At 37.6% G+C, this 144,179-nt stretch overlaps 1 protein-coding gene and 1 long non-coding RNA gene across 4 annotated transcripts in view; one reads left to right on the forward strand and one right to left on the reverse strand.

Moving 5' to 3' along the window:
- The first annotated feature begins 49,920 nt into the window (after positions 1-49,920).
- On the forward strand, positions 49,921-109,343 carry EFEMP1 (EGF containing fibulin extracellular matrix protein 1). Of its 3 annotated transcripts, none has more exons than XM_046660956.1 (11): positions 49,921-50,024; positions 51,244-51,333; positions 55,725-55,773; positions 55,940-56,341; positions 90,343-90,465; positions 95,305-95,424; positions 96,403-96,522; positions 98,019-98,138; positions 102,071-102,194; positions 102,279-102,474; positions 107,709-109,343. In XM_046660956.1, the coding sequence occupies exons 2-11, from the start codon at positions 51,253-51,255 to the stop codon at positions 107,868-107,870; spliced, it is 1,497 nt and encodes a 498-aa protein (XP_046516912.1). In that variant the 5' UTR covers positions 49,921-50,024; positions 51,244-51,252; the 3' UTR covers positions 107,871-109,343. The 3 variants fall into 3 exon arrangements, with proteins under 3 accessions (XP_046516912.1, XP_046516913.1, XP_046516914.1); XM_046660957.1 differs by lacking the exon at positions 49,921-50,024 and adding an exon at positions 50,069-50,088; XM_046660958.1 differs by lacking the exon at positions 49,921-50,024 and adding an exon at positions 50,666-50,685.
- A 27,291-nt stretch (positions 109,344-136,634) lies between these two features.
- Positions 136,635-144,179, reverse strand: part of LOC124239300 (uncharacterized) — a 143,610-nt gene continuing 136,065 nt past the window's right edge. The window contains exon 3 of the long non-coding RNA XR_006888595.1: positions 136,635-136,978. This is a non-coding gene — a long non-coding RNA (uncharacterized LOC124239300). The remainder of the gene's footprint in view (positions 136,979-144,179) is intronic.

Here is a 144,179-nt window from a genome sequence, read left to right on the forward strand (position 1 = left end):
CTGAAAAAATGAACGTCACCAGAAAATGAGCCACACAACATGGCTTATTCTCTTGGACAGGCTGAACTTAGAAACAAGGTTGATAGCATTTCTGTTCTTATATAAATATGTGCTGGTCCAAAGAAGAGATTCTGAGACAGAACTTAATCTGCAGCAACAAAGTTGAAAGGCAATGACGTGAACTAACCCTCACGACTTATCATCTCATCCACACACCCCGGAATCAGTTACCATCAAATTTGGGAAATTCGTAGCAAAGTTAACACGAGGAGAAATTCTGCAAAGGAATTGGAAGAAAGAGCATGACTGTAATTATTAAGTAATAATGCTAATACTCATTAGCTGCTTCCTACTACAGGTAGCCAGCACTATCCCAATTGCTGTACACACAGCATCACATTATATCCCTATTTTATAGGGCAGGTATTATCTCCACTATATTTGCTCAGGCTGCCATAAAACAATACATAGACTGGGTGGTTTAAACAACAGAAATTCATTCTGGAGAAGAACAAATCAAGGTGTCAGCTGATTAGGTTCTTAGTGAGGGCTTTTTCCTGCCTTGCAGACAGCCACCTTCTTGCTATGTCCTTACATGGTGGAGAGAGAAAGAGAGAGACAAGAGGAAGCAAGCTCTCTGTTCTCTTCTTAGAAGGAGTCTAATCCCATCACGAGGCCCCAACCGAAAAGATTCCATCAAATCCTATCTGCCAAAAACCCCATCTCCAAATACCATCGCATTGGGCGTTAGGGCTTCAACGTATGAATTTGGGGGAACACAATTCAGAACATAGCACCTACTTCACAAATAAATGATGTTTTGAGAAGTTACAGAGTTTACAATGGATCACTCAGTCAGCAATCAGCAGAGCTTGAACTTGAATCCAGAACTGTCTGACCCTAGAGAATAATATCTACTATTTATTGACTGCCCACTAAGGGCCAAGTGCGTCTACACAACATCTCTAATCTTCACAGAAAATCTTCCAAGTCAATGTTCTTCCTATTTATAGATATGGAAACTCTGGCCCAACTCTGGAACCATCTGAACCTAATTTATTGCACACAATGTATCCTAGTGGTTCTCAAAGTATGGTCCTCAGACCAGCATAATCACCATCTTTACTTGGCAACTTGTTAGAAATGCAAATTCTTGGGCCAAACAGCAGACCAACTGAATCAGAAACCCTGGGGGTGGAGTCCACAATCTGTGTTTTAACATGCCTTCTAAGTGATTCTGATCCATGTGAAAATTTGATAACCACTGGTTCCACAAATTTATTGGAATAATTAATACATTAAAAAATCAATAATAAGTGGTATATCCAAGATTCAAATACAGATCTGTTGGTGCCAAAGCTTGTGGCCTTTTGCTTTACTATACTGCCTCATCCCAACTTTACCAAGGGAAGGTCTTGGGGATGGGATGTTTTAAATGAACTGTAATTGTAGAACATGATTCTGAATTCTGCTTTGCCACTATAATGTTGATCAGTTCTCCTACCTACAATAGCGTAATACAGGGAAATGTATGAAGGACAGTCTCTGAGAATTGACAATGGTGCTTTCCAGTGATCCAAAAAACACCTCGTTGGGGGCTAGCCCAGTGGTGCTGTGGTTAAGTTCGCATGTTCTGCTTCAGCGGCCCAGGGTTCGCCAGTTTGGATCCCAGGTGCAGACCTATGCACCACTTGTCAAGCCATGCTGTGGCAAGTGTGCCACATATAAAGTAGAGGAAGATGGGCACAGATGTTAGCTTAGGGCCAGCCTTCCTCAAAAAAAACCACCACCTAGGGGCTGGCCCCGTGGCCTAGTGGTTAAGTTCGTGCGCTCCGGTGCAGGCGGCCCAGTGTTTCGTTGGTTTGAATCCTGGGCGTGGATATGGCACTGCTCGTCAAACCATGCTGAGGCAGCGTCCCACATACCACAGCTAGAAGGACCCACAACGAAGAATATACAACCATGTACGGGGGGCTTTGGGGAGAAAAAGGAAAAAAAATAAAATCTTTAAAAAAAAAAAAAAACCACCACCTTGTGGTATGAACTAGAAAACCAAGCTTTGTGAAATGTTTATTTGGGCCCCACAATTTTTTATCCCATTTAGTGAAAATGAGAAATAACCTAGCATATGGAAACAGTAAGTATGGAACAAAGTTACTTCTTAAAAAAAGTGAATTTCACCCCCTTTGATTTATATTTGAAAATCATGTTTAATTCATGTAATCAATCACTGCATTATCTATAGATAGTTGCTGTATAGTTACACCATTTTTTCCCCTCCAAGGAACAAGACAATATTACATCCCATTTTGGAAGTCTAGATAATTTAGAGAAAGGGATAGAAGTCTGTCTATAATGGAAATGGATAATTTTCAGAGAGTGGTGAATGAAGGTGCTTGATCTCACACCGAGAGCCTTTTAAAATTAGTTACAAAGTCAAAGCACATTTAAATAGGTTATTTCCAATGCAACTATGATCACTTGATCTCATGATCAATATCACCTCTAAAACAATTTATTAATATTAACGTTATTAATGAACATGTGCTAGACCCTGTGCTCAGCCTTTTACATGTGGTAAAACTCATTTAATCATCACAAACATGTGAGGTGGGTTCTAGGATTATTCCCATTTCACAGATGAGGAAATTGACCCAGAGAGGTTAAGAAACTTGCCAGAGCTCCTTCAGGCATGACTCTAGATTAAGCCTATTAAAAAGTACTTGAGGGGCCGGCCTGGTGGCGCAGCGGTTAAGTGCGCACGTTCTGCTTCAGCAGCCTGGGGATTGCCGGTTTGGATCCCAGGTGTGGACATGGCGCTGCTTGACAAGCTATGCTGTAGTAGGCATCCTACATATAAAATAGAGGAAGGTGGGCATGGATGTTAGCTCAGAGCCAGCCTTTCGCAGCAAAAAAAAAAAAAAAAAAGGAGGATTGGTGGCAGATGTTAGCTCAGGGCTAATCTTCCTCAAAAAAAAAAAAACAGCACTTGCTGAACATTCATTCAGACATGAACCCTTGGCTCTGGATGGACTCAGTGTTGCTCTGCACCTGGATTAGTTCCAAAGGTCCATCTGTGAGCCTGCCTGACCCCCAGGGTGGTTCAGCACAGCCTTCATTGCTTTGGCACTCCATCTGGGTAGAATGAAGAAGAACAGAAAAGTGATGATGTGGTGGACCCAACAGTACCCTCATTCGCGTGGGAGACAGAGATCAAAGTGATATAAAGAGACAGAGTGGGAACTGTAGTTCTATTTGCCTGTTTGTTTTCCACTTGGTTTTGAAAACAGGGCTATTAATCATTTAGTTTGTGGTTTTGGTAATTTCACTGACTCCTAATACATTTGAGTCAATGAGGCAACGATTAGCAAGATCTGTGAACATTCAAACTTATATGAAAGACGAATTTTTTTGCTTCAGAATTGTAGAAGGATGTGACTTAAGCCCTAATTGGGAGAGACTTTATGTAATTTATAATAGCAGATATTCTTTTAAGTAAACTTCTCCTGCTTTTTAATTCCATCTACCAAAAACAAAAGCTGTTTTCAGCAGAGCATGTTGAGGTGAAAAGGGCTTTCCAAAGAAACTGTTGTGTGTGAATTTTGATTCTGTCCTAATTTGGGAAGTTCATCTGAGCCTGAGATCATTTTGTGCAGCTGACAGGAAGTTTGCTCAATGCCTTTTGCCTTTCACATCCACCCCCTCCAACTCTCTTTATCTCTACAGACAGATTTCCCACTTTCATTCTTTTCTCCCTTCCTTCTTCCTTCACTTCACACGTGCCTCCACTCCTCCCAGCCACTCTGACTGTATTCGTTGACACCATAAGGAACACTGTTAGCAAAGTAGGAAAGGGTTTTGTAACATTTTGAGAGCTTTTCTTGCAGTAATTAAGGGCTTATACCTGGCCTGGCTAGACTTGTCATCGCATGTCATGTCCAGACTCTCTAACACTGTGTAGACTGAGAATCTTAATTGAGTCTCTCTTTCATCATTCCTTTGTAAGCATTTGAGCTCACTGAATACACTGAGAGCTTCAGAGAGAGCAAAGATCCAGTGTCTGCTCTCAAGGAGCTCATACCCACCTGGGGCAGGGGCAGGGGTGGGGCGGGGGGAGCAGTAGGTGTATGGGTAACAAAGCTCTCCATAGTTAATCTGGACCCAAGTTGATTCATTTAGAAGGTGATTTTCTTTAAATTCCTTTATGAAAAATGTCCTGTTGGGCATCAGACTCACAACAAATCTCCCTGGGTTAAAGATGATAAGTTATTGGTTAAATGATGGGTTTTGGAATCAGATCTACTTAAGTCCAAATCCCAACTCTGCCTTCGAGAAGTTACTGAACCTCACGGAGTCTCAGTTCTCTCTACTGTAAAATGGAAATGAAACCTGCCTCAAGAGTCTGCATGAGGATTAAATGAGAAAATGTTATACAAAGCACCTGGCATAATTCCTGGTACACAGGAGGTGCTCAATAAAGATTTGTTTCCCCTTGTTTTCCTCCTCTCTTCCCAAGCATCACAGGAAGAGGGGTGTGACCTCTTAGTGAGAGGACACAAAAGAGGCTCTAATAATATTAAGCACCTCAGTGTCACCTAATCCATCCCAGGCCCTATTGGAAGCACTTAACTCACTTGATTCTCCCCCAAACCCTATGAGATAAGTGCTATTATTATCATTTCCATTTCATAGATGAAGAAACTAAGGCACAGAGATGCCAAGTAACCTGCCAAGGTCTCACAGCTAGTATGTGGTGGGACTGTGATTTGTACCCAGGTTATCTAGCTCTTAACCATCATGCTATTAGGAGGCAGATCATGAGAAAGGCACTACCTACAGCTGGAGTCTGAGTATACAAACTGGCAGTCCTCAGATAATGGACTCTGATTTGCACGGTATATTAAAAATCAGAAGAGTTCCCATTAAAACCTATATTTCTGACTTCTCTCAAAAAAAGTTGGAAGATATGGCAATACGCAGCACACATCCTCATGGAAACAAGCCCCTGACTAGTGACTATTCTCTGGACTGAGCATATGCTCTCTAGATCACCACAGTTGCCAATGTTCACAGTTGTATTAGGCAGGCCCTGCTTTACTTCTTATCTGTGCATGCATTTGACCTTGTGATCCAGAATTAGGCAATGCTCTAAACGTAGTTTTTTCCATTAAGACACAAGAACTATGTTCAATAAAGTACGCCCAATTATTGAAATGTTTGAATGACACGAAAGAACAAATGAATGTAGGAAAGAGGTCTGAGTACAAAAGCAATCAACAACCAGGTTCAAATCATAACCACTTGCTTAAGCTTGGATAAGCCTTTGAGCCAAATGTGCAGGAACTGTAAACCTCTGCTGTTATTCTCCACATCCCCACACCTAAACAAAAAGTCAAAAATGCAGGTTTCCTTATAGGTCATGGGACTGAGACCCATTTACTGTCAATGTTAAAAATATCCTTCTTTGGGGGCTGGCCCCGTGGCCGAGTGGTTAAGTTCGCGCGCTCCGCTGCAGGCGGCCCAGTGTTTCCTCGGTTCGAATCCTGGGCGCGGACATGGCACTGCTCGTCAGACCACGCTGAGGCAGCGTCCCACATGCCACAACTAGAAGAACCCACAACGAAGAATACACAACTATGTACCGGGGGGCTTTTGGGGAGAAAAAAAAAAGGAAAAAATAAAAAAAAATCTTTAAAAAAAAAAAATATCCTTCTTTGTTCAGCATAGCTAGAAAAGGCAGTTTAAATTTTCATGTACTGCTTAACCTGAACAACATCATCTAAACACTTTTCTTCTTCTAGCTCTTTAGGCCTTGCTTATTGGCATAATCTTGGACGGCAGACAAAAATTCAGCAAAACTCTCCTAGAAACCTGGAAAACGTAGGGAGGGAAAGGCATGGAACCTTCTCTGGACAAGCCTCTGAGAGAAGAAGAATCAACTTGATTTACAAGTAAAGAAACTGAGGCTAAAAAGTTACCCAAGACCACACAGCCAGCTGACCCAGCATATTCTGAACTCAGTCTGTGTTCTTTCCAAGACTTCACACTACCTTCCTCAGAGCCTATCTATGTGAAAATCATGTTTAAAGAAGGAATCTGTAGTATCACCATTTGTACCAAAATGATATCACACATCCTGTATTTAAGAGTCTTCCTGACAAATGTATCTTTGGTCAAGAGAGAGCTCTAATATTACTTATCAATGATCCTGCCTTTGTAACATGTGAATTATTTTTTGTTTTAGCTTCTCAGTTTTATTAAACTGAAATCAGGAAAAATCTCATCTTTTTACCAATTTATGATCATTTTTTAAATTATGAACCTGCAGTAATGCTTATTGTATTTACAAATTCTCTAAGTGAAAATTTTAAAACCATTTTCCTCCTCTAATCTCTCCCATTCTGCCTTCTTAGAAGTACACAAAGCATTTCAACCACTCCCAAATTCCCTCTTGTAATACCCTTAATGATTCTGAAATATTTTGTTATTCCCCAAACACCGCCCTAAAGACAAATCATTGGACTCCAGGCTCTTTACACTGCCAAGTTGAATAGAGTTCAAATGTTCTATCTAACCAAACTCTAACTTACAACAAAGACACATATAGTAGATGACGTGTAAGATATTCCGAAAATACCAAGGCAACAGGAAAAAAAAAGTCTGTGTCATCAAGATGTCCTCCCAGAACTTCTTGTAATCTGGAATAATCATTTGTATCAAGATCCTATAAACTGATCATAGCACACATGTGTATATCCATATAACTAATAACACAAATCGACTTTCATTTTAGTAATGTGTAGCTTAAGATTTCACATATCCAAAACAATTAATATTATAAAATTTATGACTGTTTCTCTACTTTAGATATCAAAGCATGCACAAGGACTTGAGAAGAAAGCAAAACAATAAAAATAATCTTAGCCTGATGAAATAAAAATTTTAAATAAAATTATAAATGATTGAAAGTATAACCTCGCTTTCCGAATTAACCATTCCAAAGCATGGTATGAAACAGAACACAGAAAAGACATTTTCCAAAAAGATGTGGGACCTACTAGGATTTCCTTTTATGTTAAAAAATGATTCATGGAAGAAGAGTTTTCAGAATGACCAAAGCATAGCCAGGCACTTCTTCCACCAGAATATCCACCAAAAGGCACACTTCCCCTGACCTGGAAGTTTTATTTCAGACCCAGTTCTTGCCCAACCTGATCCCACCTAGAAGATCTTTGGAGACATTTAAAGTTTATGGTAAGTTCCCTTATTATTTTCAGAACCATATGAACATAAAAGCAAACTGTGTAAAGCCACATAAAGTGATTGAATTTAAATTTCTCCAAACTATAAGCACTTGAAAACCAAGATTCTCCTTTTCCCCATCACTGTTGCACTGCTTGCACCTAGAATAATGCACAGCACATAGCGATACTTAATAAATTCAGTACTTGTATGAATACTGACAAATTCTCACAAGACCAATGGGGCAGTTGTACAAACCTCCCTGCAGCCCTGCTATTTTCAAAGGTTTCATCATACACTTCCCCTAATGGCTCTTCAGTTCACTAATCATAAAGCCACATAGCCAGAAAGGAAAGAAATCCCAGAGACTGAGAAGCAGTTTGCCCTGTCCATCAACTCACATATTTATAGAGTTTTAAGTTAAAAGGGATGTTGGAAGTTGCCTTTGAACTCTCCCCTTTTCATATGAGGAAACTGAGGTCTAAGCTCTGGGGTTAAGTGACTTGGCCTGGATTATCTCGCTGAGAGCTGCCAAAGCTCTTCCTGTTATTTCCTATATCTACCTCTGCAGTTAATTCCCACCATTTCCCCCAAAAAAGTATTTGTAGACATGAGGATTTCCTCTTTAAAATCCTCCCAGAAATCTTCCCTGGGGCATGGTAGAAGGGGCCACAATGTTAATATAATCTACCAATAGCCGGGGAGAGGGTTGCTCAACTGAAAGGTATGTGTTGACTGACCTGCAGGGTTTCACTTTTTGGGGTAAGGTCTTTTGAGTCCATCTGAAAACTTGAAATGTTTTATTACTCTTACATTATTTTGTGAATAACTCCAAGGGGAAAAAAATACCATTGTTTCCTGCAAGTATTGAGACAGAGGCAAAAACCTCCCATTTGGCCACAAGAGGGCAGCTACAACATTTCCTCCTTGATCATTGCAGTTCCAAACCATGACAAATGGCATTTTAGGGCGCAGCCTGCCATAGAATCACAGAGAGCACCTTTCAAGTGAATTCTCAATATGTCACAAAACATTCTCTCACGGTGTTTCTTGGGACTTTTCTTGTTTTATTTTTAAACAAATTATTTTCCAACTTCTTTCTAGATCTAGAGAGCCCTCTTTTAGAACTCTATGCCAAGATTACCATCTACAAAGATCTTTGGAGACCAATAAATCGTTAGGCTAATTTGGAAACCCACAGAAAATGTTTTATTTTAATTATGTTTGACCCCAGATAAAAATAAAAAACAGTAATGATCATCTCATTCTGCCACACTTAATAAAGTTTGTTCTAAGCGCCTTACAGGATTTGCCAAATATTTGCCTCGTCTCATAGCCTTCATTCGTCATTTCCATTTTCATGATATCCTGAAATCTTTCAAGTCAAAATTTACTGTGGAATTTTATCACTGAGCTAAACAGTGGGAGGTCTGCAAACAAAAAGCAGAGATTAGTGAGAGCTAAATTCCATATCCTTATAGTTCTACAAAAACACAAAATCAAATTTATTTCATTTTTTAGGTGACTAGAGTAGGGAGTTAAATTGAAAAGTAAATGCTAAGTTTTGCGTGTGTGTGTGTACTCACTAATAATTATTGATAGCTAGTTTGGATGTTTACTAATTTTTTAATAGTTTTTGAAGATGTACATAGAGGTGTATTTCCTTCAAGTTTTCCATGGGGGCCTTCCCTAACCATCTATTTAAAGTTGCAACCCCTTGCTTCCCCCACATATCCTGTCCCCATTCCCTACTGCATTTTTCTCTATAGTATTTATCAACATCTGACATACTTTATATTTTGTTTGGTTTCTATTAGTCTCCTCCACAAACACCCCCTCCTCAACTAGAACAAAAGCCTATGACAAAGGGAATATTGTCTCCTTTTTGCCATGATCTCAAAGCTTAGAATAGTGCTTGGCACATGGTAGGAACTCAATTCAGCAACATGGTGAAATCACAAAAATTGAAACATTTTTACTAGAAACTGATATTTCTAAATCTCTGGTATTGCTAATCTGCTTTAGGACATTTAAGGAGGCAGCCTTAAAATAGATAATAACCCACTTAATCAGAACTGAATCTATTTCTTAAAGCAAGTAACTTAAACAATAACTTGAGTTTGTCATTATTGCCGAGAGTATCCTCGTGAATGCTCAGACTCAGCTGGGTCCTGTTTTCCAGAAGTCAATCAAACTTGGGCTGAATTCTCAGCGAACATGGTCCTCCAAGAGCTGTCACAGCATCACATTAGCAAAGCAGGGGCATAAGGGAAAGAGTAGTGACTTAGCAATAGATCGTAGTTCTAGTACTGCCTGTGCCACTAGCTAACAAGGGGTGAGGAGATCTATTTAAATTGCCTGTGCCTTAATGTGCTTATCCAAAAAATGGGTATAATACCATCCTGGCCTATATCACAGAATTCTGGTATCTCATGAAATAGTGAAATGTGAAAGTGTTTTGGTAAGTATGGAGTATTTTTCGAGCGCAAGACATTACTAAAATTAGTGTTTCTTGTTCTCCGCTATGTAGTGCCACCATTTGGTATGGCCAATCTACTATATTTAACAGTTTAATGGACAGCTGTAGGCTAGATGCAGTTCTATCAGTTAAGAGATATTTGTCAGGCCCTCCTTGGTGCCCAGCCCCCAGACCTCTTCTCATCACAGCTGGGTTTATTTGACCCTGAAAGCTCTGCCCCGTCTCTAGGATAAATCCTGATTGGAAACAGAAGGCATTTAAGAGAGTTGTAGCCCTATAACAAGGAATTCACATCATGTCACAGTAGTAACCATGTGCCCCAATGCTGGTAACTAAGCATCTTTTTTCTTTTCCTACTGATAATCAGATCAAGAATTCAGCTCCTGGGGGCCGGACTGGTGGCACAGCGGTTCAGTGTGCACATTCCCTTTGGCAGCCTGGGGTTCTCCAGTTCGGATCCCGGGTATGGACATGGCACTGGTTGGCAAGCCATGCTGTGGTAGGCATCCCACATATAAAGTAGAGGAAGATGGGCACAGATGTTAGCTAAGGGCCAGTTTTCCTCAGCAAAAAGAGGAGGATTGGCAGCAGTTAGCTCAGGGCTAATCTTCCTCAGAAAAAAAAAGCATTCAGCTCCTCTTGGAAGTATTTTCACAGTAGGTATTTGCCTTAGTCCATTCAGCTGCTATAACAAACTACTTTAGACTTGGTGGCTTATATACAACAGAAATTCATTTCTTATGGTTCTGCAGGCTGAGAAGTCCAGGATCAAAGAACTGGCAGATTTAGCATCTGATGAGAACCCACTTCCTAGTTCATAGATGGCTGTCTTTTTGCTGTGTCCTCTCATGGGGTCTCTTTTATGACATTAATCTCATTCATGAGGGCTCCACTCTCATGACCTATGCACCTTCCAAAGGCTCCACCTTCAAATATCACCACCCTGCGAATCAGGTTTCAACATGTTAATTTGGCGGGACGCAAGTATTCAGTCTATAGCAATATTCAATAAATATTTGCCAAACAAATGAATGATAAATGGCTTTATGCCAGTCTCCCCATAGGTTTGGAACTCTACTAGGCCCTTGCCAGTATTTCCTTCACATACACACCTCTTACCTGCTGACAGAAATCCCTAATGCTGTCTGACCAATCAGCAAATTACACTTCTGAGAATCACTTCTTCCTCAATTCCTACCACTATCCTCAACCACCTTTGGGACTTCTCACTTAGTCCATTAGACTCTGTAAAGCCACTGCTGCCTGATCTGTTCTTGGTTGCCATACCCAGGGGATACCATGTTCTAATTGCCATTCTGTACTCCATCAGGACAGCTACAACAGGTCGGTATTCTCAGGGCCTGCCTCACTTTGTTCCTGTTCCAACTCATGGTTTGTCTCAGACCCCACGACCCTCATTATGGTTAACTAAAAGGAAGCTGTGTAGTCACGCCTATCATGGGCAGGGCCCTGAGAACATACCAAACAGTGCAAGTGATCCCGAACTTCAAAAAATGTTATGTTCCAAAAGTTTGTTTGTAAATAGGTTCTCTAGCCCCGGGGAATGCATTTCCCAAGCCATCACAACAACTCATCTATTTTAATAGTCATTCCTTCAAAAATATTCATTGAATATTTCCCCATGTGCACTAGTCACTGTTCCTGGCAAAAGAGAGACAAAGAGAAATGAGACTCAGTCCCTTCCCCCCAGAAAGTCACAGAACAACGAAAGAGACAGTAGTAGAAGCAAATATTATATATACAATGTTGCATGTGTGAAAATAGAGGACTGTCCACAGTTCAGCAAGAACAAGAAAGAAGAGGTGATCCCTCTGCCTAGGCCAATCAGGAAGGTTCCACAAAGAGACATTCCTGCTGAGGCCTGAAGAATGAGGAAGTGCACCAGACAGATGAAGGGAGAAGGGTGTTCCTGGTATGTGATTGTCAGGCTGCCAGACCAACACCCAAGCATCAATTTAACCCCTAATGTAGCCCTACCAATGCTGCAGCACTGTCAGAGACAGACAGAGAACAGGTTTCCATAGGCTGGCCTGGGAAAACTTGTTTCTGCTGGGAAATTAGTTCTAAAACCTTCAATAAAACAGAATTGGCCCTGGGCTCATGCCAACACACACATACATGCACACACCCCACTACCACCACTCATCATCTGGGGCAAAAAAGAAAAGTGACTCAGTGACAGCAGCAGCAATTCTTGTGCCTTTGCTTTCTTGAAAAATACTAGCTGATCCTGTGAATGCAAGGTCATGAGTAAGGCTTGGTAGAGACTGCAAATGCCAGACAGGTCCACACCCCGAGGAGCTTAATAACTAGCTGTATAGACAAGACTCACGCATATAAAGTAACTAAGAGCTTAAGGCAGTAGCTGCCAAAGGAATGACGCATGCTATAAGCACTATACTCCTAGTCATCACTGCTTTCTTCAGAGAATAATTCAGTTTAGTTCAACAAGTGTTTTATATTAATGCCCACTGCAGGTCTGTTGATGATGTAAGGCTGCACTCTGAATTTCACAGGGCAGCATCCACCAAGTTCTGTAAATGCAAATAAGTTTTCCTCCCAAAAGTATTAGCTTAAGTCAACTCTGGAAAGACTGTGGGGGGCCTAATTAATCGGAATTCTGTTTTACTCAATACGGTAAATACATCAACACTGAATAGGTATGAGAAAGAATTTCCCACCAGTTGGAGCTGTCAGAATTAGAATGAACCGCCTTGGGAGGTAATAAGTTTCCCGTCAGCCTAGATAATTACTTGGCAGTGATTTTGTAGGGGTGACTCAAGCATTCAATGACCAGTAGGCTCCCTTCCAATCCTGTGATTGTGTGAACTTCTGCAGCTCCCACGTGATAGCACAATAGACAAATCTGGGAACCCACACTGCAGAACTGTCACAATGTTGAAGATTAGCCATGAGTTAGGCTCATTTAGGGTACAAGAGCCCAGTCTGAATAGTGGTGAGGAAACAGAGAGAATGGGAATGTATAACTTCTACCAAGAGCCTGACCAAATTCCTGGGGTTAGAGTGTCTGGGAGAGCCTCAGACTGCCAAAAGTCATTAGTACTCAAAGGGGATCATGGATATTAGATAAGGAGCATCCCATGACAAAGACTAAAGAACTAAATATGTAGCCCCTTGAAGAAGATATATGTAGGGTTCTAGAGTATTTTGAAAGGCTCATCAGATGTGAGCTCTCCTGGTCCCCATAGTGAGAGGCCATCCTGGACATTAGGACATTCAAATTCTTGGGAACATCCAAGCAAAGGTGTCGGCAAAGATGTGCCCAAGAAGAGATCATCTTCAAAGTGAAACAAGCAGGGGGTGAACAAGGCCAAGTTATACAGGCCCCCTGAGTAAATGATATAATCATAGGATGGTGATTGTAAAAGAGAGGCAACAGGGTGAGGGTCCTGCACAACCAAGGAACAAGCTGCTGAAAATCCTGGTGTCATGTGGCACATCAGAACAAACTGGAAAGAATGTAATTCGCTGAGCTCCAGGTTTCCTGTATCTAAAGCAAGGCAACTGCATCGACGCAAGCATGTTGGCTAACATGCTATCAAGTAAGAAAAAGAGCCCACATTTGGATCCCTATTTAACCAATTCCAGGTTCTGTAACTGAGAGTGTTTAAATCCTGTGAGCTTCAGAAAGTAGGGGACTGAATTAGAAAATTTTCATGAAGTCCCTTCCAACTCTAAGATCTATAATCCCAATTCACAAAGGAGAACATCTTATAGTAGAAGAAAACAGTTATCAAACAGATCATCACAAAACATTCTGGAAGACTCTAAATAAAGCCAAAACCTTGATTTCTGAATTTTCATCTGTGACTTCTCCTTTTTATTCCTGTTTGGACTAAATTGTGGTTTAAATAGTTAAGCCAAATGAATGGAAGTGAAACTAATACGCCGCACACCAGCAGCATTCTTATTTTTGTGGGGAAAGAAAGCAAATATGTGTTATTTGATCATGTAGGAAAGATCAATCTACAAAGCTCCCAAGGATAAAGCCCAGTTAAATCAATAGGGGTTCTGCCCAGTGCCCAGGGAAACCCATCAAGAGGAGCCAAATTATTTCTTTTTTTAAAAAAGCTATCAACTAACATTACAAATCATTTTCTATTCTCAAGAGAATTGCCTAGGATTGCAAAACTTGATAATTACTGATTCATGACTGATTTAGGAAAAACATCGGCTTAAGTAATCAGGCCAGAGTACTGCTGCTGACCGCAATGCTGGCAGGAAACCTATCCTTTCTTTCATCATTCCTTTCATGAATGTTTAACATTCTACAAAATTTAGCTTTTAGCCTATTAACAGTGGTTTGATTTTTCCAAAAGTTGGGAATACAGAACATACTAGTTCCGTGTTATCAAGCACCTATATATTCTCTGACTTTTATTCAAGCATCACTAAGCAGAAACCTAGGAAGTTATGGGAAAGTGATTCCAGAAATCAGACTTGGTAAGACATGGACTGTTTTCTGTAACATATCAGACCTCAGACTCTTTGAAGGGACTCTACAAACACATAAACATCTCCTCTATAAACTGACAGTACGTTCTGTATAAACCAGCAGGAAGAATTTAATTAATGTTTTGAGCCGACCCTACACATCACAAGCTGCACATACCTACACCAGGGTAATGCAGGCTTCTCTTATATAAGCTTTGCTAAACAATTACTTCATTTGGTGGGCAGATAACACGACATCAGAAAATGTTCATCTGTATATGCCTCTGGGAAGACGTTTCCTATAAGGATAAGTGAATCTCATGTCTGCAGAGAGAAAGTTATTCCCTCTCTGTTGGAATTGTTTTTCTGCTTAAAATTAAGAAATTAAGAATATTTTCTTTTCTGCAGAGGAATTACAGAGAAATTCAAGCCAAAAGACTGTCCCACAGATTCAAAGAGACTGCCTCTAAAACCATATCAAATTTTCTTTTCAGATCTTTTTTTTCTGAGATTCTGCTTTCCAAGTAAACACTTTCTTGTTAGTGAAAAGCAAATCCTTGTCATCTACTAGTTTCTACTATCAGTCCTTAAATGCATGTATTAAAAAAACATCTGAATTGTAGGTCTATCCACTAAGACACACCATCAGTGTTCTTGGAGGAAAAAAGTCAAGTATCTAAAGAGAAAATTTAAGTAAACATTTTAGCAGGGCGGTGTAAATAGGTAGTCTTATAGATTGCTGAGGTGCAAGTTGACGAACTCTGTTACAAGAAACTGGACAAAATATATTAAGGTTTTAAATGTTTATACCCTGGATCCAAAAAGTCCATTTTGGAGAACTTATCACTAAAAAAAAAAATCTAGACTAACATAAAGCTTTGTGCACAAAGATATTTACTGCAGCATTATTTAAGAAAAACACAGAAACAACTTAAATGTTGAACATAGGAAAATGATTAAGGAAAAATTAATATAATCTCTCAACAGAATATTTGAGAAATATTTGTGAACATTAGTAATAACAATAAAATGCTTATATTATAATATTAAACTTAAAAGCAGAAGACAGACATATTATATATTATAGATACATACACATACACATTTGCTTTTAATTGTGCTTATAAAAATAAACACTAAATCTCTACCTGTAAAAAAAAAAAATGAAAGAAAATACTGAGTAAATTTTTTCTCCTTTCACCTTCTCTATATTTGAGGAATTCTAAACAGACACAGATTAGCATTGATGCTCCGTATTCCTGACCAAAATTAGATTAGACCTGAGGGAAGTCAGATATGAAGAAAAAATTTGGTGGCATTAATATGTATTGAATTAATTCAGAATTAATTCATTCAATGAATAGTTGTATGAATTGACTGTGGGAGGGAGGAAGGGAATTATAGAAGTCATAGTTAAACCAAGGGAATCATCTAGTCCACATTATGCCGCAGCAGGAAGAATGAACCTTGGGGAGACCAAGATGTAATTTAAGAACTGGAATAATATAGCAGCAGAGAATTCATAGGAAGAGAAACTTTCAACAAGGCAAAGAAGATGACAAACGGTAATGCTGCAGAGATGCGGTGAGGTCAAGGAAAACAAGGAGAGGGGGAAAAAAGGCATTAGATTTAATAAGTTAAAGGCTAATGGAGAAACTAAGGAAAGAAATCAAATCGCAGAGGATGAGTGGTGAGGAAATGGAGGCAGTGGCTGCAAAAGGAGACGAGAAGGGGCAGCAGATTAGACCCAGGGTCATTTATTTTATCCTTTACAAAATGAGAGACCAGTGTTAGTTTGGAGGCAAGAGGGGGATAGGCCAACCATGAAAGACAGAAGACTCCTGTCCCCTGCCTGCCCCTAACAGTCAGAGGCTGCCCACATACCTGCATCTGACACAGAAATGCACCTCAAACTGGTTCTAAGTACATTTGGGACCCTAAACCAGCCATTGACACAGATCATCCCTTCTAATCAAACCGTGCTTGTGCTACTCCACACCTGTGCTCACATGGCTCTTCCCTCCCTCTGACACTGTTTCTTCTCTGCCTCTTTCATGGGTTCTCCTCCTCTGCTCCCCTCAAATGTCAGGTTCCATGGTCCATCTGTGGTCCTTGTATTAGTCTCCTAGGACTGCCATAACAAAGTGCCACAAACCGGGTGGCTTGAAACAACATAAATATATTCTCTTAGAATTCTGGAGGCTAGAAGTCTGAAATCAAGGTGTCATCAGGGCCATGCTCTCTCTGAAGGCTCTAGGGGAGGATCCTCCCTCATCCTGATAATCCTTGATGTCCCTTGGTTTATATTGGCATGACTTCAATCCCTGCCTCTGTCTTTACATGGCCCTTTCCAGTCTGTGTGTTTCTTTTTTCTCTTGTTAGAAGGACACTAGTCATTGGAATTAGGGACCACTCTAATCTAGTATGACTTCATCTTAACTTAACTGATTACATCTGCAAAGACCTTATTTCCAAATAAGGTTACAACCTGAGGTTCTGGGTTGACATGAATTTTGAGGGAACACTATTCAACCCCATACAGTCCTCATGCATTCCTCAGCGAATGGCCATTCCAGTGTGGTCTCATCTACCTCCAATCCACCTACTCTCTGATCATGACTCTGAAATCTGTATCCCAGGCTCAGTCTCAGCCACTCTGTCCAGGCTTGTATTTCCTGTGGCCTACTGAACATAGTTGAGTGAGAAATCCACAGGCCCTTTAGACAAAACATGTTCACTTCCAAAAGAGAGCCCATTGTGCCTCTTGCGTTTTCTGTTTTAATTTGTGATAAATCCATCTGGTCTTCCAAATGAAAAATCTTAGCATTATCTTCAACTTTCTATTCTCCCTAATCACCTCCCACCACATCTGATCCAGCAATAGACCCTATGGATTCCATTTCACAAACTTTATTCAAATTTGACCTCTACTTTCCACCTCCACTGCTAAGGCCTTAGTCTGGGCTCTCAATCTTTCTTTAGACTATTCAGGCAAAAAATGGGTTCAACTCAGTAAAATAATTATAGGGCACCTACCATGTGATAGTGTTGGGAATACCAAGAGGGATTAAACACAACCTTGCCTTTGTGTAGCTTCCAATCTCAGCTGTTCTCCCTGCCACCAGGCTTAATGTATTTTCGTGGAAGAAATAAGAATCCAAATCTGAAACCAAATCTGAGAATGTCACTCTGGGGCTTACAACTCTCTTTTGATTCCCTTTATCCTACAAGATGAAATGTTGGTCCTCCCCTAGTCGTAAAAGATGTTTCATAATCTCCTTCTCCACGTGCCACACCCCTCACCCCCAGCCCTCTGTCACTGCCATGGTAGCATCTTGCTCCTTCTAGATCCATGCCTAGGAGGAGTGCTTTCTTTGATCTAAAGTGCCTTCTCCCTTTTGTGCCCTGGCAGGCCTCCGCCTAGCTTTAAAGTGCAGTTCAAATGACCCCTTTCTTCTTACCTCCCATCAAAATCCAACAGAGTCCGTGTGCCTCCACAGGACTTTGTTCCAATCCTTATATGAGCACATTTAACACACTGTGTTTAAATTTATCTTTTTATCTGTCTGTCTCCATCACTAGACATGAACTCACAGAGGACCAGTACCAGATAGTACTCATTTATCTTGGTCTTAATGAATGTGATTATTAATGCATCCCAGCCTCTGCTTTATCTGAATCCTACCCAAGATTCAGGGTAGGACTGACTCAATCCCAGCCCCTTCCCCAGACTTTTTTGGGCCACTCACTCCAGGCCATGAGTCTCTCTCTCCTTGGAATGGCCACACCACTTACCTTCTGTTTCACTAGCTTGGCATTTAAAACATGGCGCTTTGTGCTATTAGTTGTTTTCCTTTCTGATGCACTTCAGAGCTTCTTTTCCAAAGCTTAGTCCAATACTTCGCATTGTAGTAGGTGTTCCTTAATATTTGCTGATTGATAAATCTTTTAGGGGATGGAACTTTAGAGGAAAGGAGAAGAGGGATCCAGGACAGGTGGTGATTTTAACTTATAGAAAGATAAGTTATATTTCCTCCCATGAAACTAAAAGGATGAGAAGGATGATATAGGAAAATGATAAAAGAGAATACAAAAGTCCTGAATAGGAAAGCTTCAATCTTATAAAAATAATCATGAAAAAATAATATACTAAGCTAATCATTCCACACAAATTTTAAATGCAGCCAAATAAAAACAAATCATAATATACTATCTATGGCTAAATAGAGAAAGAGATAGCAAGACTATGTTAACTTATATACAGTGGAACATGTCATACACATTTAACTTATGTAAAGTCACCTCTAGAGGCTTGCTAGAAAGGAGAGGGTGAGAGAAAAAGAACTGTAAAGTGTGGACAATTCTACCTGCTATTCCATTAAAGGAGCAAGGGATGCCAACTCAGTCAGATCCTCTTCCTATGCATCCCTCAAAGTACAAACAGCTCGTGATGCTGAGGCTGATTGTAAGGTCTGAAGATAAACTCAAACCAGTTTCTTCAGCAATCTATTTGTACAGTAAAGGAAACACTAACCATGCAGAACTTACTGAGACAGAGTGTATTTCAGTATCCAGTGTAGCACATATTTGTGACTACATATATTGATATTTATGGGTGATTTAAGAGACTTTCGAGGTTATGGACTTCACATAGTTTTTATATTGTGTATTGATTTTGATACCTAACCCCAAGGAAGATGTGACTCCCCTGGTTAAGTCAAATGTCTTCTACTGACACTTAACTCCCATTAGGAGCTCTTATAGTACCTGCTGTTTATACTGCTTATTTTGACATTTAGTCGTATGCTATCTTATACCACTATTTAATTGCTGAATGTTCAGATATTCCACACTCTAAGTAAGCTGGTGACAGTAACCACATCTTACGCATTTATACCCCACAATCTATATGGCACAGTACCAAGGACAAAACAAAAGTGTTTAATTATTGAAAGGTCATTTTATCAACATCACTTTCTCTATAATCCAACTCAGAGTCTAAAAGAAATAATAACTCAACTAAATGGATGAGTTTCATAGTCTGTGTTGTGCTTTCTAGGATAGACTTACAGCTGTAAAATGACTGGCAGAAGGAGAAAGGCTCTTGTTTGACCCAAAATCATTCATTAAATATTAAGTAATTGACTGTTACCATATTCAATAGAGAAGGCACAAAGAGACTCAGTATAAACGGTAATAAAAAATGACTTTGTCATCAGCATTTTTCTGGAGGGATAATAAAAAAAGGCATTTGGGAAAGAGGCCACCTTTATGAGTGGCTGGGGGGGAACATCAGATCAAGCTAAGACCCACCCATTCCTTTAGAGAAAATAGAAAACAACAGGGTAAAATCTCCCAGGATTAATCAACAAAATATAGATATATGAAGATATTAATCAGGATTTCTTCAGGCTTAACTAAATTATCATGTATCATCTCTAATTTAAAAATAACACTTTTAAAGTAAAATGAGCCTTTTGCTGCTGATTCCTGACATACTATTTCCTTAAATCCTTTCATTTTATTAATATAACTCTGTCCACAAGGCAGCAGGAATCTGATGAATATTGAGCAATTACTTAGTATCATGGGATTATAAAGATAAGCTATTTGGATAATTTAAACTAAAAAAAATAACTCTCCATTATCTCCAGCGTGGGTTTTGGGACCTGGGTTATTCAGACAATTTGGCCAACCTATGCTTCATATTACCAGAGTAGACATTCTAAATGTGCTTCTAATGCTAGAAAATTATTTCAAACTGTTTTCAACATGTTCTGTGATGAAGAGATGTAAGGTTAAATACCATCCCAGTTAAAAAGTAAGTTTGCTGCTATTTTTACTCTATTGGTCAGCTAGCTCCTTTTAACTCTTGGGTCAAAGTTTTGGGACATTAAAACAAATAAATTCACTCTGTTTTTTCAAGCATAAATGATATGCAGTAAGCCTCAGAGAACAGAGGTTACTCATTCTGGTTATGTTTTACTTTCTTGCAAACACATACTCATGTTCAATTGAACTGCCACCAAGTGATTTTTAAGTATTAAAGGTGAACACAGCCCTCCTTTTTCAAGGATATTTTGGGGAACTGTTGTGAAACAAAATGCAAATCACTTTTTAAAAAAACTGATGTTAAATAAAAAAGTGCTAGTCAAGAAATCACTCAAAGTTTAAGCTCATATAAAAACAAGCTAAAATTAATGATGGGTAAGCACCTCATAATGTTAAACAGGAAAAACATTCAGAACTCCTGACAACGGGTTCAAATTTCCTGACCTACTGGACAACCTTCCTTTTCCACTTCTTTCCTAGATTCCATCAGGTCATATTTTTCTCTCTACAATAAACTGTCATTTATCTAGAATGCAATCAACCGGAAAGTTAAAATAAACAGGGTGATGTTTTCCTATGCTCCCTTTTGAGTTAATTTACAGGTGTTTATTGAATGCCTACTGTGCTCATAACACTGTGTTTCATTTGCCATGGGCATACAAAACATGTCACAAATGTTGCTTAGAATTGTGTAACTTCTCTTTTATGAGGAAAAGATAATAAGTAAACAAGCTTGCAGAAATGTAGTCCATAAGCAATTTCCAACACATCAAAAATGTAATTCTGATTCAATCTCTAACTGCCTTGTTCATCTATAACCACAGGGCAATAATAGTAAATGCTCTGACAGTAAGAGCATTACCACCAATAATTGTGTCACAATGAGGAATTTAATATAAGCAAGATTCTGATTTTAGAAAAACAGAAAGAATCTATACATGAGGTCAGCAAAAATTTTTAGTTTCCCAGGGTTTCCTGTTTTAATGCCCTATTTGAGGTTATCCTGGGAATTTTTGAGGAAAAAGCTATCTTCCACAGTAGGCACTGTCAAATAAAACCAAGGAACTGAAAGTCCTTCCTTTTTCCAAGAGTACAAAGGAAATTAATATAATTTTAAAAACATTAAACCATTCATTTGATAATTGGTTTTCCATGGTATTCAGCTATCAAGTAGGGTGAAAATAACTTCAGCCTTTCTTATTTCATATTTCTATTTTTTGACAAATTACCTAGATGTTGGGACAACAAGTTAACTATTTGGGAAAAAATAAAATTAGATTTCTACTTTTTGTGTTTCATCAAAATACATTCTAAATGAATTATATAATATTTAAGACATAAAATGACAAAATAAAAATATATGTACATATTTGAATATTCTTGTATTTTGGATCAAAATATCCTGTCCACAGAAGGAACACTCTGGATTCTAGATTCTAGATAAAGGAAAAAAAAAGAAGAGAATGCCTGAAAACTCATAACCTCATCAATTATCATTTGCTTTAGTAACAGAAATCACATTATCTATGTAGCCTGTTAAAAAAAAAAAAAAGATTAACAATGAAAGTAGACTAAAGTAGCTCTTGATTTCGTAGTGTCCCAACTGGCATGCCGAAGCAAATGAAAATTCTTTTTGTAGAAGGTACCTGTAACCCAAGCTTCATAGACTTCCCACAGATAGAGTTCCAATGATTGTGAGTTCACAAATACAAATCATAAAACATATGAGGAATGAAACTACCATGAAAAAGAGTCAGCATAAAAACCAAGAAATTCAATCAGGCTACAGAAATTGCTGGTGTTGGAATTCATGAAGAAATAAAAGACTATAAAAAAATGGACAGGCTTAAAAAATTAAATGTTACTTCTAGGAATTAAAACTATAATAATTAAGATTAGAAACTTAATTGTCAGGTTAATCATCAGATTAGACAACCTGAAAACCTGAAGAGAGAACCAGTGAATTGGAAGATAAATCTGAGTGCTCACATGCAGCAAAGAAAATCAAAGATTGCCATATAAAAGGGAAGTCAAAAGAGTTGGAGGAGAGAGAAGATAGAGACATGTTTAACAGGACAACCAAAAGAAAATAATAAAGAGGATGCAAGAGAATTGCTAGAATTGTGGAAAGGCATAAATCCTCAGATATAGGAATCACAACAATGATAAGAAGGACAAATGAAAATAAATCCTTACCTACACCTCATGAGAAACTGCAGCATACCTGAATTTAAAGAGGTCATAAGAGAAGCCAGAGAGAAAAGAGAGATTATCTACAAATGAATAATTAAAATGACTGCTGACATCTTGAGAGTAACCACAGACGCCAGAAGATTACAAAATACCTTCAATATGCCAAATGACAATGCTATCAGCCTGGAATTGTATACCCAGCAAAGGTATCTTTCAAGATAAGCATGATGAAGATATTTTCAGACAAACAAATACGGAGAGAGTTTACTACCAACAGATGCTTACTAAAGGAACTTCTAAAGGAAGCACTCTAGGACAAAGCTCCAAAGAAAGATGTGAAATGCAGGGGGAAATACTGAGAAAATATAGTAAGCATGTTGACAAATTCAAAAAACATCGATTGAAATGATAACAATGTTTAATTTGTGGGGTTTTAAAATGAACAAAAATAAAAGAAAATGATAGTACAAAACATAGTTATCAAAGTTAAAGTGTTCTAAGGTGCTTATATTGCTCAAAAGGGTGAAGACAATGATTATCTTTTTGAACATTTTTGAGTAAAATATGCATGCTAAAATTTTTAAGATAACCGTAAAATCAATAGAAATCGTCGTAATGACCAAATACATATTTCTTATAAATCACAGTATCACAGTAAGACAAAGAGAAAATGAAGGTTAAGATGGTAGAGACAAACTCAAAAGCAACAATAATCACTATAATTGAAAATGACTAAACTCTCCCTTTCAAAGAATAAAACTGTCAGACTAGAATTAGAGGAAAAGAAGATATACTTAACACATAAGGATCACAAAATAGGTTGAAAGTAAAATGATGAAAAAGGTACATACTAGGCAAATACTAACCCAAAGAAAACCAAAAGACTAGAGACATGACTATATAATGAAAAGAGAGACAATTCCTTTTCCTGCGGGGGAGGGAGGGGGGGGGGAGAAGAAATTGGATCAGCATTTGCATCCATTAACTATTGTTACAAACCCAGTGGCTTAAAGCAGCAATGGTTTATTACCTCTGACAAGTCTGTGAGTCATCTGGGACTGAGTTGAAATCAACTGGACTCAGCTCAGCAGCTCGGCTTGGGTAGCTCTCCTCCCCTTGGGACTGGTGGACTAGCTTGGACGTTCTTCTTATAGCAATGGAAGAAGCGAAATACACAAGAACTCTTAAGGCCTATGCTTGGAACTGATGTCTCTTCTGCTCATTCTGTTGGCCAAAACAAGCCCTGTGAATGATCTGAAGTCAAGAACTGGGGAAATATCATATAACTTTGTGGGAGGAACTTGAAGCCACATAACAAAGGGGATACAGGAAGGGGTGAAGAATTGGGACTAATAATGCAACTACCACAGCACATGGAACCACTCACAAATATCAATTTCAGATGTGTAAGAAACACAACTATGAAAGCCAAAATGTTTTATCTTCAAAAAAAATAGAAGAATATCTTTATGTCCTTAGAGTAGAAAAAGATTTTAAACAAGAAATCAAAAATCACAAATCATGAAAACAAAGCTTGATAAATTAAATTATGACATCAAAAGATACCATAAAAGGAAGTGGGAAAAATGTCACAAACTGAAAGACAGCATTTTCATAAATAAAACTGACTTAAGATTAATATCCAGAATATATAAAGAACACCTTGGAATCCAAAAAAGAAAAAGAAAAACAACCCATAGAAAAACGGTCAAAAGACATGAAAAGCCGTACCTTAGAGGAGCATCCACAAATGACCAATAGACATGAAAAAGATGCTCATCCCATCAATAATCAGAGAAATGCAAACTAAAACCACAGTGAGAAACCATTTTACAGCCACCAGTGATTTTAATGTCTGACAATATCAAATGTCAACAATAACATGGAACAATAGCAATTCTTAAACACTGCTGGTGTGAGTATAAAATGATGCAAGTCTTTTGGAAAACAATTTGGCTTTTTTAAAAGCAGAAAATATGCCTACCCTGTGACCCAGCAATTCCAATACTAAGAACGTATTTTTTGCACATAAGCACCAGGAGATATGTACAAGAAGGTTTATGGTAGCTTTTTTTTTTTTTGGAATAGCAAAAAACTAGAAACAACAGAAGAGTAAATCCATAAATTCTGATATGGTCATATAGTACAATACCCATATATGCATTAAAAAGGATACATCAACATGGGTGATTTTCAATAGATAATGTTAAATAAAATAAATAAATAAAGGAAATCACAAAAAAATTCAGATTCTAGTTATATATAGTTCAAAAATATACAAAACTAAATAATATATTATTTAGGAGTTGTCCATATGTGACAAAACTATAGAGAAAATAAGAACAAAATTAAGGAAATTGGTTACCTCTGGAAAGGAAGGGAAACGTGATATAGTAGGCTCATACAAGCTTCAAAATTTTGGAAATGCACTATTGTTAAACTGGGGTGTGAGCACAGGGTTATTTGTTTTATTACTATTATTCAAACAATATATGTATGGTATTTACATGTTCTTTTGCACAAATGATATATTTAATTTTTAAAATAAAAGTTAAAGGTTTAAACTATATGTCAAAAATATCACAAACATTAAAAGGCAAATGACAAAGCAAAAAAAAATCTTGTATTATATCAAATAGACAGAGATTTATTATATGTTTTAATTCCTACAGATAAATTTAATAGAAAAATAAGCTAAACACTGAAACAGACAATCCATTTAAAAATTTACATATGTATAAGTAAACATAAAAAAAGGCATTCCACCTCACTAGTAATTAATGAGATGGAAATCAGAGCAAGCATGTGATGCCATTTTCAACCGTGAGAATGTCAAAGATTAAAATGAAAGAGAGGATAGGATAAAAGACCACTCATATTCAACAAGAGGGACTATATATTGATGTAACATTTCTGGGGAATAATTCATCAATACATGAAAAAAGCCTTACTATGTGCTTACCCTTTAACTTAGGAAGTACACTTCTAAATATTCATCCTAAGAAAATAATCAGTTAAATGCACGAGATTTATGTATAAGCACACTGATTGGAAAACTCTTTATAACAATATAAAGTTGGAAACAATTTAATGTATAACAATTAGGAATTGGTTAAATAAATTATAGCAATCTATACAACATCACATTAAATGATCATTAGATGATAGTAGATACCTAATTGTGGACAGGAAAATGTGTTGATAATAATATTAAATGGGAAAAAAGTTGCAATATAAGTAGGCCTTGTATGACCCCATTTAATATATATTATTATTATTATTATGTATGTGTGTGTATGTATGTATGTAAGTAGAAAGATAGTAAACGATATATATCAAAATGAAAATGTTGGGGCCGGCCCAGTGGTGCAGCAGTTAAGTGTGCATGTTCTGCTTCAGCGACCAGGGGTTCGCTGGTTCGGATCCCGGGTGCGGACATGGCACCACTTGTCAAGCCATGCTGTGATAGGCATCCCACATATAAAGTAGAGGAAGATGGGCATGGATGTTAGCTCAGGGCCAGTCTTCCTCAGCAAAAAGAGGAGGATTGGCAGCAGTTAGTTCAGGGCTAATCTTCCTCAAAAAAAAAAAATTGAAAATGTTAACACTTGTTACCTCTGGATGGTAGGATTTAAGGTGATTTTAATTTACATTTTTTGCTTGTCACTATTTTCTTATTTTCTACAATAATCATGTATAATGAATAATTTTTAAAGAAAATTAAATTTTGCAATTAGAAAAATAATATTTCGTGTAAACAGCACCAGAGGAAATACCATTACAGCTTTTTAAAACTTCACACTTTTCTTTAGGGTTGATCCGGCACTTTTTGAAGGGAAGATGCTGAGGCTCATGAAGTACTGTGGAATCCAACACAAGACCATTAAACTACAGAATATAATGGAAGTCACTAAAGAAAAGATTTTTAAATGCCCCATTGTAACACCACCACAATTTAATACAACAGAGTCAGGAAGTCACAAAAATTAAAATCCAATATAAGGGAAAAAATTAGAAAATCTGCAGAAATTTAACAAATTTAAAAAAGTTATCTAGAGTTCAAAGAAGGTATATATTAAATTTGAGAACCCTACAAATAGAAAGAGAAATTGTCTAAGTTATAACTTGTTTATACATTGTGCTTCCATTATGGGAGTTTGATATATCCCCTGACATTATACAGTTAATGTAATGAGAAGAAAAACAAAAGGAACCTAAGAGACTGTGGGGATTAGTAATAGGACCTAGGGACTTTCACCTCTAGTTCATTGCTTGGAATTTAGCCTACATCAACACATGACTAAGAATTATAACCTACACTTCATTCCCAGTGGTTACATGGTCCTCCTTGCCCGGAAAAAAAGGATTCAATCCAAAGAGCAACCTACTGAGGTGCACTTCTACTAGGACCCAGCAGACTCTGTAGAAAGTAAAGATCAATCCCGATTTTTGTCCATTCTCTAAATAACTGTGTGTCTATGAAAAGACGAAAGAGAGAGTGAAAAATTCAGGGATACAGGTGGCTTAAATTCCAAGTAAAATCATTCAGCTCTAATTTTCACACAAGTGCTTGATGTTTTCATTAAACACACAAAACCATACTGTAATTAGAAGACAAACTTGATCAGTCCAAAAATATTTCAAATTTCACTTTAAATTTGACGCCCTGGCATCAGAAGTCCAAGATTTCTGTTACATTTAAAGATGGTTAAATCTGCCAATGAGTGCCTCTTGGTAAGGACCCCCAACTCACACATTTTATATTTTCATAGCAAAACATTTTCCCAACAGAGTTAAGAGTTTTCTATCAGATAATGAACAATTATGCTACAACTTGCTAACAAATGTTCTTTACAGTGAAGACCCAATTAGCTGTGTCTGTTTGACTCATGCTGGCTTTCATTCAGAGACTGAATTTATGTGGCGAGACCTGTTCTTTCCTAGAGATATGACTCTGGTGATTGAATAATGCTAAGTATACATGGCTACGATCCCAAAATCTGACAACCTGGATTATTGCTTGTAGAAATTTAAATTCCAGTTGAGAGCATCTCACAGTTCCCAAAGGCCATCACAAATTGTAATCATAAACGTTATTTATTCATGACTAAATAAGACAAAATTAGTAGGTAGGGAGTTAGAGGGGCAGGGGTGGGAGGTTATTGGAAGGATAAATCTGTCAGCTATTTAGGTTAAATATAACATGCAGAAGCAGCTCTTTCAGCTATAAAATGATTTGGTAAATTTCTAAGAGGAGATTTTTTTTGTAATTTTACCAGATAACAGAGACCCTAACAAGCGTTTTATGGTAACATTATAGAGTGACAAGAGCCCTCAAAAATTCACTTGTTTCAACCCACTGCCTACCAAACCTCTGAAGAAAATTTTATAATCAGAAAAGAATAAGAAAAAAGACAAAACCAACTAAAAAAATGCTACTAAAACTAGTAGATTCTAGATCCCAGCTGTTGGATTTTTTTTCTTTCTAAAAATCAGATTTCAGATTTGAAACATGAAAATAAACTATGCTCAGAGTACCAGGTGCTCTTTAAAAACAAAACATTGCTGGAGTAGAAGGAAAGTAAGGGAGGACTTAATGGTCTGGAAAAAGCCTATAATAAACAAGTAAACCCCTTCCAGGATTCTAGAAAGAATTGTGAAGACCAGGGACCAGCCTGAAAACACAATCACCACAGGAGGATTCAATTAAACATATTCTTGGTTCTATGGAATAACATGACTCCATGTGGGTAATACGAATGCTTTCACAGCTGGGTAAAAAAATAGGATGATCTGTTCTTCAGCTACTCATGGATGGCTTTAGAAGAGATGAGATTCCTGACTCTGGTTATGTGTACCATAAGCCACATGCACAGTGAGTATTTTAGCGACAAAATAAATCTTAGCTGTTTGTATGACAACAGGTATCTGGGTTATATAAGAGAGTATTCAAGGGGATTTTTATTAAATGTTTTTATTGACTGTTTCTTTTTTCCCATGGACATAGTTAACTTAGGTCCATCTCTTTCATTTTATTTTGTCAGAAGACTATATCTTTACCCCTCCTTTCCTAAAAAGTCAATTTCTTGATTAGCCATTCAAATGTCCTAAAAAGTTTCTGATATGGACAACTGGTGAATTTTTGAGTGGTTTAATGCTCTCCTGGGGTGGAAAATCAATAAAATACTTTAGGTAGAACAGCTATCTAAAATATGACAAAGTAATAAGGCATCATTCATATATGCTAATGATACCACAGACAGATGCACTCTTGAAGAGACATGTGCTTGGAGTCCCTTTTCCTGTGTGGTCATGAGCCAGCCATGGCCCCTAATAATTCCCTATGACCAAGGGCATTTGCTTTACGATATATTTCTCCGTGAAGAGTTAAGTTTGTTCAGGTATCAAACAGGCAGATCTGACCCCTGGAACAGTGTGTATTGACCATTTGAACAATACGTGGAAGAGTTAAACACATACTTAAGAGAGTTTCACCTCTCTATGCCTCAGCTTCCTCATCTATACAGTGGAGACAGTAATAGATCCTACCTCATAGCTAGCATTGCTGTGAAGATTAATTTAAGCCTACGTCACAGTTAGCCTCAAAAATTATGCCCTCTTACTACGTCACAAAGCCACACAAAGATGGAATAAAATAACTTAGTTGTAGGAATTTCTTGCTTTGTTGGTTTTCAAGAATATTCTCTACTTATTAACACTTGTTTAAAATTTAAGTGTGTGTGTTTCTCCCTTCAGTAGTCTGCTTCTCCAGTTTTCTTGATAAAGTTCAAATTAGAAGCTTTAAATACTTGCATTGAAGGTTCTTTATCTAGGGAGTATCTATTATAGAGAAATCAGGGCAGACCCAGACTTGTGTTGGCTTGAAACTTATGCAAGTTGGGGGCCCTCTTTAAGAAAAAGAATGCGAAATTATGAGTACAAAATTAGGTACAAGGCTTAGAAGTTAGAAATACAAAATTAGGTAGAAGGCAGTGCAAGTGAGGGGCCTCTGAAGTTTCATCAACTTCATGGTAAATCTACCTCTGATAGCAGTTTTAACATCAAAAGCTTCATCTATTAGTTTCATTTTTAATGCTTATAGCATGAAAAAAATAATTTGTGCTGAAAGGTAGACAACGTGGTACTTACAGTACAGGTGGGCTGCTTTGCATAACACTAGGAAAGCAGAATTCTTGTTAAACAAACAATTTAATATGTACAAAAGAGCCAAAGAAATCCAAGAGCCAGTGTCTTTTACTATGTCAAGAATTTTTGAATGAAATGAATAAGCTGTTTTCAAAAATTAGATTCTTGTGACCTACTTTGTTTATAGTAGGAACTATAATTACTTTTAAGTTGTCTCAATTAGTCGCTGAGACAGAACTATGTAGGAACTTATCAAATCTCAGATACACCATGATTCTTAAGTAGTAGCCATTAACTGTGATTATAAAAAGACACTTCTTTTTGAAGGAAACATTTTTATCATCTAACATGATTTTTTTCACAATACTCTTGGAAAATAAAATTAGCATACCTCAAGAGAGGTTGATGGTGGTAAACCTATCATCTGTTATTGTAGCCAACTATAATTCCATACTAATCCTATACATTTAATGACATACAAACTTTAAATGTTTCATAAATTGAAATAACTTCTTGACTTGACAGCAAGTCACTGTCTCTAGGTCATGATTTTTTATTCACTCTTCAACTTACTGCAATCTGGTTTCTACTTCTATCCCTCCCATTAAATTGCTCTCGTCAAGGTCAAATATGACCTCTGCTTCTAAATCCAGTCGACACTTTTTGAGACAAATATACTTGAAATCCACTTAGATACCACCATGCAGACCCCAGATTGCCTAGTCTGGCAAACAGGGGCTTCATGACTCAACCCCAGTTTGTCACTGCAGACTCAACTCCCTTTTACCCCCTCCTTGACCTCTTTACTCCATTCCTACAAAACTGCTTACAGCTCCCCTGGAGCCTTCCTGAGCCTTTGTGAAGGGCCATTTCCTCCCTTGCCCTGGCTAACTTTATTTATCCTCCAGGACTTACCCTTACATTCCTCTCTTTCCAGGAAGCCAGCCTTCTTTGACCTCCTAAGGTGGAGTTAATCGCCTCTTCCTCGCGCTTTCTTGTGCTGTCCCATCAAATTGCATTATAATTGCCTGCCTAGAGGTTTGCCACCCCTCCAGACTGTAGTATTCTCAGGGGCATGGTGGTAAACCCAATGCTTAGTATTTAGTATGTGTTCTACAAATATTTGCAGAAAAACTGAGGAACCAATAAAAATTTTTAAAATAAACAATTTTTAAAATAAATAAATAACCCACATCCACACACACAAACTATCCAGATGATTCTACATAGAAATTTGGCTAAGTTTTACCTTGTATTTATAGGATTCAATTATAACAACTAAATCTATTTAATAATTTCAAATAAAATGCATTACCAGTTAATCATCACATAATCACCTAATTAAATCTAATCACAAAATTAAACACTTGTATCTCTGTACGGCAGTCTACATTACTACCCATAATTTAGTCTACATTACTTCCCATAAATGGTTTGGCTATTAGGTTTATTTTTCACAGTTTACTGACATAACAGCCTACTTGAAGAGCAGACAGTCACGATTTTCTAGTGATTTTATAATTTAGGAACAGTCTATTAATCTGTTTCAAATATATGACTAAGAGCTTTCTCAAATAAACATCATTTCCGTCAATTGGAAGCTAATCAGACTTACTGCATTACTGCTTACAAATAATGGAAATACACGTTCACTTCTATTTACAAAGGACTTTTGAGTTTGGATGTATCTTAAACATTCTATTTGTTTTAAAATCTCACCATTGTCCAAATAAAATAGTGAATCAAAAGAATGAGACATGAACCTTCACCTTTACAAATTTGCACTTTAAGAAATCTAATTGGAAAGACTAAAACATACATAAATTAATTCTTCCGTATTTCCGAGATCCATTAAGCAAGCAGTCCCTTCATGTTTTTCAATATTCTGAAGAAAATCATAACAAAACAGTCACAAAAGAAAGCTGATAAACATTTGTTGAAGCCAATCACTCTTGATCAGAGGGTGGGAGGAAGGGAGCCATATTCTTGACAATATCCACATGATGTTGTGGGGACCTGGAATTGGCCACCCCAAGATATGTCTCTTTGGCATCAGGATTATTTGAGGCTGATTGCTTTTGATAAACTGGGACAGGGAAGGAGGCTCTGAGGAATGGAACTTGCCCTTTGTTAGGACACGTTTACATTTGTAAGGTAAATCTCTATCTGTAAAAGGTGCCTCCCTCTCTGTACCAGGAAGAAGAAAGGAGATGACCTTCTCTCTAAAAACTCTTAATCAATACCAAAGGCAAGAACTTAAAATCTGCATGTTATTGTGCTTGTCTGGTAACCTCCTGTAACTAACTTCCCTCCCCCTCCCAACGCTGGCATTTCTTTAAGGATTAAGCTTCTTTCCTTAGGCTAGGAACTGATTGCTGCGCTCACCTGTGACCGCCCAGCTCCAGAAAATCGACTTGCCTCCGGCTACGCCCTCTGAGACAGCAGACCACTACCTGCTGTGTCCATCAAGCACTGTGCTGACAGGGCAATCTTGTGACTATTGTGGGAGGGACATTTCAATTACATGTGAAACACCCTGTTTGGGGGTATATAACCACTATGTGCACCCCACTTCTTCGGTGCCCTTTCTTCCTTCGGGAAGAAAGGCCCCGGGCCATGTTCCTCATAAAGCTTTGTTTAATTTTCTCTTGTTATTCTGTCTCATGTGAATTTAATTCGTTCTCCAGCCAGATGAACCCACAGTTGGGAAGAGGAAATGTCTTCCTCCCCTACAATGTTCTACGAGATTATTTAACTAAACCGCAACTTCCAAGAAAAAAACTAATAATTCATTCAATAATTCACCCAACACATTTTTCTTGAGACTCTCTTCCATGGCAAGCATTAACACAGAACTGGACAAGCAGAAAACAGTCCCTGCCCTCATGGAGCTTAGATTCAGATGTAATGAATGTTTGACAGCAGTTTATTACTGGGGAAAAAAAATCTGAATCTCGTAACTCTTACCCCAATAATATGCCTTTATAATTTTACTCTGTATTACAAACCACTTCCCAGACCTGGATAACTATCTTACAAATGTGTAGTATGTATCTCAAAAAATACCTTTGATTCCTCCAGAAAGGATTAAGTGTTATATGTCTCCCCTTCCAAATTAGGGTGGGACAGAGACTAAGCTTCCTTCTTTGTATCCCAACACCCAGTTCAGGGCCTGGAAGAAAATAAGTCCTTATCTTATTATATAGGATAAGAATCAAGAAAACAGGATTCCAGACCTAACTCTGCTATTAAATGTGAGTGTGTGCACGGGGTAGTGAGGCAAGTATGTCTGTTTTCTGGTAAATCTCTTCATCTATAGTATAGCGGAGTGGGATTAAACTTCCAGCTCTGAAATATAATCATAAAAAGAATATGAATGGCATAGGAGGTCAAAGAATTAAAGATCTACTGCCTGTTTAATGTTGCAGGACCTTTGATAAATATGAGAATATGGGAATAAGAAGGGTCTAAAAAATGATCCTCAGGCTGAAATGTAGAAGACAGGAATCCCATTCCTTTTACATGACTCTGAAATCTTTTCTTTCACTTAAACTAATTCTTAACTTGTTCAACTCCAATTTCAAGGCTATTTGTAGAAAAATGAGTAAGAATGAAAAGAATGAAGGCACCCTTATTTTCTGTGGCCCAGTTCTTACTTATCCCTTGTAAAAATGCAATGATGTTGGTTAAATAAATCTAGCTTTCCTCAGCAGCTAATGGAAAAATAAATGAAGAGCTAAAAGATGGTAGGAGGCAGGTGCAATGGGGAAGAAGAAAAAAGGTAATAGTAATCAGGCATACCAATAAAAGCCAGCACGTAGCAAGAATAGCAAAACTTTTCAAAGAAAATCCAAAGGAAGTCTAGAATTAGCAAGTGTTCAAAGGTTCTTCACTCTGCGGTAGAAGTTCAAAATCCTTTCTACCTTCATTACCAACCAACAGATCACCCTTGCAGACTAAAGTATAATTTGATATAAAGATATACATGCTATGTTCTCCCTTGTAATTTAGACATAGGAGTTTTTCTGGTGAACTAGTAGGGTGGGCCTGTTGAAAGGTGATTTGCATTGGAAAACTAAGGAGCCTCCTAGGAAAAACCTAAGCTTGATTCAGGAGCAAAGACACACTTGTTGGGGAGGAAGTGAGGAGCATAGCAGCGTGTCCTGAGGGTAGTTTCATCACCCAGATTTGTCCCCTTGGCCAAAACCTCACACAATTATTCCTAAGGAAAGGTACTGATGAATAGACTCAAAAAGTTGTTTTTGCTATTCACTGCATAAATGTTGATGTCCAATGCAATGCCACTTTTGTGCCCATGTGACAAAATGTAGCTCGAGAGGGGGCAAGAGATATTTTCCTCACTTCTACATGGGTCCAGGGTGGTGTTAGAACATTGGAAACTCCAGAACACAGTTTGCTTTGGAGTCTTGAGGCTTCCAGCCCAACCATGGGAGCTGCAGTGCCCAATGGAATATTTCAGACTGTGTTTCCCAAGACAGTTACACCATTTTGCAGGCTCAGCAGCTCTCAGCTATCAGAAGTGAGAAGGACTCATTCATGAGCTCATGTGAGATGCCCCCCCAGACCTTCCCTGCCCAGAAGGAGAAAATTTAATATCTCTTAAATTAAGAATTAAGACCACTTAATATCTGGGCCTCCATTTCTTCATTTTTCTTTAATAAACACACATGAAGTACCAACTACAGCCACACTACTGAGTGCTGAGGACATCAAGATTAATGATCTGGCCCCTTAAGGAGCTTTTGGTCCCACAGGAGAGACAGACAAACAAAGACACATACATGCAGAAATCATAGATTGTAGGTCAAATGTAATAAAAAGGGAAATGCATGTGGTGCTGCTATAGTGTAGACAAGTATTTAATCCAAACTGTAAGTGTCATAAAAGGGGAGAGGTAATTTTTCTATGAAAGCTAGTTTTTCAATCAACTAAAGTGGAGCATGGTTATTATCCAGGAAATTATGGTAGTCCAATTCAGTAATGACCAGAACCTAGTGCTAGAGATTGTTCATAGAGAAAATCAAAGATAAAGTTTACAAAACATTACACAATATGAGGAAATAATGTTGAGAAAGAAAAAGCAATATACAAGATCTTGTACATATGTATAATATATATACTCCAAAATAACAACAATTGTCTACATTTGCATATATACTTAGAATAAATACAGGTGAAAGAAAGAAAGCGAGAGAGAGTGAGTGAGCATATAGAGAAGTCTGGAAAGAAATACAACAAAACGTTGTCTCTTAGGGTGATAATATTTAAGTCATTTTCATTATGGATAATTTTAATTTACATCTTTATATTTTTTTATATTTATATTCCTTTAATATACTTCTGCAGAATAAAAATAAGTACTCTTTTGTCTAAAATATAGCTGATTCATACATTATTTTCAAATTGCTAGTTATTAGTTAGCTCCATGCCAGAATTTCTGAAAGTGTTGGAAAGAAGACTAAGTGAGAGAAACGCAGCATGACATACAGCACAACACCATTTTCTTCACTGATTAGATAGTTCCTTAGAAGAGAAAATAACCTCTTAATATAGCACAAACTTATATCTAAACTAAGTCTTCACAATACACAGAGAAGGAGAAAAATAACCAATTACACTGACAATTTGCCAGGTATTCAGACCAGCTATCTGGAGATTCAAGGCTAAGAGTAGGTCTTATTTATGTATCTGAGTGTGATCAATTGAACTAGGAGTCATTTTATATCACATACGGTGCTTAACCTCATCTCTTCAAGCTAAATATTCAATAAAAAGATGAAAAGTTACATCCTTTTGTTGGATTGTTTCCTGTATCATTATGTAAAGCCCTTCTTTGTTTCTTGTTATAATTTTTTTGTTTTAAGTCTATTTTGTCAGATACAAATAATTGCTGATCTAAGTATTGCCTGATATATATTCTAACACTTGTACATATCTATGCACCCAACATAGGAGCACCTAAATACATAAAGCAAATGTTAATAGACATAAAAGGAGAAGCTGAAAGTAACACAATAATAGTAGAGGATTTTAACATCCCACTTACATCAATGGATAGATCATTCAGACAGAAGATCAATAAAGAAACACTGCCCTTAAATCACACATTAGACAAGATGGACTTAATAGATATATATGGAACATTCCATCCAAAAACTGAAGAATACACATTCTCTTCAAATGCACATGGAACATTCTCCTGGATAGATCACATATTAGGCCACAAAACAGATTATGAGAATGCTATGGAAAGTCACCAAATCTCAATAAATTTAAGAAGATTGAAATAATATCAAGTATCTTTTCCAATCATGACGGTAGGAAACTAGAAATTGACTACAAGAAGAAAACTGGAAAAGTCACAAATACATGGAGATTAAACAAAATGCTACTGAAGAGCCACTGGGTCAATGAAGAAATCAAAGGAGAAATCAAAAAATATCTGGAGACAAATGAAAATGAAAATACATCATACCAAAATCTGTGGGATACAGCAAAAGTTGTACTAAGAGGGAAACTCATAGCAATACAGGCCTACTTGAAGAAACAAGGAACTCTCAAATAAACAATCAGCATTATACCTAAAGGAACTAGAAAAAGAAGAACAAATCAAGCCCAAAATCAGTAAAAGAAGGTAATAATAAAAATCAGAGCAGCAATAAATGAAATAGAGACTAAAAAGACAATAGAAAAGATCAATGAAACTAAAAGATGGTTCTTTGAAAAGATAAACAAAATTGACAAAACTTTAGCAATACTCACTAAGAAAAAAAAAGAGAAGACTCAAATAAAGGAAATCAGCAATGAAAGAGGAGAAATTACAATGGATACCACACAAACACAAAGGATTATGAGTACTATGAAAAGCCATATACCTACAAATTGGATAATCTAGAAGAAATGGATAAGTTCTTTATCCTTTATAGAACCTAAATTATACAATCTCCCAAAACTGAATCAAGAAAAAATAGAGAATCTGGATAAACCGATCACTAGTAAGGAGACCAAAACAGCAATCAAAAACCTGCCAAAAAACAAAAGTTCAGGACCAGATAGCTTCCCCAGTGAATTCTACCAAACGTTCAAAGATGTAACACCTATCCTTATTAAACTCTTCCAAAAAGTTGAAGAGGAGGAGACACTTCCTAACTCATTATACAAGGCCAAAATTACTCTGATATCAAAACCAAACAAGGACAATACAAAAAAAGAAAATTACAGGCCAATATCACTGATGAACATAGATGCAAAAATTCTCAACAAAATATTAGCAAATCAAACACAACAATACATTAAAAGGATCATACACCATAATCAAGTGGAGTTTATTCCAGGGATGCAAGGATGGTTCAAACTCTACAAATCAATCAACATGATACACATTAACAAAATGAAGAATAAAAATCACATGACCAACTCAATAGATACAGAGAAAGCAGCATTCATTTATGATGAAAACTTTAAATAAAATGCATATAGATGGAAAGTACATCAACAAAATAAAGGCCATATATGAACAAACCCACAGCTAACATCATACTTAATGATGAAGAACTGAAAGCTATCCCTCTAAGAATAGGAACAAGACAAAGATGCCCACTTTTGCCACTCTTATTGACCCCAGTATTAGAAGTCCTAGCCAGAGCAATTAGGCAAGAAAAAGAAATAAAAGTATCCAAATTGGAAAGGAAGAAGTAAAACTGTCACTATCTACAGATGATATGATTTTATAAGCAGAAACCCCTAAAGAATCCACCAAAAAACTACTAGAAATAATAAACAAATACAGTAAAGTTGCAGAGTACAGAATCAACATACAAAAATCAGTTGCCTTTCTATACACTAACAATGAAATAGCAGAAAGAGAAATCAAGAATACAATCCCATTTACAATTGCAACAAAAAGAATAAAATACCTAGGAATAAATTTCACCAACTAGGTGAAAGACCTGCACACTGAAAACTATAAAACATAGTTGAAAGAAATTGAGGAATTCACAAAGAAATGCAAACATATTTCATGCTCATGAATTGAAAGAATTAATATAGTTAAAATGTCCATACTGCCTAAAGCAATCTACAGATTTGATGCAATCTCTATCAAAGTCTCAGGGCATTTTTCATGGGAATAGAACAAAGAATCCTATAATTTATATGGAATAACAAAAGACCCTGAATAGCCAAAGCAATCCTGAGAAAAAAGAACACAGCTGGAGGCATCACATTCCCCGATTTCAAAGTATACTACAAAACTGTGTTAATCAAAACAGCATAGTACTGGCAGAAAAACAGACACACAGTTCAGTGGAATGGAATTGAGAGCCCAGAAATAAACCCATACATTTATGGACAGCTAATTTTTGACACAGGAGTCAAGAACATACTATGGAGAAAGGAAAGTCTCTTCAATAAATGGTGTTGGGAAAACTGGACAGCCACAAGCAAAACAATGAAAGCAGACCACTATCTTAGACCATACATAAAAATTAACTTCAAATGGATTAAAGACTTAAATGTAAGACCTGAAACCATAAAACTTCCAGAGGAAAACATAGGTAGTATGCTTTGATATTGTTCTTAGCAGTATCTTTTTGAATATGTCTCCTCAGGCAAGGAAAACAAACAAACAAAATTAAAAATGCTTTTAAAAAACTAAAAAGCTTCTGATAAAGGAAACCATCAACAAAACAAAAATACAACCTATTAATTGGGAGAAGATATTTACAAATCATATATCTGATAAGGGGTTAATATCTGAAGTATATAAAGAACTCATACAACTCAACAACAAAAAAACAAACAACCTGATTAAAAAATGGGCAGAGGATCTCAACAGACATTTTTCTGAAGAAGATTACAGATGGCCAACAGACACACGAAAAGATATTCAACATCACCAATCATCAGGGAAATGCAAATCAAAGCCACAATGAGATATTAACCCATGCCCATCAGAATGGCTATTATTAAAAAGACAAGAAATAACAAGTATTAAAGAGGATGTGGAGAAAAGGGAACCCTCATACACTGCTGGTGGGAATGTAAACTGGTGCAGCCACTGTGGAAAACAGTATGGAATTTCCTCAAAAAATTAATACTAGAACTACTATATGATCCAGCTATTCCACTCCTGGGGATGTATCCAAAGAACATGAAAACACTAATTTGAAAAGATATATGCACTCCTATGTTCATTGCAGCATTATTCACAATAGCCAAGACTTGGAAACAACCTAAGTGCCTATCAATAGATGTGGGGATAAAGAAGATATGGTATATAAATACAATGGAATACTACTCAGCCAAAGAAAAGGTGAAACCTTGCAATTTGCAACATAGTTGAATCTTGAGGGTATTATGCTAAGCGAAATAAGTCAGAAAGAGAAAGCCAAACACTGTATTATTACACTCATATGTGGAAGATAAAAAACAACAAATAAACACATAGATACAGAGAATAAATTGGTGTTACCAGATGGGAAGGGGGGGGGGGGGAGGGCAAAAGGAGTAAAAGGGCAAATTTGTACGGTGATGGATGGCAATTAGACTTTTGGTGGTGAACACGATGTAGTCTATACAGAAGACAAAAATATAACAATGTACACCTGAAATTTATATAATGTTATAAACCAATGTTACCTCAATAAACAAACTAAGTTGAAAAAAACAGGAAAAAAAAAGAGGAAGGAGGGAAAACTTGAAGAATCAATTTTAAGACTAAAAGAAAAATAACCATTCCAGAGAAATATTCATGAAGTGTTGATCGATTGTTTTGCACAGTAGAAAAAAAGATTAATCTCTACACCTATACTCATAACCCTCATCAAAATCAGCTTTCTATGAGAGATAGCTATATCCATGTCTGGCTTCCTGAGAATGTGAGCTACTTTGGGCAAATTCTGTCTCATCCTTCTTTTTCTGTATCTGCTACTTTCCTGACATAATACCTCACACTCAGGAGGCTTTCCTAGATATACTCTTCTAATTTAGTAGAGACAGAATAAAGAGATATTTTTGAAGGTTGCACCATGAATTTATAAAGAACTAGACTGTAGAGAGCCAATTGAAATCCATTTGTACCCATTCAGAGGGAGTATTTGTAATATTGAACTCAAGATTCAGTTGACTAATGAGTTCAGTAATACGTTAGGAGGAAAGAAAGAAGAAAACATTCAAATTAAGTAGCCATTAATCTGATCTAAAACCTTTTGAATCTTAGAATTTCAGTGTTGAATGTTGGAAATCATTTGAGTGATGAAAATGTGTTTCTATGTTTTCCTGGTAATTATTTTATAAAATGTTTGAAAAGGTTTCTATTTTAAAATTCTTTATAAGGAGACAAACTTACTTACTATGACAAAGGCATATGTATTCATGTAAACTTAAAGGCCCTATTCTTTGTCATAGAAATATCACAAGTTCTTGGTTCAGCTTTGTATGACATTGTACATGCTACTTAACACCTTTGTTTACCACAGTTTATAAAATGGGAATAACAGATATCTTATACAGTTTTGTGATACTCAAGATAACTTACCTAAGAAATATTTTCTATTGGATATTTGAATGTTTTAGTCTTCCTACCTTTCTAACTAGAAAGTAAAGAAATTTTCTAAGTTGTATAAATTTTTCTTCTTATGTCTTCAATTTTGTCAAAACAAATAGAAACAAAAATTTTATATTTAAAAAAATAAAAAGAGGAAAAGGACAGAGATGACACTATGGAGTGTCTTTACTGTTTATTCCACAAACATCTGTTGAGTATCTACAGGTACCAGGTTATCCGCATTTCCTCAGCAATACAAAGATAAGACTATCAATTTCAGCTCCCAGAAAGGTGGGGTCTCAGCATTAATATGGGCTGGGGGCAGTGTCCTGGGAGCTTACAGTAGGGACAGATATGGGGATCACTTGTCTAAGGTCTGCAGAGGATAGTGTTAAGCAAAAATAATATAAAAGGTATCCTCTAGGAGAGATACCAAAATCAAAGTGAGGTTGAACAAGTAAATTGTCAGTCCAAGGGGAGTATAGGCTGAGAGGAGGACTCCTGGTAGGAGGCAATGGGACAGAATCAAAACAGACAAGAGGATCCATAGAATTAGGACAGGTGCAGAAATTTCCTGAGGCAGAGTGCATTCTGCATAAAGCTTCAAAGAGCATGTTCTGCAATGTGGGCTGGAAAGGGAAGTGGACAAACACAGTTCCTTCAAGATCACAGCCTGGCAGAAAAGAGAGATAACACCCATTTCATTCTGCACACGTACCTGTCAGCTCCACACAACAGCTCCCTAAGCCTGGACACATGCCTCAGTAAAATGCTCAGTTTGTGTTGCATGGATGGATGATAATAATGAAGATTATGTCAAACAGACAAAAGAGGCTGTTGATGAAGAGATAGGGGAGGGAAGCAGAATGCTGCAAAGACAAAAAGTCAGGACACCTGGTTCTAGTCCTTGGCTCTGCAACTAACTAGGATTAACTTGGACAAGTCGTCTAAGCTCCAAGTTTCATGAAGGAGTTGGAGCAGAAGGTTGCAAAGATCCCTTTTTTCTTCTTTTTTCTTTTCATCATAGAATGAATTCATCTACCTTAAATCAGATTGGAAAGTCCTTTCTGATCCTGCCATTCTTCCAACTGATTTGAACAAATTTAAGTGTTTTATAACTATCGGCCCTTTTAAAAATTAACTACAATTGAAGAATCTGCTTGAACAGAGTTATTAAAAAAACACACTTAAATCTAAGCAATATCCTTACAATATCTCTCTTGTGGATATGTAAACTTTTAATCTCTTACCTTGAGTAGAGTTTCCACATTTGCCCTATTTAATCAACAATAAAAGTCAGATATGTCATTCCTTATATTTTTTTTCATTAGCAGCATACTGTAAATTGCAAATAGAAAGAGGTGGGGTTTTTTTGGCCTTTCTACATTCTACAATGAGAAAGAAATTAATGCTAGTTTATCAAAATAATTTATGCTTTAAAATTCCTCAAAGAGCAGAGAGAAAATAGTAACATCCATTCCATTTTAGGCTTTGGTTTCAGCAATTACACTGGTATAGGATATGACATACTAAGGGAAAAAATCATAAATCAGTATTGCCAATGCTATTACACCATTTTGTTTTGTTTTGTTTTGTTGAGGAAGATTAGCCCTGAGCTAACTCCTGCCAGTCCTCCTGTTTTTGCTGAGGAAGCCTGGCCCTGAGCTAACGTCCATGCCCATCTTCCTCTACTTTATATGTGGGACGCCTACCACAGCATGGTGTGCCAAGCAGTGCCACGTCCACACCCAGGATCCAAACCGGCAAACCCCAGGCAGCTGAGAAGCAGAACGTGCGCACTTAACCGCTGCGCCACCAGGTCAGCCCCTATTATACTGTTTTTTTGATTTTAGATTTCAACATACACAATATCTTTGATTTTTGTTTGAACCATTGCTCCCTCTAAAATTAACTTAAATATTTTCAAAGAGATTTTAAAACCTACTTTATCTGTAATCAGCATCAAGATAAAAGATTAGTATTCATAAAAGGACAGATGAGGAGAATTTTTTATTTTAATAAAAATCCACAAAGTGAAGGAAAAAATAATCCAAGTAAGGTGAAACAAAGTTGGAAAATAGAACAAAGGAAATTCTAAAAGTCATCAAAATATTATGGAAAGATTCCAAACTGGCAAAAGTGGGAGAGTGATGATCCATTTCTTTTACATATCGAAATAAAATTACTGATTTTCAGGGGGTATTATTTCTAATTCCATATTCCATAATGCAATCATCTTGAAACCCCATCAGCCTTGATTAGCCAAACGAAGTTTCCGGAAAAGCTAAGTTTGAAAGGAGAGAAGGAGGAACTTGTAGCCGAAAACAAAATAAAGCTTCACATCTGTGTTCGCATCTGAAGTTGCTCTGTAAGATCTGATAACTTGCTAGAAAGCAATCTTTTTTGCAAGGCAATGGATTTACATCATACATTTTATCTCTCCAAGGAAATTCTAATTACTGGTTCCAATCATTTCTGATTGATTTGCTTTTTATTCATCCAAGGTATTCTCTGCTCTATGATGAAATCAAGCCTTCAATAAAATTCCAAAAATTTCAGAACAATTTACAAGCTCCAGATGACTGAAAGTTTTCTCATGTCCTTTTGGCATTCAGAAAGAGAGTTTCACCAAATATATTCCACAGAAAAATACATCTGGCACTCACTAAAACAAAGAACTAACCAATGACATACTTGAAGCAAATTAATGTCACATAAATGCAAATTTGCCAATGTTCTTTGAGGCCAAAGCTGCAATCCAAACTCCGTGTATTTCAATGAATCCTCTTCTTAAGCACAGGCCACCAGTCACAGGGGTTAATGTTTGAGTGTATTTTAACAATCAACTTAACAAATACACATTCTCTTCTGTGTACAAGTTTATAATGGTTTATATCTCTGCGTGTGTGTATTAGAAAAGACTTAGCATCTGCTGAAAGCCCACTTAAATTCATCTTTTCTCTTGGCCTGAGGCTGACTCAAATTCAGTGACAAAAGATGAAACAGAATCAAAGAATTTTAGCACTAAAAAGAATATTAGAAGCTATCTCTTCCAAGGACTTGTTTCAGTAATGGCAAGTATATCAGAAATCCATATGTGTATTCATCATGAGACTATTTTCATGGATAATACGGTAAATTTAGCTATTTAAAAATATTGAAGTTTTAAGCATCAATATGAAAGCAGCCCAAGAAAATAAATAATCAACATTATTCATGCAAGAGAATGTTACAGGGCTATCAGTAATCAGTGAGCAATTTTTATCGGGTCACTAAGAATATTAATATTTAACAAATAAGCTCTTTCTATGAAAGGAAGAAGCTTATACAGCCAATTCTGGCTCCAGTGTTGGCTTCTCCTTCAACAGCTTTCTAAGAGAATATACTTTTACCAACCAACTGGACCCAAACATTGCCCAGTTTGGCTACACGGCCAGAAATTGTAGGCTAATTCTGTGATTCATATTTTGGTCTCTAGAATGCCAGGAAAACCCAGTGTGGGTCCTTCTTGGGCACAGTTAGCCTACATCTTCATCAGCCACTCTTAGAAATGAGTCACACTGATAGGACATCTTTGATTCAGATACACACTCCAAAGCACATGGAAATTTAAAGCATAGTCATCAACATCTGTGAATCTCTTCTGAAATTGTGATTTTTTTTCGCCAAACAGATCTTCAAATCTTTAAAATTTCAGATTCCTCTGAGCTCATAGCAATTCAGCAACGTGAATTTATTGCAGTCTCCCACTGTAGTCTGCTCAATCTATGCATCCAGTTTGAATCTCTGTAACTGCACTACACTGAAGAAATCATCCATGCCTCTGTGCTGTCCCTGCAAGCTTAAATTCAGTTGGTTGCAGGTAGGGAACAACAGAGAGGAGCAGACAGCCTGCTTTTGAACTCTACTCTGCTGCTCACTAACTATATGACCAGGGTGAGTTACTAAACTACTCTATGCCTCAATTTCCTTTTTAGTAAAATAGGCATAATAATAGTGCTGTTGAGTTAACACATACTAAGTGCTTACTAGTTCCTGACACAGTGTAAGTACTATATAAGTATTAGCCATTACTATTTACTATCAGTAAGGAAGTATAGTTTTATAAGCCACTTGCAATTCAAAAACTTAGGTATCTCAGAGCCATTTATTCAAAATTACCATCATCTCAGGATGTTGCTCAGTATAGGGCCACACATGTCCACGACACACTCATCAAACTGCAGTGGACTAAGTATCTGGACCCTATTTCTCCTAAATATCCCATAAACTAGAGACAGTTACACACAAAAATATTAAGAAAATTTTCAACCTTAATCATTTGTTTTATCCTATCATACACTGAATCTGATTCACTAAGCTCACAGCGTAAACTCATGAGTGATAGGTCACTGTGATTAATAATCACAAGAGCAGCTAAAGCTATGTGCAAGGAATTATACTAAGGACTTTATGTGCTTTCTCTTATTTAAAACTCATAAAAACTCTACAAGATAGTAATTATCATTTTCCCCCTTTTACATATGAGGAAACTGAGGCCCAAAGAGGTTAAGTAACCTTCCCAAGTTCACATAGCCAGTGATTGGCACAGTCAGAACTTGAACCCAGGCTCTCCAGACCCAAGCCCAAATGCTACCCTGTTCTCTCATTGGGGATTATCTTAGGGTGTGTCTATCATTTCTGAACCAATCACTGTGGCAATAGGAGAACTGATGCTATGATTGACAGAGCCTAAGCCACATGCTCACCCAAAGAGTCAAAGGAAAAGTAAGCTTCATGCAAATCATATAGACTGGAAATGGTCTAGGTCAAACCATGGTGTCTGGATTCAAGGATAGTAGGGATCAGTAGGCAAAGGATATAAATGAAATAAGAGCCCAGGGTGGAAGCCCCAGCTTGCAGCCTGCCTTGTAGTTCACAGAGGCAGGCCTAAATCTAGAAGTCTTGACAGCCCATGTAAAATGGGTTGTCTTCCCGTCAGAGAAGCCTGGAGTTGTGGGCCATTGCTCTTTGTATCCTCAGTTTCATCAGCACACAGAAACAACTTAAACCACTACAGAAGACAATAATTCTGCCATATCACCAGGCCTAATAGCCAGGTTCTGGGCCTTGACATTCTTGTTGCACTGGCACGGAGCCATTTCCCCCAATTTTCAGGACCTAGGAGTTTTCCCTTTGTGTATACTTAGGGCATTCTATGGGCAGGCCTGATCATGGCCAACCATTATAAGAGTTGGTTTCTAAAGGAAAACCAGGATATTATTACTAGAAGAAGAGGGAATAGATGAGGAACAGGCAACAGGCAAAAGCAATGTGATAAATACAAGTACAATATAATAACTACAGATAAATGCTGTTACCCTAGTCAACGTTTGTGCAGAACTGACTCAAAGAAGCTGAGTAACTGCCATGGTTACCCAGCTAGAGCAAAGCAAAGGCCAGGCAAGAACTCCTGGCTACCTGTCCTGTTTTCTTTCCACTACACAAATCTTTAACTTTGCCCAGGACTGAGGGGTTTCCCAGGACCCAGAACTTTCAGGGCAAAAGTCCTGAGCAAACCAGGATGAGTTGATCACCCTCTTATTAATCCCCGTGTAATTGTTCCATCTTTACTACCTTCTTACTGAATTCATTTTTTCACAGATTTAACCTCCCAATTACACACATACCAGTGAATATTCTTATTCATGTTTTAACCACAGAACTTGTTGACTCCATTAATTAAAAAAAAAACCCATGTGGATCCTTGAGACCTCTAATTATTTTCAGGAATTTTTTTTAAAAAGAAATATTAAAGAAAACATAATAATGTAACTTTTTCTTTTTGACACATATAGTGTAATAGCTGGCAAACTGGGAAGCAGAGGGTTCCCTTATAAAAGTGGGTCACTGGTTACCTTTTAAATCACACAAAGAGAAACCAGAGTTGTGTTGCCTTCCTGAGGCAGTGACTCCTACAGGGAGTATTCAAGTCTTAAATCTTTGAAAATCACACTCACACAAAAAAGGCAAGGAGGTAGTGGGGGGACTCAGAAGCTGATCCAAGCAGAAGTGGCTGAAATGCTCAGCTCACCCAAGGAGAGAAAGGCTGAGAATCTCACCCAACAGCCTCTCCCAAGAAACACTTAAGGGCTGCCACTCTGGAGTGCAAGACAACAAAGGCCAAAGCTCCCAGAGTAGGAGGCTTCCTCACGCTAGCAGTGACCGCATTTTCTGCTGCAAGTAACTGAACACCTGACTCAAAACTGGCTTGATCCATAAGGAAATATATTGCCTCATAAAACTGGAGTGCACAGGTAGAACAGAGTCCACATTTGGCTGATTTGGAAGCTCAACATCAGGGCCACATTATAACTTTCATGGTCCCTAGGCACTTTTGCCTTCATGGGCCTCTTCTTCCATAAAAAATTATATTTTATGACTGCAATGGTATAAAGACAAATATAATTCAGGCTGGATGACATTTATTTTTTCCTTCTGACTCTAAAAGAAATTAAAACTTTGTGGAGGACTCCTAAAAGTATCATGGGTCCTAGGGTCAGTTGGCCTTATGAACAATCCATCAAGACTCCAGGTTCTCTCCACGTGCTGGCCACTCACAGCATGTATCACCTTTGTGTTCAGGCTGGCTTACCTCCAGACTGTAACATGGCTCTCAGTGGCAACTGAGGCAAATGGCTCTATTGTTCCCCTTCCCTGTGAACTTGGAAGGCCTTTCCCCTAACTATGGAAAAGAAATACTTCCTTTCAGTTCTGATAGGTCCTAAGCAGGACAGGCCTACTTGGTAACAACATCCAGAGAATGCCATTGATGATTTCTTTTTTGTTTGTTTGTTTGTGTTTGTTTTTTTTGTGCTGAGGAAGATTCACCCTGAGTTAACATCTGCGCCAATCTTCCCCTATTTTGTATGTGGGTCACTGCCACAGCATGGCTACTGACAACTGGTGTAGGTCCGTGCCTGGGAACCAAACCCAGGCCACCAAAATGTAACGTGCTGAACTTAACCACTAGGCACGGGGCCTGCCCCCATTGCTGATTTCATTATCCTTGGAATAGTCAGGACATAGCCTATTGTTAGGAAGAGGAATGATACCTAAATAATACTGGGTGATGTTAGGATGGAGGAATGGTCTAATATAGCCCCCCACATGATACATTCTAATATCTCAGAACAATCATTCACATGTGTTGGATATTTGCTATGAGCTTCTCACTTAGTCCACAACATTAAGAAGTAGAAAGTATTATTCTCCTCATTTTACAGAAGCAGGAACTGAGGTTTAGAGAGCTTACAAGATTTGCCCATGGTAAGATTTTTGTAAATAACACATAAAAAGGAGAAAACATAAAAGAAAACAATAATAAATAAGACTTCGTCAAAATTAAAAATGTTTGCTCTCAAAAGAACATTAATAAAATGAAAAGGCAAAGCAAAGTCTGGGAGAAAATACTAAAAAAATATATATCTGACAAAGGACTTTCTGGAAGACTATATTTTTTAAAAACTCTTACAATTAATAAAATAGCAAAAAAAAACAAACAATAAAGAAATGAATTAAAGATTTGAATGAGCTCTTCACAAAGGAAGCTATATTGATGGACAAGAAGCATATAAAAATGCTCAGTATCACTAGATATCACAGAAATATAAAATAAAACCACAATGAGATGCCACTTACACACCCATCATAACAGCTAACATTTTAAATGACCAATAATACCAGGTGTTGGCAAGGATGCAGAGCAAATGGAATCTCACATATTGCTGGCAGGAATGTAAAATGGTACAGTCATTTTGGGAAACAGTTTGGCACTTTCTTATAAAATTAAATATACCCCGACCATATGACCCAGCAGTCCCACTTCTAAATATCTACCCAAAAGAAAGGAAACATATGTCTACACAAAGACTTCTACGTGAATGTCCATGACAGCTTTATTCATCAACAATCCAAATATCCATCAACAGTGAACAGATAAACTCAAATCAGGATTTATCCACACAATGGAATACTACTCAGCAACAAAAAGGAATGAACTTCTGATATACCTAACAACAAGGACACATCTCAAAAGCGTGCTGAGGGAAGGAAGCCAGACATAAAAGAGTACATACTCTCAGATTCCATTTATATGAACTTCTGGTAAGAAAAGCCTGCAGGGGAGCAAGGGTGTAAGGAGGAAGACCAAGTAGGAGGCAGTTGTACTAATCCAGATGGAAGATGGTGGTGGCTCAGATCAGAAGTGGTGGCTCATCACAAAAGAAGTGATGAGAAGTGGTCCAATTCTAGACATATTTTGAAGATGAAGCCAACAGAGTTTTCTGAAGAATTGAATGCAGTGTGTGTGAGAAAAAGAGAAATCAAGGATGATGCCATGATCTTGGACCTGAGCAAATGGAAAGAAAAAATTGCTATTGATTGAGATGGTGAAGCAGGTCGGTAGCATAGGTTGGGAGAGAGGGTGAAATCAGCAGACCTGTTCAGTTTGAAACGTCCTTTTAGGTGTACAGATGAAGATAACAAGTCAATGGCTGGATATACAGAAAGATTTCCAGGCTGGAGATAGAAATTTGCGAGTTTTAATCCACTTTCTCCAGGGAAAGGGCTGAGGAATGTAGAAAGAATTCAAAAAGAAATAGAAGAAAATGTTTGGACAGATCTTTTTATTATACAAAAGCAAAGATCCATTTTTTTAAAAAAGCTTGGAGGTCATTAATGATTGGGAAAACAAACATTTGAATTTTGGTAGTAAAAATCTTCAATACTACTGGCAAAATCCCATATACTCAAGAAGGTTCGGGGTCATGAAGCTCTTCTGATCTTGTCCAATATTGTGTGGCTTGCAACCAAAATGACAAGGTCTGGGCAATCCATTGCCTACCCCCAGATAAGGGGAGAAGCTTCCACCTGACTGCTCTCTCTCTCTCTTCTCGCACTGTCTACCACATTCCCTCTATAGTAAGCAGGGAAGGGAAAGGAGCTATTCCTCTCCCGCCCACCCTCTGTCTCCTTCTCTCTGTTAAAGTCTTTAACACCTTCAGTTTGCACATTGTCTCATTCATGAAATTGTATTTGGCTGTTTGCTTCTTAGAAGACATGACTGCCTTGGAAGCAAACTATTAATCTGACTTTAGAGTTGGAGACTTTAGAGATAACTGCAGTCTGTGTGGGATGACTTAAAGAAGCCAAGAAAAAAGAAATTTTTCTCTCCAGATTCCTGAAATTCCACCATTAGTGTGAAAGGTGGGAGTAAAATGCCCAGCTTGGAATGACCAGTATTGGGGACTCCCCTAAGTGAACCAGTGGAGTACAAGCAAAGCAGTAAATGAGAAAGGGGGCCCATAAAAAAGGGAGGTTTGAGAGATCAAAAACAAACCCAACCTCACAATTTTGTTAGTGTGAGTTCTACTTGGCCCATTCCCAACACTTGCCATACAGTAGGTCACAAATATTTGTTAAATGAATGAATTCTCTTTTTTCTACATTTGAGGGAGCAGACCTTCCCCCACTCCAAAAAAAAAAAAAAAAAGGACCTGAAAGAAAAGGCAAAAGAATCAGTTCTTTGAATGAGGTTAATTTACTCTCTTAGCGTTGACTTACTGGGGGAAAAAAATTAAGCGACTTCTCAGGACCCTCAGAAGCTCTCTTCGAGAGATGTTTTCCCCTCTGCCGGGCACGAGAAATTAATTGCCCGGGAGGCTTGGAGCATCACCAAGGGTAATTCAAACCCCAGACATCACACGCCAAATGTGCCATCTTCGGCCTGGGGTTCCGGCGTGTCTGGGAACTGGGGGTGAGGGGCTGGCAGGGGAGGGCAGGCGGGGTAACGGAGACCGCCCTAGGAAGAGGGATGCGGCCAGAGCTGCGCAGTGCGCTCTCCCGACCGGCTTGCAGCGCTTGGCTCAGCCGTTGCGCCTCCCTCAGCTTTCTCCTCCGCCCCCCTCGCCCTCCCCCTTTCCCTCCCTTTCTCCTCCTCCTCCTGCCGCCGCGGCCGCTGCCAGACCTCGCCAGTTCAGACCCACGGGGCTGCCCTACCCTGCGCTCTCCCCTCGCTGCCCGGGCCCGGAGCGCAGCGCGGCCGCGCAGGTAGGAGCCCCCGACACGGGGGTCGCACCAGTGCGTCCAGTGCCCGCGAGGCCGGCGCCGGGGAGTAAGTGGGGTGACCTGAGGGGTGCCGTGTAGAGAACTACCTCAGATTGTGCAGGATCTCATAGGCAAAAAGGGAGGTAGAGGTGTGCAGTCTCGGAATGCGATCTGTCAGCATGTGCGAGTACCCGGGTGACATCTGTTTGGATGGGCATGTGTGTGCGCGCCGACAATCACCCGACCGGGCTTTGCCCATAAACGAGGTTTTGAAAGTTTCAGGGGGCCAATGTGCGAGATTTAAGCCACACCTGAATTCCACAGGAGCTGGTTAGAAGCTGCAGCGCTGAGTAGCTCCTGGGGACTGCCGCCTGTTAACTGTTCAGGAAGGGGACCTCACCTCCCTGGGGGCGCCAGGCCGGCCGCCCCGAAACTGGTACCTCAGGTTGCGGTATGGTCCCCTGGTTCCGCTCTTAGGCAGCCGCGATCCTGAAGGTAGCAGGCGAGGACCGAGACACTGATAGGTACAAGGGAATCAGACGCTTTGGGCGACTGGCCCCACACAACCTGGAGCTTTTAAACAAAGCTGCGCGCAGAGAACCGCGTGGAAGTGCCACTTTGAGACTTTGTGCTGGGAAATGTGAGAAGGAGCTCCGAAGGGCAGGTATTGTACTAGGGGAGGAGATTGCTCCCCGAGTTTTGTTTTGGTGTTTTGTTTAAAAAAAAAAAAGTTTGAAGCCAAGGTAATTCATATTGGTTCACAGGTATTTCTGCTGAGTTGTGCAACGAACTTCCCTAGCATATAGGGAAAGACTTAACGTTCAAGGGAATATGAGATTTGCTGCCCCGCCTCCACCCTCGCAAAAAAAAAGCACCATCTCCTTTGAAATTAATTGCCCCCTATTTTTTCTCTTCCACTCCCTTTCTGGAGTCTGTTGTGTAGATGCAGTATAAAACGCACGCTGTACATCCCTTGTATATATTCAGCGGAGCCGGATGGACTAAAGTGAAATGTAATCCTGCAGCCGTTTTTTCGTGCCTCCTTTGCCCACAGGAAGGTTGAGGAGGGGGAGGGGAGGGGAGATGAGAAAGTAGACTGGAAGTTGGATATGATGGAGCCTCAGCCTCCCCCGCACTCCCTTCCTTGCTTGTTACTTCACGGCTAAGGTTTTATTTCCCCCGCAGCAGATAATAAGCATTGGTTTGTGTTCTGTTTTCTTAGAGGTTCAAGATGTTGAAAGCCCTTTTCCTAACTATGCTGACTCTGGCGCTGGTCAAGTCACAGGACACCGAAGAAACCATCACGTACACGGTAAGGGGCGATGGAATTTGAGATAAGTGCGGTTCAGCGGGATTCCGCGACACAAGGCAGACTTTATCCACTCCTGCCAGTGTATGTGGGCTGTACTCTGTGGGGGGTAATAAATTAAACAACGTTTTAGCATGGCTCACGTTTAAGATTTGTTGTAAATTGCCAGTGGTCCTTTCAGAAGTTCATTTAGATCATCAATTGAGATAGGGACCAAAATGTCCCTTGCACAAGTGGGATTTGTGCAAGGCCAAAAAAGGGAACCCTTTTAAAACAAAACCCAAAGTAAGCTACATGTTTCCAACACGTTCAATAAATTAATGGGTGTAAAAAGTTGGAAAACCTGGATTCCTATATACATGCAGATGAAACCAAAACTTGCAGAATAAGACTCAAATCAAGTAAGAAAGTTAAATATCAGAAAAGCACATTGCCTCATTTGTGCATGTGTCTTGTGTTCTCATGTAAGTGGCTTTTATTGACTTTATAAAGGCTATATATTCATTTATAGTATAACTGATAACGCATAAATGCCTTTCAGATAGACATTCTGTGTTACCAAAACGTGGTATTTGCTAAAATGGTTTTAAAATGCATTTTTTAAATTTGGTTTTACAAATAAGTATATCTGATATTTTCTAGTTAGCATATCTGACATTTCCAAGTAATAATCGATTAATTAGCTAATTTCATGGGTATAACCAATGTTTAAAAACTAGTGAAAGTATCCTCTGGCCCCTCCCCCTGCCAGGTGTGGATGTGGTGAGGACAGAGGGCAGTACTCACCTCACTTCTGGTGAGTTTGTTTGCACCTCTATTTTGTGTTTTCTAGTCTTTAATCAGTGTGAGGCAAATGACATTTGTCCTGGATCAGAATATGAAAAACATATTTTTCTACTTGTTCCCAATTTAAAATTAAGTAATTTACTCAAAAGAATGTGAAAAAATTTTGAAAATAAAACTCAAAAGTGAGCTTATGTCAATTACTGATAATAAACATTATCTCACTTTTTGGTACCATATTATCCCTAGAATGCTAGTATTCATCTGGCACATGTTCTTTGTTGTTGTTCAGATCAACTGTAAATCAAACAATGTTTAATATAAATATTTTGTTAACTTAATGGTAAATCTAGTTGCTTCCTCTGCTGAAGATAAATAAAGCAAGAGAAATGAATACATGTGTTGTTTATCTTCAAACGAAAATGTTTTGTTATTCAGGCTAAACTTACTACTTTCTTAGGGAGCTAAAATTAAATTAGCTACCCACTTTTGTGTTCATCTAATAAAAGACTTTATTGCTTTTACAATTGCTTATCTTATACCCCCTTCCATTTGCTCATCACCTAAAGCTTATTCCTCTTTAGCAGAGAAAGTTCCCTGTGGATTCAACACTATAGTTTTAAGACCACAAACTAGGGTTCACTATTATTATAACATATTTCTCAGATATGGCACCCTTTTTGTGCTAAGATTAGGTCTATTCTCTTTTGAATTCTGTATGCCTATTAATTCATGGTTAAAGGACAAGATGTAACTATTTTTTGAGTACTCCACTGTGGAGAGACTATCTCCTTTTAGCCTCACAGTAAAGTATGAGGTCAGTGACATCATCTTCCTTCTGCTGACAGTAGAACTGAAGATCAGAGAGAGTAGCTAACTTGCTAAAGGCTACACAGCCAGCAAGTGGTGAAGCTAAATTCAGTCTAGACTTGTTTGATAGTAGATTCATATTATATGTACTGGAACTAAATACCTAAAACAAACTGCAAGTCTTCTCTATTTAGCATAGGGACTATTCAAGTGAACTGTTATTTTGCTTGGCTTGAAAGATACTTTTCAGAAGGATGGGCTCATATCCACAAGATAGCCTTATATTCCCCTTCCATATTAAAGATGGGGTCCATTAAGCTATTTACTTGCCGAGTATCTGCCATGTGCAAAAGCAATTCTCACCACTATCAAAAGAATTTGTTTATTTGTTTAAGAAAATTCAGATCTTAACCTCAGGGAATTTACCCTGGGAAAATGGTGTTGAAAACTACAAAGTTCCTAAGCAAATACAAATATTATTATTATACAAATTATAATAAAGTTGCTAAAGAAATAGAAAAGTAAAGGGGTAATTAATGTCAATACTGGCATGTTGGAGGAGGTAGAACCTTGTGCTGGTTCTTGAAGGAAGTGATAACTTTGGATTAATCTGGAAAGTCTGAAGAGGAACCTGAATCAGAGAAAGTGGCATAATCACAGGCAAAAGTAAAAACAACCGAGTCAAGTCCAGGAGGCGACAAGTTCAGATGGGCTGGAGTTGGGTAGTGGGGAGAACCTAGAGATGATAATAATGGGAGATGAGAGGTCTGCAGGCTGCTGTGAGTGCTTAGATGGAGGAACAACATAACCAAGAGAGCAAGAAAGATTGTCATGGAGGCTGTGTGCAGCATGCACAGATATGGACCAGCTAAGGAGCCTTGCGTACTCATGAGGCCAGAAAGTCCTTACACCAATATGGTAGATACAGAAATGGACACAAAGTCAGCAGAACTTGAAGGAAAATAATTGGAAAAGTTGATGTTAAAGTTGTAATCCTGGGTCTTAAGAAAAGTGGTAGTGCCTTGGGCAGTGTTGGGGAAACTAGAAAGAATTAATTTGGGAGGTAAAGTGAGTTTAGTTCCCCCCCAAGTCTAAGATATCAGTAAAATATCTAAACTGATCTCTATCTCCATTCAGCTATTCACTTGCCAAGCATCTGTTGTGTACAAAAGCAACTCTTGGGTCTAGTAAAAGAACTTAAGTTCATTTGTTTGTTTACTCTACTTTTGCTCAATCCTTCCTGAAGCATCTCTCTCAACTCTGCATCTGATCAAATGTTTTCTTGAGCTTAAAAATTCCTCAGGGTCTCTTATCATTTAAAGCAGCACTTCTCAAGAAGTAACCCGTAGATGACCTGTATCAGAATCACGTGGGATGCTTGTTAGGCATTCAGATTGCAGGCCTCCTCCCCAGACCTACAGAATCAGATCTTTTGGGTGGGCTCAGGAGTCTGTATTTTAATAAGCACCTGAGGTGATTCTTAAGCATAATAAAGTTTGAGATTCACTCATCCTCAAAGTAGAATTCAGTTCCTGCTTGTCCCAAAGAAAGGCTTCCTAGATTTGGCCCTACCTACCTTTCTAACCTCAACCCCACCCACCCAGGAGTACTTGCGGCCCCTTCCTTCTTTAACGGTTTTGTGCCTTTGATCACGTGATCCCTCATCCTAGAGTTCCAACATCTGCCTAGAAAGTCCTGTAAGGCCCAATTCACTTGTGACCTCCCCCATAAAGCCTTCCTTTCCATCCTGCCACACCCACCCACAGCCTCAGGCAGAGCCCATCACTCTTTCCACATGCATACTTATATCAGGGCCCCTGACATCTTGCTCCAACTTATCTACCTGTCTGACTCCTCTTCTGGTCTGTGAGCTGCTTGAGGACAGGGACAAGGTCTTCACATCTTTGCATCCCAAGGGACTAGGATGCTGTCTGGTATGAGAAGGTACTCGATAGATGGATAGATGGTTTGCTCAGCGAGTGAACTATGGAGGAGCTGTAGGAACTGAAGCTAGAAGGCAGGCCAGGGTGTGAGAGGGAGGCTGAGCATTCAGCTGAATAGGAATAATGAGGAAAGCTAGGTGCTGGGATGCTCTAAGAAAATTTGGAGGGGCCTGCCCGGTGGCGCAGCAGTTAAGTGCTTGCATTCCGCTTCGTCAGCCTGGGGTTCGCCGGTTCGGATCTCAGGTGCGGACATGGCACTGCTTGGCAAGCCGTGCTGTGGCAGGCATCCCACATGTAAAGTAGAGGAAGATGGGCACGGATTTAGCTCAGGGCCAGTCTTCCTCAGCAAAAAGAGGAGGATTGGCAGCAGATGTTAGCTCAGGGCTAATCTTCCTAAAACAAGAGTTGTTGATTTAAAAAAAAAAGAAAGAAAGAAAAAATTTAGAGAGAAAGACAAGAGTCAAGGGCTGAAAAAAAGAACTCTATTGAATTTTTTTTTTTTTTGGTAAAATTTACAATGTGGAAGAAGGAGCAAAAAAAGAGTAGTCAGAGAGATAGGAGATTAACATCAAGACAGAGAGAAAGGAATTCCAAGAAGATGGTTATGGGCCGCTGTACCAAACACAACAGAAGAGTTGAGGCAGCTGATGATTGAGAAGGGTCCCCTGAAGTAGTCCAATGCACAAATTTATCTTAAAAAAAGAAAAGCTAGAGACTGTTAAACTACCCATCTCATCATCTATCTAGGACTCCAGCACAAGTATTGTTGCCACATGTGTGAAGCTTTTAGAGGGACTTCTTAGGGAATGAATACTCAATTAACTGTCTCCTGGCCCCATCTTGATGTTCTCTTCACAGCAATGCACAGATGGATATGAGTGGGATCCTGTAAGACAGCAGTGCAAAGGTGAGCCAACTTCAAAGACTTCCCATCTGAACATAGCTTTCTGTCCCCACCTCATGTGTCATTCTTCATGTCCTGTTTATATTATACCAAAAAGGCATAAGCATATATTTACATGTTCAGTTTCCTCTCTAAGAAGATTCCTGACTTATTTTATTACTGACCACAGATATTGATGAATGTGACATTGTCCCAGACGCTTGCAAAGGTGGAATGAAATGTGTCAACCACTATGGAGGATACCTCTGCCTTCCTAAAACAGCCCAGATTATTGTCAATAATGAACAGCCTCAGCAAGAAACACCAGCAGCCGAAGCTGTGGGTGCAGCTGCAAATGCAGCCGCAGCCTCGGGTGCAACCCCTGGGAGTGTAGCAGCCAGTGGCATGGCAGCCAGTGGAGTGATGCCTGGGGGTGGTTTTGTTGCCAGTGCTGCTGCTGAAGTGCAGACTGGCCGAAATAACTTTGTCATCCGGCGGAACCCAGCTGACCTTCAGCGCATTCCCTCCAACCCTTCTCACCGGATCCAGTGTGCAACAGGCTACGAGCAGAGTGAGCATAATGTGTGCCAAGGTAAGCATGACTTACAATACTAACAAGAAAGTTCTTGCCCAAGTGCATATCTTAGTGAGAATGATAGCAACTCACATTTATATAGAGCTTCCCACTCACCAGACATCGTGCTAAGTGCTTTGCCTGCATTATCATATTTAATTATCACAATAATCCTAAAAGGTAGTTGCTGCTGGTATTATCATTTTACAAATGAGGAAACCTTGGCTCAGAGAGGTCATCAGTGGTTCTCAACCTTAACTGCGCATATTTAGAGTCACTTGGGGGCCTTTAAAACTTCTCCATGTCCAAGCCACACCCCAGCCCAATTAAATAACAGTCTCTAAGGGTGGGTTCCCAGGCATCAGTATTTTTTTAAAGCTCCCCGTGTGGTTCTAGCGTGCAGCCAAGTTTGAGAACCAGAGGTCACAGAGGTGGTGAGTGTGGAGTCAGCCTTCAGACCCAGGCAGGTGGGGCCAAAGTCACAGCTGTCAGAAGGAGCAGTCAGGTTCTTCATTTGGAATTTGAAATTGTGCTGTCAAGCTACTCCATAAATATCCCCCTTTGGATTCTCAAGCTTCCTTTTCATTGAACTTATCATTGACTTATTTTCCTCAGTGAGGAATAAAAAAATAGGACTTCTGCTTCTCATTACCTTTGAGGGAGTCTCCTCCGCTCACATTTATCTCTCTTTTAAGCTCCCATTTGAGCACATTTCGCTTATATCACTTGCACTGTGGCACCCTCTGCCTGGGTTTTTCTGTTTATTTTCACAAAGAGTACACATCACTGTGTATTCTAGAAACAGCTGTAGACTCATGTTAGCAAAGTGATAAGAATCTTGGGCTTAGAAGACGCGTACGATATTAACTAAATGGACTGTCCTAAGGGATTTTGTTTCCCTTTTCCTACTTAGCAAACACTTTCAGATTTGCCTGGTATGGAGATTGTGTTACTGAAATGGGCCACAAGAGCCCCAGACTCCTTTTTCACTGCCAGGGGTTGACTGGGTAGATCCCATATTACACCATAAGTGTCTGGTACACAATGGCCAATGGAAAGAACCCAGGAATTCTTACTTTCTACCTGCCCATGAATGAGGAAGAGAGAATCTTCCCCTCTCAACACTGAGGGGTTCAATGAGGATCACTTGGCTCCTGCATTTAGTGAAAGAAGCATCTTCAGGTCCCCTGAGATGCTTATTCACCAGTGTTGAGTTTTATCTTCTGTATAAAAGATAGGAGATTTTAAGTGGCTTATAAATGAAGTCAGGAAACCTATCATGCTCTGACTTTTATGATTTTATATTTTCCGTCCAAATTTTAAGTACCCCACATCAAGAGCTATCCCATGCCGGAATGGTGTCACTTTTCAGAGGGTGCATCATATTAGCATCTGTTTTCTGTTACTGTCATGAGTCAGAATTCCAATATGGATGATAAATGCTTCAGCATCTGCTTGATATTCCAATATTTAACTTAAGGGTTATGTTAAGGAGATAACCTCCTGCGGTTATTTTATATGCATGTATTTGAGTGAATATTGATTAAAAAATCTTGAGTTTATTTAAGATATTGACTTTAATTGTGTTATTTAAATATATAATTAGATTGGATAGATTGGAAGCTTTTGTGGTACTTTTCCTGAAACTGAAAAGTTTTGCTGAAATTTTTTTAAGTATTGACTTTTATGTGCTGAATTATTTTTCACATTTCAGATGTATATTTTAATAATACTTAGGAGAAAAGACGCAGATAAATAAGTAGGTCATTTCCCAAAGTAGTTTATAGTCCATCATTGACTATAATGTCCATCAATAGTGGTTGAATTCAAGAACAATGCCTAGAACTGAAGTTCTAGAATAAAACATATTCAGGACTTACAATACACATTAGTTACAGCAGGAAGTATAATAAAAATGAAATCTTAATTAATTTTTCTTAAAAAGATTTAGACTACCTTACAAAGAAAGTTACTTTTCACATATTAAAACATTTACAATTCTTACTTCTTTGGGAATTTTTTTTAGTTATAAGCTAAAACTATTAAATGCCTTGCTTATGGTAGATGCTAAATACATACTTACTGATTGTTTGCACACAGGGTATTTCCAACCCAAACTGTTCTGTATAATTCAACCAATTTCTAAAATTTGGGATTGGGGGTCTGTATCATTGAAAACAGGGTTAAAAGTTTTTTGGATGACTTAAGGCTTAAGTTGGATTTCTTCCCACCTCCCAATTTTGCAAAGTGCCCATAAATGTGGATTTACTTAATTGTTGATAAAAGGGGGTTATTTCATATGATAACAACAGAATAATCTGTCTAGGGAATCTGACTAACATAAGTCGAGTCACACTTGTGCCCGTTTATTATTGAGCTAATCAAACATGCAGTCCAGCTTCTTCTAATTGCCTGCAGATGTATGACATTCTCATTCCAGGCCAGCAGCACAAAATAATGTTTTATAACCAATATGAAAGTGTAGGGACCTCCGTTTAAAACAATAATGTGCTCCAAGGACCTATATTTCTGACATCATTGTGGAGTTTCAGGAGCCTTCTGTTTTAATAAAGATCTCCACTCCCTTTTAAATGTTACGTACTTGTCCAATAATCCAAACACATTTACCATGGTTGCTGAATCGAAATAAATGAATGCCTGCTGATGAGTCATATTTGTATTAAAATTATATCTTTTTTCCACATATATTTTTGAACAGGTACAGTTTATCATTACATAACCTAAAGCTGAGGACATTTTTTATGTAATGGCTGAATCTGTACTGTGTTTCAGTGTTAAAGCCAACTGTGCCTTTGAATGCACTATTACCAGTCACAGATGGCACCTAATGATTTAATACCACTAGATATTTTTTAATATGTTCTATTTTATAAATATATATTTTAACCAGTTGTCTGTGTTTTAACATTTAGTGAAAGCATGATCCTTTTCATGTATTTGTCCAGAGTTTTTTAATTTTGTGCAAATACAAGGGATTTAAAATGCAACATAACATCCAAGTATCAGTTCACAGTCAGCAGGTTTTTTTCAGGTAATTTTTGCAACTGAGGCTGCTGAGGGGAGCCATTTGCACTGAGAATTTCAAATGTCAGGTGCCATCCTTGGCAGCTATAAAATTACATGAAGACCACTTTGGTGTAACATACCTGGAGTTATGTATAAATAAAGTTTCAGAAATTAATTGTTTCTCAGTGAGATATCATCTACCTCAAAGACAAAGGATATTCATCTGCTCCAAAAAGAAGTTGGATGAATGGGGAATGTTTTATATTAATGGCTTACTTTATTTTTCTACATCTTTATTGCATAGTCTCTATGTAATCTTCCTCAAAGGAGATGGAGTTAGAAATCACTAATTCAAGTTGAGAAAGGAATTTTTTATCATATATAACTTTCTAATAGCCCCACCCTTATAGGAAAAAAAATCATTTGGCAACTAGCAAGTAAGAGAAAGCATCAAATGTGCAATTTGAAGGAATTTGTTCACTTCATTGAACTTTCAAAAAATTCAACATAGGGTATTTTGTATAGCTGGTAATTAAGCCAAGACTAAACTCAGTCACGACTTACAGGTATTATTTCTAACTTGCTAAAGAAATTACACCATCAAAAAATGAATTCAGTACAAATGCCTAATGAAGCTGATTATGGAGCCAAATCCACAGTGCAGTACCTGGCTTCTATTCCATAAGGTATAACTGAGAGATGTGAAACAGCCTAGGATTTCCAACCATCCCTGTCTATCTGAGACTGTCCTAGTTTTAAAACTGAAAGTCCCACATCCCTGGAAACGCCTGAGTCTTGGGCAAATGGGATGGTTGATCACCGTAGCACACACCCAATAACCAAATCTCCTGCACCTCACAGCCAAGAGTGAGAAAGTCCCAATGTTGGAGCCACTTTTTCAGGTTAAGGCATTGTTTTTCCAGTGAGACTGTTTTTTCCTGTTTGTTTTGAACTTTCAAAAACCAGGCTTCATTGATTTGTTTATATTTGGATGGAGCCTTTCTTTGCAGTTGTCAGGGTCTCACTTGCCAGTTTCTCATAGAGCTGGTTTCTACATTGTTCTAGATCAAATGTGTAGGATATCTGGACATTAGCACCTACATAATAAGATACATGTCGTACTATAGTTAGCTCATCTTTCCACATTTCTGCTGGGAAAAATTTTACCACACAGCCAAATTAAATACAAACCATGTTTCAACTATAAAGCTTTGTTGCCAAAATTTTTATTTTTTTTTCTTTTCAGCTGTATTTTCAATGATTTGATTTGATTTTTATCATTATTACCCATGATGCAGGAGCAAATAAAAAGCTAAAACGAAAAAAAAAATCCTTTTATAAAGCCTAAAGGAACAAAAAAACCATACCCAGGGTTAAAAAGCTCTACAGTCTTGGGGACCATCTATTATCTTCTGCACATTTCTTTATAAACATAAGGATAACTAAAATACTATTTTGAAAAGGAAAGAAGTTATTATTTATAAATCTACTTAAAAAAAGAAACTTGAACTAACATGTACAGATTCTCAGATGCCAGGGACGTCTTTCTTTGACTTCTTTCATTTGAAACTTAAATGATCTCATATTCTAAAGAGGATTTATAAATTATAGTGTAATAAGTAGCTTAGCATAACTGGCATTGTCATTACTAAACAGCTTTCAAACACTACCCTTTTGTAGATCCTCACTAATGTCATTAAGGTCTCTGGTTGCTTCAGTTAGTTTTGTGAGGAAATGTCTAATTTTTTGCATGTAATTATATAGCCTGTGAAGAGCTTTGATCTCAGAAAATAGATATTTTGCAAAAGGAAGACTGTAATTGAGTAAATTATGATATTAACAGAAAAGAATACTTCCAGCAGAAAGTAAAATGAGTATTTAGCCTGCTTACAGTTTTTCATTGTTTTCAGTTGTTAATTACCTTTGAGTATTTGAAAATTCTCAATAGGCATACAGATGGACAGGAGTTGAGTTTATAGAGAAAACCCAATCATTTTTTAAATAAGCTGATGTAGTGTAATAGATATGATTGATTTCCTCCTGAAAAATCTAGCATTGTTTCATAATTTACTTTTCCAAATACTGGAACCATCAAATTACTAGTTAATTTAAGACTCATTTTTAATACACATTTATGAACAGTATGTATATGTATCTGATTCATGCACAGTCAGGAAGTGTCCTTAAAATTTCTTCATAAAAATTGAATGACAACTATTTGAGGTGGAAGGATGGAAGAGGTCAGTATGATCACTCTTCTGCAACAAAAGACTCTACTATGTAACTACCTAACTCAATGATTCCCAAAGTGTGGTCCCCAGACCAGAAGTATTAGCATCATCCAGTAACTTATTAGACCTGCTAATTCCTGGGCCCCATCAGACTTACTGAATCAGAAACTCTAAGGATTGGGCTCAGCAATCTCTGTTTTAACAATCCCATGATTTTGATGCCTGCTCAAGGTTGGGCACCAATGCCCTAATTTAATCTTAACTTCAAGAAGCTGCATTCAGTTACAAGAATCAGAGGGCAGGGTCATAACACTTTACATGGGATATGGGAAATAGTGAAGAGAAAACATCAAAAAATATACATTCTGCTTCTAAGATAGAATAATATTTCTGTTTTACATCTCTTACCTTTCTTATTGTCATCACCAGTACTCTGATCCCTAAACATGAATGGTCATGAGTCCTGCTTGGGACTATGTCCCTGAACCAAGGATACGATATATTCAATCTAGAGGATATGCAAATGTGATATACTATAACTGCCTGTATTGTCAGCAGGTGAAACTCTAAATTATGTTCTGGCTATGGTAATGATTGATGCTAAGAGATACCCATACCTTCTATAAGCATCCCCCTTACACTCATGGCACAAACTTGTGAGATGAGGAAATGCTGGGTTTGGAGGTTCAGTTCATGTAGAGTCACAAAAGAGAAGGAGGTTGACTCTGACTTTGGCCTTAAAGTGTCTTTCAGTTACCAAAGTGATAGGAGATCCATCCAATAGCAGATGCACAGCTGACATCTCATTCTATTTAGACTCTGTGAATATTATCAGATATTAGAAAAGTTTCACATAAGTGTCTTCTGTTCAATTTAAACTTGATCAAAGATTTACTTCCCATCAAAGACAAGGAGATTCTCGTTAAAACTAGTTATCACTTAATCTGTGGAATGAATTTCCTTCTCCCCATAGAAGCAACAAGAAGCAGATTAAAGTAGAATTGCAAGCCTGGGTAACTTCAGGAATGTGCACTGGTACTGGCTCATTATTTCCTTCTCCAGCAGAAAGTCTCAAACTATATTCTCTGAAATCAACAAGTTGCCCCATTTGTAAGGATTGCCTTTGCACTTTTTGAATTACTGGCACAATTTTATTCTTTAAAACCAAAGAGTAAACAAAATTTGTCCCAAATGTGTTTGATTTTGCATGAATGTACAAATAAGTAATTCATGCCACATCTGAAATTCATTAGCATGCTTCTTTTTCCAGGAGGTAACTGCAAATTGCATACTCAAAAATAAAACTGATCAAGAAAACTGCATTCAGATACTGGCAGAAAAAAATGGCTGTCATTGCAAGCATTTAGCCACAATGGCAGGCTTGTAGCTTGAACCTAAATGATTTGCAAACATTTAATAAAGATGAAGTGAAATGACATGAGAGGATGGCTGAGTGCCAAGATACTGGAAGCAGCATGGATAGCTTATTGTTGTCAATTTCATATGACCACAGATTAAAAGGAGGGTGAGACAGGGAATCAATGTTATATAAATGTGTACTAAATAGACTAAAAAACTTGAGATTTAGGCTGAATTAAATTCTAAAACTTGGACTGCCTTTCAAATACTTGCACATCTGTACTTGTCAAGGGTAACCAGGCAATATCACATGTGAAATTGACCAAACAGAACACAAAACCCTTCAGTTAGTGTTCAATAAATTCAATCAAGTTTGAGAACCACTTTCTGTTGTAAGGCACTTTGATAGAATCAAAGTAGAAGGAAGGAGTGGTCATAGTCCTCAGGGAACTTGGCATCATCAACCCATGAGTTATAAAATAACAATAAAAGAAACAAACAGCAGTTCTGTAAAGTAACACATAGGACATCACAAGAAGTACATAACGAATTGCCAAAAGTAGAAGTAAAACCAGTGTGTGATACAGGTATCCTTGAAATTTACTAAAATTCATATTTAGACAGAAAAAGAAAACATGTCTCCAGAAATGTGGTCAAGAACAAAAGTTTGGTTCCTCCCTAGAACTGGTCATTTAGAAGAGAATGATGAGGGCAAGTCAAGAGGTCTGATAAGGAAATTAAGATTCAGGCAGCAGAGGAAGTAACCATCCTATAGCCAAGAAGAACAAACGAGAAGCAGCACTGTGTCCATGTTCCTTCTGCCCTAGAGTGGCTTCCCTGCACAGTCCCCCAGAAGCAGTGTGCTGCTGATAGGAATGCTAACGAGGTAAGGAGTTGGGGTACTTGGAAGAAGACCAAATCAGAAAGTATACATGATGCTGAACCACTGCACAGCAAACATCCATGACTGGTTCTGTCCTCAACACATGTCCCCAACAAAATACAAATGTGTTCTCTGGCTCTGTCTAAATATCTTCCTGAACTGTGTCCCATTTTACTTATTATGAGTAGGTACTAAGCAAATGTTTTGTGAGTGTATATCTGTATGTGTTTGTTTGAATAAATGAATGGTTTTTAATCAACAGAGAACTCAGGCTTAAAGTTTACTCTGAGTTCTAAAACCATCCTTGAAAATGAGCTATTAAATACGATAGGTATATAAAGTATATTTCCCAGCTATATGTGTTATCAAATTTCTCACTAATAGTAGAGGTCTTAGATATCTTGTTCCCATTTTAAACTTAAGCCACCTGAAAGAAGGAGCTATAAATTCTATTCACTATATCCTGGATAATTAAGTTTTTAACAAACATTGGTGAATAAACAGGTTGCCTTTATTCCTAGAGCAAGACTAAAGTTGGAAATACTAGTTATTTTTACTTTCTGTCAAGCTGTTTAAACAGCAAACTCATCACTTTATCAAATATATCCTTCCTCAGAAATCTAATGGGAAATAATGAAAATACAGTTGAGTTTGCAGTGAAATAATTACAAAGCTGGAAAATACTTATGTGAGCTTTGTAATATCATGAAGAAACTCGAGGTACTTTATGAAGCTCTACAAAATAAGAGTAAGAAAGGAAGAAGGGGTCAGAGCAGTCCATCTTGGTCATTTCCCTTGACTGCAGGCCAGAAATTACCCTTTTAAAATCTACTTTGTTTAAACGCTAAAGGGTAGACTCCAGGAAAGTCACTTAGTTGGGCGTAGGTCACTTAAAGAAGCGCTGTTCTGATCTGGTCCCAAGGCATAAAGAGCTGAATTGCTAGAGAAGTGAGAAGGAAATCCATAGATCCCAGGGGGCCAGGAAGAAAGAACCCAGCTTACTGAGGGCCCCTTGGGAGCTGATAACTAGCTTATACTTTAACGGTAGGTGACATAAGAGTGTGAAGTAGGGAATGGATCCAGAACTGACCATAAAAGCTGTGTGTATAGCTTTATGTCTGCCCAGCTAAAGTGAAAATCATAATGGGAACTGGAACCGCCTTTGTGCATATAGTTAAACCTCAAAAAGCTCCAGGGACTGTAGTGAACTAAGTTTTGTACTCTAAACAGCTACGTGTGCTGCAAGGAATCTAATCCTACTCCCCTGAGTGGAGGTGTGGAACACAATCCAAAATGGGAAACAACTCAAGGGGTCCTAGTCAGTGTCCACCCAGGAGACCAGGTCCATCACAATCTAGATTAGGGAAGAATTTTTGTTCAATGGTGATTAGTTAGATTTCACTTGTGAAATATTTTGTAGCAAAGCCCTCCTATACATACATTCACAAAACAAGTATGCCATTAAATTGTCATTGACATTTCTACTATTAACTAAAAAACTGAAGTGTCTCAATATTTTTTAATATGCCAAAATTATGAAGAGCAGTATAAATTTTTCAGAATCTGTGATCAAATCCTTCAAATTTTTGTTGACTTGCAGAAGCTTCTTATAGAATTAGTTCAGCTTTAATCATTCTCCTAAAATATGTGGGCAATTTAGGTATCTGGCATCATTCAACTTTGCAAAACCCCCCAATGAACTTTTTTCTAATCACTGCTTTTCCCAATTTGAGGCCTGAAGAGATACTGTTGTGTAAGATGGCTTTTTCTCCTTATCCATGTTCTTTCCCGAGCAGTTTGTGATATCAGAAGATACCTCATCTAAAAAAGAGAAAGACATTCCAAAAAAAGTTGTTAAAAGACATCTTAGAAACCTGCCTATGCAGGCTAAATGACCTTTTTCTTGCCTAGATTTAGTTTATTCCAGCTATTTACACTCACATGGGCACACATACACATACCCACTCAAGTTCATGTCCATATACACACATGTGCACAAACATATAACACACCATTATTTTTGGTAGGAAAGTAACATGTATGGAAGTTAAACTGATCAAAGCTGATAATTCCTCTAAAATGTTCCCCTATCATTATTCCCATAAAATCAGTACTGGAAACTGCTTTCTAAATTCATGTGTTTACCTATCACAAGAGAATGGGGCACCTTGGACAGCTACTACACTATTTTAATCAACAAAGAATTTTGTTAGATGGAATATAGAAAGGGTCAACAAAATATGAGTGATGGTGTTAAAGTGTAACCTCTAAGGCTCTTTGTCTTACACTTTGGCAGCATCCTGGTCATTTCTTTACTAATTGTTCTTAGAGATTTACCTGGATTCTATCCCAACCCACCTTTGTATTCTATAATGAGCAACTGAATTTTTAACAAAATAAACTTTTTAGATAGACTATCATAGAGTGGATTAGGAAATAACTTATCTGGGATTGACATTGAATTCCTAAGCTCCTTCATTCTTCAGACGTTGGTAAATTATATAGTCAGGAGGTAGCCCAGAATAAAACTTCACTCAACAAGCAAGGCAGAAAATTCCAGTCATTCATGATTAATTAAACTTCCTGGTAAAAGCTGTGGGCCCTTTCTGTAAAAGTATTCATGACCTAGCACATCAGAAGAACCCTGATCCAGGGAGTGAGCCAGAGAAAAAGTCCTCCCGCACAAGCTGGGAAAGATGCAGGGCTTTGTCCGGAACCTCAATTGCATGATCTCCCTTCTTAAATGATGAAAAAAACCTAAACTAATGATAAAAAGAAGCTAAATAAAAGAAGCAAATTTAATTGTGGTGCAATTTAAGTAGCTAATGATAGTTCTAAAAAACCAGGGAAGATTATTTGGTGAATAGCTCATTCAAAAAAAAAAGTTAAATAGCAAAGCCATTGTAAATTAGAGTTCAACTCTTAGTAAACTAAAAAATCTTCTCATTGATTTTTCAATTTAGGCAGAAAAGTGGATTGTGTAAGCAGACCAGAGCAATAGTTTCCAATAAACCAAGTTATCACAGATGGTTCGTACCCCAAATAAACTGTCAGAATATCACTCTATTAGAAAAAGAGCTTGAGCTATTTAGTTGTCATTGTAAAAACCTGCCACAAACAGCATTAGGATTCTAATAGAGAGTTTTAAAGAATTATTAGAAAATCTAGTTATAATATCAAAGTCAGGAGTAGGCAGAATTACACATTACCAAAAGTATTATGAATTTGTATGCTTTTCTTGGTAAAATACAGTTTCTGGTCTCATATTAAGGGAACAGCTTATAGTGACGGGGAAAATAAGAAAGACCTCAGTAAAGAAGATTTCATGAATTATTTGATTAAATATGAATGGTGTTTTGAATATTCTCAAGAGCTTAAAAAATCAAGTAAAGGTCCTGAAAAGTGGGCAAAACTAATTGCAAGCAATAAGCCTGCCTATTCCTCAGTGTAAATCTCAAATTAGAAAAGCAGAATCAGTGCAGATTCAAATTCAGACCAAGCCTTTGCAGTTGATTCAAAGAGCTACATTTAAAAGTGATTCTAATAGATGACACACCACTGTTATGTCAACTCTATTACTCAGCAGAAAGAAAACACCATTTCTCTTAAAGGAGAAGAAATCATTTTTCTTCTCTGTTACAGTTAGGTGAACCTTTTAACCACAAAAATCACAACTGGGTAACTGTAGTCACTGAAAATTCATGACTTAAGTGTTCTTTGCCCATTGATCAATTTTAAATAAATATCACATATTATTAGAATGAAACAGTGAAGCTGGTTATGAGACTTCCCTGGCTCCTCTGTTGAGTGACTCAAGTAACGGTGCCACTCGCCCCCTAACATCACCTACCATCACCACACACCACTCAGTCTGAAAATCAGTCATCTAAGGAAAAGCGAAAATGCAGTGAACATCTGTTAGGGTAGAGGCCAGGACTGTATTCACACATTTGTGGAGAAAAAAGCAAACTAGAGCAAACAGCTGAGTCATATCCTTTTCTTCCAGGAACTTCTTCTTACCCTGAGAGACAGGTGCAGCTGTAAGAGGAATGAAAGTCAGAAAAAAAGAGATGTATAATGGAACTGGAAGAAAGATAAAAAGAGAGCAAGATAGGAGAGTAGAGGACAATGAGCAAGTGTAAGACTATACTAATCGAAAATAGGTTCTACTGAAGTATCTCATAAAATAGTATTACAATTAGCAACTTTCCACCTATGTATATATGTGTAAGTGCATATTTCCCTCAAAAGACTGATGAAAGAAAAAAGAAAAAGTGGCACTTTAATAAATCAGTTTTACTGTTTTTATAAAATTGGCTAGAGGAATCTTTAAATTTGGGATTCAGTTGTCTAATATGTTTTTGAGAATCTCCTACTTCTGTGTGTGATAGACCAGTGCTTCTCAAACTTTAATGAACACACAGATTACCTGGGGATCCTATTAAAATGAAGACTCTGATTCATATGTCTGGGGTGATATCTGAGATTTCACATTTCTAACAAGCTCCCAGATTTTGATGGTATATACAGATCCTATCTTCCAGTAGCTCACACTTTGTGCTTCCCATCAAGAAGTAGATGTCTAGTGATTCTTCATTTTCTATTTTCTGCAGTTAGCAAAATGTGATACAATTTGATAGAATCAGATTTGTGTGTGGTGGGTTTTTTTTTTCAAAAAGATATTTTTTTCCTCTGTTTAGATACTCAGTCTCTCCAATATAAATTCCATTGTAACAGCTACAGCTGTAATACATAGATATTTCCCTTGCTTACTAATTAATAGAATTTTCTCCTGCAGTGGAATGTTTTTATGCTTGAATGCTCAGGAGGATCCCAGAAAGTAGTCTTTGGCAGCAAAGAGTGGCAGAAACCCCATGAAACTCAGCAAGAGACAAAAGTTCCCATCTGGGTCTTCCCCTAAGAGAGTCTGACTGTATTAAACCAGTTAACCTCTCTGGGCCTCAGTTTTCTCAGCTGTTAAAATGAAGAGTTGTCCTTTCCAGCGCTTATTCAAAATAATTTTAAAAGAATGAGAGAAAGAGAGAGGTGGAAAGAGTGCACTTTGTCTGGGTTACAAGCCTTGGAAGTGTGGTCACTATATGGTTCTTCATTGATACGTGCCTGGCATTTGAACTGTTTCTATTGATAGGAGTTCTTTGCCTTTCAGATGGCATTTTTATCAGGAAAACATACCAGAGCGAGTCAAAATCTGCCCTGGGAAGAATGCAGGTGCATTCTGTGGTTATAATAGCCTTAATGACTCAGAACCAAAAAACCAGACAGTTCTAATGACTTGAAGCTTTATTGACAAAACAGTTCACACCTAGTACTGGTTGTTTGCTAAAAGTCTGGACCAAATCACTGAAGCTTTAAAAGCTTGCTCACTGAACTCTTTTCCCCAGGCACTGACGTGGGTAATTATTGTGGTTCATGCCACAGTCCTGGACTCCATTTCAGTCCTAGCTTGGAAAGAAGTTATTTTTATTTTGGTGCACAGTACGTATACTTTTTGTGCATATTAATATAAACTCCTTTAAAGTGTAAAGGTGCCAACACTAAATGTTACAAACTTTTTGTTATTTTCTTGATTTTGAATTAAGATTTTCTGCCTCATTGGGGTAAATGAGTACCTTTCAGCAAAGAACAATCTGTTGAAAAATCTATACTTTGTTCATTTTACATTTTGGGATTTTTTCAGCCTCAGACTCAAACCAAACTTACAACCAAAGCAATCAGTCTTTCCTGAGCTTATGCATTATTATCCATCACATAGAAACCATAAGGAAGTCTATGCACTAGTTATCTGTTGCCACATAACAAATTACCCTAAAATTTAGTGGCTTAAAACAACAAACCTTTATTATCTCACAGTTTCTCAGGGTCAGCGATAGAGGTGTGGCTTAGCTGGGTCCTCAGGCTTTGGGTCTTTCACAAGGCTGCAGTCATCTCCAGGCTTGATTGGGAAGGATCCACTTCCTAGCTCACTCACTAGTGGTGTTGGCAGGATTCACTTCCTGCCTCCGTTCCTCATGAGTTCTTCCTCCTTCAATTCCTTGCCACATACACCTCTCCACAGAGCATCTCACAACATGGCAGCCTTCTTCATAAGAGTAAGCAAGTGAGGGGGCAAGAGAAGGTGCCAGCAAGAGAGAGAGTGCTAATAAGTCTGAGGTCACAGTCTTTCTAACTTAATCACAGAAGTGACAACCTATCACTTTTGCCATACTCTGTTCCTTAGAAACAAATCACTAGAGCCAGCCCACATTCAAGGGCATGAATGCCAGAAGTCTAGGATCATTGGGAGCCATGTCAGAAGCTGCCTACCACAATCTATAATTAAAATTCCCCCTGAATTGATTCCAACCAGGCCTTTAGAGTTAAATCTAGAATTTTAAATGGTTTCAAAAAGCAAAATATGGGTTAAAAAGCAAAACGCACCCACCTCCCCAGCGGTGCAGAAGACTGGATGACTCATTCAGATACACAGCCTGAAGGGTGTGGTTGAAACAGGCAAAGTACTGTGCAAAAGAAGAACCTCACTGCTTCTACAGCTCCTTTTGAATGAATGTACCCTTCTCTTCTTCATGGACTTGGGACTTCTAAAATGCTATCAATCCTCACCAAAACCACTCCAAAGTAATTATGACTGTATCCTTTGATTTACAAATTTCTGTATTAAATTCCTTCTTTACTCCACTCTACAAATAAATAATATCCATGAAGCAAATAATTTATCAACAAACACAAAAACTCCCTTTACTTTTGCAGATTAGCATGTACCCAGATGCCAGTTACATAAAAGAAATTTAATAAACACTGTTCTTGCTTCATGTTAACTTTTGTCCTAGACATCTATATTAGTATATTTGTTAGGGAATCATAGAAAATGTTCTCTGTCTCTCCTATAGAAATGTATGGTCTGTTTTGGTCACATTTTCCTTCCTACAGCCTATTCAAAAGCCTACTCCTAGAATCATCATATTTATGTTTAAATATGTTTAAATCTTTTCTTTTGCCTCAAAAGTCTACTAGGAGACATGTGCTGAACCTATCTTAAGGTTACAGTAAATAGGTTTGTAAAAGTCAAAAATTCAATATGAACTTTCTTGGGATTCTAAGGAGTAGGTGTCTTGATAAGAGGCAGAATAGTGACTTATTTTTCAACAAGAAGGCAATAGTCAAGTAGAGTAGCACTGTAAGGAAAAGGAAGAAGAGGAAAAAATATATGAGCAAAAACAGAAAAATCAGTGAAGGTGGAAACCAAGAAATCGAACAATGTATAGAAGGATCTATAAAATCGGATGGTGACATGTAGGGAAGGCCACCAGCCACATCCAATCTCCCCTAGAAGAATTTTCTAGTAGCCAGATTGCAAATGAACCAGAGGGAAAGAATAGAGAAAAAGCTAATGCACCTACTAAAAGGAGTAACTAAAATCCAAAGTAAGGGCTTTTTTTTTTCTTTAAAGAAGATGGAAATGGACCAAATATTCTTAAATTGCTTTTTAAAGTACATAATACAGCTCTGTATGGAGTGCAATACACTTTCTCTTTGGTTCACTCTCCCCCAGACTTATTTTCCAGATTTGCCCAGGTGTCTCTGATGCCAATAATAAAACCTCTGTGGGCCTGCTGTGCGGGCAGTAGGATAAATGGGTGCCTTGGCAGCCAGGTGGAGGCCAGCCTCTGGCCTCCGGCCTGGAGCATCTTGGGGAGGCTGGTCTGGTCCATGAAGCAGGCAGTGAGAGCTGCGGCAGCCCTCAGGGGGGCTCCCAGTCAGATCTGGTTCCTTTTACTGTGAAGTCCAGAGGGAAAAAAAGCATTACGTTCATAAGATTTCCTCATATTCAGCCATCCATTTGCTAATACACTCTCTTGACATAAGTAGCCCCACTAAATTCCTCTTTCCTCATCACTAACTCTAAAATGACAGTTTAAGGATTATCCTTTCTGCCACTTACCATGAAACACGGCTCCAAACCAGTTTGTTATAGGTTTCTGAGCTTAACCACATAGCTCACAACTGAGTGGATAATCAATCATTTTATGACTAAATCCATCTGGAACAAATTTGAAGAAGTAGCCATGTAGGTTTCTTTTGGAAAAAAAAAAAAATTAAACTGAAACCAGAGTTGATTTTTTCAAAGGTTCAGAAGAAAAAAAAATTACAAAACTCAACCATAACTTTTCCCCCCAGAACTCATGCATGTTCTCTGAGTAAGTTTGGTGCTGTCCGGTCCCCGTTTTACATTTCATTTAATCTTTCAGAGAAGCAGTCCTGGAATGCTTTGGAGGAGAGTCCATTTCCCAGAGAATGAGGTCATGATCCCTCCTTGGGTAGATGGAAAGGGGGACATTGTGTGGTCAGGTTGTAACCATAACTTCATGCTGATCTTAAATTCCCAAACACGCAGGGCTCAACTGAAGAATTATGGAACCAAAAGAGACTGTTTCTGGCCATTCTTGCTGGACCCACTACTTTTTGCCCTGTAGGCATTAAAGGATAATTTAAATATCAAGAGCCTTAGCTTTTAACTGTGCCTTTCTTTCCCTCACGAGACCCCAAATTGTTAGTGTAAATTTGGATATATTTTTCAATGTATACCCTGAAATCTACACCATTCATGCATTCATCTTTTTCAATTTTTAGTCACTTATTCATCAGTTTATGCCTGAATGCATTCAGTTAGTATGTGTTCAAACTGCACTAGATGCCTAGACACACCACCTTTCTTGCAAAGACTTTTCAGTCTATCTGAAGAGGTAAGATAGAGCCAGATTTTAAAAAATTAAATGATAGAAATAATTCAGCTTAACAATTAAGTCAAAAAAGCCCAAGTTGAGATCCTCCAGTCCCCGTGTAGTCAATGGTAAATGGTGGTTACCGAAAAGCACTAGAAGAGTCAAGAGGAGGGATTGGTTGCTGCAACCAGGGGCCAGTGAGGGCTTTGTGGATGTGATCTGGGTCATGAAGGATGAACTGTATGTGAATAACCCTGAGAAGAGAAAGGGCAGGCATTGCTAGGTGGATGCCCTGTATATAGAATAATGGTGACAGTACTGTGTCGCTGTTTGGGGTGAGGGAAAGGAGGGCTACTGCGGGGGGCAGCAGGAAACAAGATAGGAAAAGTCATTGGAGGACAGTTTATGTAGAACCCTGAATTCTTGGTTAAGCCATTTAGATTTAGTACTGTCATAACTAGTGAAAGATTTTGAGCAAGGAATGACATAATGAAAATGCGACCTCCAGATAGTTGTAGGATGAAGAGGAAAATATATATACATATATGGTTAAATGTGTTAAATCATCCTAATAGGACTGGGGTGGAGTTTGGGGTGGAGAGGGCATTTGTCAATCTGCTTTATAGAAAAGTGAATGAGTTTCTCAAGAAAGAATTGCACTAACTTTCAAGTACTATACATACAGTAATGATGCTAATAAGAGACATAAAAAGAGAGTTTGATCCACAAGGACTATTTTCAGGATTAAAATAATTTGTTTAAAACTATTTCTAACAGATATATTCATTATTTTTGCATGCAAGTGCTTCTCCTGTGTCAAATGATGATTCTAAACAAGTTCCACTCCAAGTAGGATAAATAATTAGGTTCCAAAAATTTAAAAGGTAGGGTAAAACTTTAAGTTTAAATAGTAGGTTTATAATATTGTTTAGCAATATAGTTATTCATAGGTATTACAAAGGTAAACATCAAATTGTAAGTTAATAAGATTTTGGTATAATTTCAGCTCTTGCACCCCCTGAAATAACCAATTAGGAGCTAAATAAGCCCTTAAATGATCTTCTGAACAATCAGCCTTTCTGCCTTGTGCCCACATCCATTAAACTGTAGAATGTTCATTAGTCATAATATATGGCTGAAGGAATATGGAGCAAGTCTCTAGCCATAAACTATGTCTAAACATAGACCTTTAACAGCAATTACTCTTATTTTAACATGTTTAAGACTGTGATGCTGCAAAATGCAATGAACGCAACCTAAGCAGAGTCATGCCCTGATTATAATAAAGGTTTTGCAATTATAGGAAATTATGGCAAGCGGCAATTATCCATAGGTCCACTCTCCCTTAGGAGTCCCCTACCTTTTACTTTGCAAATAAGCATTAACTAAGGAGTAATTTGGTTATAAATAGAGGAGAGCAACAAGTTCTCCCAATATGTCTAGAGGAAATGCATTTTCCACTTAAAAATTATCTTCATTTAAAAATAAGAATTTGGGGGCTGGCCTGGTGGTGTAGTGGTTAAGTTCACACACTCCACTATGGCAGCCCAGTGTTCGCAGGTTCAGATCCTGGGCACGGACCTATGCACTGATCATTAAGCCATGCAGTGGTGGCATCCCATATACAAAATAGAGGAAGATGGGCACCAGTGTTAGCTCAAGGCTAATTTTCCTCAGCAAAAAGAGGAAGACTGGCGATAGATGTTAGCTCAGAGCCAATCTCCTCACCAAAAATTAAAATAAAATAATAGAAATAGAATTTAAATGGAGTACAAAAAGGGGAATGGCAGTTTGGTAGTGGGGGTGAGACTGGACTACTAAACTAATAAAGTAAGAACTTAAGAGCATGTGAACATATAATTTAGCTTATGGAATGATCTACAGGAATTTTAACTGGATTTAATTTCTCTTCACTAAGTCATGATATTGTTTTGTTTTGTTGTTGTTTTGAAGACCTACCCACAGAATTTTGCAAAGGTAAAACACCTGGTTCATCTGTTTATTGGTTTATTTGAGTTTCCATTCTGGAGCTCTTCATAAACAATAGTCATGCCTGTACTTTTCCTTTTTAAGAATGGGGTCTGCTGGAGATGATGTATTAGTTGTCTGGATTTACTTTTTTATTTTATATTGGATTTTGGAATAATAAGATGGGAAAAGAAAATTTTAATATTTGCTTTGCTGCTTACAGTTTGGGAGATGGCACAAAACCATAGACTAGGTATCCTGTAGCTGGATCCCTAAACACAATTTCAAAGTGTGAGATTATTCAGCAAGCCTGAATTGAGTAAATACTGTAAGCAAAGCACAGTAGCTGCTGAGAATATAAAGATAAAAGCTTATAGGGCCTGCCCTCAAAGAGCTCACAGTCTATAAGGAAGTAGACAGTAATTACAATGTGGCATTCTGAGTCCCATTTTAGAGACTTCCCAGAGAAGGTGACACCAGGTATCAGTCTTAGAAAGTTGTGGAATTGGCAGAAAGGAAGGAGGGAAGGCAAAAGATTGGTACATGCAAAGGGAAGTGCTTTTGCTAAGGTTGTAAGTAGAAGACAAAAAAAGAGAACAAGTGTTCTGTATGATTCAGTATGCAGTACACGAGAGTAGGAAAGAGATCATGAAGGGCCTTCCATGTCATGTTAAAAAGTTTGGATTTCATCCTGAAGATAGTGGGAAGTGACAAAATCAGCTTTCCTCTACACCAAGTGAACAATGCCCTATACCAATCTGAAACTTACTTATGCAAATCTTAATGAAGTACACTCTCTTTGCTCATACAAGAAGTAAATAATACATCATTTTCCCTTAAAACTTATTTCTGAATTCTAAATTTGTTAAGCCAGCTACATAATTTTTGTAACTACTTAGGACTGGATTTATTCTCCATTTATAAAAGTATTACAAAGGCAAATTAAGCATGGATTTCATTCTAAAAATAGCACATCTCTGTTTGTAAGCTTAAATTTTTATCAAATATAATGCAGTAGGGAAAATGTCTTAGCTCAAGGTAAAGCTACCAAAGTCAAGTCTAGCCTTAAAAGTCCACTTAGCATTTAGTGTATTGTTCCAGGCCGTTATGATTTTATCCACACAGACTATAATTGTAACTCTTAAAGGATTTTTACTACTTGGGGTTTGTTCCATCTTAGAGTTTGTACTAAAACTTATTGGAAGACTAATGTGAAAGTAAAATTATAACTCAGCCTTTGCAGAAGCTACAAGAGGTTCTATACATCTACCTTATTTGGCACAGCATCCTTTAGTCTATAACAAAATCGTTGTAGTGACAATATAATTATATAAATACTATGGAAGCTTTGAGTGTTATTTATCTTAAGTGTTTTTCCACCTTATAACAGTGCTTGAATTTATACATCAAATCTAATGAAGAGCTCAACTGGTACCTTCAACAAATTGGGGCTACAAAATTATAAAGGCCACTGATGTGTGCCCAGGGTTATCCAGTCACTGGTTTCCTAATGGAGAATGTCAGAATTCTGTAGTTGGAACAAAACTTGTTTAGGACCCTGAGCCAAACAAAGTGCCAGGGACACTCCTTCCTCCTTAAGGTGGCTCTAGCTAAGGAGGAGGTGGGGAGCAGCCATCCAAGACCTCTACAAGGCAGTTGACTCCAGAGATAGCAGTTTGCTGCTACCCCTCTTTCTTAACAAGGATACTTTGTGGATACAGCTGTCCCAAAGGTCAGTTAGACAAGCTGCTTTCTGTAGTGATCTTCCATTGGCCAAAGGAACCTGGGAAAAGAAGCATAAACAAGGTGGGTGTAAGCCAGACCTTGAAGAGGAATCTATCCTGTTAAGGTAGAGGAGTTGGAGAGAGGCTCATGGGCAAAGGCAGATAAGTGGCAAAATGTGTGTTGCACATGGCAGTAGGTAGCCTGGCTAATGTGGAGGGTTATATAAGATGGCATTGATAAGTTGGAATCTAAGGGAAAGACTAGTTTTTATGTGAAACCACCTGTTATGTTGCAGTAAGTTTCAAAACAATCATACAGGACCTTCTGCATTTTATCGACATCTATGTACAAGGTCATAAGATTAGCTAGCATATGTTGGAGTCTTGGGGGCCTGGACAGCAGCCCACCATCACTGAGGAGATGAAGATGGCCCTGCTGAGCTCCCAAGGGGTGCCCTGAAGAGCCACACTGCTGGGCCAGGGAAACAGCATTCACAAACGAATGCTGAAGCAGCAGTGCCCAAGGTCTACAGACCAGTAGGAGATGGCCCTCATACTACCTTGGATGTGGCAGCAGTCAGAGCTGTCAAGTTAAAAGAATGGTCTGTCCAATCAGAGTGAAATAGAGAAAGGGCAAATGGAAAATCAAATATTTAAATAGGAAGGAGTCAGAAATGCAGGATGGAGAAAGGTAGGATAAGAAGACAGAGAAAGAAGTCAGCCTAGCCACCTGCTGATTTGTCACATTGTCACCTTAAGCATAGAGTTCTTCCTCAGGCTTTAAATTCTTTTGATTTTCCTGTTAATTCTCTCTGTTATACCCTTAATATGTGCACAGGACTCTTATCATATACACGTATACAATTTACCTATGGCTATAATGAAACCATTTCGAGGAGGTCATTTGGTGTTTGAAAAAACCAAAATTAATTTTCCAAAAGAATATTTTTCTAATATGCCACGATTTTACTATATTACTAGCATAGCATTTAAAAAACAAAAATTGGCTCCAAATCACACTCTCCTGTGTGATATGATTGAATGGATGCTTCATTACTTCATTAACTACAGATGATGTAGGTCACCATTACGTTTTGTGGACCCCTTAGCCCTGCTTATTTGAAAAGTCAGGCATCCAATGTTTTCATCTTAGAGTTTAACTCTGAGCCTTGTTCTTATGAACAAACAACCAGAAATATTTGTCCTGACTTTATGTGCAGTTATTTCCACTACGTTTGAAAATATTCCCCATCTGTTCTCTAGTTCTGATTTATAATTTCATTACTGCTTTGAAAGATGATGACCATAGTGTCCTTGACAAAACAATTATTATAATAAAAATTGCTGCTGAAATTTACATTTTCATATCTTTTTCATAGCTAGAACTTGTTCACACAAAATTTCTCTCTCAGAGTTACATATAGGTTCTAATTAGAGCTCTAGTTAAAACTATGTTTGCTAAGTAGGCTTTATAAACACTAACACTCCATTGCTGAGAAGGGGTCCTATAGCCATCAACTGCCCTTTCAGATCACAAAATAGTATGAAATGCAAAAGATGTTAGATTCTTTTTGCTTTGCCAGATCCCTTTTGTTTGAATGTTTGCAATTTCCCTAATGAGAAATAACTTTAAAAGGCTGATTTTGCCTGTTCTTGTATCCATTCATCTGGAATATGCCAAAGGAAGTGAAGTCATTCAATGCTATGGTGTTCCTCCTGATTGGATTTCAGTTATGATGGACCACATTCAAATATGAGCAAGGAAACAAACATAGGATGTGTAATTACATGCAAGTACATGGAAAATTATATTAAAAGCCCTGACTTTTCTACGGTTTTCTTTCCTCCTTCCATCTGTGTACAAAAGAACTACCAACCTGATGTACACCAATTTATAGTAATTTCACAAGGTTTACTACACTTTATTGGGCACTTAGTGTCAACCAGGTACCATTTGGGGTCTGTATTATGTCAGTTAGTTCTCAAAATAACATTATGGAATGGATATTATCCCTACTTGACAGATGGTGCCAGTGAAATTTAGAAAGGTTAAATAACTTTCCCCAGGCACATACCTAAAACATGGTGTTACTTGGATTTGAACTGAGACCTATTTGACTCTGAAACCCGTGATCTTACCCACTCTTCTGTCTCAGTCATATTTCATATCTTTCTGTCAGCGAGTTGCATAATAAAAAAAACTTTTCTGCAGTTCTCAGACTTTCTAAAAAGATCAACAAGTCCTCCTGTAAACTCTAATTCTTGGTATAATAAATTCTTGGTATAATAAGGCTAGAAAAAAAAGCTAGCACAAGCAACTAAAGAAAGATACAATCTCAAATAATATAATTTAGAACTTAAAAACACTGCAGTGAGAAAATGGTATGATTGTTCTAATTCTGAAAGCCATGGAAAGAGATCCATAGTTGAAGGTCACTCACTGACAGGTGACCTCCTTATACCTGTCTGGCAGCCTATCAGTCATCCACACTAACCACATATGTGCCTGAAGCCAAAGGTTTTCATTTAAAGATTTCCATAAACAAATTATTACATTTCTAGGGAAAAATAATTCTAGGCTAATTTTAAAATTACCAATATGAATTGCTCAACTTTTCCATTTTCTTCTAAAATGAAAACTTGGAATATGATAGACTCCACGGATGTGCTCCATACAGTAACCATTTTAAGTATATATAATACATCTAAGAACATAGGCTGTTTTTCTTTTTCATCTGTGTTTATTCATTCCAAGAAAATCTCTTAAGGACTGACTGAGTTTGGTGACTACCTTTAATACATCAACTGCATAACTGGCGTGGGGCCATCTCCCTTTGTACTCCACAGGCATAGAAACAGTGTACGGGGTGTTTCCCCATGAGATTTTTTTCAGAGTTTAAGCCACCAAACAGGCATAAAGCTACTCTAAATTCCTAACTTTACAGGTACACAGTAGTGCATTTAAACATTAAGGAGAACTTTCTATTCATTCCAGAACCATTTAATCCTGTCCAGAAGGATGAGTCCATTTTTAGACCCTCCTTTGATTCTATACATTAGAAGGAAGGAGAAGTGACTGCTGAGAAATGAAAAAGAAGAGAAGAAGAAATAGAGACCTATGATCATGGCCCCCAAAAATCAAGAGCAAGTTATTTAGGTTTCTCAAGATCCACCGTCCTAAATTAAAGAAGGCAGAAGAGATAAGAGCTGGAAAATGAATACTTTTTACAATAACATTCAGGAAGTCAGCAAAGTGAGCTTTAATTTCAGATTTTTAAAAATGAAAGAGATCTCAGAGAATATATGGTCCAAATGTATTTTTGCCTCCAATGGAAATGTAAAGTAAAATGCCCCAAACTCATTTAAGAGTCTAAAGACCATTTTATATGCCAGCTTGAGAAGTCTTTAGAATTGAAACACTCACAGGGTCAGTAGTCTTACTGAACAGTATTTTCTTTTGTCCCCTATTGTCTTTAGGTACTCCTTGAACTAATACTCAGGAGTTATTTGAATGCCATTGCTTCAAAACACTGAAAGTGTTTTAACAGAGTGGGGGATAAATCCCACAGCCTACATATGTCAAACACAATCTACCAGCAAATTAAATTCAAGTATGAATGATAATTCATGAGTAACTTGAGGAAAATGGTAACTGGAGTATCATTTTGGAACAAAAGCAACAAGTCAAATCTCACTTGGTTTAATGGTACATGAAAGATTTGGGCACAAGCTGATAGTTGCTTACATTTAACATTTGCATCACTGAATATTCCTATGCCTTAAAATGATGAAGACTTCAGAGTCTTCCTTCCTGAAAAATCCTTAATATGGGACAAGGAATAATAAGTCTAGGATTTCTTAACTGCTTCCTTGCTCAAGGAAGAGGGAGAGAATAAATAACCACTTAAGATGAGATCTGTCCTTGCTGCATTTTATCATAGAGCAAGTTTTTCAGACATTAGAGGATAAATTATAAAAGTATAAAAGTAAATGTCATAATTACAAAGATATATGTATGTATACCATGTGTCAAATGAAAGTATAGATATTCAATTTTGTTGACTCCTCACAACTTTCTCTTTTTTTTATTTTTTCCTTTTTCTCCCCAAAGCCCCCCGGTACATAGTTGTGTATTCTTCGTTGTGGGTTCTTCTAGTTGTGGCATGTGGGACGCTGCCTCAGCGTGGTCTGATGAGCAGTGCCATGTCCGCGCCCAGGATTCGAACTGACGAAACACTGGGCCGCCTGCAGCGGAGCACGCGAACTTAACCACTCGGCCAGCCCCCCTCACAACTTTCTCTTACAATGGATGCAGCATATATTTTTCAAAATTTTTATCAGCATTTTCAAACTTAAATGTACAATACAATGAACATTGAACACTCATCATCCAGATTCAAAAATTATTAACATTCTGCTATATTTGCAGGCAGCACCTTAACACTATTTTTAAAAACAGATGACTGGTCTCATCCTCACCCACTACCGGGATCTCACATTGCACCATTTGCATATTCCCAGTGATAGGAACCTCATTACTTCCTAATATATTAAAATGTCCAACGACCACAACGTTTTTTTCCTTACACTGAGCTAAAATCTGCCTTCCTTGAATTTCTACCCATTTATTCTAGTTCTGCCCTTTGGAAAGTCATGGTCAAGATCTTTTTCTTCTTCCCTAAGCAGCCCTTCAAAACCCTAAAGTCCACTCCCATAGCAGACTATCCTCAGATACAAATCTCATCCATATTTTCTGCTCTTGTAAATTGAGCTCAATGGGGAAAAAGGTAAGGATGATGTAAGGAGAGAAGGAGGGACTGTACGCCTTCTTATGGGCTGGCATTTTTTTCCCACAAGTTTTGATTTGTAATATTTTAATTTTCATTCAGTTTAAAGTAGTCTCAAATTTCAATTTTGTTATCTTCTTTAAACCATGAGTTGTTTTTGAAGTGTACACCTTTTCCAAAAGAAGGGGATTTCTAGTTTTGTTGTCATCATTGTTGTTTCTATCTTATTTGCATTGTAGTTAGAGAAAAAAATCTGTATATTGCAATTTTTGAAACTTATTTAGACTTGCCTTAAGGCCAGCATAAACTAATTTTCTTTTAATGTTCCCTTATTACTTGAAAAGGTTATGTATTTTGTACAGTGTTATCAATTAGTATATATCAATTAGATCAAAGTTTTTAATCATGTTATTTATATTTTCTATTCATTTCTGAAAATGTATGCCTATTCTTTTAGTTACTGGGAGAGGTATGTTAAAATCTCTTACTGTAATTATGTTTATTCATTTTTCCCTTTAGTTTTATCCATTTTTGCATTATCTGTATTGAAGCTAAGTGATTAAATTCAGTTAAATTTAGAATTTCTACATTTTCCTGATGAACTAAAACTTTTATCAGTACATAGTATTACTTCTTATTCTCTAGTACTCTTTTTTCCCTTAGAGTCAACTTTGTCTGATATTAATATTGAAAAGCCAACTTTCTTTTGGTTAGTGTTTGCATCGTTATTTTTTCCATCTTTTTTCTTCAATGTATCTGTGTTCCTATATTTAAATTGTTTTTCTTGAAACAGCAGATTCCGGTTTTGTTTTTTTAATCAATCTGAATTTTTGGTTTTCAATAAGAGCATTTAATCCACTTACATTTAATGTAACTATTGATATGTTTAGGTTTAAACTACCATTTTACTATTTGCCTCTATTTTTTCAGCACATTTTAGTTTCCCTTTCTTTCCTTTCTTGCCTTCTCTCTAAAATGATGAACTATTTTGTATTATTTCATCTCCTGTATTAACTTTGTAGTTTTATACTCTTTTACTATTCTTTGATTGTTTTTCTCTAGGGATTACTTTAACATGCATCCTTGACTTATCAAAGTCTAAAATAAATTAATATTTGTACCTCTTCCCAGACTATGCAAGGACCTTAAAATACTTAAACTCCATTTACTTTCCTGCCAACCTATGTGCTATCATTCTCATGTGTTTTAATTCTAAATATTTTATAAATCCCCAAAGACCTTACTATTATTGTTTTATACAGTCAGTATTTATTTAGATTTACCCACATATTTATCCTTTCATTGCTTTTCATTGTGCTGGAATTTTGAATCAAAAAGAGAAAAGAAAAAGGAATTTAGTGCAAATTTGGTGAGTCAGCCCGTCCCCCCCAATCCTACCTCTCTGCTCCATTTGGAATTCAGAAAAACATAAGGGCCCTGAGGCATATGGGGAAACATTGTACAGAAACATCATAAGTAAATTGTAATGAAATGGTTAGGAAAATACACACAAGAAGGTAACATGCTCTGAAGGCAAGAGGCACAAAGGTATACTTTATTTAAAAGCCTTAAGCAGTTGATGATTTGGGGAAGTATTGCCAAATTACACTCAGCAAATTTAGTAGTAAGCCTCAATATAGTGGGCACGAAAGCTGTTTACTATTGAATGAACAACAAGTATAATGAGAGTGGTCTCATACAATTATGAGGTCACCAAGCCATGCTTGTTATAATTGGCATTGCCATAGCCAGGGGCTTATGCGACTTCAAGTGAAGATTGGCCTAAAGGAATAAGCCAGGAATGTGTGTGCTTTGGGCTATGGAGACTGACTAATCTGGCTGTGAGGACTCAGGGAGGGGGGCCAGGAATCAAATCACAGTGCTCAGGCAGGGCAACGTGGACTGAGTTGAATGTAGTTAGTCTCCATTTAGTTCCTCACTCTCCAAGGATTTAATCTGGTGCTGGGGATGGGAGGTAGGTGGGAGGGGCAAGGTGAAGCTCTAGGGCACTAGGAAAACACAACTGATACACTACTGCAAAGGCATCCCCTAAGATGGGATCATAATTCCTCAAAAAGCCATCCAGCATGAGGCAGGTCCCCAGCTTGTACGGGATGGGCTTGAACTTTCACACGGAGGGTCTTTAATTCCTGGTACTGAGCTACCCTAGAGCAAAGAGTGATGGTGCTGCTTGTTTCAAAATAAAGTTTTACCTCCACAAGGTTGTAGATTGATGATTGGGTGTAATATAATTCCAAATACCAGGGTCATCTTTTCTCAATTTTTTAATGGATAGTTAAGTTTAAGAAGAAAAAAAGGGAGTTTAGCTGGGTATGACATATTCACAGAGATGTTGAAGAACACCCTTGACAATTAACAATCATTTATCAGTAGATAATGTTTTTTCTTAAGATTCTAAAAGCAATAACCCTCATTTTGCCAGTGTGCAAAAAAGGGCTGAAAATGAGAATTAGGGCCTTTGTTTCTTTTCTTGTCCTGTTTTAGCCTATGACCGACCTGTTCATTTGGTTTGTGTATAGTACAGATGAGTCAGGAGTTGATTGTTCACATGCACCAGTTGGTTTTTCTCCCCCATGTTCATGAACTATATGTCTAACCTAATCCAATCATCTTGCAAATGAACACCACTAGCCACAGAGGAGACTGGGTGAGAGAGGATTGATTTGCAGTGTAAATCCATCATCATTGCTGGAAAATCAACTCTAAGTACATGTAGCATGGTTTTTCCATATGGAAACAGCATGTTTCAAAGTTCTAATAGAACACAGTGCAATGCCAAAGACACTTGATTCTCCACTTCTCCACTCCTAAAAGAAAGAAATGAACTATCAGGGAGGCTAATATTTGTTGATTTTGGTGATATTTTTGTTTATCATTTAAAGCACACCAAATTATTAACAATCTGTTTTGCCAGAACAGATAAGAATCTAGAACTATAAATCTACTGCTGGCCATCGATGAAGACAGTTCTCTTTTGTTACTTAATATCAGTATTTATTTTCTTCACTAGAACTGCTTAGCTTGGGTGAATTCTAGCTGATAATTTCAGAAGGGTGAAAAGCTAACTAGAACTGGGCGTTTAGCCCAGATAAATCTGATTCCAGTACTATGAAAGAAGCAGCAAGGGAAATAGAAAGTCTTTGACAAAAATTGTTGATAATTGGCTAAGGACTAGGGAGGGAAACAGAAGACTTGGAGAGCTATGAATGTTATTCTAATGTAGAAGAAAGACATAAGGGAGGAATCAAGGCGCTACAGATTAACAACACTCTCTTTAATTCTAAGAAAAATTAAATATATATATACAACTACAGTAAAACTTCTGTTATCCAGAACTCTTAGGAAATAAGTCTTTCTGGAGACCTAAATTGCAGAGGCAAAATGGAAATCTTGGGTTTGAATCTCTGTTCTGTGTGACCTTGGGCAGGTCACCTCACCAATCTACATTTCAATGACATCCTCCTGCCTCATGCATAAATTATGGATGATGCCACCACTTATTCCACAGGGCATGATTAGGATTAAATCAGAAGCTTGTAGATCTGATTTTCTAATCCAATAGAAGTATAAATATTGCAAAGCATTTACCTTTTTTTACACCAATGAATTTTAGAATTTTAACAAATTTCTATATGAAGTTATATAAACTTAACTTATATAGAAAGTTACACACTTTCTTCTTAATCAGATTTCAATCAACATAATTTAATGTCATGATTACTCAGATTATCATTATCAATAGCCATTAATGGATGCAGCAGTAGTAAGACAGGAACGCCCTCAGCTCTTGCTGAAATAATTCCTACCTTCCAGGATTATATTGAAAAGTAGGATGAATATCCAAAATAACTGTAAGATCTTCATCCAGTGAGTCCCTTTTATTTAAAGCTTCATAAAATAAGGAGAAAAATTACTTTGCTGGAAACTAATTTATTGGCCTTCACTAGAAGGCACTAGGACCAATCATTCTGAGCAGATGGGTATCTATCCAAATTGTTAAGAATGTGAAGGGAAAAAAAGCAAGAACAAAAGAAAAGGAAAGCAAGAGACCAGGAGTAAAGCAGCTCCTCCTTACAGCAAACACAAATGTTTGACCTTTTTTTCCCCCTACTTTACTCCATTTATGAGATTAAATCAGTATAGTTGGGGAAGATACAAATAAGTCTTAAATCCACATAGCAGCAACTTGAATTTAACCACTGCCTTTTCTTTAATCACAGGATTTCAGAGGACAGCACCATCAAATAATATTTACAAGGCATACACAGTGTCCCACACAGAACTAGTAAAGATGTTGTTATTTTATTCTAAGGGTTTTGCGATCTGGAAACAAAAAGATATATTTTGATGTTTCTGAACACTTTTTTAAATCTGTGCATTATCATTAAAGATAGACAGTCTGTTTTACAGATGGAGAAACAGAGAGAAAAAGAATTGATACCATGGCTCTGACAGAGGTCACATAGGCTGTGACAGAATCAAAATAATTTGAATCCTCTTCCCCCTATTTCAGTGCATTCGTATTACTGGTCGATGGTGGCTTATTCCAAAGTAGTTCTGATTATTCCTTAAACCTAAAGCAGCACAAATTAGAAAAGTCTAAGTGATAATCGACAGCATTTAAGGTACAGAAAGTTTTTGCTCATGAAAATACACTGAAGTGACTCCATGTCGTGGTAAGTTATCAAATTATGGAAAGAACATTGCAGAGATTAAAATGTTGCATAAGAGAGAGAAAGCAGCATGAGTCAGGGGTTTGGGAAATATGAGTCAGACTGAAGGGAAGGAGCCAAAAACATAGCGAATGAGGGCCTAAGCAGGGACTTAATGGACACCACAAAGATGTGGACACAGTTGCCTCCATTAACTTTGAGAGAAAAACCAAATATGCAGTTCCATAGACTGGGGGTCAGTGTGATAAAGAGGCTAGGAGTGAGAGCTGAGCGAAGATCAGACTGGATTATTTAAAGCAATGATGGTGCCAAAATCAGCAAGAGAGGGACCTACAATAGTATAAATCACTAGGAGGGAGAATGTGGGCACATTTTTGAAAAATGAGGGAATCACCAAATATTGCCATTAGCTATTCTTAACTCCTTAGAATGATGAAATATGAGTTGATTTACGTGTTGTGATATTTTAGGAAGCACATTCTATTATTTTGTTCTTTGGTAATGTTTACATTAGGCTATGTCTACATAGTTCAGAGCTGCTCCCTGTGGTGTTCAATCCAAACTTGAATCCCACCTTTAAGGCCCTGAATTTTGCTCATAACTTGAGCTACCATTTTATGAGCGCTTTCAACCAGGCACTGCACCAGGCTCCTCATACACATGAGGGAGGCCCCTCCATGCTGATTCCAGCTGTCTGCAATTCTCATGCAAACCACTTTTGTCTTATCATTGTTTCCTAATGTGACTTGTCTTCTGCCTAGAAATAGCCTCCTATTTCTTCCAATCCATGTACCTCACCTTCTTCAAAATTCAGTTCAAAACTCACCTCCTCAGGCAAACCTTCCTGGGCCTCCCACCTCTGATGCTGCCTTATTCCCCCTATCTTCTGAACTTCCCAACTCCATTGCTTTCTATCCATTTCCTTTTGCTGACGTCTTACTGGTTTTGCCATGTTTCTTACATCTTGCCTGTTACTCTGCCTTGTAAATGTTTAGTTCTGTGAGATAAAACACTGATCCTGCTTCCCTTAAACTCTAGGTATCAGTTCTCAGCAAACAATCATGATTCATTCATCTATTTATTGAACAAATATTTGTTGAAAACCTATCATGTTTCATATACTCTGCTAGGTGCTGGGAATATAGGAAGAAGTAAATCATAGACCCCATCCTCATGGAGCTTGGGTCCAGGGCCCAGGGAGTGTGTTAACTGACTGCCTAGAGGACCTAGTGAGCGTAACTGTCACAGGTAACTTATAGACAGTTTAAAAACAAAACAAAAACTCCTCTCCCCAGAGTACTTTTTCCTAGATTCTCAGGAAAATCATGACTGACCTAAGTAATTTCCCTTATGAATAAAGCATTTCTTTGACCAGTACAGATATTCCCACCACAGAGGGCTTTCATAAACACACCTGGGAGAGCTAGGTCTTCTGGTGCATCTGCACAGGGATGGATATTCTGCTCTGAGTTTCTGACATAGTTGTATACTTTAGTGATTTTCTTATCACATTGAACTTGCTGATATTTAAGAGAAATATAAATGCATACAAGTAGAAAAAAACAAGCATACAAACGTTTAACAATGTATAACAATTCTTATATGACTTTCTATAGACATATGAATAAGTAATAATACTATCTCAAGGGGCTGACCCCATGTCACAGCAGTTAAGTTCACATGATCCGCTTCAGCGGCCTGGGGTTCACTGGTTTGGATCCTGGGTGCGGACCTACACACTGCTTGTCAAGCCATGCTGCGGCATGCATCCTCATATAAAGTAGAGGAAGATGGGCACAGATGTTAGCTCAGGGCCAGTCTTCCTCAGCAAAAAAAAGAGGAGGATTGGTGGCAGATGTTAGCTCAGGGCTAATCTTCCTCAAAAAAATAAATAAATAAATAAATAAATAATAAAAATAAATGTAAAAAAAGGATCTCAAAGCACACTTTCAAAATAATAAAATTGTGTATTTAAATAAACTAATAAAATTGATGGTATAATTGAAGATAGTTCAAAGAAATTCAGTCTATCTATATATCCTTCAGCATTAGATAAGCTGCTAAGGGCAAAGGAGAGGATAAATATTCTAAACTCGAGTCAGAAAAGCCATAAATCAAAATATAGTCAGTTCATTTACTAGTAGATCCAGCTCAAGGCATACGATGAAGCATGCACTCAACTCCTTTGGAATAATTTCTTGAAAGAGGATTTCACGCAACTGTGTTTTATTGAATTTCAGGAGGTTTCCCATCAGAAAGAATTAAAAATAAGTGAGTCTAGGTAAGTAGAAGAAAGTGTATAAAGTAGAAGAAAGTGTATAAAAAACATCATTCTAGGTGAGGTGAGTCCTATTACAGTTTAGATTGTTTTTTGATAGAGAAATGGAAAGAATATAGCAGCAATGGAGGCAGTGGTATTTTATTTTTTGTTTATTTTTATTAAATTACTCTAACTCATCTAATATTTTAATTAAATAATCTTTCTCAGAAAGTAAATGTAGCTGGTTCTTAAGAAGGAGTAGATCCAGGTAGCATGGTTTTCATGTTTAGAATCTATTTAATGATATATTAATTTCACTGGAAATGTTAGCTTATTTTTCAAAGCGACTTAGAATTGAACGACAAGAAAGTAGGAAGGAAATTGTAGGACATCAGGAATGCAATGGGGTGGAGGCAGTTTGCAGAGAGATGTCTCGGGAAGAAAAGCCGCACTCACTGGTGAGGCCTCCCTTAGAAAATGCAGCAGCCAGCCTGCGCCCTTGATCTTCCGCCAGCATGTACTGAGGAAACTTGCCACATCTGAATCTCACATTGCCATATCTCTCAGGGCTGTTATCACCGCAAATGCTGGCAAATGTTCTTGACATAAAACAATAGGAATTCTGTTGTCATTTCTGCATTAGCGAGTCATAAAACTCTGAAAGAAACCCCAGTAGAAATGTTTTCATCAAGCGTATATGAGAAAATAATAAAAGACCAAAAAAAGAGCAGATAATTTTAAAGCAAGATGACTGCACCTTTTCATAGTACCTAAAATGGACAGTTATAACTACTGATTTGAAAATAATATTAATAGATTTCAAAACAAAAAATAAAAAGCAATGACAAAAAAATTCACCACAACTTTAAAACCAGGTTCAAAGAATTATGTAATAGATGCTTTTATAGGTTATCATCCAATAAACAGCCATACGTCCCTAGAGTATTTTTCATCTTCCCTCCCTCTTTCTTTTGGAAAGAATGCCTCTTATCATTTCCACACACAGCTAATTGGAAGCCGATATCTGAGAACAACTTCCTACATTGTTACACTCGGTAGTGTAAGTGCAGCAATTCTTCTTGGGAATATAGAAAGATGAAAGGCAATACACCAGGAGCCGCTGCTCTCTGAGCTTCTTAAAGGGAAGGCAGGAACTGAATAAATTCTAATGGCTCATTTTTTCTATTGATTCTTGGCCCATTATACCTTCCAAAGCACCACTGTGGGTCTACCACAGTGATGATCAAAGGCCCTCTAAGCCTTCCTCAGTTTTATGCAAAATTTCTCATCTACGAATTACGAGTTTTATGATATTTTTGAACAAAGCTTAGTGTCTTCAGTTGTTGAAGAATGCCAGAATACATAATCCTTTCATCTGTGCTATTTAACTTCATAATATGCGAGATCTGAATGAATGCAAAGGTGGTGTAGATAGGGCAAAATTAAATTTCACTTATAAATTACTGTAATATGAATGCACACATACAGATTCACATCAGATTTTGATCCCAAATAAATTTGTTATAACAGGTTCATTAAATTATGACTGAGCATTTTTTGCTTTTCTAGAACTATAATCTACCTACTCCTTAAGGCACAGTTAGTAAATTATCCCCAGAAATGAAATGCTTTGGGAAAATATGTACTTTAAACTATACCAGATTCTCTCTCCTGGAGGATTATGATCAAACTGAATCCTTCGCATTTTGAAATTTGCAATGAAAGGTTTATACATTCATATTACACTAAAGTAATGCAAAAGTTTGCAAAAAAAAAGGGAAAAAGAACAGCAATAAGGAATGCATAACATTAAAGTTTGATTTATACCCAGTTATTAGGCAGATTTTGAGAGATTTGCCAATAGAAATTATCTCAAATGTGACATACTGGGTGAAAAAGCAAATATCATACAATTTATTTACATTTTAAAACAAAACAATACTGTATATTCTAATGGGTGCATATCTGTATAACAGAAATATAAAAACATCTCACGGAAAGATTCGTCCCTCTGGGTTAGTGGAACGTGGTAAAGGGATGAGGATAGAGTAAGGCTTCAGCTATATCTCAGATGTTTCATTTCTTAACAAAATAAAATGATCTGAGGCAAGCATAGCAAAATATTAGCATTTGTTAAATCTGAGTGGTACACACTGGTATCTATGAAATTACTTCCCCAAACTTGAAATAATTTATAATTTAAAACATTTCAATATATCAATATTATAATGTTTTAAGAATAAAGTAAAAACTTAGTTTCTTTAAGAAAAGTATGACAGCAAAACAGAGGAAATAACATCTTCATAACCGACTCAAACTCCTTCTTTGCTGCATGTCTTTAACAGACATAGATGAGTGCACTGCAGGGACACACAACTGTAGAGCCGACCAAGTGTGCATCAACTTACGAGGTTCCTTTGCCTGTCAGTGCCCTCCGGGGTATCAGAAGCGAGGAGAGCAGTGTGTAGGTAAGTACAACAGTGCAGTAAGCAAAGTCCTATCTTGAGCATCTTAATTGTTTAAACCTCAGGCAATCAAAACAAAGCCATCACATTTATTTGAAGAATAATAGCTAACAACAGCTTATTCTTTCATTGACTACCAATCCATTTTCCACATTAATGAGAAAGAACTAACCTTAAATGTTGAGCATATTCTGGATATAAAGTGTTGGTTACATGTTAGACTAAGCAAAAGCAGAAATTTGGGGTATGAATGGGACCACAAAAGCAACCAAGAAAATAATTTTAAATTAGCTATTTGGGGGCCATAGCACTAAAACACCAATGAAATGGTCTTCATTCACTTGTTCATAGCATAGCATAGTTTATAGGGCAAATGGTGAGGTTCAAATCCCAGCTCCATCCCTAACTCACTTTGAGGCCTTGGGCAAGTTATTTAAATTCTCCGTCTCACTATGGAGATAATACTAGCCCCTACCTCAGGAGCTCTGTGTGAGAATGCTTAGAACAGTACCTGGTCTTGGGCTGAAGAGCTGTGTGCTATCATTAGGTAATGAGCTAATAGACTAGAATTTATGTTGCCAGCTGGTGCAGTGCTAGGACTGCAACCCTAAGTGCAGCATGTGCCTCTACTTGAGAGCTCTACTTGAGCTCCCTGAGGGCAGGGGCCAGGTCTGGTTTGTGTCACTGCTGTCTCCCCAGTCCCTGAAGAGTGCCTGCCAAATAGATGCTCTGTGTGTTTTTTTTTTTTTTTTTGAATAACTGAAAGAACATGGTATGGGGACGCTGACGGGCAAATAAGTAGTAATCTAAAGTGTTCTTGGCTCAATCATGATGCCCAGCACTAGGCATGAAATCCTCTAATTGACTCCTTCTGTCCACTGATTTACATAACACCCCATACCATAGATCAGTAAAAAGTCCTTGACATCAGGATGTCTACACTGAGCTCCTCATGGGCCCCAGGTCAGTTCTGCCTGACACAGGTCTGCGCCTAGATGCTGGGGTTAGTGCCCAGCCTCCAAGGAAGGCCAGGGGTTTGCAGTGACTGAAGCTGTGATTTAGGAGAAGATTGTGTGGAAAACTCCACAGGCACCACAGTTTTGCCCCTGTATCAGTCAGGAAAGTAAATAATTGAGGGAATAAAAAGTCCAGAAAAAAAACTAACCCAACCTACTGTGGAAAGAATCAAAGAGAATGGAATATATGGATAGAGCCTTTCGGATCTAATCATGTGGTTTCCCTGTTATTTCCCTCACCAATAGAACCAATTCTCAACAGAACATATAAGGTCTTCCTTAATTTGATCTTTGCCCAGCTCTGTTGCATGAAGACCCCTCTCCCCATATAAAATTACACTCCAGCTTTATCCCACTAGTTATAGTTCTCCACATACATCACACCGTCATACTTTGGTGCTTCTATATGAGCTCTTTTGGCACCAGGAACATGCACTCCTAGCAAACTTCTATTCAACTTTCAAATCCCAGCTCAGGGGGCACTTCCTCTGGGAAGTCTTCCATGATTTACCCCAATATAATTAGTCACTCCCTCCTTCATCTCAGTACTTCTCAAACTTTGATGGATCCTTTTTGTAAATTTCCAATCTGTTGCAGATCAATTCTTTTGTAAAGTACGATAAAAATATTCCAGTGACACCAAATTGCTATTCCTAAACACATACTGTCAATTTCTATACTTATTCATTGCAGACTGGTCCAAATAGTCCATGGACCAGCAGTGGTCAGCAAGCCACATTCTTTTTTTTTTAATTTTTGAGGAAGATTAGCCCTGAGCTAACATCTGCCGCCAATCCTCCCCTTTTTGCTGAGGAAGACTGGCCCTGAGCTAACATCTGTGCCCACCTTCCTCTACTTTACCTGTGGGATGCCTACCACAGCATGGCTTGTCAAGCTGTGCCATGTCCACACCCGGGATCTGAACCAGTGAACCCCGGTCGGCTGAAGCAGAACATGCACACTTAGCTGCTGCACCACTGGGCCAGCCCCAGCAAGCCACATTCTGAGTAGTACAGTGCTCCCTTTGCCCTTTATACACCTTTCTATTGTCGATCTTATCATTCCATGCAGTAATTCGTTTTCATGCCCATCTTCCATACTTGACAGGGGTAGAATGTATCACTTTTTCATTAAATATTTATTGAAGGCTGACTGTGTGCCAGGCACTGCTCTAGGTGCTGGGTTATCATGGTGAACCAACAGATTTACAGAATCATGGCCCTTATAGAGCTATTAGAAAGTAACATTTATACAAATTAGCTATTGATACTGACACCTGGCTGTAATACTTGGTAGTAGGAAGAACCATGCTAAAATTGCTCTTAATTAATATGAAGTTTCCATTCATTCAACTAATGCTTATTGAGCACCCACTATGCCAGGCTCTGTTTCAGATATTAAGCATACAGCAGTGAATTGACAAAAAAATACTCTACCTCCACCTCAAGAGGAGGAGACAGGTCTTATTTGGAATGCATTATAGTGAGGGAGACAGACAAGAAGCAAACAAACACATAACACAATGTCAAGGAGTGTCAATGGCTACAAAGAAATACAAAGCAAGATGAGGGGATAGACAGGGCAGAAGATGCTATTATATGAAGGGACAGAGATAGCCTCCCTGAGGTGACATTTGAGCAGACTCCTAAATAAATGAGGGGGGAAGCTATGTGAATATTGTCATTGTTTATTTCAATACAGTCATGTGCCACATAACAACATTTCAGTCAATGATATATCACATATACAACAGTGGTCCCATAAGATTAGTACCATATAGCTTAGGTGTGTAGTAGGCTACACCATCTAGGTTTGTGTAAGTACTGAAGAGGAGGAAGAAATTTTCTTCTACCCTTCTAGGTTTCTCTGGCCAGTCTAAGAATTAAATTGACATGAGACAGATTAACAGGAGAAAAACAAACAAAAGTTTAATAATGTATACACATGGGAAAAACCCAGGAAATCTGAATTGCTCACCAAAATGGCCAAAGCTTTCACCTTAAATACCATCCTCAGCTAAAGACAAAAGAAGATGTTGGGATGGGGAAAGTCAGGGACTTCAAAAAGAAGGAAGGCAATTCACAAGAAGGTAAAAAGGAGTAAACGTTTGGAAAACAAATGTTTGGCTGCACAGAAACAGAAGAACACAGAGAGAAGCCCAACAAACAGGCTTTTCTAGGTTCCTCCCTTTCTATTACCTTGTTCATATTATGCTAAGATGATAGCTCGTTTTCTGAGACAGGTTTTTTTCTTTGAATTCTTTTAGGCAGTTAAAGGAGAGGTAATAAGAAAAACTTTCTGAGTCTTTTGTTTCTTAAAAATAATCAGCCTAAAATAATCCTCTCATCAAAGAGATACATTTTGGGGTGGCAAATTTTGTTCCCCTTCAGTATACTCTATAATGTTGACACAACGAAATCACCTAGTGACGCATTTCTCAGAACATATCCCTGTCGTTAAGTGACACATAACCATATTCAAGTTAAATCAAATGTATTTTGCAGCTTATTAAAAATAGCTCCCATTTACTTTTACCTGTTTTGTTCAAGGAAGTTTGCCTATGTAATCCTCCAAACAAGTCCACCACATTGTTGTATTATTATTTACAGAAAAGGAACTGGAAGCTCTGAGAGGTTAAGACCAAGCTAGTAACTGGCAGATCAAAGATTCAAACTCAGTTACCCTGAGGCCACTTGAGCACACTGCCTCCCACACTTTTAATTATGAACGTACCAGAAGAGCTCAGCATAAAGTTTTGTTTTCTTTTCCTTTTTTACCATAAGATAGTATCATTACACTGTCTTACATTATACATGCAATTATTTCAAATTACGCATGCCATGTTGGAGTTGTCACAAAGTGTAGAGTTATGAATTAATGAAATTTTATTATGCTTCTAAGATGTTAATCCTACCCTGCAAGTTCTCAATTGAGCGTTTTATAGTTGGAAATATTTATATGAGAAGGACACGGGCTGGAATGCTTCATCAATGTGTCAGAAGAGCACTGTCAAGAGGTAACTTGTTCAGCATCCTATTCCTTCCACAGTGTTCGTCCATTTGATTCTCACAGAAACTTCATAAGATACACATAGCAAGGATTACTGTCTACATTTTACAGAAGAAAAAATCAACATACTGAACTTTTAAGTAGCTTCACCAAAGTCACCAGCTGAACAGCAGCCCACACCTCCTTTCTCTTAGTTTTATGCTACATCATTCAGTTCTTCCATAGTTCTTTTTTAGTTCTGTCATTATAAATAAGCTTTAGATTCCCAAACTGAATATTCTCATGTATATGTGAAATAGTTTTAATTACTTTTCTGTCTTTAAATTTCAACTCACCCAATCAGGTTTATGAAATCTTTATTCTTAACATCTCACTTAACTGCAGAATGCAGACCAAAGTATATTTAAAACACACATATCTTAATTTGAAAAAAAAGAAGAGGAGCCAACCCAGTGGCATAGTGGTTAAGTTTGCACACTCCACTTCAGCAGCCCGGGTTTCACATGTTTGGAACCCGGATGCAGACCTATGCATTGCTCATCAAGCCATGCTGTGGCGGCATCTCACATACAAAATAGAGGAAGACTGCCATAGATGTTAGCTTAGCAACAATCTTCCTCAAACAAAAAGAGGAAGATTGGCAACAGATGTTAACTCAGGGCCAGGCTTCCTCACCAATAAAAAAAAAGAAAGAAAAATAACTACTTTTAAAAATGAGGTCTTCTCTACAAAGATCTCCTAGATAATTTTCTGCTTAGAACTTGAGAGTGGATAGTCAATAATTTTGTTCTTCTTGTGTGTGTGCCTGATAACCTAGATATAGATGAATGCACCATTCCTCCATATTGCCATCAAAGATGCGTGAACACACCAGGATCATTTTATTGCCAGTGCAGTCCTGGGTTTCAGTTGGCAGCAAACAACTATACCTGCGTAGGTAAGCCTTTTCGGAATTGCCATCCTAACTGATCTCTGTCTTCAACAAAAGTAAACCTCATGCCATGTTGCACTATTTCCAGTTTTCTATTTTCTTGAGTGAACTAGTTTCCATCAACATTCATGCAGAAAGCTTAAATGACAATGACCAATCTGTTTCTTAAAATACATCAAGATGTGAGTGGAAAACTTTGTTAACCTTGGTTTTAGTTCTCCTCTGTGGGTATATCAAAAAATAAAAAGTTATACATCAATTGACATACACACACCAATTAGTCAGCAATGTGTGATATAAATGCTGAAGGTGCCAAAGGGGTTACTGTAAGTTCAAGTACATAAACTTTCCACTGAAAGGGCATCTGATTTTTACATGCTTCTTCTCCCCTTTCAGAATGCAATGTCATGGCACACAGTTTCAAGATTGGCATGACATGGAAAGCGTCTAGCACAGGAAAAATGCTTTTTCACAATACTTTCAGTGCCTCAGAGCATTGCAAAACTCTGTATGGGTCTCAAAGGCTTATGTTATAATTGTAATGGAATTTAACAGAGCCCATTTAAAAAGTAATAAATAGCACAGATAAATCTTCACTACAGCATGCTGAGAGACAATATCAGTATGAGTGTCTTATATCAATTATTTATAGACTTGGCATTTTGCATCTGAACAACAATAAAAGAAAATAGATACTGGAATGTATATTTATTAGAATCATTAAATTCTTTTGGAAAGATTCATCAAACACCAAACTGTTGTTCCCAGAAAAAAAATACTCTGGTATTTCTAAAAGAAGTATATGACAGATATGTGAAGTTGTTCCAACAAATATGAAACCTGAATGGATGTTCTCCAATGAGCTTCTGCAGGGCAAAGAATCTAGCTAGGATATTACTCACATCATCAGGTGACATAAGTACAAAAGAACAAGAATATGTTTAAAGACATAGGTATATAAATGTATATAACCTTTCTTTTCAGACATAAATGAATGTGATGCCAGCAATCAATGTGCTCAGCAATGCTACAACATTCTTGGTTCATTCATCTGTCAGTGCAATCAAGGATATGAGCTAAGCAGTGATAGACTCAACTGTGAAGGTAAAATATTTCCCAAATAATTTGTATTGAGTGCAATCTCTGTGGTTGCTGTGGTTTATCTGATTATGTATCTGTTTATGGAAACAATTTTTTGAAGAAGAAGATTAGTCCTGAGCTAACATCTGCCACCAATCTTCCTCTTTTTGCTGAGGAAGACTAGCCCTGAGCTACCATCCGTGCCCATCTTCCTCTGTTTTATGTAGGATGCCTGCCACAGCATGGGTTGACAAGCAGTGCCTAAGTCTGCACCCAGGGTCCGAACTGGCAAACACCAGGCCACCCAAGTGGAATGTGCAAACTTAACTGCTGTGCCACCAGGCCAGCCCCCTGGAAACAAATTTTTATCCACTGAAATTCTATTCTAAATCCAGTTAATTTAGTTCAGTTGTAATATTGGCTTTTTAGTACGTTATCAAGAGAAAGGAGAAGAAACAAAATAACTGAAATATTAGATACAGGCTGGGTCTAATAATTAGGGTGCTCTAGTGTCTTGCTTTTCAAAGTGTGATCCAAGAACCAGCAGCTTGTGAGAATGGAGAATTTCAGTCCCAGCCCAGACCTACTGAGTCAGATTCTGCATCTAACAAGAACTCCTGGTGAATGGTGTGCACATTTAAGTTCTAAAAGAGCTAATTGCATGTCAGAAACATTAGAATAGAAACCAAGAGACCTGGCCCTTAATCTTATTCCTGCCGCTATGTGACTTGGGCACATTTCTTAAGTTACCTGGGTTTCACTTTCCACATGAGTAAAAAGAGGGCCATTTAACTGAATGGATGACCCTCAGAGTCTTTTGCACATGTACATTGCACTGTGTAATTCAGAAAGCATAAGACATCCTGAAGGGGGTGCCATCAACATTTGATGCCCCTGACTTCATCATGAACCCTCTCAGCTTTACTTGGGGCCACAAAAGTCATACCCCATCCAGAGAGGCCTCCCATCATGCTACTGTGCTCAAAACTGAAAGAGGCTGGCTCTGGACAGCTGCCTCTGCCCTTATGAGCAAACTATAAAGACATCACCATTGAGAAACGCATTCTTCCCCTGAAGGCCAGACCCTGTCAGGATGTCACCTCTAGAAGCTAGCACAGGGATGGGACTTGGAGTTCAAAGCTCAGATGAACTTGGCAGCAGAGCCACCCAATATCTGAGAAAGCAAATTTGAATCTGCATCATGGGTAGGACTGCAGAGCCCAACATGAAGAGCATCAACCATAAGCCAATTCATTCAGTCTGGACAGCTAGTATGGTTAGGTCCAGGATTCACCAAACTGTCAGCTATGATTGAGTAAAACTTATGGTAAGAAAAACTCTTCATGCTGTGAAGTTCTAGGGGAAATGAGCTGATTAGAATTGTCCTTGAGTTTCTTATAAAGTATTTCTGTTTCAGAGTTTGCCATGTTTTTACTTTCTTACCTCCTAAAAAAATATTACCAAAGTAGTGATGTGTCAGTTTTTCACCTCTGTGTTCTTGCTCTTGCCTTATTCAACAGACATTGATGAATGCAGAACCTCAAGCTACCTGTGTCAATATCAATGTGTCAATGAACCGGGGAAATTCTCATGTATGTGCCCCCAGGGATACCAAGTGGTGAGAAGTAGAACATGTCAGGGTAAGTCTATTGTTTTCATATCTGTTAAGTGTTCCATTTTTAACCAGGAAGAGCAGGGAGGAAGTGATAGGATTCTCTACTTTCATCTTTTCCAGCTTGAATATACAATTTGAGCTCTTTTCCCCTGTTCATCATGAGACATACACATCTCATAAAGACAGTATTCAGTGTTAATGCTGACTTTCCTTGAAATTCCAAGTAATTGTTTTTCTTTCTTAAAATACAATTTTGATAAAATAGTGATATCCCTTCTATATAGCCTATATAATCTCTATGATATACATCTTCTAATTATCCACCAGAAAAGATTTACTTATTAAAATATTTCACGAAGAGTTTGAGTCTAGAGCATAAGCTTAATATGTTGGTTAGGCATACCTCAAAACAGTCTTAATTCTCTAAAACACTAAGTTTACAAATTGGTTAGTAGTTTCAGTGCTGAGAAAATCAGCTTCAAGTGTCTTAAAATGTGCTTGAATTCTTCAGCAAAAACCTATTGATCTGAAAATAGCTAAGGGCCTTGGGTCCAGTTGTAAAATAAACATTCAGGTGATCTTCACTCCTACACATAGGTGGAAGAAGCTGCTCTCTATGTGGAATGATCTCAGAGTCTCTCCAAAAAATCAGAAAATACACACCATCTTCTCCCTACCTTCAGTGCTACATGTAGCTTAAAATTTCTTTAACAGGGAAAAAGACTGCTCAGATAAAACCAAAAATGTAGATGATCCTGGAAAAGCTACTACAAATACTTACATTTACATAAAGCAATGAAAGAGTGAAAAAAAATGACTGAACTTAAAGACAGAAAATCTGTTTGAGTCCTAGCTGTGCTGCATTCTATCTGTATAATCTCAAACAAATTATCAAATTTCTCTGAGCCTCAGCTTTCTCATTTGGAAAAGGAAGCTGAGGGAATGAAATGGAATAATGTACATAAAAATGATTTATAAACTATAAAGCTGTATAATTCAAGATGTTTTATGAAATTTACATAGTAATGTAAATAACTAGTAGGAAATCTTCTCCAGAGAATCCTTTTTAATCAGAATTGAGAGAGGGAACACAAGGGTAGTAAAATTCTGGTAAGAAAGGAAAAGATCAAGGAGAGGAGACACTGGGGATTGTCAGTCTACGTCGTGATTTTACAGGAGAATATTAACTCGGAGGAGCATCCATGACCTTGGATTTTATGGTATGCATATGATCATTCTACTAGACTCCAACCACTAACTGTGAGCATACATAATCAAAATACTGATAATTGCACAATGAACATCTTTATACCCCTTTCCAGGTTACTAGAGACTGTAATGTTAATTGCAGAAAAACATTTCATTCCAATGGTTTTACTTTCTGAACCTTAATTGAGACTTTTACATGAATATTACATGCAGGAAAATGTTAGCAGTGGGCTATCCTAACCAATTTCCCTGGAGTCCTTCAAACAAATGTCTCTGTGTTTCTGATCATAAATGGAATTGATACCTAACAAAAGACAGAAACAAATTAACATAGAGTGGAATCTTACCTGCCTACTCTCTCTCTATAGAAACATTTATATCTGTTATAATTAAAGGTGGAAAATGTACTGGAATTGCAAATAGGGGATTCACGAGTGTTATGTCTTGAAGATACGCAGCTTCAGAATGTTTGGTTAAGCCAAAACATTTTTGTGAGACATAACATTCTGTTAAGGTACAAGGCAATTTGTTTCCCCCATTGAAACCATCCCTTCTCAACCTCATCCACAGACTAAAGTCAAATCGAAAGTTTGGATTCTTACCTTCCCCTAAAAGGCTTATTTTGGGAATGAAATAACTATTCTCATTTCCACAGTCTTGCAAAAAATGAAAACTCTGTTGGCGTCGGGGGGGAGGCAGCAGGGAGAGAGAGAGACAGAGAAACAGAGACAGAGAGAGAATACACATACACACAGACAGACACCCATCAAATATTTTAATACTATGAATAATTTCTGAAAAACCTTCCAGAATGATTAGGGTGTTGATTATGCTAGGCTCTAAAGTACTGGAAGTAATAAATGAAATTATTACATAAAGTTTCCTTTTGCTGCTGTTGGACTCCATGTAACAAAACAGTCTTAGTTTTCCCTGTAGCTAAACACCATCTTCATTTTCCAAAAAAATGAAAAATATTGAAAGGACAAGTCAATTGTGATTTCTTCTGAGGAACCTAAGTTCTTTTTTTAGCTATAGCCAGTCTAAAAGAAGACACTTCTTTTAACTGACTCTTGGAAACTGCATAGCTTTTCCAGTTTCTTCTGGGGTTCCAGATAGCTTTGGCTAGTTTGGAAGCTAAAAGAGAAATTTTTCCTCCAAAGACAAGGCATGGAATTATTCTCATTTAGAGGATGCAGTACCTTGCAGTGGAAAGATGCCTGTCACTAACTGTATGAACTTGGGTCAGCTGCTTAACCCTTATTTGCTTTTCCTCCATGTCAAATAGAGATAATATCTTTCTCACCTATCTCCACATGGTTTGTGAGGAGCAACTTAGTTGAATTTAATATCTCTTAAAAGTCAGGTGCCCTAGTGCATTACTGCTAGGTGATGAAGGGATAAAAATATGGGTATGATAGCCCTTGCCCTCAAGGAGTTTACAAACTAATAGAAGGATTAAGACAAACAGGCAGATTTCAGTAATGCAAAGCAGAAAGCAATAAAGTCCCCAAAAGAAGAACATGAGGTGTGAGAATTCATAAAGGAGAAAGAGATCATATCCCAGCAACTAGCCTATGCCTGACTTTCAGCAAGGATTCAGTAAATTACATTTGGAATAAGTAAATTAATGAATGGAAATATCCAATTGTAGGGAAAGAATATTCAGAAAAGGCTTATATTGGATAAAATCTAAATCACTATCCAAATGTAAAGGAAGATAGACATAGATAGGGAGGTGGATATTGACATAATTTTTACTGTTGTTGTTGTAAATGTAATGGCTCTCTAGTGAAACTGTTCTCTCGGATGTCATCAGGCATCTCCTAATTCCCAAATCTAAAATCAGTCTTTGTCCAGCCTGGCCTATCTACAACCCTCCTTCCCAGGACTCTCTCTCCCTCTGACTTTCTTGCACTGCCTTTTGCTGGTTGCCTCTCACCTCTGACAGCCTCTTTCTTCATTCCTCTTCTTCCACACTGTCTTTAAATAGCTATGCTCTACAAAGTGGAACACTTCCTAGCGTCATTACTATGCTGTGCTTCCTCTGAACAGTATAATCCACTCCCAGAGCATCAACTCTCCACCAGCGTGTTACTGCTTACCAAAACCACATCTCTAGCCTTTACCTCTCTCCCCTCTCTCCAAAGCTCCTGAGCTAGACAATAAATTGCCCTCTGCATAGTTTTTGCTTGCTGCTTTCTCAGTCTGGAAGGCTTTCCCCACCCCAGCCATGAAAATCCCATCTAACTACCACCCTTCAAGACCAAATTGAGATGCTCTGTCCTTCCTTCAGCTGTCCCTAATCCCCCAGGCAGAATTAATAGGCTTTGCTTCTAATCTTCCAGTGCACTTATCTATCTCTTATTTAATTCTATCTTATTTTATAATTATCTGTTGCCATATCTATATTCCTAACTAAATTACAACCTCCCTGAGGGCAAGATGTGATGTCTTTCACTTTTATATATGCAAGGTCAATGGCTGACATTTGGCTTTCAGTTCAACAGATGAACAATAGGTGCTTTATAAAATATCATGAAATGATACATATTAATCTGTTTAGAATAATTCAGCTACTTCCATCTGTCCTGAATTAAATACAATGAACTCAGGTCCCACCCAGTCTTCTGTCTAAAAGCAAATTAAACACAGTCCAGATTCCCACACACCTCTTTCCTTGCAAACCTGAATCTGCCACTTATACAATTCACTTAGATCAGTAAACTCTTTGACCCCATGTCTCTATAGATATAAATGAGTGTGAGACCACAAATGAATGTCGGGAAGATGAAATGTGTTGGAATTATCATGGCGGCTTCCGTTGTTACCCACGAAATCCTTGTCAAGATCCTTACGTTCTAACATCAGAGAAGTAAGAAAAATCAGAACTTTTGAAAGTGAGACTCTTCTTGTCTTACCAAGCCAAATTGGTGAATATTATTGTTTGTCTCTGCAGCCGATGTGTTTGCCCAGTATCAAATGCGGTGTGCCGAGAACTTCCCCAGTCCATAGTCTACAAATACATGAGCATCCGATCTGACAGGTCTGTGCCATCAGACATCTTCCAGATACAGGCCACAACTATTTATGCCAACACTATCAATACTTTTCGGATTAAATCTGGAAATGAAAATGGAGAGTTCTACCTAAGAGTAAGTATCCTGAGGGCAGCCTTAGCTAAGACAGGTTCAAGTTTGTTGGTGGTATTGTTTGTTAGTGTTCACCTGGAAAGAAAGCTAACATTTAAAGAGTTTTTATTTGCAGACATTGTGTATGGCCTTCCTATGTTCATTATCTCATTTAATCCTCTTGGTAACACTGTCAGATATTAACATTTATCTCCATTTTTTACAGAAGAGGAAAGTGAGACTGAGAGAGATTGAGTAGCTTCTCTAAAGTCATTCAGACACCAAGTTGCAGACTCTAATGGAGTTGTGTGTGACTACCAAAACACACAGCCTACATAAACACACACACACCAAGCAGATACCACAAATCAGTGATAGTTATTGAATTGTAAAGAGAAAAAAATAATTCCTGATGAGCTTTTTAAAAACCATGAATTCCTTATTGTTACATTCCCAAGATTATTTACATTTGCACCAAAACTAAAATCTGGAAGTCTCTGAGAAGTAACCCCAACCCCCTGCACTATATGTGTCAATAGTTGCACCATTCTTGCAAACTTCCAGGCAGACAATGTGAAGTCACCTTTGAGTTTTCCCTTTCTTTCAGTGCTTATATGAAATCTTTATCTGAATTCTGCCTTTTCTTTCTCCACAGTGTCTTCTGGGTTATCTTTGCTTCACCATGCCTCTACCTCTCTTCCATTAAACTGTCTCTTAGCATCTCCCTAATCCCTCCAAGGGCTTCCAAGCAGATCTCCCTGACTCCAAGTGCCTCAGCCATCCAGCACCCCCTTCCCTCCTGCAAAATCTCAGCAAGTTCATTTTAGGTTAAAATTCTGACATATTTTAAATCAGGCTCACCACTTCATGTGAAAATGATGGCACCCCACCAAGCAGTTTGCAGGGTTACGGTAACTGTTTCATGCTAAGGATGTTATTCATCCAGTTACGATTTTCTCAAAACTCCTTTGGGCACTTTTCATTTCTAATCAAATTTTAAAGTTAATATTTCACTTTGAGAATATGAAAAGTTAATTGGGAAATTCATCCTTGTGGTAAACTTTACAGATTTTTAATGTTTACACATTTATCCTGTTCCTTGATGTATTAAGTTCTCTTCCAGCTCCAGAATTATGTGATTCTGTTTCTTTGCCAGTAAATTGGAAATGATTAATTTCTCATGACCAACTTCTGAAGAGAAAAGTCCAACTCAAAATACAATCTATTTCTAATAGCTAAGAATAAACTTCTTTAACATCTGATGCTTTAAATTTGAGATATACTAGATATTTGTAAGAAGTTTACTCTAAATGAATTTCACACAATTCAGATAATACCAATTTAATAATTCTAGCCCAAACAAATAACATTATTTGTAACCCATGGCAATAAAATAGGTTCATCTCAAAGTCTTCTTTAAAAATAATTTTCCATTTTGAACTCATAGCCATAATTTAAGAAAATAAAATTTCCTAGCAGAACCAACCATTAAGCAAAGTTCCAGCATGTTTTTTTCCTCACAATAAACATGGCACTTAAAAAATTTTATGATTCATTATCAGTGCATTTATCAACTTGATATTTTCAAATATAAATACAGTGTGTTTCTCAAGTAAATCCTTTTCTCTCATGAATGATATAAAACATTGCCAATTTTGATAATCCCAGAGTTAAATATTAAATTATTTGAAACAAAAAACTATTTAAAATAAAAAGGTATTTCAAGACTATTTCTTATCACATAATTTAAAAAGCAGTCAGATCAAATCCTACAAAATTTCGCCACTGAAATTCCACTTGTGCAGAGGGCATTTTAATGCATAAGAATCCATCAAAGACATTAATTAAGCACTTACTGTATGCTCAGGTCCATGCTAGGTGCATGTAATGCACAGTTCCTTATTTCAAAGAGCTTTAACTATTACTGTGTGGCAGAAGTTAACTTTTATTAAAAAAATAAGGGGACAATTTTATGTTTAATTCCATGGTCCAAGACATCAAAGAACTAATGTGGGCTGGAATAGTCAAAGAATGTTTCTTGACGGTCATGAGACTAGACCTGATCCCTGAAAGGATCTGTGGGATATAGGATTTTATTTATATTCCTTTTGGGAGAACACTGAGAAAACCTTCTCTCTAGAAAAGGGGACATATTGTAAAGAAGTAGTACATGAAACTGAAGGTAGAATACCATCCCCTCACCCCACCCAGCATCTATCCTCTCTTACTGAGCCTTATTTTTCTTCATAGCCCTTATAACCACCTTGCATAGTATTCATTGCTCTGTGTCGCCCACTAGAGTGTGAGTGTAATGAGAGCAGAGACTTTACCTGTCTGTTCATTCTTCCTGCTCAAAAAATATTTTTAAACAAATAAGTAATTCAATCAACACCTTCAAGGTATGTTACCTACAGCTATTGCCTACAAGGGGCGAGCACCATGCTAGGTCCTAGAGACACAAGTGAATAAAACCAAGTTAATTCCTGCTCCAGTGGAGTTTATAGTCAAGACTTTGAACAGGGGCTCACAAGAATGCTGAGTATTACAACAGAGAGTTGCAAGTTGCTCATGAGTGCATAACAAATTGACCTAACCCAGACAGGAGTGGTATGGGAGCCTCCTGGAAGAAGTGGGTTTAAGGTGAAGACCAGAAATTAAAGACTAGCAAATGGAAGGAATAAAAAGCAGTCCAGTTGGTCTTGAACTCCAAGTGCTACAAGCAGAGTGCCTTGAGAGGAGCCTGGAGAGATGAGCAGGGCCTAGATCATACAATACCTTACAGACCATATTAAGGGTTTCAAGTAGAGGAGTCGCTATCAGATTTTCATGTTAAAAAGATGCCTGGCTACGCTGTAAATCCTGGATTGGAGTAGGGCAAGAATGGAAATGGAGAGACCAATAAGCAGTTCAAGAAATGGGGGATTAGGATGGTAGCAGTGAGTCCAAAAGAAGTGGACAGACTTGTGAAGATATAGGAAGAAGTATATGAATTGGTAATCCATTTGCTATGGGGAGATGGAGAAGGAAGCATCAAGGATAACTTCCAAGTTTCTGTCTTGAGCAACATTAAATGGTGGTGTCATTTACTGAGATAGAAAAGGAGCCAGTGTGGAGAGGAAGGTGGAATTCAATTTGGACATATTGAGTTCTGGTCCCCATGAGACACTGAAGTAAAGATGAGTAGAGAAACGGATAAGTGGGCTTGGAACTCAAAATATAGACTTTCAAGTCACTGGCAAATACATGATAATTGAAGCCATGGCTATGGATGAGCTCACTCAGGGAAAATGTATAGGGAATGGGTGAGATTACTCAGAAGAGAAGAGGGCCAGGGATAAAGAGAGGCTAGATTATGAAGAGTTTTCCTTTCTGTAACCTGATCTGAGCACTATCATAATTATCCAGTACCTTAACCTACAATTGCCTGGCCATCTCATCTCCCATGACCTTCAGCTTCATGCCACGCTGCCACCAACCCCATAGCCAGACCCTGGACTTTGTTATCATTCAGAACAGTTCCACATCAGAATCTTAGTCTTCAATGACCCACTCAATGACTGACTCTCCTTCCTCTCTCTCATGCTCTCACTCCCACTCCATCTGCCCTTCACCTTCAAGTGATGTTAGTCCCCTGACCCCTCACCCCCAGCATTTTCTTCCAGTCTATCAACTGCTTGGTAAACCCTTCAACTACTCTGTCACCAACACCTCAACTCCCTGCCCAGGAACCCTGGATCAATCCCATAATCCATATCTATTTTCATACTCAGCTTGTCAGCACAAATTGACACTTATAAGTCACCAATTTCAGATGGGTCCTCAGTATGTTCAACAATCCTATTACTTTCTTCTCTTCAGCCCCTGATCGCAAATGTCCCCAAACTCTTTAAGTCCTTATACCCTTCATTTTCAGTAGGTGACCTACTCTAAACCACTGAAGCCAACAGGCATGGATTTCCTGAACTTTCCATCCCACTGTCTGCGAACTTAAGTCCATGTGTCCCCCTTCTTACCTCCTCCCTTCAGTTTTCCAAAGACAAGATTCCACTTCTGTCAGTCAAGGCCAACCTACCACTTGTATTCTTCACTCCATCTTCTCTGGAAATTTGTTCCATTAGACTCCCCTCTACCTTCTACATATTCAACTTGTTTTTTCCTCTAGATGTTGCTCTCTCTCTCCTCTTCCTTCCCCACCAAAGTTCTTAAAGCACAGTCTGTAATCATGGTCTCTGTCTTCTCACTTTAGTAGTGGGAACAGAAGACAGAGTTGCTCTGGAAAAAAGCCACTGATAACATCCATACTGCATTTTTCAGTTCCAGTCACCCTCAGCCTCCCCTGCTCTGTTGGTCAGTGCTGGCCGCTCATCTGCTTTCCACTTAATCATCTATTTTTTCTCAGCTTCCTTCAGTGGTTTCTTCTCTGCCCACTCCCTAAATGTTGACTTGTCCCAGACCCAGCCTTATCACATATACATTCTCTCCCTTGGTTTAATATCCACCTATTGAAGTGATTGCTAAGTCCTAATCCACTTCTTTATCCCCGCCCTCTCCTTGACATTCAGATTCACACATCTACTTACCTGCCCCTCGAATCTCATCTCTCCCTACTCTCTAGCACCCATCACATTCTTCATCAAAACGAAACTACATCCAGTTTTCTCCTGAATGTACTTCTTTACAAAACCTCCATTTATCCTGGTGCTTCCCCTCAGGCATTCAAAAGCCTTCCCTCAATGCTTCATGGTTCCTCCTCTTTTTCACTGTGTATACACACTTTTATGTATCTTCATGTATACCCTGCATATACCCATATACGTTAGCATTTGCCACATACTATTGAAATTAATTATTTACATGTCTCTTCATCTACTAGAATGTAAACAGATGCACAATGTTGAGACTGAAAGACGACAACTTTGTTTACCAGTTCAAAAATTATCAGGTTCTCACTTGAACTCCAGTCTCTATAAAGGCTGGAACTATTCAATAAAGGTGAAGAGAAACATTAACATAGAGGGGAAGAATAGAAAACAAACAATTATCAAAAAAAGCAAATCCCTGTTACTTGGAACTAATGACTATGTGTGGACAAGGGATAAGATCCATGAAAAGTTGGAACCAAGAAGGAACTAGGAAGTGACTTTTATCCCCCCTCAAAATTGTCCCCTGAATTCTCATAGGACGTATACTCACAAATAAAAGAAACTCCAATCCAAGAAAAATTGTTCTCTCTCTACCTCTTTTTTCTTTTATTTTAGCAAACAAGTCCTGTAAGTGCAATGCTTGTGCTGGTGAAGTCACTATCAGGACCAAGAGAATATATCGTGGACCTGGAGATGCTGACAGTCAACAGTTTAGGAACCTTCCGCACAAGCTCAGTGTTAAGATTGACAATAATAGTGGGGCCATTTGCATTTTAGTCTTTTTAAAGAGTTCACTATAGGCTTTTAAATCAGCCAAAGAATATTGTTACCTTAAAGCACTATTTTATTTATAGACATATCTAGTACATCTACATCTATATACTGTACACTCACCAATAATTCAAACAATTATACCATGGTATGAAGTGGGCATTTAATCTGTAAAGATTCAAAGTTTGTTTTTATTACTTATGTAAATTAGACATTAATCCACTAAACTGGTCTTCTTCAAGAGAGCTAAGCATACTCTATGTGGTGAAACTTGGATTCTTTTCTGTAAAAGTGGGACCAAGCAATGATTATTTTCTGCGGTGCTTAAGGAAACTTACTAAAGCTCCACTGACAGTCTTATAAGGAGGCAGCCATCATTAACATTGAATAGCATGCAAGTTCAAGAATGAGTTTTTTAACTGCTTTGTAAGAAAATGGAAAAAGTCAATAAAGATATATTTCTTTAGAAAATGAGGACCTGCCATATTTGTTTTGGGTTTTATTTTCATGATCAATCTAAACGTGGTTGTTTATTACATAGTAATACATCATTACTGTATAATATGCTGGTTTCTGTAGGATATTTTAAATTTTGTCAGAAATTTTTGACTATGAATGTAAAGAAACAGTAAGCAAAATTCCCAAAATGAATAAGGTATTCCCTAGAAAATTATTATATTGAGAAGTTTACAGGGAGGAGGTGCAAAAACAAAGTCTTTCTAAACCACATTGGAGTTGACCTGAAGAAGCAAACTCAGTGTCTTAGTCAGTTTGAGCCATTATAACAAATACTGTAGACTGAGTGGCTCATAAAACAAAAGAAATTTATTTCTCAGTCTGGAGGCTGGAATTCCGAGATCAGGGTGCCAGCATGGTCAGGTTCTGGTTAGAGCCCTCTTCTGGGTTTCAGATTTATATCCTCACATGGTAGACATCCTCACATGGTAGACAAAGAGGAGAGAGGTCTCAGGGTTTTCTTTTATAAAATCACTAATCCCATTCATGAGAACTCCACCCTCATGACCTAATTACCTCCCCAAGGCCTCAGCTCCTAATACCATGACATTGGGAGTTAAGATTTCAACATATGCATTTTGGGAGGACACAAACACGCAGTCCATAACATTCAGTAAATGTAATAACATCCATGAATTCAGAACTTCCACAAGATGTGGAGTAAAATGAAAAAAGGTATTTTACTAAAAAGAAGTTTCAATTTCTGAATAAAATTAAAACCCTAAAACTTCACTAACTTATAATTGAAATTTCTCATCTTTGTATTTGACACTCAGAGAGGAAGAAAATGGTGGTGGGTCTTACTCCTGGCATACAGAGTGACAGTGAACTAAAGCAAATTACCCTCCCTCCCAAGACTATGAAAAGGTTTTATGTCTTCTTATTTGTTTAAAGTGTAACTGCTTCACTTCTATGTATCACATTTTTAAATAAAAATAAATATTCTTTTGGAAGATCACCCAATCATTGGAGGTTTTTTTAATGTAGCCAGTAAGAGCCAATATAATTTTTGTGTCTGGGAAAAAAATAGTTATAGCTGCCAGAGCAAGAATGACCATTTGATTTTTTAAAAAATAAATAATCTAGGAGATGAGGAAACAAAAAGACTGTTAAAATCATGCCAAAAAAGGTGTGCAGCCAATTTTCTCTTAAATCCAGTTTCAAAGCACATATGAATAACCTCTGACACCAGGTAACCTTGCCACTGAAAACAAATGTTTTTCAAAGAGTTGACTACATGTGCAGTAATTGTCAAAAAGAAAGTTCACCAAGAGACCAAAGAACAAAACACAAACTACTTGTGTGAGTAGAGCAGGGAATGGGCTTTTAAAGGTTAAAGGGGCATAGAAACAGTGATGAGAGAATGGGTCTAACCAAGGACCAGGCAAGGAAGCAGAGTAAACAACCAGCCACAACACAGCAGAACGGCTGAGTGCATTACTGTCACTCCATCAACGATTACTTATACAGTTCAGATAAATTAAGACTTGATCGAAATGTTTTTGTTTTTAATCAGTCTAGTGATTTTTCTATATATAGACACAATTCTCAAGTCGGATCTGAGAATGATAAGAGGTAAAAAAAAAGGCCAGGACCTTCTTTTAACAGATTTCCCATTCTCAAACAGGAAGGCAGGGTCTTATCTATATCTTCACAGAGGATAGTAGAAGAAACAGGAAACTCTCTGAAATATTCATATATAAGCCCTGACCTCCGCCTCCACCTATAAACGTATATGTTATTATATAATTATATATAGTATTATTACTTTATTATATATCAAATATTATTATATATTATTAATATAATAATTACATATAATATAGTTATATATATTTTATATATAGTATATAAGCAATAATTTATATATGTAATTATATATTTATACACTATATAAAATTATATATAATAATTTATAATATATAATAAAATAGAATAATATGTAATATATATTTATATAGTATATATGTTATATGTTACATATAGTAATTTATATGTTTTTATAATAATAAAATAATAATGTTACAAAATACATATAAAATTCACCACTTTAAAGTGTACAACTCAATGGCATTTAGTACATCACAATGTTACGCAAATATCAGTACTATCTAGCTCCATAACATTTTCATCACTCAAAAATAAACCTCGTACCTATGAGCAATCATTCCCCATCCCCCTTCCCACAAGCTCTGGTGGGAGTTACCACTAATCTCTAGTTTCCATCTCTATAGATTTGCCTATTCTGGAAATTTCATAAAAATAGAATCATATAATAGGTGGCCTTTTGTGTCTGGTTTCTTTCACTAAGCATAATGTTTTCAAAGTTCAGCCATGTTGTAGCATGTATCAGTACTCCCTTTTTAAGACTGAATAATATTCCTTTGTAAAGATATACCACATTTTGTTTATCCATTCATCACTTGATAGACATTAGTTGATAGGTTGTTTTCACCTGCAGTTTCTTTTGATCTTCAGTGTCAAAAAGGAATCTGATTCCTAGACTATTCATCCACTAATTTCACAGCCTAAATCATCCATTTTTAGTTTCATTTTTAACTACAAAGTATAGCAAGTGAAAAAAATGTCTTTTTTTCATTCACAGAAGCAAAATCCTGGAAAGAAGTCTGAAAAGCTAACACATGAGTTCCTTTACAGGTCCTCAGTAAACATAAAAATCTCATGCTCTCTTTCAATGTAATTTGAAATTCAAAATAAAGTAAATATCATCACTAAAAACAAACCAAAGCAGTAAGACAAAGCTCTGCTTTGTTTTCAAACCACACATGATTCTCTCCTCCACTCCTCCATTAGAATCATTGATTTAAACCAACTCCTATAGATGGGAATTATGGGAATAATTCATTGTGAGAGTCATTATTATTCAGCAGCAAATATTTATTGAGCAACTTCTAAGGTAATCTCTTCTAACATCTGACAGTATGATGTAGTTAGAAGAACCAGGGTTCTAGTTTCAGTTCTAGCATTAATCAGTTATGAGACTTGGCTTCATTGGACCCTAGTTTCTTTATCCATAAAACTGGGATATGGAAACAAGGTGTTTTTCCAGCTGTAAAAACTGTAACTAATCCCTACCTAGGGGTGCATACAGAGAAAAGATGGCTCCCTTTGCCAAATTTTTGAAAGCATGTGAGTATTCTTGGTATGAAGTGGCTGTTGAGAAGCATTGAACATTGTGAAAGAGAAAACTAATATTTCCCACCCCAAAACAGGTCTTCACAATGTGGTTCATTATTGGGGCCAAGGACATGATAAATAATCCAATTTAGCTGTAAATTTTTAAAATTATAATTCAAAATAAAATTTTTTTAGTGTTCACTCTGTTAAATTATGCATGTTTTTGCTCCTTTCCACTGATATTAACTGAAATATGGTTATTCATGTTAAACTGAAAGTCATTTTAGCTTGTTTCATCAGTGAAAAAAGCCCAGCCATGAGTTCCCACACTTCCAAACATGCTTCCAAGGATTTTCATATGTTTTACTCAGTAAGCCTCCATAATGAGGACTGAACTAGTCATTTCAATCACTTTACCATTCTAATGTGTGTGCCTGGGCTCTAAGACTTCCATACTCTCTGGCTAGACAGACTTATTTTCTGATGGTGGTTAGGAAAGGCTTCTTGGTTGTTAAGACTTATCAAAAGGAGAATAACTTCCCTTCTACTGCCAAATTTCACTCAAATAGTTTCTTTGACAACTTGCGATTTCCATCCCATCCAAAAATAAAATCTTCTATTACATACCCTTCTTTTTAATAATAGGATTCTAAACTTAAATGTCACCTAGTCAAACCAACTTATTTTTAAGACTTGCTCAAGGTCACAGTCTGTTGAACAAGAGCACTGTGCCTAGAACGCAGGTCTTACGAATTAGATTAGGGCTCTTTTCATTGGCCATGCTCCAAACTTCAACACCAATAAGCAATCCCTTTCCTTCCAAGCTTCTTCCTGCAAAATGTCCACCCCAAATCATAGACCAGTTTTGCTGGTTGCCATGACCAGTTGTCACTCCTGCTGTTACATACAGTCGGGTTGAAATAACACAGATACCAACCTGAATCTTATTTACTCTCTTAAAATTTAGCTGATTTGTTCTCTTTAAAAACTCCAAAGAGGCAGAAGTAATTGTGTTACACAAAATACTCCTGAACTCTAGAAACTAAAACTCAAGGACCAATCATGTAGACCTTACTATACTTGAAAGGACAGCAACTTCCAAAAGAAAAAAAGCCTATTACTAAAGATCCAAATGGAGCTCTCTGCATGCGGGAGCTTTAGAGCAACAGTGGTGAAGATGGAGTGGGCCTAATACTCTCCTGGTTCAGAAGCTGGACCAAAAGGCTTATAGAGTCCTTCCTTCCACAGGATTAGAGTAAGTGGTTAGTGTAAGGATTACTGCCCTTCCTTGACATTGGTTAATATCCATTAGGTGATTTTTGAAGGGGCAAACAATGAACATCATCACTGAAAAGATTCTTGCTTTAGAGGCCTGGAATAAGATAAGATTCCACATTTTATTAACAACTTAGTCCTCAATGGGGCTTTTAGTTCTTTCATAATATGTTTAAGAGAAAATGGCAAAAACAAGTAGGGTTTTTTTTTTATTTTGATTAAAAAATACAAACACTGGAAGGTAGAAATCAGCTAGAAACAATCCCCATATCTAATAAATGTAGTCATCTCTACCACTCTGCCTTTACAAGGGAGATGTTTTAGTGAATCCAAATGATAGAAATAGATTGTTCAATACTCTACGACCACCTGAACACAGCCCAGTGGGATTATTATTTTTGGGAAGCTTCACAAATACAAGTTTATTGTTGAATCTTGTTTCCATGACTCCAAGCAGTTGCTTATGTTTTGAATAGCCATGTATGCTTCTAACTTTCTAACTCTTTTAAAATATAGAACAGCTGCTGGTCTGCTCATATGTTATGTATAAGAAGCCCACAAGGGACAAAGCCCTCCATTAATATGTCGAATTATTTTTAACACACTTTTATTTCTACCCTGAATCATCATCTCAGAAAGATGGCAAGTTTCCATCTTCCCAGCTGGGGGGAGCACCTGCAAAATGCAAACCCAAACTGTGACACATCTGGTACCAAAAAAACCAATCTTGTTTCATCTGGCCGGCAGACTAAAATATCAAGATTGTTGAACAGAAACAAGGCAAAAAGTTAACTGCCATTTATATGTAGTCAACACAGATGTCTAGTTAAGCTGTTTATATTATAAGTGCACGTGTATGTTAAATGGAGCACAGACTCCTTTAATAAGCCAGAGCTGGAATATAAATGCAAGAGAATTTTAAAGACCTGAATGCAATAATTCGGTTCTTTTTTATCTTCCCATAGAAACTAAATTAGTTTCTGCAAAATCTCAGCATTATTTTTAAACAGATGCATATAACACTAATAAATAATTTTGTTGAGTTATTTGGGTATCTCCAGATTATTTATTTATTTCCTTTAAAAACTATTCCATGTTTTTTATTTTAACATTTAGATTATGTTTCTTTAAGTGGTAAATTACTTGCACATGACTTAAACCAGGTGTCTTGGTGTGTGTTGCCCCAAAAGCAGATCCTGACACAAGAATTGAGTGTGGGTAGTTTGAGAGTTAACTCAGGAAGTACAGGTGAGGAAGTGGGGAAAATGAGTCAGGGAAGGGAGAGATGCCAACAAATGAGTGAGTTAATGAGTGGGTCACTTATGTGGGCAACTGGCTCTCAGTTCCTCTGGGGAATCCTCTGAGAAATCATGTGGCACTCACCTCAAAGGCATCCAACCAGAAGCTGCTTAGGCTGGGCCATTTATCTACCAACTCCCATCCCTGTGGTGAAGGCTGTCCCCAGAGGCACTAATGCCACACCCACTTATAACTGCCTGAGGGAGGGCAAGCTCTCTGGCACTGGAGAAAGTCCTCAGGAAGAGAGGAAGAGAGACAGAGGCTTGTTGTAGGGTGCTGTCATTGAGCTAGAAATTTCTACTGCAGCTCCCAATAAACTCATGTGGCTGAGGGGATGTGGGTTGTGGCAGGCCTGGAAGTGGCTCATCTTCCTTTGGACACACCTGCGAGGAAGGCTGGGAAATAGCATCTAGCTGTGTATTCAGGAAGAAGAGCAAACAGGTTTTGTCACTAGCTAGCAGTCTCTGCCTCAATGGGGAAGCTAGAAAATGACTATATTCTTTATCATGGAATGGAATTGTTCCACTAGAGCAGAGAACAGTTTTCTAACTCCCAGATTTATTTTTAATGTCACTTATTTTTCTCTGTATCCCTTTTCTTAATGTACTTCTTGTGTTCAAGGGTAAGTAGAATTCTTACTTAGTTCCACACTTCCATGTATTAATTTTTAATGAAGGCAAATCACCTTTTCAATGCCTATTTATCCATTCAATAGATATTTAAGTGTCTACAATTGTCTCAGCCTAGTTGTTTCTTTAGGCTTGTTGTCTCACTCCTTGTCCAAGGATGGCAGAAAGAAAGAAAACTGCTCTTTTACTCCTAAAAGAAGGGTATTAGAACAGAGTTTTAAATTTATAAGAAAAATGTTGATGCACAAATATGATTTCTTTAGTGTCATTTCTAATAACCAAACAAATTAAAACAGTTTAAATGTACAATAATGGGGGAATGGCTTAGTTAAAACTATGGCACGTCTATATGGTAGAATATTATGCAGTGATTAAAATGCTTATAAAGAGATTTTTGTAGAGTGGGGAATGTTTATGATATAGTGTTAAGTGGAAAATGCAGGAGGTGCTATCTCAATTACATAAATACATGCACAGAAAGAAGAAAGTACATCAAATGTTAACTGTAGTTATTTCTGGGATAGGATTGAAAGAACATTATATTCCCCTTTTTGTACTTTCTTATATCTGCAATTTATTATTATTATTTTTTACAATGAGTTTCATATCAGATTAAAAAGTTCTCTTTTTTTTAAAGATTTTATTTATTTTTTTCTTCCTTTTTCTCCCCAAAGCCCCCCAGTACATAGTTGTATATTCTTCGTTGTGGGTCTTTCTAGTTGTGGTATGTGTAACGCTGCCTCAGCGTGGTTTAATGAGCAGTGTCATGTCTGCACCCAGGATTTGAACCAACAAAACACTGGGCCGCCTGCAGCGGAGCGCGCGAACTTAACCACTCGGCCACAGGGCCAGCCCCTCAGATTAAAAAGTTCTTTTTTAAAAAAACTCAAAGCAAACTCAAGGAAGACATAAGAGACTTGGGAATATGATAGGTAATCAAAGCCAGGCCATATTAAAGCTTCCTAAGCAAAATGGTCATTAAACTAAAGCTGGGAGGCCAAAATCTGGGAGTGAGTTACTAGAATCGTCCATATGAGTGCTTGTTCAGTAGTGTTTTAGTATAGAATCCACCAGTCCCATTAAGTGAGGGCTTAACATCTTGGTGTCCAATATGCAGCCCAAGGGACTGGTCCATCCATGCTGACCTGGTAGGGCAAAACCAAAAACACAACTCAGGCCAGAGGGTCAGACTTAGAGGTGGGGTAACAAAGCCAAACCTCCTGATAAGAGAGAATCAGGGGGAAAGGCCAGACTTTGGCTACTACAACAGCAGAGGCAAGAGGTTCCAGACGTCAAACAAGTAGATCAAGAAGGAAAAGCTGTGGCAACAGTTTGGATTCAGAAATGTTAAGTGAAGTTCAGCAGCAATGATTCAGGTGCCAGGCAGTTCACATTAATCTCCTAGGATGGGATTTAGGCTGGGGCCTTAGTTGAATATGTAAGGCATGCCTTTAACATCTTAAAGTTATAGCTTAGTGTCAGCAAATATGTGTCAGCCTTTTCCGAGAAAGGCATTTTCAATGGCTAGATATTTAAACAGCAATAATGAGAGCTAACATTTATTGAGCATCTATTATATGCCATATAGTGTGCCTTCACACCGTGCTAAGCACTTTATGTGCTTTATAGGTATTATCTCATTTTAAGACATGGGCATTTCCATTCCATTTGCAAGATGAAGAGACTGAGTCTCAGAGAAATAAGAAAGTGCCCTAGTCACACACAGGTAGAGCCAAGTCTGTAACTCAAGTCAGTTTGATTCCAAAGCCCATAGCCCTAACTATCTCATTACTAGTCAGTGGTTAATTCTAATGTGGTCTTGATATTTTCTGTGCTTCTTTTTACAAATATGTCAGTAAGCTAAAAACCCTTTCTATCAGGAGTGAGGCTAGTAATACCATGGGTAAGTAAAATGCATTAGGATCTTTGGTGACTGCTAAAGGAATATTACTAATAAAAAATATTTATGAGAGTTAATTTGGGAAATAAGAAAGTCTCAGCACCCCTAACGTCACACCATTGTGTCTGGAGATGACGCTTCTTCATCTCTAGTAAATAAGGAGGAAATGAAAAGTTTATGCGAGGGAAGTCTAAGTCAGCCTCGAAAATTAGTCTGTATTCAGGAAGGATCTAAATGGAGTAAGTAAGGCATTAAACAATTAAGATTTCTATTTAAAATTGAAAATATAACATACAATCCATGTGATTCTTCTTTGGATCACTGAAATGTACCCCCTTTGGAACAAACATCTTTGATTTAACATTTGTTAAATATAAAATACAAATATAAAAAGAAACCTTGGGGCCGGCCCGGTGGTGCAGGAGTTAAGTGCACATGTTCTGCTTCGGCGGCCCGCGGTTTGCAGGTTCGGATCCTGGGTGCAGATGTGGCACCGCTTGGCAAGCCATGCTGTGGCAGGCATCCCACATATAAAGTAGAGGAAGATGGGCACAGATGTTAGCTCAGGGCCAGTCTTCCTCAGCAAAAAGAGGAGGATTGGCAGCAGCTGTTAGCTCAAGGCTAATCTTCCTCAAAAAAAAAAAGAAACCTTTACAGTGCAGTAAACATCTCTGTGGATTAAAGAATAAAATCAATTGTGCAAAGTTGAACAATGGGTAAAAAGAGAAAATACTCCTTTGTTGGCTTCTCAGAGAATAGCATAGAGCTGTTGAATATCAGTTGCAACTTAATAACATGCTCAGGTGCTTTTTTTTTAATTGCCCAAGATTTGACATGTTTTCTTCTTTTGAGTGAAAGTTTGTGCAATTAGACATGCAGAAAGCTACTGACATGCTTGGGCACTTTACCTTAAAATAAGGTACATCTTCAATTGCATACTCATCAATTGCGTACTCTCCATCGCTGGTCCTAAATCTAGCAGGCCACCCCAAAAGTAACCATGGGACTTCAGTACATATCATTCACCAACTCCTGTTCCGAAAAGAAAAAAGATTAGTCCCTTCAGTAGCAATTATTTTTTTCCCCAAGAGATGTTCCAAGCACTGTGTGATGAAATTATGCAAAGAAAATAGAAAAGAAACGATGCTGGGAGGGTCCAGCCCCTTGGCCGAGTGGCTAAGTTGGAGCACTCCACTTCGGCAGCCCAGGGTTTTGCCGGTTCAGATCCTAGGCATGGACCTACACATGGCTCATCAAGCCATGTTGAGGTGATGTCCCACATAGCTCAACCATAAGGACCTACAACTAGAATATACAAGTATCTACCAGGGAGCTTTGGGGAAAAGAAGAAAAGAAAAGAGGAAGATGGGCAACAGATGTTAGCTCAGGGCCAATCTTCATACAGACACACACAAATAGTAACTTTAAAAAAAAGAAGTAACAATGCTGTGAATGTCACAAAATGGCAGTGGGGAAGTCTCATAGCAGCCCATGATCACCTTAGAGAAGGGAGAAATTAAACATCTGCTCAAAGACACTAAGGAAATTTCTGTCTTATTTTATTTTTTAATAGTCCAAGAGCCAATCTAAAGATTCCATTTTGAAGTCACTGCACTATATCAAGATAGCCTTTTTATTCTATGAGGCTTAGAGGAAGGTGGGGCAAGTTTCAATGTCAAATAAATTGAAGTAGAAGATAAATAAAAAACAAGAATTGAAAAATGATGTAATACAAAACTATTTAGCTCTGCCAGATGCTTCTGTAGCAAACAAGGGATCCTAGCAAGTCAAACACATGCCCTGTTATCTTCCCAATAGCTTCACTAATGAGCTATTTGGTGTAGAAGCAATCTTCGGTCCCAGGTCTTGACAGTTTTATAGCCCTTGGTCAAAGTTTTCAACAGCATTTGAGCAGGCGTGACTAGGCAGCTAGATTACACATACTGACTTTCCACTTACAGATACACAATATTTACTTTTCAGGGTGAGCCAGTAAACCAGCTGACCAATTAGGCCACAGATTGTTTGAGCTTCATGAAAGCTTAGCAAAGACTGTGACTATAAAAGCCTCAGGAACACATGCAGGCTGTACTTCCTTTTAAAGCGTCTTCATATAATCTCCATGAAAAAGAATGCCAATGACTAGTAGTCTTCTACATCAGAGCCACTTTGGTGTAAAAAACACTAAGAATGTCTTTCAAGTGGAAAGTTCTAGTTCTGTCGGATTATGGAGACCCATACTCAGGCGGTAGACAGGATTAGACTTCAGAAATAGAGGCAAAGTTTTACAAGAAATCTCCTGAACTTCTCTAACCTCCCTCTCATTTGGTCTGTCATCCATGTCCCTCTACAATAAATTTTCCAACTTTTAAACCAATATTTCCTTCAATGAATCCTCTCTTCTAGCCAAATTGATCTTTTCATGGTCCCCTAAACATGTGGTGTGTATTTCTACCTCTCTGCCTTTGCTCAAAATATTGCTCCAACTGAGAATGTCATCATTCCTCCATCCCTATCTCTCCTTCCCAGTCATAGATCCTACACTTCCATCTAGACCCCACTCAAATGCTACCTCCTCCATAAAGACTTCTTGGCCACAGTGATTTCTCTCTTCTCCGACCTCCCTTAGCATTAACTGTTTATATATCCATTTGATACTTATATGCTGTATAACCATCCTTATATCATTATATAAGTTTTTATTTATATGTATTTTGCCCTCCTGAAAAATTGCCCAACCACCTGTAGGCCACTTCTACTTGAGTGGCAGCCAAACTGAAAATTCAACAACTCTCCCACCAAGCCTGTATCCTTCTTAAATTTCTATTACCAGCACCACCATTCTTACATTTCAGCCAAATTTAAAAACTTACAATCATCTTGAGTCTCCTTCCTCTTCCATACTTCACATATTTAATCAGTCCTCAGGGCCTGTGAATTCTAGCACTGTCATATCTCTCGCAATCAAAACCCTGCGTTTTCCATTTCCACTGTCAATACCTTTGCTCAGGCCTTTATTCCCTCACCTGGACTATTTCAAAAGTTTCCCACTGTCTTCTCAGCCTCTAATTTCTCTAGCTCCAATCCATTCTAAACACCTCAGCCAGATTAATCTTCCTAAATAGAGCTATGAATCACATTACTTCTCTGTGTAAACACCTTCAATGGCATCCCAAAGCCTATTAAATAAATTTTAAATTCCTTAGTGTGGCATAATCTAGGCCTAGTGTCGTGGATGCTGTAATGTGCCACCCAGATCCCCATTTACTACCAAGGCATTCATTCCCCTGATGCCAGTAGTGTTGACTTTTGACAGATCATAATTGAACTCTTCCCCAGAAAGTACCATTGGCCAAAGGGAATTGTTTGGCCCAAGTTTTGCCCCCTCTCCAGAGGCATTCCACATCCAATGACTAATTGCTATGAGAATAAAAAGGCCCATCCTCCTTGTCTCAATTCAGGACAACTTTATAGGGTTATGCTATCTTCTGTATGCCATATGGGATTAGCTGAGGGCCCTGTTGCAATCTCATTTCAGTTCAACTTCTCCCTCTGCCATACCCTGCTTCCCTAAGTCCCTCACAGGAGTTGACCCCAAGAGCATTCCCCAATAAACTTCCTGCACTGGAATTTTTATCTCAGAATTTCTGTTCAAGGAACACAATCTAACACACCCAATGATCTTTCTTTCATATCTTTCACTCCCGTCCTTTATATATCCTACATTCCAGTCAAACTGGATGATCTGTCATTCCTTAAAGACATCTCATACATGAGCATCACTCATTCATCCAAAAATTATCTACTGAACATCTAAATTGTTCTAGAATCTATAGGAGGTATTGACTGACCTAAAGGGATATAGGTAAACAAGCCATTAGAATACAGTATGAACAGTGATTTCCCAGCTGAGACCAGAGGAAGAGGAAGAGAGAAGAGTGTTAGATAGTCCTGGAGCTATGGAAACTCACCTGGTGTGTCAGTGAACTGCAAGTTCACTCCAAAATGGCTGAAGCTCAGGAAGCTTGAGTGCTAGTGGCAAGAGATGAGGCAAGAGAGGTCAACAGGGCCAGAACAATAAAGGAGAGTAGCCTTAGTTAGGGAGCTATCAGAGGGCTTTAAAGAAAGAAACAACACAATGATCACATTTGTGCTTTAGAAAGATTCCTCTGGCTACAAGGTAGAGAAGAATTAGCTAGAGGAAAGATTGAAAGTAGATGGCTACTTCAGTCATCCAAACAAAAGATGATGGACAGCTCAGGTGGCAATGGAGATGGAGACACCTGAACACATTCAGGAGATATTAAGAAACTACAATATAAAGGGTGTGATCACTTATCATATGGAAGGTGATGGGGAGGGAGGAGTCAAAGATTATACCATATTTCTGACTTGACTAACTGGATGTACATTATTCACTAAGATAGGAAACACTGAGGAAGATGTAGACCTGGAGAAAAAGATAATGAGTTCAGTTTTAGACATGCTGGACTGAAGGTATTTAAGTAAGAGTTGAACATGTGAGTATGAACAGCAGACAGTAGATATATAGGTCTGACCTTCAAGACAGCAGCCTGGCTAGAGGCACAGTTGAGGCATCATCAGCATATATATGGTCATAGAAACCTGGGGTGAGTTTGAAAAGAGCTGTCAGAAAAGCAGGAGAAAACCCAGGGAAATGTATTGTTACAGAAGCCAAGGGTATCCTTCAAGATGATGCAAGTGGTCAACAGTGTCAAATATTGTTCAGGCCATATAAAATAAGAACCAAAAAGCATGTCCACTGATTAGACACACCTCTGTGCCTTTGCTCAAACTATTCCACAACCAGAGACCATAGATACGTTTTCCATCTTTCAAGGTTCAGCTCAAAATGCCTCACATTTGCATAGTGACTTACTGAACATGATCATACATTACCTCATTTACTGACTGTAAGATTTCAAGGGTTAAAACCATCTCTCACATATCTTGGCATACCCCTCAGCTCATTAAAATGTGGATGCCATAGGTTCAGAAAAGGAGCCAAATTTGCAGGGAAAGCTTCATGAAAGAAGAGACTCTACAGATGGGAAGAGCTGGTCCACAGGCCAGAATATTTCTTGTCCCTGTCAGCAAGATGGCACAACTAAGGCAAGGCCATGGCCATGTGGAAATAGTCATGAAAAAAATGCCCTTGATTGTTTAGAAAGGAACATCAGCCAGTATTCATCCTCATATACAAACTTAGTAAATGAAATGACAGTGACAAGGCCATCCTGCCTTTTCACTGTGACATTAACTTCATATACTGCTTTAGTGCTAGATCTGAAGCAAAACGCCCACATCTTCCTGACTGTGACTGACCTCACTCACCCCAAAAGGGAGTCCATGAGCAGCCACTGATAAGGAGGCATTCATCTTCTGACCATTCTTTTTTCTGGAGTGTAAACATCTAAAAAGGAAAGTCTATTTGAATAGGTGCAACTGCCAACTTCACTTGCCCCTTCATATTTAATGAGCCTATTTTGCTTTATAGGTGCTTCAAAAGAGCTCACAGAGAAGAGGCAGCTATGAATGGAAAACATGAAACAACTTGCTGAGCCCTTATTGTGAGGTCCATGGCTTGCCTTGTCGTGCCCTTGCAGACTTACGTTTCCACAATTCCCTTTTCAAACACAGATCAAAATCCAAATGAGAAGAGAATTCTTGCCCTCCTCCAAAGTGTTGACATGAAAGAGCATTTCAAGGCAGCTTGAGGGCAGTGCAGCCACCGACACAGTAATAGTTAAAGCAATAGTAATGTGGTACATTGTTTGGAAACATTCAGCCCAGACCTCCAAAATTGACTGCACAATGTCAAGGCCAGGAATTATTCTGCCTTTCTCCTATCCCTGCCTAAGCAACATTCCTTTAAAGTTCTCAAGAGGCTCTGGCATTTAGAACATTGGCAAATATTTACTCAATGCCCAGAAGAGTACCTTGAAAATGGTGCCTCCTTGATGGTGGTGACACTCAACATCAGTAACAAATAGCCCTTTAAGCAGTAGTTTTTTATAAATGGAGAGAGGACAGAGTAAGGAAGATGAAAGTTTAAAGCCAAAAATTCCCAGCAGCTTCTATCTGGAATATGTTGGCTAAAGAAACTTCAGCTCAGTAAGAAGTTAGTAAATGCCTATTAGAATTAAGCAATGCAGGAGTTAGGGTAGCTCCCCCTTTTCGTCACATCATTTTGTCATTCAGCACTGCCTCTACATTATTATTGCATACTTTACTTCTGGAAGTCTTTACCCTTCATACTGTGGTTTCCACTGAGTGGGTTAAAAACAGATGATTCACTTTACACTGGTCCATCCTACAGGTGTCCAAGGATACACGGGATGATTAATGTGAGACCAGCTGTGCAAGGAGAGCATTTATAATCTAAAGCTTAGGAAGGAAATTTGGGATTTAGTCCAAGCCAGCATTTTACATGATTTTTAAAAATTTTTAAACAAGCCAAGACATCAGAGAAAGTTTTTTTATCAAGGTCACATAGTTATATGTATCTTCTCAGAATTAGTTTTATTCTATGAGTGATCCCACTGTTTTAATACCTGCAATATTAGATTCCTTCACAATATAATAGTGTGCTACATTTTATAATCATAATGACCACACACATGTGTGCACATCCACACACACAGATGGCCCACAGCTGTCTAGAATGCCTTCAGGAAAAAATATAGATATAGAGGTTAAGAAAGATTTAGGTGGAGAAAAGGGGACCATTGTACAATACTGGTGGAAACATAAATTGGTGCAGTAACTACAGAAAACACTATGATGCAGCCACTATGGAGATTCCTCAAAAAATTAAAAATAGAACTACCATATGATCTAGCTATCCCACTTCTGAGTATTTATTCAAAGAACATGAAAACATTAATTCAAAAAGATATATGCACCCCTATGTTCATTGCAGCATTATTTACAGTAGCCAAGACTTGGAAACAACCTAACTACCCATCAACAGATGAATGGATAAAGAAGATGTAGTAGCTATACACACTGGAGTACTACTTAGCCATAAAAACAGATAAAATCTTGCCATTTGCGACAACATGGATGGAGCTTGAAAGTATTACACTAAGCAAAATAAGTCAGATGGAGAAAGACTATTACTGTATGAATTCACTCACATGTGGAGAATAAAAAACAACAACAACAACAACAAACAAACACATAGATACAGAAAACAGATTTGTGTTTACCAGAGGAGAAAGTGGGTAGGGGGAGGGCAAAAGAGGTAAAGGGGAACGTTTGTACAGTGACAGATGGAAACTAGACTTTTGATGGTAAACATGATGTAGCCAATATGGAAGTCAAAATACAATGATGTACACCTGAAATTTATGTAATATTATAAACCAATGTTACCTTTATAAAAAAATAAACAAAAAAAGAACAATTTAGGTAAGAAAGGATATTCTCCAAACACCAACTATATATTAAATTGAGAACAAGGCTATTTGTAATAGTCCAGAAAATTCTCTCCTGTGGCTAGTAATAATAATAATAACAGGTAGAATTTTTTAGATGTATTAACACATCTAATCCTGACAGTGGGATTTTTTTATCCTGTGAAGTGGGATTTTATTATCTCCATTTTAGAAGTGAGGAAACCAGGGCTCAAAGAGGTTAAGCAATTTTCCCAATTGTTCACAGGTTCTCTAGCTAATAAATGAGAAAGCAAGTATTTGAACCTAAGCTGTCAGGCTCCAGAGGCTGCCCTCTTAACCACTATGCTGAACCGACTAGGCTTAATATACACAACCATAAACAACATGCATGAGACTTGTTTGCAAACGGATTTCCCAGAGTTTAAAAAAAAAAAAAGTTTCATCTATATACAAAATTCAAGATTTTTCTTCTTTTATAGTATGCCCTGGAACTGCCGACCTAAAACAGTAGAATACGTCAACATCTCACAATTCTTAAGCTGCCCTTTCCACTGATAAGTTGCATTTCATTTCACTAACTTTTATAATGAATTGATGTAAGATTGCATCCAGTTTAAGAACTATAGCTATGCACTTATTTTAATATTTTTCAAGAACTTCAATTTTTTTCTCTAGAAGATTGCTTTTTTTAAGTAAACATTTAGCATCTTATCTTTTGATCATCACTTGTTCCAGTTCTTATAATTTATTAATGGAAATTATGCTTTGTTTGGGAAGAACCCATGCAGATTGTTTTAAGTAACGTTACTTTTCACTAAAGGTAAATGAAAAATTCCAATAGTTACTACATATTTTACCAATGGAAAATTAACTCCAACTTCAGGTGAATCTTTTTTGAAACAGAATCTGAATTTTTTAAAAATGATCAAAGCAGGCTATGGCTTTTCATACTTTTAAGCTGATCAGAATTCTCCAAGCTGTCAAATTATAAATCACTGTCATAAATTACAAATTAAATTCATTATCAACTTACAAAATAATTTAATTGAGTGATTATAGTGCAACAGAATTTATTAGGTGACTAATGTTACTAAATAGTTAGTAGCAGTCCCAAACAAGTACCCATACTATTTACAAGCAGAAATAAAAGCGTTATTTTTTGATCAAATGTGAAAGATCAACCTCTTTTTAGCTCTTCCTTTCCAAGTAGCATGTGTATCCCAACAGTTAATTTTTCACTCATTTTCCAAATATGATAAAGTAAACATTTGATTTGAAGGAAAAAGAATGAAAAACTAAGTATACCTATGATGAACCCTATATTAGATGCACCTAATTCAAAATTTCAAAAAACAGGTCCAAAATAATTTTATGCCACTGTTTTGATCTTGTCATTTTCACTCTGGGCTGTTTTGATCACATTTTTATGGAGAAAAATAATCTGATATAACCTAACTAAGGAGGTAAAAGATTTATATACCAAAAACTACAACATATCAATGAAAGAAATTAAACAAGACAGAAACAAATGGAAAGACATCCTGTGTTTATAAATTGGGAGACTTAATATTGATAAAATGTTTGTAGTACCCAAAGTGATCTACAGATTCAATGCAATCCCTATCAAAATCCCAAAGACACTTTTTTACAGAAATATAAAAACAAATTCTACAATTCATGTGGGACCACAAAAGACCACAAATAGCCGAAAAAATCCTGAGAAAGAAGAACAAAGCTGGAGGCATCACATTTCCTGATTTCAAAATAGATTATGAAGTTACAGTACTAAAAATAGTATTATACTGGCATAAAGACAGACATATAAACCAATGGAATAGAGTAGAGCCCAGAAATAAATCCACATACATACAGTCAATTGATCTTTGACAAGGGTAACAAGACTACACAATGTAGAAAGGATAGTCTCTTCAATAAATGGTGTGGGAAAACTGGATATTCACGTGTAAAATAACGAAATTGGACCCTTATCTTGCACTATAAACAAAAATCAACTCAAAGATAAGACCTGAAATTGTAAAACTCCTAGAAGAAAACATTGAGGAAAAGCTTTATGACACTGGCTTTGGCAATGATTTCATGGATATGACACAAAAGCACAGGCAACAGAAACAAAAATAAGCAAGTGAGACTATATTAAACTAAAAATTTTCTGCATAGTAAAAGAAATAATCAACAGAGTGAAAAGGCAACCTAGGGAATGGGAGAAAATATTTGCAAACCATATATCTGATAAGAGGTTAATCTCCAAAATATATAAGGAACTCCTACAGTTCAGTAATAAAAAAAAAACTTACAATTTGATTTCAGAAAATAGGCTAAGGACTTGAATAGACATTTCTTCAAAGAAGACATACAAATGGCTAACAGGTATATGGAAAAAATGCTCATCATCACTAATCATCAGGGAAATGCAAGTCAAAGCCACAATGAGAGATCACATTATACCTGTCAGAATGGCTACTGTGAAAAAAACAAAAGACAACAAGAGTTGGAGAAGATGTTGAGAAATTGGAACCCTTTAATACCGTTGGTTGGAATGCAAAATGGTGCCGCCACTAGGGAAAATAGAATGGAGGTTCCTCAAAAGAATTAAAAATAGAACTAACATATGATTCAGCAATGCCACTTCTGGGTATACATCCAAAAGAATTGAAACTAGGATCTCAAAGAGGCATTAGCGCTCCCACATTCATTGCAGAACTATTCATAATGGCTAAGAGGTGGAAACAACCTAAATGCTCGTTGACAAATGAATGGATAAAAAAAAAAAAGTGTTACATTCATACAATAGAATACTATTCAGCCTTAAAAAAAAAAAAAGAGACAGGGAATTCTGCAGTATTTGACAACTTGGACAGACCTTGAGGACATTATGCTAAGTGAAATAAGCCAGACACAGAAAGACAAATACTACATGATTCTACTTATATGAGATATCCAAAATAGTCAAATTCATAAAATCAAAGAGAGGAATAATGGTTACCAGGAGCTAGGGTAAGGGAGAAATGAGGAGTCATTTATCAATAGGCATAAAATGTCAGTTAAGTAAGATGAATAAGCTCTAGAGATTTGCTGTACAATACTGAGTCTATAGTCAGCAATGATATATAGTACTCTTTCTTTTAAACTATACCTGTCTTTTCTTTTTTTTCTTTTCTTTTAAAGATTTTATTTTTCCTTTTTCACCCCAAAGCCCCCTGGTACATAGTTGTATATTTTTAGTTGTGGGTTCTTCTAGCTGTGGCATGTGGGACGCCACCTCAGCATGGCCTGATGAGCGGTGTCATGTCCGCGCCCAGCATCTGAACAAATGAAACCCTGGACCACCGAAGCAGAGCATGCGAACTTAACCACTCGGCCATGGGGCTGGCCCCTACCTGTCGTTTCTTAATGTTTTATTATTTTTATTATTTTTTTAAAGGTATGCTTTTTTTGGTGAGTAAGATTGGCCCTGAGCTAATATCTGTTGCCAATCTTCCTTTTTTTTCTGCCCAAAGTCCCAGTACATAGTTGTATATCCTAGTTGTAAGTCCTTCTAGTTCTTCTATGTGGGATGCTGCCACAGCATGGCTTGATGAGCCGTGTGTAGGTCCATGCCCAGGATCCAAACTGGCAAACCCTGGGCCATCAAAGCGGAGCACACGAATTTAACCACTATGCCACTGGGCCAGCCCCTACTGTACTCTTAAAATCTATTACATGTATAGATCTCATGTTAAGTGTTCTTACCACAACAGAAGAAAAACAGAAAAAATATCTCAGTTTTAAATGTTTGAGGTCTTCTAATAATTGATAGGATGCTTATTATAATATCCAAATAAATATTTTTGACATGTAAGTTTGATCACTTCTCCTACTCTATCCCCAAAGCATTTTTATAGCTTCCCATTGTTCTGAGGATTAAAGACCACAATCATCCATAACATTGCCTTTGAGCCCATGGATGCTGGCCCCTGTTGCCCGTCCTCATATTGCCCCTTGCTGGTGCCTCATCTTCACTCTACTCCAGCTGCACGGGCCCCCTCTCTCTATCTCTCCTATCACAGAGCTTTGGCACTTGGCCACTGTCTCTAGGGAACTTCTCACCCTACTTTCCAACCATGTAACTCCTCTTCTTCCTTCAGATGTTGTCCCACCTCACATCTATGTCAAACCCACTTATCTTATGCTCTGTAGAACTCCATGTACTTCCCTTTTTAAGTACTTATTACTGATACCATTTTAAATGTATATATGTGATTGTGTGATTACTGTTTGTCTTCCCCACTGGACTCTATACTCCCTGAGTGTGGGAGCCCCATATCTGGCTTTACTCACCATTGTTCACCACCATTTAACAGTGTGCCTGGAACAGAGTAGGTGCACTATGAAACAAATGAATGAATATTATTTTGCCTCAACAAAATGAGTAGATTTGTATTTATGCTTATCACTTGAGACATACAACTTTGCAGCCTCCCTTTTTAATGGCTCCCATATTGGACATGGTTCCATACAGGCAGCAACGTTTTCACCCTAAATAAAGCCCTCACCACAGGAATCCAAGGGAGGACATGGAATGCTACAGATATCAATGCCCTCTAGTTCCCCTGGAAGGATTTAAAGTTATCATACAGGTGAGGAGAGCCAAGGTGTACCAGAGAACGACCTTTTAACAGCATTAGGAGTTAATCCCTCCACACTCTCCCTTCTGAGAGCTCATCTCCTTTCAGATATTATAAGGATTGCTAACCATCTGACAATATTGATCTTTTGGCCTCTCTGAAAAGAGCCAAATTTTTTTTTGGCTTGGAAATTTTTTTGTCTGTTTGTTTTTCAGCTCAGCATAGCTTAACTTCAAACTATAATATTTGAGTTGGAGACTCTAAATGCACAAAAAATGTTTACCTGATCCACCAATCCCAAGAGCATTTCTTCATGGAATCATGGCATCCTGAGGGTGGAAAGGACTGAAGGGAGATCATAACCCATCGCCTTTCACACCCACAACTCCAAGTCATTCCATGCCTCTCACTGGAGTGTTCCTTGAACTAGGACAATCTGTTCCACATAGTTTAAGGAGACTTGGAGCAGAATTTCATGAAAGTTCTATGATAAAAAGAGCAAAGAAGGTTGTATCTCTCCACAAAGGTCTAGAGACATAAGAAGAGATGATGCAGAAAAGGGAGGATATATGGAAATAGGAGTTGGGGAATGAATAACAGGAAAAAGAAGAACTAGGGAAAACACTGAAAATTAAAAAAAAAAATTCTGGAAACATGCGCAAATTAAGATAGCCCAGGATATGAGTCAGAAGAGGCTTGGTAAAAAAAAGACAACCAAAGAAAAATAAGGAAAATGAGGATGGCTTTGCTGTTTTTGTTGTTGTTTTTCTCTTACAAACATAAGTTTACAGTGACTAAACAAACAAAAATTAAAGTTTTTATAATGTACTGTATGTGTAGGGAACTAAATTTTTGAGGTAAAACATGACAGTTCAAGGATATATGCAAATCAGATGACAAGACTTAAGATGAAAAATAAAGCATACTTTACATTTGTTTTTAAAGAAATCACATTGAGCAGTGAAGAAGATCCCTTCCAAAATGTTTAATTTTCCTTCACTTCACCACGTTCCTCACAGTGGGTTGACCCACACACCCAGAATGTTAGTGGCACATAAATCAAACCTTTCACAAAAATCAGAAATAAAAAAATACATGAGCACAGGAGGTTCCTGATATTGGCAAGACTCCAATCCACATATACTCCTGGGCCTGATCCACTAATATTAAGAAGCTAGTTTGTTCTTAGTTCAGTATGGGGAAGGTGCTACCAGCCTTAATTTGGATGCACTAATGTACTCTCTATAAGGAGCAAGATGTCTCCAACAAATTACTTCAGAATTGTCATACAAGATATTGCCACAAGGTGTGTAAAGTCCTCCTGACTACTAATTTGCAACCAGGCAGTGAGTGAAGTATTAGAATATTTAGAAAATCTAGCTCAATGTATTTGTGGCCATGGCAGTGTAAGGAAAGGATGCACCATTGCGTGGGTGTGGCATCTGTAGTAGGGAAACCATCCCTTAGGACAAGAAATTTGCATGCAATACAGGACACTCCACAAATCAGGAAGATCTAGTGCTGATCAACAATAAAGCAATAAATGTTCTCTCCAAAAAACAAACAAAAACTCTTCAAAAGGGACAAGCTACAGATCATATAGAATAATCTTAGCTGAAAAAATGTCAAAAAGGAGGCACAGTAACTCCCTTTCAGCCAAAGTCTGACTCCCTGGGAGGGGCTCCCAGAGCAGTCTTCAAGTCTGTTGACTTGTTTTTTCAAGCTGTTAATGTAACTCGAAGCTACGTTGGTTTGTTTTGTTGTTGTGACATGGTCTCCATAGATGTGCATTGAAATTGTGCCCAGCTGCAGTGAAGCCAAGAACCATGCAATCTGGAGGTTGTGCAAGCGAGATTACAAGGCTCCAAGGTATCCAGTGCCTGTGCTGCTCATCTCTTCCGCTTACCTCCAACCTTGGCTTGTCTAGCCCAGGCAGCAGAATGCTGCATTGGGACCAGATCCAAATGCTTTAGGAAAGTGGCTACATTTGCAGAGAAGGAACAGAGCTTTAACTTCACACAAGGGCTTTATTTAAATGTCTAGGGAATAGTCAATGATAACCAGGACCAATTTAGTGCCTCTTTGTTTTTAGTTGTCCTTCTTCGTTTCTGTATATAGCCCAATTTGCTCATCTTTATTCCTCTCAGGAATTCATTACCCTCATGTTTCCTTCAACTCCTGTCCCTCTCAAGAAATAATTTATTCAGCTCATTCACACCAGACTTAACAAATAAAAACATAGGACATGCAGTTAAATTTGAATTTCAGATAAACAACGAATAATTTTTTAGTGTAATTATATCCCACACAACATTTGGGACATATTTATACTAAAATTATACTAAAATTAGTCATTGTTTATTTAAAATTCAAATTTAATTGGTTGTCCTATATTTTATGTGGCAACTCTATATTAAAGAGTAAACTACCTGTGATTTTTTCACCTCTCCCAAGGATATCAACTGAATTTTAACTTAGGGTCAAAGTCCCCATACCTTAAACTAAATTAATAATTAGGAGATTTTAGCAACAAACTAGAAGAAAAATATATTATATCAGGTAACCAATCACTTATTAGGGCTAGCCATAAGGAGTCACCTTTTTTTAAATTACAAAGACTACAATCCAGAGATAGAAAGTATAGCTCAGCTCTTACCCACTTGGACGTAGGGCTACTGATCAAGGTTTATTTCAAATCAGACTACGTGATTATTCATAATAATTGGTGCTCCATTTTTCTAGATAGAGAAAATATGATTCAAAGACACAAGTCTCTGCCCCAAAATATCTATTCCCACAGCATTTTGAATGGCTAGAGATACAGGTGGTATTGAGTATCCTAGGCCTCAGCCCACATCTCACCAACAAAGATTTTTCATGTCATGTCTATTGAAAAAGCCAAGTATGAAATACATAAAAAGTGTTATATAAAAAAGATATAAAAGGGGTTGGCCCAGTAGCACAACGGTCAATTTCACATGCCCTGCTTCAGCAGCTGGGGGTTCACCAGTTTGGATCCTAGGCACAGACCTACTCACCGCTTATCAAGCCATGCTGTGGCAGGCATCCCACATATAAAGTAGAGGAAGATGGGCACGGATGTTAGCTCGGGGCCAATCTGGGCCAATCTTCCTCAGCAAAAAGAGGAGGATTGGCAGCGGATGTTAGCTCAGGGATAATCTTCCTCAAAAAAAAAAAGATATAAAAGCTGTAAATGGTGAGTGAAGAGGACACTTGGGCCAACCTCAATTACCTAGATTGGACGTTACCTAGTGGTGTAAGTTAAGGATCTCTGGAAAGAACCTTGTGGGAGATACGAGAGATGAGGTCATTCAACATCTATTCCAACCTCCTTCTGGAACGGCTTCCTGTGTAGTACAGAGGCTGGTAAACTAAAAACTGCTTTTTTTCCATGCTTCCTGTGTATTACAGAGGCTGGTAAACTAAAAATTGCTTTTTTTCCATGTTTCCTTATAACTAGGGTTCTGGGTATGATGTAGGCTCTGTCATCAGGTTCACTTTCAGAACATGAATTCAGACTGAGTGAAGCAAAGAGAGAGGCTGGACATGAGGCATTGTTGTGCTGCTACCGATGGAGTGTTGACTCCCCAGTTTAGCAGAAGGGGCTTCCCGACCACAGTTTCTCCATTTGACAGGCAGCATCCAGATAAAGGCAAGCACAGCAGTTCTTTTGATGGCTCAGTTGTGGTGTGGCTTCAGGATTCATTTCTGGAAGTTTACCAGCCTAGAGTCTGTTTCTTCAGCCCACAGACTTGTTCTGTAGACCATTGAACATCCTGTCATTAATATATTTCAGCTTAAGCCAGCTAAAGTGATGTCTGTTCTCTGCAACTGAACACTAACTGATACAAGCTGCTCCTCCAAAAATATCTGTTTCACCAGCCTAATAGTTCTCAACTGGGAATAATTTTGCCCCCTGACCAGAGGACACTTGGCAATGTCTGGAGACATTTTTGGTTGTCACACTGGAGGGATACCATTGGCATCTAGTGGTAGAGGCCAGAGATGTTGCTAAACATCCTACAATGCACAGGACAGCCCCCCACAACAAAGAACTCACCCAGTCCAGAATGTCAATAGTGCTGAGACTGAGAAACCCTTCCCTAGCCCAGAATCTAATTTGAAACTTTATCATTAAAAATGCAATATTTGGTTTAAAAAGTACCCTCATTCACAATGCAAACAGCCCTCAAAAAATTAGAAGTAAAATTTTGTTCTCAGTCAATATAGTATTAAAAACCATATTCTCTTTATTCTAAGATTTACATGATTTCCATATTTTAATATTGCTGAAATCATGTCATAACTTAAAATTAAGGTATGCTTTTAAGGCGGTGATATTTTTTCTTGTTTTTTTGTTTTTGTTTCTTGCTGAGGAAGATTTGTCCTCAGCTAACATCAACTGTCAATTTTCCTCTTTTCATATGTGAATTGCCACCATAGCATGGCCACTGACAGACAAGTGGTGTAGGTCTGTGCCCAGCAACCAAACCTGGGCCACTGAAGCAGAGCATGCCAAACTTAATCACTAGGCCACTGGGGCTTGCCCTTGGTGTTTTTTTTTTTTTCAATCAAAAAGCTATTGTTAAATCTATAGTATATCTTAGGACTGGTAGCATTTTGAATCAAATAATTAGGATAATTTAAGTAGGTACATTCTTGAGGATGAGCTTGACAAACTGCAAGTGGTGAAATACTGTCAGTGGGCAAAGGGCACCATAGTCTCAACCCTAGCTACACAACAGAATCACTGCAGTGGTTTTCATTGGTTTGGGCTTGAGGCCCAGACATCAGTATTTTTTTCAATGCTCTTTGCAGCCAGGGTCAAGAACCATTAATTTAGTGCACCTTGAAGAATTTAGACTCCTGAAGATAGAGAAAAGGGAAGAAAAGGGTGCCACTAATAGGAAAGATAAGCAAAAAGTGATGTCAGATAATCAGACAGACTTCAGAACTCACTCTTCTGCCCAGGACCAGACCTCATTATCATCGCCAGGCAATGTGCTAACACTCCAGCCTTATATCTCTTCAGCAACTTTCACAAGCTCTCTTGGACCCAAAGAAAATCACAACTGGAGAATTTAACTAATAATGGATCCTGACAAAAAGAAACAGAAGATGCTTTCATCTACTCCAAACTCAGCACATTTCCAGAAGCAAGATGTATCTTATAAATACATTTCCTGTAACATACAAACGTCTCATTTCCCTATAAAGTCTAGCTCCTGCCTTGAATGAAGAGGTGCTCAGTAAATACTGGTTAAGTTGAATTAAATCTACTCCTTAAAAGTGCTACTGACTCAAAATGTTTGAGGAAGAGACACAAGTCCCTTTCGATGGGGAGAGCAAAAACTCAAGAGAGAACAGTAAGAGGAGACAAAGGAACTAGTACATTCCAATTACCTCCTTTCTCCAGCAGTAGGAAGAGATCCATACTGGTCCAAATAAATGTTGTCTCAGAAATTTGCTACTACTGCCAACCTAACATCCCTATTATTTCTTTATTTTTTTTTTAAAAAAAGTCAAAATTGACACAACAAATTCTACAGGGTCCCCAAGTGCCTTAAGACCAAGAGTGTAGACTTTTGAATAAGATCCTGAAGCCATGATCTGTTATACCCAAAGGGTATGTTTAGGTGACAGCCCACAATATTGCAGAGGAGTTAGTCTAAAGCAGTAAAGTCTAAAGCCTTAATCTATCTTTTTAGAAACAATCACTCTCATCATTCCAGCAGTCAGTTTTCCCTTGCTTTATATTTATTTATTCAGAGACTTCTAAATATATGCTGGTCTGTCGAAACAGCCTCTGGGCCCAAGTACAATAAAAACATTAATTAAAACACATGATTAGAAACACCCAGCAGTGAGCCTGGAACAGCATCACATGAGCTCTGCCATTTAAGTATTGGTCATAGAAGATAAAGCCACCTACAAGTGACCTGCACCTTGCCCCTCTGGCTTCTCTGTGGATTCCTGACCAGCTGATGCTGAGGCAGGTGTTCTCTGCCAATGGATGGACACACTCATTATTCCATTTTCCCTTAACTCTTGATTTGGCACAGTCTCTACCTGCTCTCCTTTTAATCTGCAATGGGCTAATGAGAAATTCACAGAATCCCCAAATTTGGCAGAAGTCTGGGCATGGGAATCTTACATAACAGTTGGGCTTTGGTAGGGGAGGACCTGAAGGGCTGAATGTCCCCTGCTAAAATGTGTCCTCCTCTTTGTGGGCAGTGTAACTCTCCCTAAGATGGTCTACCCTTGGTGCTGGTTCTGAACACTTCTGAATGCAGAAGCAGCAGCAGAATTAACACAGAATATACAACATAAGAGTCAAAGGGAGTACCATAGGGAATAGTGTGGATTTCAGATAGTGTAGACACTTCAAATTTGGGGGGATCCATCTATGAAACAGACCCATCTACAAAACAGGTAATTAATCTTCACTCCCTTGTGATATACAAAATTCCCTAAATTCCAAATTTGTTTACACAGTTAATTAGGGATGAAAATTTTGAATCTACCACAGGCCTATTAAGAAGATCTTGTTATATGCAGACATGTTCTGTCAAGGGCGTATATCCAGTCAGGGATTCCTTCAATGGGTGATATGACTTTATTATAAGCTCTATCCTTTTCTTAAATGCTCACAAGTAAAACAAAAGCAAAAGATTTTGGCTTCCTTCTTTTATGTATGATTCTCCCACAAATCCCCCATGTTAGAAAAATGAGAAAAGAGATTCAAAAGAAAATAATAGCAGATCAATGCTAGATAGGAATGATATTTCAAAAGTGGTGGGAACATATTATTTGCTGTTCCATTGGATTCTGTATTATTCATTCCTCTTTTTTTTTCTTTAATGACAAATGCGCCCATATCTTATTACAAAGAGGCTACCACTAAAGAAGATAAAAATGCCTTTTATCATGCATCTGGCCCAAATTATATCTCTTGAACCCCTTTTCAATTAGCTGTGGTGTTTTTCACAATTTTGCGACTTAGTCAAATTGGCTAAATCTCATGTGCTGCCTGCTACTACATTCTGAAGTGCCAGGCTGGTACCTAAGAAGAAAAATAACATTTTCCTTCACTCTTAACCCACATTCTGACTTCTCCTGCTGAATTCAATCCCTAGCTAATTAGTTCAAGAGCAAGCAACTTTAACCGAGATTTTGTATCACTTTCCTGTTTCTGAGAGCTGGGCTTTCCTCAAATGTAGCTCTCTTGTTACCCTTTGCATTTTAAATAAGCCATTTTAGAGCATGGCTCTTTCTTTTTCTTTAATATATGCACCCCTTGGGGCTGCACTGAAGCTTGTGATGGCTCTCTGCCGGCAGTCAGGGCAACAAAATGGCTACAAGATCCGGCTTTATCCTACAGTTGGCATCCATTGTGCAGCCCCAGTAGAATGGGGAGATTGTAAGTCAATTTCTCGGAAATGCAGGGTCCCTAGTATTCCAACATAGAGTCCTGAATCTCACTTCGTTTTTTCCATTTTGTTTGTTTTAAACATTCAATAACATTTCCCTTATTAATAGTTCCTAGAATAAAGTATTCCACAGAAGTCAATTTCTCAGATAACTGAAGACTTGTTAATGTAAGAGTTTGATAGAAACTCTTTCTAAAATGTTAAATAGTTCCCTTGGGTCTCAGATAAGGTATGCTACATGTATTTGACTTTCTCTTGATGATTTAGGGTCATCTTTAAACTATCAGTTATTACATTGGGGTATAAAACAATAATAGATGCATGGAATTATTTGCCCCTATATTAAATAGGCCACTAGGCTTTCTTGGTTACTTTAGCAAATTTTCATATTTTTATTTCTGTCTCCTTTCATTCTATTGACCTGTCAGTCTTCACTTTGCACTAATGTTCATATGTCAGTCCCTAGAAGCAAACTTTGGGTTTATTGGGTTTATTGGCTTCCAGCTTGCAGATGGCAGGAAACCCAAACAAGTTTGTTGTAACAACACCTACTTTAAAAGTAAATCAGTTCTAGACGGTATTCTGAAGCTCAGCCTTCTGATCTAAATGCATAAGCATAAGTGCACGAATGTGTGTCACCTACTTGTTGCTCAAAGCACTTTGGGCTCTTCATCAGCTCTTCATCTGTATCTCATCGAAGAGAAATTACCAGATACTTGTCTTTGGGTATTGCACAGTCAAGTTCAGCAGTCAGTAATCAATTTGTTCACTCTCAGAGTTCTCTGTCCTTCTTCTTCTTGTCTTCTCTTTGTCCCTCTGATTCCTGCTTTGAGCCATTTCAGTAAGCATTAAATCATCCACTATAAGGAAAGAAATCATACAGGAAAGAGCAAAACATTTTAATCTATGCAAATTGAACTCTAATTTGGGGGGGGTGGAGCAGGGATTGAGGGATTGGTGGAAGAAGGATGAAAGTACATTGAAATGAAATATTTTACTTTTTAAATTTGCCTGTCATCAAAAAGGAAGCATGAAGTTTGGCTATAGTCATAAAGGTACCTGCCACTTGTATGTGGTTGTTTGCCCCAGTGTCTATGTGGATATCCAAGAGCCAGGGTGCACTGGGCTCAGAACACTAGAAGCAAGAAAGTCATACCAAGTAAATCCCTATGAGAGCAGACTTTGCTCCACAGCTAGTTCAAGGCAGGACTGGCTGCATGAGAAGGGAAAGGGAACTGCAGTAGCAGAAACTGCTTGTGCCATCCTTTCCGCAGTTCACAGGTTCTAATTTGGAAAGCAGTTAATATTTTAATGTATGCATCCCTTAAATGCAAAGACAACATCTTATAACTCTCCCTAACCCCCACACCTAGCACAATATGTAGTCAATAAATATTTGATTTAAATAATAATAAAATGTGCTCCCATGTTCTAAAGGCCATGAGTGCAGGAAACCATGAGAAGGTTACAATGATTCCACTTCTTTTCAGGAAGTCTGGAAGTCATCTGCCTGGTTGAGGTTTAAGATGCACTAATCAGCAAGTTCAGGGCAAAGAATCAACTCTTCTACTTCCTTTTGAATCTTAGTTCAAACTCTAAGGACAAGAAAAAAAAATAACAAAACAAACTACCATTCACCAAGACTGCAAACCAAACCTCAGACCAAAAATATCCTCATGTTTTCATGCTATAGTGTTTATTAGTACTTGAAGTTCAACCAGAGGGAATGAAAAATTGATCTAGTTCAGTTTCTCAGCTTGAGAGTGTTCAGCACACATGCTAGATCACATCTTGAGCAAACTTCGTGGTATGTTCATGCTGAGAATCCTTTTAAAATCAAGTCTTAAAAAGACTTTGCTAAGAATATATTTTTCATTCAATAACATTTAGGGAAAAAAGATCCAAGCTAAAATGCAGGCCTATTATGTTAGCTTTATAAATGCAATCACCTTTCTTTATTCACTGATTTATGAAGTTCCTTGAGTAAACAGGAAAAAAAGTGATATTTAAGATTTAAAAATAATGTACTATTGGAAATGCCTCAAGTGAGAGCCTTGTTTTAAGTGCCAAAGGAAACACCTTCCACTATAAAAGCAGGCGACTGTATTTTGTTTTCAATAAAAAAAAAAGCGTCAAGTGTAATTTTGGAGAGTGTCTGAAGGGAAAAAAAAAGGAGAGCTTCAAAATGATCTCTGATAGGAATCTTCATGACATACATAATGCTGGAAATATTATTCACCTAAAGAAAGTGACTACCCTAAACTTCATAAATCATCTAAACCAGGATTTCTCAATCTTAGCAGTATTGACATTTTGAATCGGATAATTCTTTGTTGTGGGGGCTGTCCTGTGCATGGTAGGATACAGCAGCACCTCTGGCCTCCATCTACTAGATGCCAGTAGTGGCCCCCACCCTCCACCAGTTGTGAAAACCAAAAATGTCTCCAGACATTGCCAAATGTTCCCTGGAAGGCAAAATTGCTCCCAGTTGAGTACCACTGATTAAATTAGAGAAACTGTTTTTAAAAAGTGAAGGATCTTAAAACAGCAGACTTGGAAAGACACAGCAAAGAATCAGTGATGCCAAGGAAACACTACACTAACAAGATAATTAGCTTAGATAGGTGATAGAAACAATGCACAGGACTAACCGTACCTGAAAAATGGAACCATAATCTAACCAAGAACAATAGTATACTGAAGAAAACCAGAAAGGCCAGGATCAGTGAAATAGTTGAAAAACATTTTTCTTAAATTTTTATCTGAAAAAAAAGTCAGTCTGGATAAAGAAAGTCAATCAGTTTCACTCAGCTCCCCCAGCAAAAAAACTGTAACTGTCAAGTATTTATCACTTAAAGGATAAAATTTTACAAACTTCCAAGGAGTCAGTACTAATTTGGAAAGCTGTTGATATTTTTATGTGTGCATCCTTCAACGTGAAGACTAGCTTAGGACTTTCTGTATCCCTCACACTTACCAATATAGGTACTCAATAAATATTTGATTTAAATCATAATAAAATGTGCCTTCACGTTCTAAAAGGTTTTAAAGAAGACTTTTTGAAGTGTGGTGGAATGAATGATTTTGGACATCTCTCACTTGGAAATAAGAAGATCTATGTGGAAAAACCAAGATAAAGCTCGGCAGAAATATTAGAGTGGGAAAAGCAAAGGTCGGAGAGTTGAAAAGACCTGAGTTAAGTCCCAGCTGCTGCATTGGTCCTAGACATGCGACTGGGTCCATTTACTCTATTGTACTCTATAGAATGAGTACAATAATCCCACCCTGAAGGACAGTTAGGGTAATTACACAAGAGTAGACATAGTAAGAAAAAAAATCAGCTGTTTTGAACACCCTCTCCAAGAGAACATAATTCTACCACAAGTGCAATATCTACCCAAATTAACTTTTCTCTTTGAAGTCAGTAAAAGAAGAATCTCAAATCATTGCAGACCTAAAACAAAGTGTCAACAAAGTCCCATACCAAAATGATAGTGCAAAAAACCATCAAGGAGTACAAAAAGATGACAGACACTTGAGAATAAGTACATACAATATTAATAGAGTACTATTAATATAAAGTCAATTAGTAAATTTGGTAATATTTTATGGAAACTCTAAAGTATGAACAGAAAATTACACCTAAACAACACATAATGACTTATCTTTTCTATAAAGTATTTAAGTTTACTTAGTTAACTAAAGAATTCATTAATTTTTTCTAAAAACCAGTTCTATATGTCTGTGTTAAATTCTTTTTAAAAAAAAGAAGACATTAAGCTGAATAGGTTTGGTTAAAATTATCTTGCAACTTTGTTTTTAAAAGCTTTTAAACTGAAATTTCTTTCTGGGGTCATGGAAATAGTCTATTTCTTAACTGGGGTGTTGGTTACACAGGTGTATATATACATCATAACTCATTAATTGTTCATTTAAGATCTCATGTTTTACTATATGTGAAAAATGTTATGTGTATATATTTGTATATATGTATTTGTGTATATATATTTGTATATATACTTATGTACATAAAACTTTTAAATTTTTAAAAAATATAGCTGTAAAATTTATGTGATCCAGATCTTTTTCCTCTCCCTCAAACTGGTCTATTTTTATAAACCAATTTTAATTGTCAAAGTAATAAACAAATAAACTTTGAAATAAAGAAAGAATATTAGTTAGTTCACAGATACCATATAAATAAAAAGTAAAGAATGAGCACAAAAGCCTTAACCCCCAAGATGACCACTTATATTATAAGATAAAATTTCACTTTTGTTCTTATTGTTGTTGTTGTTGTTGTTTTATTTTTATTGTTGTCTGCAAGAGAGACACTTACATCCAAGTTACATTAGTAGTGATTCTTACATATTTTGGAGTTAGATTAGAGACCCTTTGAGTCAGAGTAAGAAATGTATATCAGCATATACACATAGAAAAATTTGGAATACAATTCCAGATACCATATAGGCCAGGTTAAAAACCATTCAACTAAAAGTTACCAAATGGTTAAAGGCGTATCATGTCTGTATGACTATAAGAGAAACATAGGTTATTATCCTGGTAGTCATAATGGTGATTGCTTAGCACACATCATCAATAGAAATAAATATGGCTACTACATGGTGAAAACATAGATTAACAATGAAACCTAGTAATACTGAATTATGTATCTGAAGCTGCATAGCAAGAGCACACATAAAAGAAAATTTGACAAAAATGCAAGAAGAAATTAAAATGAAACTGTAACTCCCAAATAGTCAAATAAATTATTTTTTAAAAGAAAATTAAGGAATAAATGATCAAGGGAATGAGAGTGAATGTAAGACATAGTCAAATTTAAAAATTAAACATTAGTTCAAGTTCATATACTTCACAAGAGATTTAGAGGCAAAACAAACAAATGAATTTTCAAATGGAAAGTTTAAAATCTCAAAGATGCAAATAAACAAAATTGAAAAAGAACAGAATTGAAAAGAGCAATAGTTGGCTGCTTGAAAAGAGCCTTTCATGACCCTTCTTCAAGTCACCTCAGCAGCCTCATTGCCTCCTGCCCCAATCAAACCAAGTACCAGAAACAGTGAACTTTTAATGCCTCACTCTTAAAGATGAAGGAATAGCCAAAGATTGCCAGATATTTGAAGAAAAGTTCTAACAACAAAGAGACCAAAACAAATTTTGAGGAAAAATAATTTTCAACATCAAACTATGTGAGGGTAAAATAAAGTCATTTCCAGACATACAAAGACTCATGCAAACTCCTAGGCACTCTTTCTCTAGAAACTACTAAGAAATGTGCTACACTAAAATGGTGGAGTGAACCAAGAAAAGGGAAGATTAGGCACAGCAGAGAGAGAATTTTTAACATGGTGTCAAAATTAATACCTGGTAAACGGATGTGTGACATTTAAAAAGCAACCAATCTTGATTAAAAAAGAAAGATAAAAGGTGACAATGGATTTCTCTACGAAAGAAATAAAATGTAAATTTCAGATTATCTTACAGCTTTTATCATGTGAAAAGCTGTATGGAGAGCCACTTTATAGAAAAGAAAGCCATAGATCCAAAAAATATGAAAACTAAGCAAATGAAAATTGTTAATAAAACAATTAACTCAAAGAAAACTTAAGAATGGTATAAGAAACGCAATTGTGTTATAAACTATATATATATACACTATATATACATACACACACTGTTTTACTATGTTTAAAGATTATAATAGTATATATATACACTATATATAGTATATATAATATAGTTTATAGTATAATCTATATATAGTATAAACTATATACACAATATACATAGTAGAAACTATGTATATAGTATATACAGTGTAAATATATGATTATATATACACTATAGAAACTATACATATTTCATATATATATATACATAAATTATATAAACAGATAACTACATAACAGTTATAATAAATCACTGAATATAGATTTAACTAAAAATTGTGATTTTACTATTTTGGAAGGAATGGAATGGGGAAAGGAGCTGTAAGAGGGCCAAAATAAATAATGTCTAAAAATGTTCAAACAACAGCAGTATATGCACAGTATTTTGATATGAGAAGTAAATACTGGATTAAACAGTTGAAGATTTTGAAAACGGTTACCTGAGGGAGGTGAAGGAAGCCAGAAGGACAAGAGGCAATTTAGGGTGGAGGAATTAAGAGAATATTGGTTTTTGCCTAAGCCTCTTACCATTATTTGACTTTAAATTGTATGCTCATATTATTTTGATGAAAAAAGGAAAATATTAATTTTTTGTAAAAGGAACGAAAGAGGGGAGGGAGAAAAGAATGAAGTTATTCCCCTTAAAATAGATTTATGTACACGCTATAGTATTACAAAAATATTTACACAACTATAGTTCTAGGGACTGCAACTCTAGAAGAAATCCACTGTTCCCAGCTTTTCAGTTTGTAAAAAACTTACCCTTAGGGTTGAGGTATTCAAGTTCAAGTTTAATCGAAGCAGACATATTGAGTCCAAAAACACTAGTTGATGGTTAGCAGGAAGGAACCCTGTCCTGTGAGACTTTGGTCACAGTTACTTCCTCACATCCTATCCCATGTGCTTCATGAGGGCTTGGGTCACATGTTCCCAAAGGGAGTGAGGACCTAGGATACATCTCCTACTGCTTTGGCAGCTCTCATATCACAGTATACATAGTAAATAATCCAAAAATTTAATTACAGTTACAAGAGGCTTTGGACAAAGCTATTTAATTCATGGGGATGGGAAGATGGAAATTAGTATCTTATTCATAGGAAAAAGGAAGAAAATCATTCATAAAGTAACATCATGGTAAGCATTCCCAAGGATAAGTCTTCATGCTCACTATCAAGTAATCCAGGAACCAAACAAACCCTCTGTTATCTAACTCTTATTTTACCTTTCTTAATCTTTGAGTAATTAACATTGAAAAAAATTTGTTTTCTGGGCTACTCCACAGACAAATAGTTTCCCAACAGAAACAGACAAGCAAATAGGCCTGAGCATGTGATGGACTTGGAAAGCAATGAATCTTAACAAATTTGCAGTTGAATTATCGAACTGTTAAGACTACAGAGTTAAACAGAAAAGATTTGGATGGATAAATGAGATTTTGTTACCTTTGTTTCTTTACTAATTTTGTTTGTTACAGCTGCTTGTTGCCATGAGCACCAAAAGTTATGACACTGCAATTCACACTGAATATTTCTATTTGGAAAATAAGGTTTCACTTACATAGTTGAGGTTCATCAACCACATGAACTGAGAGTGGGAGGTTTACACACACATCATAGATCTATTTGCTAAACTACTGATCTTGTTTATTTTTAGATGAACTGCAAAATGGAATGGTGCTTCTTCAGTTTAGAGGATCTTTTCACTGATTCATCCAACAAATATTTATTGAGTTGCTACTATGTGTTCTGTGCTACTATGTGCCGTGTGCCCTAGGCTCTGCACTAGGTGCTAAAAATTCAGCAGTGCAAAACAGAATTTACAATCCAATGGGTTAGTTAGACAATTAAGCAATTAAACAAGCAATTTTAATAGGATGATTTAAGTGCTTAGAACACATGTCTAGTAGGGAGTTAGAACACAAGGTCTGGGCTGCAGATACAGATTTGGAAGTCATTATTTCAGAGCAGACAGTTGAAGCCATGGGTTTAGATTAGCTCATCCAGACAGTCTGTAGAGTGGAAAAAGTAGGGGCCAAAGGACAAGCCTCCGGGGCCTACTGACCTTTAGGGAACTAGCCAAAGAAGAGCAAGAAAGAAACCTGAGAAAGGATAGAATGACAAAGTAACAGATGCCACAGTGGGGGCAATTCAATTCAACATATATTTATTGAGCACCTGCTATGTGCCAGATATGTGCTGCTGGGTAATGAGAATAGAGTAGTGAAAAACACAGACCCAATCATTATAATCAAAAGGAGAAAAAGTTTGCATGGGATTTGGGATTGTAGAGAACTGTGTGGCTTTTGCAGTAACAGTTTCAGTGGAGAGAGAAGGTGAGAAGCAGGGTTATACTGCATTGAGGAGAGACTGAG

This window comes from Equus quagga, chromosome 5 (genome assembly GCF_021613505.1).
Source record: "Equus quagga isolate Etosha38 chromosome 5, UCLA_HA_Equagga_1.0, whole genome shotgun sequence".
NCBI classification, from domain to species: domain Eukaryota; kingdom Metazoa; phylum Chordata; class Mammalia; order Perissodactyla; family Equidae; genus Equus; species Equus quagga.

Bases quoted from the DNA above. Each gene is read 5' to 3' on its own strand.
- EFEMP1 (XM_046660956.1), top strand. From the start codon at position 51,253: ATGTTGAAAGCCCTTTTCCTAACTATGCTGACTCTGGCGCTGGTCAAG. The intron at 51,334-55,724 runs GTAAGGGGCGAT...TTCTCTTCACAG, and splicing joins AAGAAACCATCACGTACACG to CAATGCACAGATGGATATGA. The intron at 102,195-102,278 runs GTAAGAAAAATC...TTGTCTCTGCAG, and splicing joins TACGTTCTAACATCAGAGAA to CCGATGTGTTTGCCCAGTAT.